Here is a 133,262-nt window from a genome sequence, read left to right on the forward strand (position 1 = left end):
ACAAGGGTATTAGGTCCGCAGGGCTTCTTCATCTTTACACCAAACCACTGCTCACTGATCAATTACTTTTCATGTATATCCTATGGAAAAGGTTCAATTTTTTGGGCACTCTTCGTGACGTGAGATATGCCTCACAAAACTATACTCCACCAAATGTACACTTCAATCGTCAACACTCGGAACAAGAGTATGTTTTTGACTGGCTGTTCGCCAGGCTTATCCCACACGAGTAAGCGAGATAGCTCTAGTCAGGCTTAGATATTATAAATTTCATGAAATTTTGAAATCCCTGAAACATTAAGTTAAATACCTTAAAAATGAGTTCAAATTGTGAATCAATTAAAAGAAAATTATTATTACTTACTATAATTATTTTGACTATCATCATATTTCACCCACGAAACGTACAGCAATATTTCCCGATCAATTATCAATTCATGAGAAAGGTGAATCATTTGATGTTCAGGTCGAAATTATTTTTAGATTATTTATCTATTCTACATTAACTTTGTAGGCTTTGACTAGAGGTTCCATACGAAATTCTGTTTTTTTTTTAACTTTTAAGAAGCGCCTTATTACAAAAGTTATTTTTATTATTTAATTGGCTTTTTTAGGGTAAGTATGCCAAATTTCGGCATAGTTGCATGCAAGCGCCAAAGTCTCAAATTTGAAATGTAATATTTTTAATACAAATTGATTTTTTTATTCCTTTTTCTTAAGCAGTGTTGCTTGGAAACTTGTTAACAATTTATCGTCTTTATTTTCTCTAAAATCATTCTCAGTACATTTTAAAATGAATAACAATGTAGACAGAGCATTGGTGGCTTATTTCGGCCACCTTCATTCTCATAGTTCCTTGCCCTTCGGGATTTCTTCCAATGTCTGTTTCACGTCATCTCGTTTGTCGAAATTACATTTTGTGTTTTTCTTTTGCATTGTATAATCTCTAGAGTATATAAAAACTAAAACTTCATGGAAATTCGAGGAATAAAAAAGGTGGCCGGAATTGCAAGCTGGCAGGAATTTGGCACACTTACCCTAAATACTTTTTTCAATATTTTTTTTAAAGGCAAAAAAATCAAATACAGGGGAAATTGTTTTTCGAAATGACTTATAAAAGAATAAGACCTGCCTCTAAAGAAGTTTCACATATCGTCGGTTCAAAAGAAGACTATTGTAAGTCTAAAATGTAAACTTTACAGGAGAGAGCTTTAAAGTTTGACAGCTAAAATTTATTTCTATTAATTTCACTGTAATTAATATACTTTTATCTTTTGAAACTATTGTATCATACTTACGCATTGAATATCTTCTGGTTAACGCTACTTTTAAACTATTAACAGTAAAATTGTGGGCTAAAAACTCGAGAATCGGGCATGGTGATTTTCAGTTTTTTTCTTGTAACTTTTCCAGGAATATCTTAATCAATATAAAATTTTTGTGGGGATGTAGATCTAAGGTTTCTGCATCCAATGATACCATCATTTTATACTACTGTAAGTAGATATACAATAGTCTTCTTCGGACCCTATGATATGTACTATTTCAAAAATACACATTTTTGGGACAATAAATAATTGTCTTGGAACCGTGCTGGGTGATTCCAAAGAGCAAATATCCAAGAGAAACTATTGTATATCTATGGTTGATTTAAATATATTTGTTAAGTAAATGAGTCTTGAAAAGAGTTCAGCTGCGCAAAACTGCCTCAGTCTCCCCCATTGGATTTTTTGAACTCCAATGAATGCTTTTGCCATTAAACCAGAAAAATATGGTTACAGTCTTTTGGGATTAAAAACGATTTTATATTTATATACATTTAATTTTTGTAAATAGTTAATATTGAATTATTGGGGGTTCCGTAAATCGTCAGGAGGTAAATCACTCTGGGAAAAGTCATCAACTTTTCTCAAAAATTTCAGCTCGGTCTCCAAGCCTTCATCACTGGTCAAATCTTTGGCACAAGCAAAGCTCGAACAAAGACAATGTCTCAGAAACCTCGAAGAAGCCCAAAGAAAAAAAAGGAATTGGAGAAAATTTGTGTACCAAATTTGTGAGAAATTGTTCAAAATTATAAGACAGAGAACGAATCTCACAGAGAACATTTGAAAGACTTGACCACTGCTGAAAACTTTGAAACCGCGCCGAAAGCTCTGAGAAAAGTTAATGAATATTCCCTGAATGATTTACCCCCGATGATTTCCGGAATCTCAAACAATTAAATACACTACGTCGGTTTCTCCAATGAGTTAAAATTGAAATGCATAAATATAAATAGATCACCAGTAGATTGATTGGCAGATATAAAAGTATCAAATAGTGAAGCTGTTTTACACTTTCTGAACTAATGCAGTTATCTAACGAATTAATACAGTTCTAATAATTTACTAGTAGGGCCCATGCTTTGCAAGGGCCCAACCTTCATAATGACTAAATTTTTCCTATGTTTTTCAATAAATGTGACTCATCGCATCCATATTTAAAAAAAAGGGGAAAGTGTCCTGCTTTTAAAATATATTGCAGAGTCATATTTATTCAGAAACATAGCAAAAATGTAGTCATTATGAAGTTTGGGACCGTGTAAAGAATGGGCACGTTCCCCTAGTTGCGTAATTATAATAAGATATTTATCATTGGGGAAATTCTGAAGTACTAAAGGGCCAGTTTTACGTAGGCTCATGGGTAAGTCTCTTGTAATCAATAATTTATTATTTTAATTGAAAACAACTTCAAATGTTCAATGAAAAGGTTTTGTTAACTGTTTTAGTCGATTAAGTTCTGAATTTCAAAAATAGATTTCCTAAAAGTAAATTAAAAACAAAATTTACAAAAGAAACTAAGATTAGTCTTTTATTGTTTTGTGATTGATTTTAAATTGTCAATTTCATTGTATATTCACTTTTTTTCATAATATTTTCTGCAAAATTTTCTGTACTTTTGGTAATATTCTGAGGATTCATGATTATAAAATATTGACGGTTGCGGGGACGTGGGGCTACTTTGAGCTGTGGGGCTACATTGATATACGATTTTTTGACATATTTCTAAAGGACACTGTGCTTTAACGAAATGTAATTTAGATAGACAAAACAATTGTGGATCTAAACTAAATTAGGATAAGGCCCAGCTTCCTTTAGAATTATGCGAAAAATCGTATATCAATGTAACCCCACAGCTTAAAGTAGCCCCACATCCCCCTATACTAAAAAGAAGAAGAAGTTCTAAAGTGCCTAAGCCCTTGTATTTACAGATCAATTTATCAAAATTGAACAATTAATAACAAATTATGAACATATCTTAAAATGTTGGTTATTAAAACTCTGTAATGAAATCCTTACTCGATAATTATACATTCTAGTATCTCAAATTATTAATTAATTGTAAATTTTTAATTCCTATAAACTGATCCATTTTTACGTGAAATTTCCACGCATTCTGCCAAAAAGGTGAAATCACAGTTTCCACAGAAGACCAATGAAATTAAAGTATAATTGTTCCTATTTTATTAACTCTAATCTAAATATTTTGTTTTATTCCAGTTAACTCCTTTTATAAAAAATCAAATTCATGCAATTTGAAATTTAGGGTTGAAACTACCCCACCCTCCCCTATTTTAAATATTTTCATATACAGTAGACTGTCTCTCAATCGGGAATATGGGGCAAAATGTCATCCGGTTTAGCGATAGAATTGGGCGTCAAAGCCTTTGTAAATTCCACAAAAAGCGCTGAATTATAAAGAATCACGATAAAATAGGAAGAACTATAGCAAATTTGAGCAAATTAGCTTCATAATTTAACGTGAAAATTCTCAACAAAATTTGTCGCTCGATTGAGAAAGAGCCGATTGAGTGAGAGTCTACTGTACAGTAGACTCTCTTAAATTCGGGCATTTGGGACCGAAATGTCAACCGAATTAGAAAGAAATTCGGGCGTCAAATTGTTTAAAATACAACGATTTTTTATTCATCTGCATGCTCATGTTGAGTTTATATGCTCATATATCTTGGAAATTTCATAATAACCCTTAATAATGCAAAATCATACCAAAACTAAGACAAAACATGGCAAATTTGAGCATTATTTGCTTTATTTGATAATCATTATCAAACTTGAAAAATGTCAACAAACTTTTTTCAAATTTAACCGCTGCCCAAATTAAAAAGTAGCGCGATAATTAAAGAGCCGAATTAGCGAGAGTCTACTGTACTAGTCATAGAGTTGAAATGAATAAGGGATGCAATTTACTGAAAATGAAAATTTCAAGACATAATGTTCCTTTAATTTCCAAATTCAACTCTAAAAGTTCTTTGAAACCTTCATGAAGAAAAAAATTTACGAGTTTATAAATTATGAAGCACGTCGATTAAAATTCTTCAATTTTAACACTTAATATTTCAGTTAAGTACTTTAGCTTATTTTTTTTTTTTTTAAATTCACGAATAATACGAAATGATTAAAGTTTATTGCAGAAGTAGAATTCAAAAGACTTACCTAATCAGAAGAATATAAATTATATTTAACTCGTTTCACAGATTGATCAAAAAATACACTAAACGCACTAAACACTAACACATTGCTTTTAAAATGATATTTCACGCGCATAATTGAAAAAAAAAATATGAAAGCGTTTTGCTGTTCCTTTGAGAGCACTATTGACAAAAAAATCTATACAGCTTGTTTAAAAATTTCATGAAATTTACCATCCCTTAATGATGAAATCATACCAAAAGGGGAAAAAATTACAGAGGGTTTCTTTTTCATTGAAAAAGGGGGCGCTTGTCATTGAAAAACCTGCCAAGATCACTTTGTTCTTCACCAAATTTCGAATTCTCTCCAACTTTTGTTGAAAATATATCAATATTTAATTATCTTTTACTTACATTTTTTATTGATGTTTCGACATTACTTGGAAAATGTGTCACGCACGAATATTCCCTCCAAATGACCTCTCTAATTTCTTGATCCACTCATATAAAAAAATCATTGTTGGGGGGTATTATGTACAAAAAAAGCAGCTAAAAAGTCCTTTTGATGAAATCAAAATTATTAATCCGAAATCAATGAGGTCTTGACGAAGAATTTCTCTTAATCCGATACACTTGTCCACGAATCATCATCCTGCTCCGGAATAAATAAATCCTCCGCTTCAGCCTGATTTTCCTGCTCTTGCTCATCCTGTTGCTCATCATTGTTGGAGTCAGACATGAGAGACAATTCACTCCCAGAATCATCACTGCTGGATGTACTGCGTGGCGAAAGACCAAGTACCCTCATAAAATTCCTCCTTGCTCCCTGACGCCGTCGTCTTCTTCGATTGCCCTGACGTCGATCACCACCACCCTCATTATTACCTCCCTCAGCGTTATCATTTTCACCGCCCATATCTCTATCATTGTCCCGCAGGAGAGCTTCAAGAGAAAAAAATTCATAAATCTCGAGTTATTTTTGATTGCTGCATAAAAAGGGTTTGTTCAAATAATTTAGGCTACTGAGTCATTTCACAATTTCTAGCAGAAACTAACCTTCAACAGATTCAGTATCAGATATTGTGCCATCCTCAGAGCCTTCAGATTCATCATCTTCATCCTCAACTTCGTCCTCTACATTCTTCTTGCGACCCACATTGTACAGTCGAATCACGGATTGCTCCACAGAGTCGTAATCCCCATTGTTCTCCACAACAGCAATCGTGCTGCCGTACTTGTTCACCACAAGATCATGAATATTCCGTTTCACATCCACTGTGGCTGCAAATGCAAAACAATCAAGAAAGTCGAATTAGATTGAATAGATGGACGTAACAAGAGGTAAGTTATGTTCACTAATTAATAATTTTATAAATAACTGATAGATATTTGATTTTAAATATTAATTTGAATATTTCTAATAAACAATGATTATACAGCCTTTTTTTGTAATTCAAAACCAGAATTCTCCTATTCTAATAGTTTTTATTGTAGAAATATTTTGTTTATTGATTAATATAAAAATGTAAGAGAAGAGCACCAGCGAACGGCAGTGTTCCTCGGATCGTCAGGTTATTATATCGTATTGTTGCACCAATTCAAATGATTTTTTAAACATTTTTGGCTACTTTTCACCATATAGGGTAAAGTGGGATAAGTTGGACAGTGGTACAAGTTGGACAATGGTACAATTTGGACAGGGCTTTTTGTCTTGATAAATTTATTACTTCATTTTTATTTGTATATTTTTAATGTTTTAGTTTCATAATTTGGTTCCTTGTGTTTTAAAACAAATTTTGTACTGTATTTATCAAGAAAAAAGCCATGTCCAACTTGTACGGGCGAATTGTCCAACTTGTAAAACTAATTCCAAATTATACACTTTACCCTACAGTAACGTTCAAAACATTAAATACACCCTTCGTAAGTTTAAAGGGACAGATAATCCTAACCGGCTTATGTAGGTGAGATTCTTAATGTGAGCTAACTCGAAATGTATGCAAATTCGATTTAGAGCTGAAGTTGGGGGACGCCATTCAGTTATCTTGAATCAAATTCGTGAAATTATACAAATTTTGTATTTAAACCAAAATATCAAGGATTTGGATGGACTGGCAGAAAAGTGATATATGGGTGAAACGTAAACTAGAAAGTTCTCTATAATTTTGCCATAGAACTTGATCTCATCGATTAATCAGAAGCCGAGATAATCGAGGTTGTTTGTTTCTGAACTCGTTTTTTCGGCCAGAGCGCCCCAAGTGTTCATTTGGTGAACTTCAACTATATGAAAGAATTGTTGTATTTTGTGAGACTTTCCATTTAAAAGCCTATTTTAAGTGTCTTGGTCGAGTAGAAACAGTCAAATTGGCATCTGAGTGGTTTCAAAGCGTTATTATGAGAAAAGTCAATTTTTTCACACTTAAACGGCAAAATCGGAGAGATAGCGTAATCTAAGCGGAAAATGATGTATGGACGAAATATAGAGACAAATGTCCTCTACAATTATGTAGAAGTAATCATCAAAATCGGTTCTGCGACAGTCGAGATAATTGAGGTTATCTGATATATAAATTGGTTTTTCGACTGTGGCGCCCCTGGTGTTGCTCCTACGAAGTTCATATATTCTAGAAAGTTGTAGCATTTTGTGAGATCTTTCGTTTGAGTCCTCACGCATCAAAATCGCTCAAGTAGAACCGGAGATATGATTTTTGAATTTCGTGAAATTTGACCCCTCATATCTCCGCTTCTATTATAACCACAGTGCCCTTACGCCCCTTTTTGAAAACGTCCTAGACTAGACTACAACACTCTCAAATTTGATTAACTTGCACAATGCCGTTTTTTGAGAAAAATGACTTTGAATTTTGATGAATTTTGACGCTGTCGCAGCGCCACCTGTGGTGACTTTTTGAAGTATAATCGGCCGGACGGATGGCCATGAAAATCGGTTTTTCCTGGTATGATATTCGGGTATGACACGATCTAATGAGATCACATTTCGCATCGGGCCACAGAAGCCGATATTATGAAAAAGAATCTCAGCTAAAAACATAGTCAAAGAAAAAGAAAAAATTAAATTAAATGAATCCATTTTACTATGATACTTTACCGATACATTAGTGTTTCTAAACCGGTAAATTCGGCTTGAAAATTTCTAAATTTGTTGTTTAATTTAATAAAAATTATTGTTTAACTGCTGAAAGTAAGAAAATGTTTCTAGAAGTTCCTTAGGATAGTACAGTGGGACCTCGATAGAGTCAACTCCCGATAGAGTCAATCTCCATTAGAGTCAACAGCTAGTTTTTTACTCTACGGACTCCGATAGTGTCAACTTGGACCCAAATTGACTCCGATAGAGTCAAAACTTTTCTTGTATTATATTGAACCAATAATATTATATGATTTTATTATGATCTTTTTGAAATAACCAGTCTTATTGTGTATCTACGTAACACTTTGAATACAAGAAAAAATATTTATGTAAGGACATGGTAATTTTTTGATAAAATTCGTAGGTATATTAACCGCGTAATCATTTTCCAACAAAATATTTTTCTTTACGTGATTTTAAGCTCTTTGACGGATTGAAAGTTCTCTTGTCTAAAGATTTTTGATTAGGTCTATGATCACAATGTAAGGAATTTTGAGCCATCATTAATTTGTAAGTGAATAATATTATGGCAAAAACAAAAAAAATGAACACGAATTACACGAAACGTACAGGATGCTAGATTTTCTGAGAATAACGTAGTGAAGGAACTTTTCTAAATTTATTCGAACTTTTGTAAAACCTTACTTCTTTAAAAAATGTACATGATATTCGATCATAAAAATTATGCCTTAGACACACTTACGACTTAAGCCGAGAGACGACTTAGTGGAAAATGATAGAAATGCACTTTAACAATTATTTCTAATATAATTACGCTAAGCCGTCTCTCGGCTAATCCTCATGTCTGTCAAGGCCCTTACGCTTCTAAAGCAAACGTCTAAATTCATTAAAATATCAGTATCTCAAAAGAAAATTTGGATCAAAAACAAAAAAGGCCACAAAAAATTAAATTTTTTTAGCAATTTCCTTGAAAAGAAATCGCCTGCGAGTATGCAAATTTTCTTGATGCATAATGCCATTTCGCGCGTTTTCTCGGTCCCGAAAATGTGGGTAATCCCGAAACTAAGTGTATTTACTAATAATAAAAATATTCTTAAAAATCATTCTTTAATCTCCAACTTTTGCCTAAACACACGATTTTTTTGGACCAGAGGGTATAGAATTTATGGATTAATTTAATAAAATATTCTACTATCGTGTTGAATTTATCAATGATCTAGTACAAACATAAAATAATACACCTTTAAATCAAAATTTCACATTTTAATTGATTTTTACGAACTCCGATAGAGTCAACGAATCCAATGCCGTCAACAGGCCTGGAAATAATTAGTTGACTCTATCGAGGTCCCACTGTATTTAATAAATTTTCGTGGAAAATTTTCCAGGAATGCGAATTAAGAGTATTTTTGTGGAGAGGTTGTTCTTGATGGAATTTAAATCTAATGCGGTTATAGAGGGAGCTTTCCTCGAATTTTCATGAGGTATTCTTGAATATTCTTGAGGTGTTCTTCTGGTACGTTGACTTTCACACTTCATGTTTTTCCCATATTCCTTTAATGAATCTGAGTTAAGTTTTTTTTTTTTCAGGAAATGTATGACTTAAGACTATCTATTAAAATATATTGATAGTGTGAATTTAAAAAAAAAACTCACCAATGCTTGTGTAGTCGTAACTGTCCAATGTCTTAAAGCTCGACTCGAAGCCATAATTATCTTCCAGGTTTGTATCCTGCTCAACACTAATGGCATAGATGACATTCTGCGGTGAAAAAATTGTCTGGCACTGATCAAGTATTGGCACAGTTCGCAACAGATGAAACGTTCTCAGATCCCATACTTCTGTATTCGACACCACTTCCAAGCCATTGGGATGAAAGACTCCGGAGAGGGTTTGATTGAGTTTGTCAAATTTGTGAATTTGAACTTGACTCCTGACATCCCACAGAACCCCATCTGACAGGATGAGTTCATCAGTTGGACAGAAAGTGGCTCGATTCCTCGTGTAATGATTGGAGACTTTGGGCTCAAATGTCTGTGAATTGCCACCTGTATGAAGATCATAAATTGTCGCAACTTCACCCTTCGTGCAGAGTACTTTGTCCTGAGTCACATTGCTAAATTCACAGTAATCCTCATCAAGAGCCGACCAGAGAAATTCAAACTGACGATTTTCCACTCTCCACACTGTAGAATTGAACGGAGGTGATTGCCACTGAGACGACGTCAGTAGGAACTTTCCATCGCGACTGAGTTTGAGACTGCTGACATTGGAATCATGACAGGCATAGGAGAATTCTTCAGTATTGTCATTGATATTGTAAACTTTAACTTCCCCATTGAAACATCCCACGACGACATTTGAGGAACATGGAAAGAAGTCACAGCATGTGAAAAAGAGATCCGGCTCCTGGGACCGTATAGTTCGGGTTGAGCAAAAATTTGAATGTACCAAACGTCGATCTAAGCGCCTTGAATTGAATCCAGCATGACGTCTGAAGAATCGATCGGCAAAATTGAGGCACATTCCGGAAATTTTATTGGGACGGGGATCTGGACATTTGTGCGGTACAAACAGATCAAATTGTGGACATGTTGACATGGGATTCTTGCAAAGAGCATGTTGATTGGTCAGATATTCCGTTATTATTGTTTCCAGTGTTATGCTACTTGATGGCTGATAGCTGGTCATTTCACGTTGATTTGTCGAAACACTGAATGAATCCGACGAACTTATCTGCTTCTGCAGTGATCTCTGGCTGCTATTTTGTGATTCCTTGGTATTGGGTTGATTTGTTGGATTACTAACTGGAGCTGTTTTCTTGATCAATTTTATTGGTGTACTTGCACTGACAAAAGACTCCTCGACATCCATCTTCCCATTAACTGGATTCTGTACTGAACCTTGAAGTGATTCAGCATTGCTGAATGATCCACTGCTCAGCAAAGCAGATGAATTTCCACTGGATTCATTGAATTTATTGGTTCTTAGGCGACTTCTGGATACATGCACAGAAGTCGGCGATCGAAAACTATACGGAGATAGATGTAGCATTGATCGCTGCTGCTGTTGATTGTTAACCGTCAGCAATCCAGCTTCTCTCTGCAGTGTTGAAGCAGCCTCCGAAAGTCCACGTGACAGCAAATGCTGATGAATCAACTGATACAGCTGATTCTCATTAAATTGAATTTTTGTCTGTGCTACAACATTTGCCTTGTGAATATTGGCCAAGGATGCATCAAATTGACTATTACTTGTCTTTGTCTTCCCCGAAACGCGTTCCATCAATTCCAATGCATACTTCTGAAATTGCACATGTTCTGTTCGCTTCTCCTGCAGAATTGGATCTCGCATGAGACTCTGCAGTTGACCATTTGTAAACAATGGCAATTTACTAATTATCTGTTTCACAGTATCCGATCTTGCTAATCCCGCCAGAGCCCTACAAGCCATCCCACGTATACAATCAGCATCTGTGATTGGTGCTTTAATCTGCATCAGCGATAGCAAAACAATTATCCCATTGGTACTTCTAACACATTCCCATATCGCCTGAATAATCTCCTCAGAAATCTTATTTACCGATGACTTTTTCTTTGCTGAACCAAATCTTATGACAATTCCACTTGGCTGTAAAATATCACAATTTCTCAAAAACATTCTAAAAAAAAACCCCAAAACAGTTGAAAGACTTACCCTATGGATCGGAGCACAGACACAATGAACCAAAACTGCAAGAGCGGACTTTTGTACTTCAGCATCAGCTACAATTTCACCTTCAGCTCCTCCCAAGGTCACATTCATTCCCGTTGTTGATGCACCATCCGGCAACTCGAGCCGCTCACAAAATACCTGATGAACCTTAGGCATCACACAACAGATCGATAGTGCATCGAAAGCTGATCGAACAGTTTCGGCCCTGCAAGTTTCAAAACTAGTATTCAATGAGAGGTAGTTCACAATTATTACATATTATTTCTAATTTAATCCTTTCCAAAAACTGAAAAAAAACAAGCATTTTTAGACCGAGGAGACGTATCTGAGGAAGCTTGCGGCTACAATTTAAACAACAACTTGTTGATTTCACTGCTCAAATTCCACAAAGAGAACAGAATGTGAAGTCTCTCTCGATTTTTTTGTCCTTCGAAATTTCTATCTCCCATCCCTTGGGGACCCCTTTTCTCAACATATCTTCACATTTCAGACGATTTGTGAGAAGTTTTATCGCGCTGTTTAACCCTTTGAATAGTCTACCTGGCCGGTTGTTACCAGATCTAAAGGCCAAATAGGTGGAGATAGCGACTTTGGATCTTCAGGGGCCCTCCTATAAATCGACCCATATAGTCATTCGAGGAGAGTTGGAACAGTGGGAGAGATGGACCACTTCGCCTCCTGCGTACACCCTATTCACGATCTCCACCTCATTTGGTCTATTTGTGCCCTTCAACATTCTAATGAAAACCCCCAAGTTACAGGTTTCTAGCTTTAAAATTGTACGAAAAAAATGAAATTGAATTTTTTGGATGTCTGAAAAATGGTCAAAAAATTTTATTTCGCCATAAGAATACGTGTATTTGGGGGTTGAGGAGAGATGGAACTCAATGGTTTTGGCATCACTTCCGGTGTGAATTTTGGTCAATGTTCTTCAAAATCTTTTCAAGTAAGGGCAGAATCACATTGACAGTAAAATGCTCACCGTCACCGTCAAAGCCCTCACCGTATTTTGTTGATTTACGCATTTTCATTGTAATTTTTACGCAAGTTCTCAATTACAGTGTTACATTATGTCATACTCGGTGGCATTAGGTGAAAATAATATAAGAAAATTGAAGAAATAACACGAAAATGCGATAAACGGTGAGCAAAAAAACTGTACGAAAAACTGTAGCAAAAAATCCTACAGTTTTTTGTTTTGCTTACCGTTTATCGCATTTTCGCTTTATTTACACAATTTTCTTATACTATTTTTACCTAGTGCAATCGAGTATGAGACTACGTACTATCGTAATGGAAAATTTGCTTAAGAATTGCAATGAAAATGCGTAAACCAACGAAATACGGTGAGGGTTTTGACGGTGACGGTGAGCATTTTACTGTCAATGTGATTCTGTCCTAAATCTTAGAAATTATTTTCCCTAAATTTCTGGTAAGACTGACTTGATACACTCAACGAAATTGCCATCGAAGTATATGAGCCACATATTCCACAAAATAAATCATTTATACTGCAAAAATAAAATAAACTCCAATAAATTCAATGAAATAGTGTTCATGTCTTAAATCACTTCCCTCCTATTCTAAATTAATAAAATAAACTATAAATATTTTGCTAAAATTAGGGGTGTTCCATCTCACCCTCACTTTTTTTGAGTGCCTCAAAATGCAACTTTTTTACATCCTATTTTTCGAAGTGACTATTTTCATCTAGGCTTTTCTAATATTGATATCTTAAATTTAGAGTCTTCAAATGATAAACCAGTAAGATTCGTCTTTGTCTCGCATTCAAAACGTATACGTAATATTGAATATAAAAAAGGTGTTCCATCTCTCCTCGAATGACTATATACCATTAACCCATTCAGTCAATGTAACCAGAAATACTTGAGATAGAATGTTGATATTTTGGGATTAGTTTCCTACAGATTAGTAGATGAATTTTTTGAAAAGAAAATTTTTTTTATCTATTATGGGGGCGCGGGGACGGGGAGCCTCCGTCAAACACACGTCTTAACGGTCACTGAATTTAAATTCTGTGCATTAATTCATTACAAACTCTATTGCTTTAGATAGAGTGATTATCCAAGAACACCAATTGGGAACTAGAATTCAAATCAGGAAAGAGGAAAGAGGTCAATTTTAACAAATTCGACGAGATGTCGTATTTTCCGTCCGCCATTTTGATCAAAAATTTTGCATGACCTTCCGCGAAGCAAGAAAATAATAACAAAATGTATTTTCATCTCTGTCGGACTATTTTTCTCAAGTAATTGAATAACTAACGTTACTAAAAATTCAGATTAAAATTTCCCAGAAATAAATCATCAAAAATCACTCAATTTGCGTATGATGTATAATGCAATGGTAAAGAATGGGTTAACATGACTGTTCGCACCAAAAAAGTGGTTGCGTATCTAACGCTAATTTAATCTTGATCAGAGAAAGGCGCTGGTGCTTAACCTTCCCTCTTTTTCTATATGTCTTGTCATTACGTCACTTCTTGTAAATAAATGGTGAAGAAAAGTCGTGTTGTGTATCTCATCGTCAAAAATTTGATCCATCCTTCACCAGATAACCAGGAATATATATTTATTTAGGTGAGTTACCATCAATGACCATAATTTTTCCACTAGGGGTAGGCTTTGAACTTTCGCACACAAAAAAATTATGTTTAAGTTTAGTAATTTTTTCTGACTACCATGCAAACCGTATCGATTCTCCAACTATACCAAAAAAAAATCTCATACTTATAAGGTTCATAATCCCACCTCAGATAATCCCAGGAAATCCTCAGATTTTCCTCTAAAGGAAAATGAAAATTTAATGACGATTTGTGCGAAAGTTCAATCAAGTTTCCATCTTCGCACACGATTCACGTCATCATTGAACACCCTATTTTTACCTTAAATTTTGCACCGGACACTAAAAGTTGCACATCATTGTTTGAAGGGAACTCTAATCTACTTGATTAAACCGTTTTTATAAGGAAGAAAACGCTTTAATATCACTTTTTTGGAACTTTTCTAAGAGATGTTTTCATGACACTAAAAACAACTTTTTTGCTTTATTCCATGAGAATTTCACTCTGGAAACGGTAAATCTGGTGAATGCTTTCTGGAAAAGTCCAAATATCACCAAATTTACACGAATCAATAAGTTTTTAAAGCTAAAAATTGACAACTCTGCAAGCGAGAAGGCCGCACAAGATTCCACCATTTCACTACGAGCTGGATATGCTCAAAAACGTTTGAATGCGCATCATTGAAGATTTCTCTGTCCCTACAGCTACAGGAATCGGGATTTAGCACAGAGATTGAGCTTCAGAGGGTGAACAGGCCAAACTTCTCACAAAACAGTCTCTCATGGACAATTTTTTTCTTTAACGTGAAAAACAACACAAAAGTGAGGTTATGTCAAAGATTCTCAAAAACCAGTTGTAAACTGTGTGAGCTTATTGTAGATGTGATTCTTTCATTGTACAGTCGAGTTCCTCAAATTTGAACTCCTCAAATTTGAACGACGGTTGAGTTCAAAATGTAAAATTTGAGGTTATGTGAAGAAAGTTTTGCGTGTAGTGCCATTTTTCTCTGGTATTTCCTCAATATTATCGTATTATATTGACTTCCGCAACAAATTCCATTTATTTCACAATAAATTACATTAATATATTCTCTAAAGTTGTTTATCTTAATTTACGGAAAGTGCATTTCACATGAATTCCGTTACGTTTTGGAAAATATCGTTCAAATTTGAGGAGTGAAAAATGTCATCTATACCCCCCAAATGTTCAAATTTGAGGAACTCTACTGTACATTCTGTTTGTGTAAGCTTGAAAAATATTTTTACATTAAAGAAATGCAAAATTGCTTAAAAATTACTCAACTGCGGTCTATTTGAGTCCAATTACTTCTTGTTTATCAACTTTAAGATTTTTAAGTTTTACTTTTGAGTGGTGTATCAAATCGGTAGATTACAAAAGATGTGAATATGAGGAATCGCATCTAAAATTAAGTTTCCTGGAAAATGTGCGAAGAAGCAATGTCTTCTATGTGCGATCGATCAAAGTGAGTCAAGTTTGTGAAATTTCTGCCACACACAAAAGCGGCCTTCTTCAGCAAAAAAGGTTTTTACATAAATATAAACCCTAATAACCCCTCTCCCTCCTGTGATAGTCGTTTTTCAGAAAAGTGATATTAATTGTGCAAAATCGTATGAAGTATTAGACATCAAAATTACAATTTTGGACCTGGGGTGATATGATATCTCATTTTCGATACTATCGACTATCGATTCTGAAAAATTTGAACGATAGCAGAACTTCCTGTAACTAATATAGATATTTATCAACAGCCAGATTCTTTTAAGAATGTTTCAATGAATGGTTCAATAAATATGTAAAAAGTCGACATTCACTTAATATAACAAATATAGATTTATCGATACTGTCGATTCGATAGTGTCGAAAAGTTATCATTCCAGCCCTGTTTTTAATTTTTGCTTCCTGAAACTAGGAAAAAAGGATTATACTCCCAATTTTTTTTTTGGAAAGGTGGGATTTAAGACTATCTATTGAAATATATAGCCATAGGTAAGATTCATAAACGAATACGGAAGAAATACGAAGTGTTTGGATGTAGCGTATGTGCGAACGATCAAAGCTTTCCCCTATATTTGCCCTAGCTTATTGAATTATATAATTACCAGCGATTTGAAAGAGTTTTCTCGAGTGGTCAAAACCGAGTCGATGAGAAATAGCGATTTTTAGTTTTACCGAAACTCCCTTAGGGTAACACAGGGTAATTCGGAATTATGGCTATTTTGGAATTTTGAGATGTTCTCACTGTTTCAGACGGTCAAAGAGAAAAAGGAAACCACGATGAAGTACGTAACTTCTTTGTTGATTTTCCTTACGCTGTAGGTCAACCCTGAGATCCTTAATGATTTTCATTTGTACAACATCCTTCTAAGCCTTAAGCAAACGTTATAAACCCATTTTTTGTTTACTCGAAAATGAATTTCACTTTGAACAACGATTTTAGAAATCAAAAAGGGGGACAATTCGTTCACCTACTACGCCAATGGGATTCCAAATCAATTGGGGTAAAAATTAAAATGTTTGTAGCAGAAAATAGGGAAAAAGATGTCTAACTCACCGGCCGCTGTAGTTCCAGTCGTATGTAAGAGCAATAATCCTTATTAAAATGGTGATACCTCCATAATCCAGAAGTTTATCTACTGGTGCCCAGTGCGCTCTCACTGGCAACATCTCCTGCAGCATTCTCACTTGATCACTGATGACCTCAGGATTGCACTTCGGAGCCCTGAACTGTGGTTGCATGCCATAGGTGTTGGATGGCGACTGCTGCCGCGTCACTTGGGCATACTTGAAGTACAGGTGACTCTCCATGTACTTCTTGAGAGACACACACACATGTCGCACTAGCTGACGAGCTGCACACTCCTCATCGTCATTGAGATTGACGTCGTCATTACTGGACAATATGGGGAGCACTGAGATGACATTGTAGAGCTTCCTCAAGCCATCTTGACTGTCAAATTCATCCAGAATCACCTTGAACTGGAAGGACAAACCGAAGAACATTGTTGCATGACACCGTCCAGAATCATGAGAACATCCCAAAAGCCACAGAGCGTATGTCACTAGCTCAGAAATCAATTTTGGTGGCATCAGACAAATTCTCTCCATGGCATCTTCACAGTAAGCCAAATAGTAGAGGGCTATTGAGACTCCTGTGGCAGCAATACTAGGCCGGGGTACCTGTAGAAGTCTCTGGAGACCACCATTGGCCACAAATTCAATGGAAAACTTCTTGTGACAGAGCAGAGAAGCCAGATATTTGAGTGCCTCGAATGCCATGCAGGTCTCTTTGGGATCTAACTTCTCAATGTACTTGAAAATCAATGCCATGGCATTATTCTCAAATACTTGCCCCAGAAACTCCTGGTACTCCCCCATTGAGGCTAAATAGCGCAGGATTAGCATTTGACTGGTTGCCGTTGTAGGTGGATGAATTGGAATTGTGTTGCGAACATGAAATTTATTTTCTGTATTGCTAGTGCTCAATTCATTCTGCAGAAGAGTGTTGAGATTGATGGAATTGCGAAATTTGGAGATACTTCCATTTGGTATTTTGGGACTTGTGGTGGATTTTCCAGCTTCTGGACTCGTTGGGGCAGAACCACCACCGAGATGTTCATCTGATGGTCCATCGGTGTCCATTGCTGTATCATCATGAATTTCCAGATTAGTTGCCGATGATGTGTTCTCAGTGGCTGTGACTTTGGGATATTGATAAACCACCTTGGCCGCTTGGAGTGTGTGCAGACGCTTCAGCATTATGGGCAGCAATTGTGTATTCTGATCACGAAATCCCGTGGCAGTCTCCTGAACCTCCATCGAAGCTGCCAGAAGGCCCGTGGCATAGCTCTGCAGGGGTTCAATACTGTTCTCAGCCCAAGAGTACAGGCGATGAATAAGATAATCATGCTCACGTTGAAACACCACTGATGTCTCCAAACCCGGCATTATCACCAGAATCAACCGACATGCCGCAACATTGAGCTCCATTGAACTCTTAGAAATGCTCTGACGTGTGAAGAAGTTGTCTCGGAAGTAATCATTCATCAGCTGAAAATCATCCCAATTACCCTTATAACAAATCTCTAGTCAAGGTCCACATGTGAAGCTTTCAGCTGTGATTCTTTCCTTTAAGTATTTTCTTAAGCAGAAAAGGATTTAAAGAAGTCTTAACAGTGACTTGGTGAAATGTTAAGCATCTATATATAACGTACAGAGTACGGTTTTGGAACAAAGCATAGATCTGTGGATTGAGAGCAGGAATCGAATAAAATACCCTTCTAGTGATGAGGTTTTTCTTTAAATCATTTGGAAATATTAAGATGATTGAGATTAATTCATCAATGTGATAATTTGAAAATTCCTAAATTTTGAGCTCAAATATTTACTCATAGTCGGAGATTTGAAAAAATATTCTAGATTACTAAACTAAAACCTTCTACTTTACGGTTACATAGGGTAATGCCCTAGACACATTTACGACTTAAGCCGAGAGACGACTTAGTGGAAAATGATGAAAATGCAGTTTGACCATTATTTCTAATATAATTACGCTAAGCCGTCTCTCGGCTAATCCTCATGTCTGTCAAAGACCTAAGATGTGATAATTCGGAAGATTTTATTACTGCTTTAGATGGTCAAAGAGAAAAAGAAATCCACGAAGAAGTACAAAAATTTACATTCGAAAGTACTTTCGAAATTCGAAATGTGTTAGAAAATCTCAAAGTTCCGAAATTGACATGATTCCAAATTACCTCATATTACCCTACAAACTTTAGAATAAAAATTAATTTTAGATATTCAGAATAAAAATGTCTATGGGACACCGGTGTTCCAATCGTCCTTAAAAGGTTAAGATCAAGAACGTAGCGAAGTAAGGTAAGGGAGGTGCCATTAAACCCCCATTCCTATACGATATACAATATTTTTTTAATATAAAATTAAAAATAATGCAAGAACACTAAGATTTAAGATCAAATGGGGTAATTTGGAATCATTTCTAATCTGGAATTTTAGGATTTCTTCATTGTTTCAGGTGGACAAAGAGTAAAAGAAGACCATAAAATAGAAGAAAAAATAAGATGAAGAAAAGGAACAGCACTTCTTCATGTTTTTCTACTCATTCTAAAACATTACAGAAATCCCAAAATTCTAAATCATAAATTATTTCAAATTATATGCCATTTTACTATAGTAATAATAATAATAGGGGAGACTGGGGAGGTTTGGGACAGGGGTAGTGTGGGACAAGGCGATTCTTTCATTATTTTTTTTTAAATAAATGGGATGTAACAACTTACTCAATCGTAGACAATATTAAGATGTATCTTGTCTTGACTAAAAGAATGAATATCCTCAGTTTTATTGTTTTAATTCTATGAACACTTTTTTAAAAATTGATAAAAATTGTATATTTTGACGTCTCAGTTTTCCTCTTTGTATTTTATATCAGCGATATAATCAAAACTTTTTTATCTCATTAGGTAGCAGTGTAATCTGGGAACATATTTTTATAAAAGTTTCAGAGATTATACGCTCTTGTTTTTTACATAAAGGTTTTAAATACCAAAACTACCCGCGGGGATGTTTGGGACACCTGAATGGGGATAAATGGGACATTGATTTTCGACAATATTGTAGGTGGCATGCAATTGTTTATTGTCAAAAAGAACAGTAATGCCCAGTTTCTACTGGAAATCTCTCTCTTGTGCAAAGTTTATCAGTGGAGCAGATTTCTCCAACTACAGGGACAATTAAACCATCAATGTCTTGGGAATCAATAATTCCTTCTCAGAGAATATTCGAACTTTGCCCAATCTCGTTAAAATCTATTTTCTCGAGAATTTCTTGAACAATATCCTCTACAATTTTTACAAGTTCTCCAGAAAAGGCAAGGCGAGAGCTAATTCAAAGAAATAAGGAAAAAACAGGTACTATGCAGTTGTCGTAAAATCAAACAGGAATCCGTCAATGAGTTCAAAACTAAAAGTCTTAAGATAATCAACTCGCCTGAAGAATTTGATGATCATGATTGCAATATTTATAATAAAAAAAGCAAAGAAAGGTAGATGGAAAATAAGAAGAAAATACTTTAAATAATTGATTGACAATAAATGAGTCTACTGTACAAATAAAATTGATATTAATTTCTAAGTATGAAATAAAAGATGAAACATTTTTATTTCTATCAGAAATATTTTTAATCTAGTATTTAAAATTAATTACCGTGATCCAATAATGCAAATTATGCGAGAAAAAATTCGTCCCATGGGACGAATTTTTTCTCGCATAGGGTGGAATCACCAGTTCTCGCCAGTGCCCCACTTCTCGCCACTTACATTGAAATCGCTATTTTTCGCAATTTATGAAATAAATGAGTCGCAATTTTTTTTGTATTGTTTCTGCTTCTACGCATAGAATCGAAAAATAATAATTATTCGTTTTGGATTCACGATTTTGATCACTTTTTAGAGCAATATTTTAAGCAAGTGCATCGAATCCAACATCTCTTACCAAATGTACTAAGTGTCGTCAAATTTTCATCAGGCCAAAAATACCTATTTGGGTAAATAATTTGTCTATTGAATATTTAATTGCACTTGTGGAATACATAAAATTTGTATTTAGTCACTTAATATTTCATTTTATATTATTTTTGTATAAAAATGAGGCATGGCGAGAAGTGGTAATATTCTAGAATTGATTTTACCACCTGTCGCCATATCTTTTCAATAGGCGACGCTAACTTCACTTCGTACATTCTCAGTTGTCAAATCTGCATTGTTTACTTTCTGCAAAAGCCCCATAATTTGATTTCTCAAATAAAAGTGAAGAAAAATCATTTAAGGAGAGTAATAATAAAGTGATCACAAGGAAAGAGAAATGGTGAATGTATTCTTTTCATAGCATTGCCTAAAATAACCGAGTGTGGGTCTTTTCAAGTGGGTGGCGAGAAGTGGTTACAAATTTTACAAAACTGGCGAAAAGTGGTAAAAAGTGGCGACGAAATGGTTATTTTTGCATTATTAATAAAAATCAGTTTTTTAAGTAGTCCAGCGTTATGTTCTAGGATTTATTGTTTTCACGTATCTAGAGCCAATACATCTAAGTAACTTTGTGTCAAATTTGACTTATCTTGTAACAAGGATTCAAAAGTTATGATTAAATGAATTTAATTTTTTCCTAAACATGGCAATAGCCGGTTATTCCACCCTATGCATACTGCCACATATCGGGGAGGTTTGGTACAAAGCGTCAAGTTAAATGTTTTATCTTCTCCAAGAAAACTAATTTGTGTCATACCTAATTGTGTCATAATGTGTCATACCTGGCAGCTTCCCCCCTTCCCACACATCCTGGTGAGTACTGCTTGTCAGTCTGCAGAGAAAAGATCGTTTAACACGACAAAAGACTACACAGCCTGAGAAAAAGCATTTCCGCCGTTTGGCTTTGGAGGCTGGTCGTCAACGCTAAGACGGCGGCGGACGCTTGGTATGGGGGGCTAATATATAGGCACATGTTGGTAATAAAAATACATACATACATACATTTTATTTTCCAAGTTCTATCGAGTACTTTTTATAAAGTCAATACCCATAAGTATCCTATAGACTGCATAAAATTATGATACGCTATCGTGATTTTTTTGGAATAGTGTCTCAAAGTCAAAATGTGAAAAAGTGTCCCAAACCTCCCCGGTCTCCCCTAATAATAATTGTCAGTCCTATGCTCCGTGAAATCAAGTGCAGTGAAGCTCACTGGATGCAATCTTTTTTTGTCTTTCCAAATTATTTGGCATAAAAATCAATGTGAAAATGGATTTTTGTCAATTTTAAACTGAAAACTTGTAAGAAATTCCCATAAGAAATTTTAAAGGAAAATATAAGCTATATTTTTCAATCTAGTGTTTATAAACAATATCTTAATATTTAATCTTCGAAAAATCATAAAATTTTTAAAATCAGAGTAAAATGGGATTACATCGGTTTTTCAAATCTAAAAGCTCTTTAAATAAAAAAAATCTTTCGTGATATTATTGTAAAATTCAAACTCAATTTTTTTCAAGAAATTCTTCTCAGATCCATGAGATCATTTTTTTCTTACCTCGATATTGATCGAAGAAAGAATCACAGCTTCAGAAAGTCAAACGAACATGTACATACCCTTGTCATAAAATTGTCTTTGCGAAAGAGCAATTTTAGCATTCGCCCAAGTTCACAATCTGGATCTGTCCGTGACGGATGACGTTCATCGAAAGGATCAGGATCTTTCTGCATGTAAATCTCTGTTTCCTCTTCAATCAACTCAGCTAGTCTGCAAGAGAAAAAAGAAAACAAATCTCAGCTGTTTTCTCTAATGATAAACAAAACACATAACCTCAATCTTTGACACAACTTCCCCCCACTTCTGTGGAAAATTCCCCACAAATTCTCCCCAATTCCTCATCCGCAACATGTCCGTTCGTGTCAGTACAAGTACCTCACCTGATTCAATGAATTTCCCAATTGCTAGAGCAGTGGAAATTTCTAGAGATTGTCTGATAATTGCGTCATATTTAACTCACCTTGTGAGAATGGGAGATGGATCGAAGCCCGGAGTGGCGTGCCTCTCCTCCCACAGACGAAAAATCAATGATAAATCTCTTCCCTGGAGTACAGTATCCTGATTCAGTGGTGATGCCATGTTGCCCTGAGATGTGCGCCACAGAGAGAGCCGATACTGGGGGTCTTTTTGCGAATTGCCTTCACCCTAACCTCAATCTCGTTCCAAAGGGTTTTTTTTCCACCCGCTATACCACTCACAATTTCTATGTACAAAGGGATTTTCTCACTTTTTTACATGTGCCTTGACAGACACTTGCATTTGGACCAGAGCCCGGCGCGCGCCGACTTTTAGCCGTTTTTAGCGCGCCGCCCAGGTTTTTTCTTAGCCGCCGCCGCCGAGAAATTTTGAGGCGCGCCGCCGAGCGCGCCGCTGAAAAGTTTTTAGCGCGGCGCCGTTAGGCGCCGAAAAAAACTTTTTGCATTCCAATACAACTTTTTTTATATGTCAATTTCTGCGATTGTTAAATAGGAAATGGGGCACTTTGAATTGGGGCAACTTTGAAACTGTCCTAAGGATGTATGGGTCCCATCCGTCTCTACCGCAACCCACTGTACCCCGACCCTTACTATATCCAAATGGACCGGACTCTATCTTTAAAGTTTATTAACCTATTTCAATGATTTTTTGTTCGCCTTTTCCACTCGGACTATTTAAATTCACAATAGAAAATGACCAGTGATATAAGCCCAGATAAGCTTATGGTAGCTGAGATTCTTTACAGACGACCTCAAAATGCGTGTATGAGTTGAATTTTGGGGGTAAAGAATCGCGTCGAGCCAATTTTATTCATTTCGACCGATGAAAACCGTTTACTTGACGCGATTCTTTACCCCCGAAATTCAACTCACAATCGAATTTTCACGCATACCAAGTTGCAAACACTCCGAGTTGCACGCATTTCGAGGTCACCTGTAAAGAATCTTAGCTACCACAAGCTTATCTGGGTTTATCACTGTTTTTTTGTTGACCCTGTTTTCATATATACTCAAATTCCATTATCGTTTTCTTTTGAAACCTATGCTCCACAATTTGTTTTTGTCACCAAAAAACTAACTCTTTTCCATAAATTTCTCACGATGCTTTTTTTAGTTTTTTTTATAATTCTTTTAATTTTATATATATTTTTTTATTTTTTAAGCGCTCTCTAAAATCGTGTGTAAAATACGCACAGCGCTAGCAAAAAACATACCTAGAATCGTTTGCAAAATACGCACAGAGCAAGCATAAAACGCTATCCAAAATCGTGTTTAAAACACGCACAATACGATCATAAATTGGTTAAGAATACGTTTAAAAATACGCACAGCTCAATCATAAAAAGGCTAAGAACGAGCTTAAAATCACGCACAGATTAATCATAAAACGACTAAGGGTGCTCTTAAAATCGCGCACAGCTCAATCGTAAATCGGTTAAGAATGCGCTTAAAATCACGCCCAGCTCAATCGTAAAACGGCTAAGATTGCGCTTAAAATCACGCACAGATTAATCATGGAACGGTTTTAAGCGTAATCTTAACCTTTGTTATTGAGATGTGCGTGATTTTAAGCGAATTTTTAACCATTTTACGATTCAGCTGTGCGTGATTTTAACCGATTTACGATTGAGCTGTGCGTTATTTTAAGCACATTCGTAACCGTTTTATGATTGATCTGTACGTGATTTTAAGCGTTTTTTTCGTTTTACGATTCAGCTGTGAGTGATTTTAAGCGAATTTTTATCCGTTTTATGATTGAGTAGCGCGTGCTTTTAAGCGGAATATCAACCGTTTTGTGCTTAAGCTGTGCGTATGTTTAAGCGCAATATTAACCGTTTTATGTCTGAGCTATGCATATTTTTAGGCACAATAACCGTTTTATGCTCAAGCTGTGCGTGTTAAGCAGAATGTCACCCGTTTTGTACTTCATTTGTGCGTGTTTTTAAGCGGAATATCAACCGTTTTGTGATTAAGCTGTTTGTGTTTTTAAGCGCTAACCGTTTTATGCTTAACCCTTTGGGGACGATTGGAACACCGGTGTCCCATAAAGAAAATAATTTTTCCTGACTACCTAAAGTTATTTTTTTCTTATGTCTGTACATAATTGTAAAGTAGAAGATTTAAGGAATCCACAATATTTTTTGAAAGTCTCTAGCTATTTGATATGTAGTAAATATTTAAGCTCAAAAATGGCGAATTTTTAAATTCTCAAATTCATAATTGATTTTATTTATTTTTTATACTTCCAATTTTTTTGAAGCAAAACCCTTTCGCTACTAAAAACTACAATACTCATATGTAATATTTTTCATTAAAGCGAAAAATATAATTCATTGGTATTGTCAGAAAAATTACTTAAATTTTTGGGCTATTTTTGTCCCTATCGTCCATAGAAGCACAAAATACACCGAATCAGACTCAGTTGGACTTTCCAAGGTTAGATGTAAGACTAATCATTGATTATATTTCCCAGTTTAATTTTTATTGTTGATTTTCAGTCCGTAGAAAGTATCTCGTTGTTAAAGGGTTAAGCTGTTTGGGTTTTTAAGCGGAACAATAAACGTTTTATGCTTAAACTATGCGTGATTTTTAAGCGCATCATTATTCGTTTTGTGCTTAAGCTGTGCGTGTTTTTACGCGAAGTATCTGCCCGCTCATGCTTGATGTAAGCATGTTCTCAGCACAATTTTGCCCGTTTGATGCTTGAGCTGTGCGTGTTTTCAGCACCATTTTATTTAACAAATACAGATGAAACCTTAAAAATAGATAAATTTCATAACTAAAAATAGCAACGGACCTTCTAAAAAGTGAAAAATTTTTATGCATATTATATCGTACTCCATACAATATTTATATGGTTTGGAATTGAATTGAAAATAAATGTTATTATCATAATAATCATACTTGTTCACTTAAAAAGTACAGTTTCATTTCATTTACAAAACATAATCTGTGCAATGCATTTCGCAAGATATATATCAACCAGTCATTACCATTCAATTTAATACAGTAAATTTTTATATGTTTCACGAAAATTTAATAAATTTCATGAAAATTTCATAAATTTAATGGAAAAACATAAAAAACGTATCTGACAATGACAACAATCGTGAGAGTAGTTTTCGAGATATCCCTAAAAAACATATTTTTTAGGTCACCCTCTAACAGGTTACACAATAAATTGCACTATCGTATTTGTCGTTCTAAAATTAAGTAATATGCAAAGTTTCATAAAGAAATTTCTTCCGATGGCCCGAGTACTTTCCTTGTCACGGTAATTTTGTCTTCCGAAAAAATCTTTTTTCAAAAAGGTCTCCGAAAACAAGGTCCCAACTCCGAACGGCTAAATCTTTAAAATTTTTAAAAGAAAATTTCAAGGGATATAGTACAACAGTTGCATTTTTATATGCTTAAGAGGCTTAAGAGTTTAATTCATACTTTTCAAAAAAAAAATTATACTTTTGACAAAAATGTAATCAAAATGTGTTGTTTTTGCCATTCTGACCCATACAATCCCTTAATTATTATAAAAGAAGTATCAAAGCGTCACGCTCTGTCTGTGGAGTTCGATCGGTAAAATGAATAACTGGACGAATTCAAAGACGGTTGGAGTATTGTTATTTCTCTGAAACTACGTAAAGGCTTCACTTCAGCTCATAGAATTATTTCCTTTGTCAAATAATTGTCAAACAATTTAAAAAAAAACCCAAAGCGATAATTTATAGAGCTTTCACGAACGGTTTTTCTTGAGAAAAATACAGAATATTTGAGAACAGCAGATTTTGTTTAAATTTCTGCATGCAATTCGAAGAAAAAACAACCGGCGCGCCTGGCGCCGTCGCCGCCAAGAGCTTTGGCTGGCGCGCCGGCGCGCCAGCCGCCGCTGACTGTAAAACGAAATTTAGCCGCCGCCGCCGAAAGGCGTCTCGCGCCGGGCTCTGATTTGGACAGATAACAATGAGAATTTTCTCGGTTTTTTGCGGTTTTTCACAACAAAAAGAGATAATTTTGCAAAGCGAAACACCACACACACTTCTTCTGACGCTTAATTTTCCGCGAGATGGCGCAATAGTCGCTAATTTTCGATATACGAATTAGACGCATGTTCCGCGAAAACTTCCTCGATCAAAAAAAAAAGTAAAAACAAAAACAAATTGTGATTTTACCACTGAATTATTATTGTATCACCATCCTGGATGGAATAGTAATCCAGGTTTTTGGACATATTATCCAAAACGACACATACATCTTGCCTTTCGGCATCCACATAACTGAGTATTGGAAATTTTCCTGGTTCAGATTTAAACAGCTTAATAACAAGTCCCTGAAGTGCTTGAATCATCATCTTTTTGGGAAGTTTCTTGGTCACCAGTCGATTTGCTTCGGGATCCAGTAAGTTCACAGTGATCACTGATGATTGTTTAGTCGCTGGACGTACAAGAGCTTCATCGGGGCAGCCGTATTCTGCAAAATTAAAAATAAAACAACTCAAAACCTGAAAATTAAAGACTGCAGGGTTTTTTTCTCATACTCTCAACAATTTTTCCGTAGGCACGAATTTTCCGCATAAACTTATTTCTGTCAGTAGGGCTGCCACTTGTCAGCAAATATTCCCAGCCATATTTCTTCCAGATATCATACTCAGCTTCCCGTCTGCTTATTGGATTCACATTAATCTTGTTGAGGCTCTTGAGATTGCTAATTAATGCCACGGCATGAGAAAACATATTCTCAAAGCCACTTTTTGGATCCGGTGTCTGATTGACCACAGACAGATGCTGCAATTTGTCCAGTTCATTGAATGTCTCAACTTCATTCTCAATGGGATTATTCTTCAAGTTGATCTCCAGCAGATTGGGAAAAATGTCCAAGTGTTGAGTGGGCTCACAATCCGGTAAGTGGATCCTTCTCAATCCATTATGCATGAGAAGGAGCACTTCCAAACTCTGGATATTACCAAGTTTGAGGATTTCGTCAAAGTTCGACAGCTTATTCATGTGCAGATCCAGGTTAAGAAGATTTTTGAAGACAAAATTGCAATCTGGGACGGCAAGAGTTGAAATATTGTTATTCTGCAGCGAGAGGTATTCAATCCAGGGAAAGAGACGAGCAGTTTGGAGAATATCCTTGAAGGAACTCAATCCACAGTCGCTCAAATTGATGTCCTTCACGTGACGGAATGATGGTTCGAGGTCAGAAATATCCAAATCCGAGGGCAATACAAGTCGATTTTGCCTAATAGAATTGAAAGGTAATAGATAAATGAGAAAATCTAGCAAGGAATAAATTAAATTCTTACGATAGATTCAAGTAGGATAGACGTGGCAATTGACTGGCAATGTCTGCAACAATTCTCCAATTCCAAATGAGTGTAGCCGAAAGATTGACCGTAACCAAATTGCAGAAGGGCATTAAATCCCCTGCAGTTTGGGTATTTGAGCATGCCACAGAAATATCCTCAAGTAGCTCCACATGGCTCTGTTTCTTCATGATCTTCTCAGCTCCAACAAATTCAAAAATTGATGCTTTCACATTCTCCTTGACTTGCTGCATGAGATTCTCATCCAGGGGATTGCCAATATTCAGTACATAGCGCTTCTCAATGGCTCCAGCCAGAGAATCAAATGGAACAATCTTCCCCGGACGAATCATAGAGCCTGCATTAGGACATGTCGTTTCAAAGTACTGAATCTCATTGACACATCCATTGTGCTTCCCGCGACGAGAATCATCCCACTCAACACCCACCCACAATCCGGAATAACCTTTGATCTGGGAAATGGAGAATATATATTCCACAAAAATGCATCATATATTTTTGGTTCCCACTCGCGCAAAGTGCTTCCATATTTTTTTTCTGACTTACCTCACCAAAAAATTTCACTGTCCCATAGTCACTATTCACCTTAATTCGTGAATTAATTGGGAAAGTTGACATCTGCTCCACCAGCCCCACCATTTTTCCCAAATTTCACCTGAATCGCACTTTCCCGTAGGAATATAACACCAGCACCAGCGACAATCGATGCAAATCTCATCAACTTCACCACTTTTATGACCAGAATACGCAAAAAACAACAATTTATTGGCAAAAATAGATTAAGCCAGGAATTTTCACTCAGGAACAAAACAGACTGACACTGGAGACTTTGTGATGACACATACTCTCCAAAAAGCATGGAGTGATGGTTTGACGATCTGACAGTGGTGGGGGAAAAAATAGGGGAAAGTCTCCAATCAGTGAGAAAACGCGGTCTACTGAGAATTCTGTCCCCACACGCGATAGTAAAAAATAATCAAAACCTCGAGGCTAAAACAAGTAAATGTTATTGAAAGTAAATCAAATAGTGTGGCAATTTTATCGGAATTTGCATAAAATGAGCTTGGAGGAGGCTAAGAAAATTGCAGCCTATAGGGCAGTGGATGAATTTGTGAAAAATGACCAAATTGTGGGCATCGGCAGTGGATCAACCGTTATCTACGCTGTGGAGCGTCTAGCTGAAAAGGTGCACAAGGAGAAAATAAATGTGATCTGCATCCCAACCAGTTTCCAAGCTCGTCAGCTCATCATTGGCAATGGTCTCAAATTGAGTGAATTGGAAATGCATCCAGAAATTGATGTTGTTATCGATGGAGCAGATGAATGTGATGAGAATCTCACCCTTATAAAGGGCGGTGGTGGATGTCTACTTCAGGAAAAAATTGTGGCATCATGCTCGAAGAAAATGGTTGTCGTGGCTGACTACACCAAGGACTCCAAGACACTGGGACAGCAATATAAGAAAGGCATCCCTATTGAAGTTGTTCCAATGGCTTATATCCCTATTCGCAATAAAATCCAGAATCTCTATGGGGGAAAACTTCAGCTGAGGATGGCAGTAGCTAAGGCAGGACCCTGTATCACTGACAATGGCAATTTCATTCTGGATTGGCATTTTCCCACCGGAGATCATGACTGGGCAAAGATTGGCACGGAAATAGGGATGATTCCTGGGGTTGTGGAGACTGGATTGTTTGTTAAAATGGCAGAGAAGGCTTTCTTTGGTCAATCAGATGGGACTGTAAAAGAGAAATCATCCTGAATGTACTTAATTATTTCTGTAATTTTTTTTTCTGGGAACAAGTAAAATCAGCATGACATAACCTCACTTTTGCTTTCCTGGCGGGGCTTCATCAGTTGATGTGTCAGTTTTGCTTTCTTATTGGAGTTGGTTTATTTTTTCCTGAATTTACCCCCTTTAAATGGCAACAAAAATAAATCAGAAGGAGTACCTTAAGAAATACTTATCCGGCGATGTGGGCGAGAAGAAGAAAAAGAAAAAAAAGCGACCGATTGTTGGACAAACGTGAGTAAAAAAAAATCAGTAAACAAAAAATCCTTTTCGTCAATGTCGTCAATGAAAAACGTTTTCCGGCTCTTCCAGGGTGAAGATCATCGATGATGACATTGATGTGTCGAAAATGCAACATTTCCAGGACAATGATGACTTAGAAATGCTGACTACCGGTGAAGATGCTCCACAAGTGGTTGGGGTCATTGACGAGCGTCCGCCGGAATTGAGAGCTCAAGATTTCAAAAACAGCACAAAGTGGAAGGTTATCAGTGATGATAATGGGTATGAATCTTCACTGACTATTCAGCAATTGGATAGGCAATCGGGTCGAGTTGAAAAGTCCCAAACGAGCAAGTCTTCAGAGAGGAGAGAAACGTCCAAAAAGAAATACGAGAGTAGTCCGGATCTCTCACCACGGCGGAAAAGGAATACAAGCGTAGATTTGTCTCCTCCTCGTCGCAGAAGCAGCCCTGATTTGAGTCCTAAGCGACGTGGAAGACATTCTCCAGATCTATCACCCCCTAGAAGGAGATCCCGATCACCCAAAAGGAACCAATCCTCGTCTAGTAGAAATCGCAATTCTCCTCGAAGACGACTCTCTGATGACCTTTCACCTCCCCGTAGAGACCGGGGCAGGAAAGATTCTGAATATAGACGAGATAGCAGGAATTTGTCACCTCCACGAAGGAAGGAACATTCCAGAGGTCGTAGAACTCCTCCAGATTTATCGCCTCCGAGGAAAAGGTTCAGTCCAAGACCTTCCACATCCAGAAGGAGACAATCAACAGACTTTTCGCCCAAGAGAAGGAGGAACAGAGATCCCTCTCCTTCACCACGTAGAAAGCCTTCTATAAGTCCAGACCTTTCGCCCAGGAGACGCAAACGTTCCTCTTCGCATGACTCTCCAGACAGAAACAAGATGAAGAAGACTTTGGAGGGCAAAACAGCCGGTCTGCAGGATGCAAAATCTCTTCGGACAGAGAGCGAGAAAATCAGGAAGCGAGATGCTGAAGCATTCAGCAAGATGAGTGATGATATGTCTGGTAGAAATGCCAGGGCTGTTGTCCGGGATAGAAGAACGGGAAGAATACGGGATCTGGAGGCAGAGGCTGAGAAGGATCGTGCTAAGGAGCGCAAGGAGCAAGAGAAGAAAGCGGTTTATGATCGCTGGGGGAAGGGATTGAAGCAAGTGGAGGATTATAGGCAGAGAATTGATGAAGAAAGCTATGAAATGAGCAAACCTCTGGCAAGGTATTCCGATGATGCTGACCTGGACAATTATCTGAAGCAGCAGGAACGCGAGGGAGATCCCATGTTGGAGTACATTAGGCAGAAGGAACGTGAGAAGCAGACGGACAGCAAAAAACCCACTGTACCAGTTTATAGGGGTCCATATCCAGAAAACAGATTCAGTATTCGACCTGGCTATCGATGGGATGGAGTGGATAGATCCAATGGATATGAGAAAAAATGGTTTGATGTGCAGAACAAGAAGAAAGCCATCCAGGAGGAGGCCTATCGGTACAGCACGGAAGATTTATAAGACTATTTGATTTTTACAAATAGGCAGACAAATTTTATGATGCAAAATAAAGAAGAATGTGTGATTCTCCCTGACACGCTAATAAATTAATAAGAATTGAGATTGGATAGTTGAGTTTACGATTTACCGGGTGTGGCGTGCTCTGGGGATTCACTAGCGGCGACCTCCACGATAATTGGAAGAACGTCCCTGGTTGTAGCCACCTTGATTGTAGCCTCCCTGGTTGTTACTCCCCTGATTCTGTCCCCACTGCTGATTGTAGTTCCCTTGATTATGGCCTCTCTGGTAGTTCTGATCCTGGTAGTCTTGTTGATTTCTATTGCCGTAGTTGTCACGACGGTAGTTGTCTGAGCCTGGAATTATTCCCAATCAATTTATTATCAGTTCAATTTGAAAAACAAACGAGATAAACCTTTCTGTGACCAGCCGCCTTGAACGCGACTACCACCACCCTGATGGCCCCCGCCACGATGCTGGCCACCATCGGAACGGTTATCGTAGAATTGGTTGTTGCCCTGCGACTGATAGTTCGAGTACTGCTGCTGTTGCTGATAGTTCGAGTAGCCCTGATTTTGCTGGAATCCTCCTCGGCCTCCGCCCCCACCACCGCCGCCGCCCTATTAATTTTCCCTTTTTATTACATTTCGTTTTTTCGAGAATCTTTTTTTTTTCGAACAAAATTTTACAATTTTATCTAGCCTACTAAGTTTTAAAAAAAATCTCATGCAGGAGTTTCCTCGTGGAAAACATGCAGGTTCAGTAGTGTTTCCTTCGACTTACCCTTCCTCCTCCACGTCCACCTCCTCCGCCGCCCGTTGAACGATTCTTCTGCCACGAAGGCATCTCTGGAGGCGGAACTGCATATTCCCAAGCCCTACCACCCCGATCTGGAACCTGCCCAATGATGTGCCTCTGAATTTTGCTGCGAGTGTTTCTCCTAACAGCAGCACTGCTGGTCTTCTCAATTATCACGAGATGATTCCGAGCTGCCAGCAGAGCAGAGATATCAGTGTCCTTGCCGCCGGTCTGCAGAGTATCCAGATGCTGTCTCTTCAGATTGTACCTCTGATAGATCTCATCTCCTTTACTCTTGAGCCTATCTGACCACTGGAAAGACTGCACAGTTACATCGAGTCGCGTGAGAAGCATCTTTCGTCGCAGATCATACTCCAGATCAAGCTCTTGCTGAAGTTTCACGAGTTTCTGCCACTGCTCTCCCGAAAGGGTATTCATGGGATTAAACAGAGGTTTACCCACTCGCTTCGGTCCAGCTTTCTGCATCACCTCAGCCAGACGCGAGTCAATCTTGTCAAACAGGGCTTTGCATGGGAAATTCTCCGGAGGCTTTCCCATTCCTAAACCCATTGCCAGCTCTTTCAGGGCAGCCGCCGTGGGAGATTCTTCCAAAGTTATCACGTTGCTGGTGTCTTTGGGCTTATTTGCCCTCACCATTTTCAGTGCCATGAGTTCATTGACCAGGAAAGAAAAGAGTAGTGTAAGAGACTCAAGAGTATTGAAGCGATTCTTGTCCATGCCGTCTGTCAGACTGCTAAAAGGACACTTCATCTCTTTGAGGAAACTCGACAGAGTCATCCGGAAGGAGTCAACATCACCATCATCGGACAATTGCTCATCAATATTGCCCAGAACACGAATCTCATTCGTCAGCCAAACCAGCAGCTTTCGTGCATCCTCATTGAGGGTCTTTTCCTGGAACACTGCACTGCAGTTGCCAGTGTACCTGCAGTTTTATACGTTAATAATGCTATTCTGCGGTCCTTTCTTATACCAATCGATGTAGGACAATCTTACCCAACACATTGTAGTGCTTCGATGAAATCAGGATCCATAATTTAAAGGAAAAACGGGAAAAACTCTGGAGGCTGCACGAGGAGAAAACTTTCCAAACGTCACAACCCGGCACTCTCTTCTCTCACTCTCTCCGAATCCGAGTCTCTCCAATTTTCTCTCTCTCTCTCTCTGTCTTTCAGAGATGATTTTAAATTTCATGAAATTTTAGAAATTTATAACCCAGAGGCCGTATCTTTCAGATGTGAGACTTTGATTTTGTGAGAAAAGCCAACTCTCCGTGTGGAAGTCGCCTATTTGGTATCCACGAAATTTTCAATTGGAAATTTTCTCATCAAAAATCGGGGAGAATTCTCGAGTGGTGTATTCCCGGTGAGAGTTTTATAAATTTACATAGAAAATAAGCAAATAAATTAAAATATCGCGTTTTTTTTAAATTTTAACCCTTTAAGGACGATTGGAACACCGGTGTCCTATAAAGAAAATAATTTTTCCTGACTAACTAAAGTTATTTCTTCTTTATGTTAGTACGTAATCGTAAAGTAGAAGGTTGAAGGCATCTAGGATATTTTTTGCAAGTCTTCAGCTATTTGCTACATAGCAAATTTTTAAGCTAAAAAATGGTGAGTTTTTTAAATTCTCATATTGAAATTTTATTTTAAATATTAGGTGAGATTCTTAACAATCTCACCTACTATAATCCTAACAAAATTTCATGTCGTCCGATCGCGCTCAAACTTGGCCAAAACGTGTTTCAGCACTTCCTGATCACGAATATATATGTGGCTAATTTATGTTCCCGGCCGGCCGCTCTTTGGAGCTTAATAGCTCCTAAACTAAAAAAGATATCGACTTGCGGTTTTCGGCAAAGGTTATATATCGGGTGAAAATTGCAACTTGGTGCATTGACCCCCCACCCCCCACCCCTCCTTCCGCCATTTTGAAGACCCCCCTTTTTTTGTTTTCTCAATAGATCCGCCCCTATGGCATCGAGCGGGCTCAAATTTTAGTATGTTATAGCTGGGCCTTAGAACTTTCCATCAATACCAAACTTAAGGTCCCCCGACCCCCCTGACCCGAGCTATAAGGGTCCAAAAAAAATTTCTTAAAATGGCCATAACTCCAGTTCTAATTGTCAGAATTTAAAAAGTGAGGGCTTTTTGGAAAGCTCTCGTGAAATGCCACTTCCCCTTCTAACATCGCAAGTTCATAAAACCACCGCTAGGGGCGCTATTATTAAAAAGAAAATTTTTAAATCTTAAAAGTTAAATAACTCAAAAATTCCATTGTGCATCGGGCTAAAATTTTAGTATGTTGTAGCCGTTGATTATACCTATCAAACAAAAAAAACCTTAAGTCGATCCATAACCCCTGACCCGAGCTATAAGGGGTCAAAGTTCGAACATTGACCGGCCTCTATCTCCGGTTCTAATTAACATAGCGACATATATTTTACCTTTTTGGTTTCGTCTCAATGAGCACTTTCAGATGGAAGTTCAAAAAGTCACCACAGGTGGCGCTGTGATAGCGTCAAAATTCATCGAAATTCAAAGTCACTTTTCTCAAAAATTCCTTTGTGCAAGTTAATGAAATTTTAGTATGTTGTAGTCCAGTCTAGGACGTTTCCAAAATGGTGCGTATGCGCGCTGTGGTTTCAATAGAACCGGAGATATGAGGGGTCAAAGTTCACAAAATTCAAAAAATCATATCACCGGTTCTATGTGACCGATTTTGATGAATGAGGGCTTAAACGAAAGATCTCACCAAATGCTACAACTTTCTAGAATATTTGAACTTCGTGGGACCAACACCAGGGGCGCCACAGTCGAAAAACCAATTTCAATATCACATAACCTCAATTATCTCGACTGTCGCTGAACCGATTTTGATGATTACTTCAACATAATTGTAGAGCACATTTGTCTCTACATTTCGTCCATACATCATTTTCCACTCAGACTACGCTATCACTCCGATTTTGCCGTTTAAGTGTGAAAAAATTGATTTTTCCAATAATAACGCTTTGAAATCACTCAGATGCCAATTTGACTGCCTCTACTCCACCAAGACACTTAAAATATGGTTTTAAATGGAAAGTCCCGCAAAATACAACAATTCTTTGATATAGTTGAAGTTCAACAAATGACTAGTTGGGGCACTCTGGATGAAAAAACAAGTTAAGAAACAAAAAACCTCGATTATCTTGGCTTCTGAGTAATCGATGAGATCATGTTCTATGGGAAAATTATAGAGAACATTCTGGTCTACATTACACCCATATAACACTTTTCTGTCAGTTCATCCAAATCCTTGATATTTTGGTTTAAATACAAAATTTGTATAATTTCACGAATTTGATTCAAGATAACTGAATGGCGTCCCCCAACTTCAGCTCTAAATCGAACTTGCATGCATTCCGAGTTAGCTCACGTTAAGAATCTCACCTACATAAGCCGGTTAGGATTATCTGTCCCTTTTTTATACTTCTAATTTTTTTTAAGTTAAACCGTTTTGGAAAAAGAAATTACAATACTCAAACATAATATATTTGATTAGAGTTAAAATTAACAGTCACTGGTATCGCCATAAAAATTACTTAAATTTATACAAAACCACAAGAAAATGAGAAAGTCTTTATACGTATAAATATGTATTTATAATTGAATTAGTACAAATGTAAAGGTTTTTTAGGTTCTTTTTACTGTAGTAAAATCGTCGGTTAAATCAGCATTTATCGTAACTCCATTTTTGCGATTTTGAGATATATACATATTTGGAATCAGAATAATTTTGTTTGTTAAACGCACTTGTGAAAAAGAAACTTTTATAAGCCCAATAAAAATTATTTTAAACAAAAATTATCATAAGTGCCCTTAATTAAGAAAAAATTATCAGAATTTGTCGTAACTTCCATTTTTGGGGAAGTTACGACAAATTCCCATACAAAATTTTCACTAATCGGCATTTGCCGTAACTTCTTTTGCTCGTTTGCGTGACTTGTAATTTGCAGCAAAATTGCAATATTCTCAATAGAACGTTTATAAACTCTTCCAAATATCGAAAGACAATGCGAATAGTGTAACATGAATTTATTTTAATTCAATATTTGCGAGAAAAAAGTGAGAAAAAATCCCTACCCATCTGTCATTAATTCAAAACAAAACAAGTTACGTGGCGCAAAAAAATTATTCAATAAATTTTATAAAATAAAAGATTTTAGGAACAGGGATAACAGTATTATTGACTAATTTAGTCAAAAAAGGCGATTAATATCACTAGAGTAATTAAAATTGATATAATGCATTTTAGAAAATTGTCGTAACTTCCAGAATCTCCATACATTGGAAGTTACGGCTTTAAAAACGATGGAAGTTACGTTACAATTTCTTCTAACATATTTCTCAATATTGCAGCTTTTAAATAATTTTATAAAGATTTTCTCGAGTTAAATTACAGTTTATTAGTGCACACCGTGCACACAGAAAAATTTTGACTCTAAATTTAAGAATATATAAGATCCTGGGAACATAAATTGGACGTGAATCCCCGAGGCGTTTAAAGGTGTCTACACATTGGGAGCAATTTTCGTCAAAAATTGCGTTTTTGACAGAAATTTGACGTTTCCCCCCTACAACGCTACAGGGAATTTCCTTCAAAAAGCAATTTTTGACAAAAATTTCTCCCAATGTGTAGAGGCCATAAGTTTACAAGCTCTGAGCGAAAGAAATGAGCTAGAATCCCTAGCTCTTTCAAATTAAAAGATCGGGAACTTAAGTTCAGCATTAGCTGGAAAATGAAAAATGTCTACAGATTTGCAACTAAAACTAAATGATCAAGGATTTAGAATTAGGACATTGGCATTCATTCGATGGGATTTGAAATTAAATTCCTGGGTGTTTCTGTTTAAGAATTTTTCATTTTTCTGTGTGTGCCACTTTTATTATTTTGACTCAAAAGTATCGCATTCGGGGCTCATTTTTAAGAAAAATAATATTGAACTGAAAATTTGGTCTCCTGAAAAGTTGTGAAAAGGAAGTTACGACAAATGCTGATTTAACTGACGAAATATTAAAAAGAGAAATTTGGCATGAAATGCCGTTACAGTCATTTACGTGTTAAGAGGAGTCGCGATGAATAAATAAAAGCTTGTAACAATGTTATTTAATTGTTTATTCATTCATCGAATTTATAATTACTTCAGTATTCAGTTTTTTTGCGACCAAAAAGCACGCGGAATGTCAAAACACGATTTCCACAAGGAGTTCCACACGAAAATCTCGCTTGATTCTCTCCGATATTCGTGGATACGGAGAGCGGGCAGGTGGGAAAAATAGGAGAAAACGTCACGGAGAGAAACTCGCGTAAAATCTTCTCTCACAAAGTGGAGGATACGGGCCCGGAAAATTTTTAATTTAATCATTTAAAAATTTTATTTGACCAATATAATAAGTAATACATAGAAGATAATATTAATAACTCATTCAAAAATGCTGCTAGGAATTTATCGGAATTGCAGGTGACAAATCCTCAGACCTATCACGGTTTTTCCAACTTCAGCCACTCCACAGACAACACACTGGACCCCCTTGAAGTCTGGATTGTATGTGGCTCCACAGAGTGGACACTTCTCCTCAGGTTGTCCCCTGTAGATTGGCTTGTAGGTGACAGCACAGAGATTGAATGGATTGTGTTCATCGTACTGCAAATTGTGCTCATCCGTGAGATTCATCTCACACGCCTGCAGCATCTTCCTCGCCTGTTGCGCCACTTCCATCCTGGGTCCCAGCTCCAGGAGGCGTCTGGCAAAGCTAGCTGCTGTCTTGTAATTCTTCAGCTTGAAGAACATATTGAGGGCAGTCCTAAGGGTAAGAATCTGATGAACTGGCTGGAGATTGCAGTGTGTAAAGTATGCAGCCATCTCACAGAGTCTCTGTTGCTCCTCAAGTGTCCCCTTGGGCAATCCCTTTCGCTTCGTCTCCATCTGCAGCCCCACAATATATTCCTTGCAGATTGTCAGTAATTGCTGAGCCTCTGAAATATCCTGACGACTCTCAACCACAAGCAGTGGAATGGACATGGCAATCAATTGGAATTTCTCAACGGCTTCTGTAAATTTCCCACCTGTTGTCAGCTGATAGCACTTCTGCAAATTCTGCACGAGATCATTGAGCTTCAGAGCCAATACTGGACGACTATTTTTGGGATTAGAATCCTTCCAGTTGCGACTGGGATGAGCAAACATCGAAGGAAGTCCCGGAAGAGCTCTGTACGATGTTCGTGATCCAGCAAACAGATTCATTGCCAATTTCTTGTACGGTGCAAAATTCACAACTCCCACTTGATCATTCAACAGCCTGAAGGCACTGTCAAAAGCACCAGCTCGAAGATGATCAGCCACTAACTGAGAATTACTACTCCAAATCTGTGCTTGAGACAATCCTTTAGTCGGTGCCACAAATCCACCCGAACCATCTCCTGTCCCCTTCAAATTAATCATCAACTCCTCCGGCAGTTCCACCTCATCGACATCCCATCCAGATCCCGCCTCTGCTTCACCCTCTTCAGCCCCCTTTTCTGCATCCTTAAACTCATCACCATCCTCCTCATCCAAATCCAATTCAGCATCAGCTCCCCATCCTTCAGCCACGCCACCATCTGTCGGAGCATCAAATGCCAATGCCTGATGAACACCCTTGGAAGCCTTTGTGGTCATCGCAGCATCAAAGAAACTCCTGGAAACTGTCAACAGAGGCCAATTGGCTTCAGCTTGCTGAATGGGCACTGGGGGCTTCAGGAACACAGCATTAGGGTTGATTGGTGGAATTTCTTTCCCTTGACTGATTTCCTCCTTCAACTTATCAGCCTCCTCTGTGAATCCATGCGTAGCTGCAGTCAAATAGGCCAAGGATGAATGACCACAATTCTTCAAGATATTTATCCTCTCGGTCACATCTCCCAGCAACAGAGCCCCCTGGTACTGAGCTGAAGTATCTTTGCGAATCTCTGCAATCTTTGTCATCTTCTTCAGCTTCTCCAGATTCCCCGTGATGAGATAGAGGAAGGAGAGTTTATCAAAGTTCTTTGTTCTTTGATAACACATCTCAACCACTTGATGATTTCCCTGCATCAGAGCTACCTGACCGAGTCGTTCCCAGCAAGCCTTATCATCCAGCGCCTTTGCTGCCTCCAGAGCCACTTCAATATTTCCACATTCCAGCGAGAGATTGAACCTTGTCTTCTCATCCTTGACAAAGTGCAACGCCACTTCCGGATATCCCTTTTGCTGCAAATAGGCAATGATACTCTGCCCCACAAGACGAGCATTTCTCACCATATGCAACACTTCTTCGTATTTCCGATTGATCAGAGCCAACTTAAATTTATACTCTGTTGGATCAATATTCATCACACGAGCCCGACACTCCCGATCCAGACAGAACACCTGAGTACCCTTGACTTTTGTGATATAGATGGGCAAATCCAATGTCCTGATAATCCCATGATCTCCATTTGTGATCGCATACTTGATATGATTACTAGTCGTGTAGATGAAGACACCACTGTCATCCCAAGCACCAGACTTCACCCTGGTATTCTCCAGGATATTGCACAGAGACTCCAGACGACGATTGCAAATGTTCACCGTATGCTTCCCCAAAAGAGCCACATGGGACATATCCGGTGACCATACAACATATCGACATTTGGATATCTTCACCTGAGCAATAACCACCAATTGCTGCACATCGTACAGAGTGACAAAGTCAGGATCTCTCAGCAGAAGCATTCCCGTGCCAGCATAGAAAATCTCATCGCATGGAGGAGCTTGAATTTTTTTCGTCACTTCATTCTTGAAATTCTTCACCACCAACTGATTGTTGCGATCAAAGACAGCAAAACGATTCCTAGCCACCCAGAGAGCTGTTATCCCTGACGATCTCTTGCATTCCACCTCAGAATTGCTGGAGCTATCAGAGCTATCCTTGGGCAGGCTGTACAGCTCATAAGTGCTGTTCTCCATATTGGTGGTCCTCGAGCACAGCAGCATAGCATTGAGAGCTGGATTGTAGGAGATACTGTAGACAGGAATTTTGCTACTTCCTCTCAACTGAGTCACAGTAGTCTCCTTTGTCGTTGTCAAATCCAATTTCTTGAGAATGCGCTCCTTCACGTAGTACAAGATATTTCCATGAACGGTGTATGCTGGTCTCTCGCGTTCCAGCTTGAAGACAATCATACCTGAAAAGCAATATATTTCATCTCTGAAAATACTAATGATAAACCCTTCTGTTTTATGGTATGGAAAAACCTAATTATGGACCAATACAAAACACTTCAAAATTCAAATTATAGTTATTAGTTTTTTGCCCCTAAAAACATATATCCGGGGCAATCATCTTCCAAATGAACTCCTAATAAAAAAATTGTATAGAGGAAATGTGCCAAATTACGGCCAGTTTCTAATTTCGGCCACTTTGAGTGTAATTTCGGCCATGCAAATAAGTTAATTAAAATTATGTATGTAATCTTCGAATAGTCAATGAATTCATTTTCGTTTTAAATATTTATTCATTTTAGGATGTATTAAAACAATGACCGTTAAATTTTAGGTATAATTTGAATTTAAGTTGCGTTTAAACTCACGATTTCAAAGCTGCCCCAATTCCTCTTATATACAATGAAAATTTCTCCCCCTTCAGCGAAATTTTCTTCCGTAACTCACTTCACAATGAAATACGTACAAACACCCTGGCTAGAAAAATTGTAAATGGTGACCCCTATTACTTAGGTTAGCTTTTAATGCAGAAAATTAAAAAAAAAATCTTGCGGATCAGTTTTCTTTGTTACAGGTATTTTTTTTATTTAAACTTCATTAAATGAAGGAATATAATATTAAAAAGAATCCATTCTCATATTTGGTCAAAAGCTTCAATAGGTTAATTCAAATGTTAGGTTATATCAAACCTAACCTAAAGAAATCAAGGACACATTTCGTGTGTCAATTTCAGCATGAAGAGTATTCTTGTGACAAAAGTGAACAGCAAAAAGTTAAAATTAAGTCAGAATAATATAATTGTGGTTAGGAAACAACTTATATGTAAAAGTCGGTTTAATTTGTATAACTAACATTTAAGATGCTTGCAAAAAATTAAAGACCGCCTTTTTTCTTTGTCAAAACTTGCATAAAATTTTTACTGATCTTAAAGTTCTGGATTTGAACAAATTTTCTTTTCTTTTATGATCAAATTTATTTTTTACTGAAGTGTGCAATCCTTATTTTATTTTAAGTCAATAATTTACCTAATGAAAAATCTTGATTATTCAAATTTTCTTGAAAATATTACTGAGCTAATTGTATATATACAATTTGGAAATGCCTTTTATGACATTCTTTTTGAGGTTAGGTTATACATAACCCTAAATTCTAGTGCAGAGAAAAAATAACTTGATTTTTTAGGTTAAGTTTACGATAACCTACAAATAATTTAGTGCCCGCAAAATTCCGAATGGATCAAAATTCCAAAACCCAAAATTCTGAATAACCAAAAACCTGAGGGCTAATTTTTGAAACTCTCACTCGCACCCGCGAGCTCTTTAGTGACCGACTCGCACACCCCGCAGATTCAAATCCTTCTGTAACGACTTCTTTTAAAGTATAAACTACTCGTTGCACGTACTCAAGAATCTGCGGGGTGTGCGAGTCAACTTCTCTCGACCACTAAAGAGCTCGCGGGTGCGAGTGAGAATTTCAAAAATTGGCCCTCTGAATGGTAAAAATCCTAAAAAGAACAAAATTATACGAGAGGGTAATGTGTAGAGTAATTTAGGGGAAACTGGGGCACCACCAAACACGGGGTACCACCAAACACTGCGATTTTTTAATCGGATATTCGACTTCAGAGGATAAGACCTATAGGAATTTATAGGCACTATAGGGATGCTTGTCCACTGAAGGAATGGTCGAGATAGTCCAAGTAGTTTAGAAATAAAAATTAGTGTTTGGTGGTACCCCGTGTTTGGTGGTGCCCCAGTTTCCCCTACCTCCCTGAAGCTTATTTCAAAATTCGGGATTTTTGCTTGCTGGCTTTTCGGGATTTTGACTATGACCCTATTAATTCATAATGAAAATTGTTTTTCCAACCTAGCTAAAAAATTCGAAATATAATAAAAATTTGTAGCGTTTTACAAGACTTTTCTTTTTAATTCAAAATGAAAATTAGTTAACAAGGACTTCACACCATTAAAAAAAATAATAAAACGCTTCAGAACACTCATACGGGCTTCAGACCTAAGACTTAGCCATATGGTTTAATTTAAATGTTCTAATTTCTTAAAAATCAATAGTTTTTGAAAAAAAAAACCTTGGATTATTAAAGATAAGTAACATTATAGGGTTCTCAAAAAGCAATAAAATTTCTCGCTGTTTAGGATTTTGAGACAATCGGGAAATGGGCTAAAGCTCTAGTCTGAAGACAGCTTTACTAAGGGAAAACTTGATTACGATATTAATCGTTCTTTTTAATCCGAAAAATCTCAATTTGCTAATCGTAATTTAAAAATCAACATTTTTTTTCTTACTCACCAGCATCGTGTCCTGCAGCAAAGAGATTGAGTGTTGGATGAGCAGCCAACACCCAGAATCTCTCATTTTCCCGGCGAAAAGTATGGAGACACTGTCTCTTGGTCATATCCCAAACACGAATACTCTTATCCTCGCTGTTGGAAATGATAAGTTCCTGGCGTGGATGGAAGAGGACACAGGAGACATTGTAGTAGTGTCCACGGCATGTATCCACCTCCCAGGCCTTGTACTCATTCATGCGCCAGAGCTTGATCTGCCGATCATCAGCTCCGGAAACAATCAGAGGTAAGTGCGGATGAAAACTCGCCCAGTTGACACCACGATCATGCCCTTCCAATACGTGTTTCACCACAGCATCAGCCTGACCAAAGAGATCCGTTGTCCCAGGATTTTTTAGATGTTCCTCCAAGCCACTGGGACCAGGAGCCACATTCTTCTTCCGCAAACCTGACACAGAGTCACGGAAAAAAATGGTTTTAAAAGGATCTTACTGCAAAATTCGGGAGTTATATTTGATTTTTGGAGACAAAATTCTTAAGCAATCGAAGGCAAGTCCAAGACACCTTACCAACAAGTGAATGAAAATGTGACCATTACCATATAGAAGGAGATTTGTGTCCACCAAATCCAAAACAATCTCAACCATCATGCAATGCTCTTTGGGGAAACCAAACACTACACATTTTGTCTCCTATCGATACTATCCTACCTTTCATTCCATCTCGATTGGCAGTACCTGAGATATCCCACACTCGGACCGTCTGATCGAGAGATGCAGAAACTATCTGGTCTTCGGTGGGATGGAAGGAGGCACACATCACATAGTGATTGTGACCGGTGAGAACACTGATACATGTGCGCGATTGCCAATTCCATATGCGAATTGTCTGGTCATCTGAAGCACTCAGAATCCAGGGATATTCTTCGTGAAAGACAGTTGTTCGCACATAATCAAGATGACCCAGAAGGGTGAATGTACACCGACGTTGTTTGTAGTTCCATACCTATCCAAAAATTAAGAATATTCTCAAGAAATCCGCTGAAATTAGGAAGAAAAATGTCCATGAAATTGTCACCTTAATCTTGAAATCATCGCCTCCGGACACGAAAAGTGGCTGCTGACTATGGAAGCAGATCCCTCTAACTGGACCATCATGTTCATCGAATTTCTCAAGAAGAGTATGCATCCGATAGTCCCACAACTGAATAACTCCATTGTGTAAACTGAAAACACGGAAAATTGTAAGAAAACCATCCCGGCTAATGAGCCCCATCGACCTCCGGATATTTTTCCTCACCTCGCTAAAACCCATGGTCGCTTTGGATGGAAGGATAATCCCTTTACTCGAGCGGACTTTGTCTCAAAGTTTGTCAGCATTTTTACTCAGATTCTCACAATAATTACCCAGATTTTTCACTTTTTTTCAGGGATTTACCGAGACGAAATGACAACACGGCTATGACACGTCGCTTTCGAAATTGTTTGCAATTGGAATCCGCAACGTGGCACTGCATGCTATAAAATTAAATCTGATGAAATTTTCCCGCCATTAAAATTCTCATTTTATGCAAAAAATGCTTTATTAGCGATTTTCAGGAAAAAATACATTCATAGTGTTATTATAAAAGATATCAGCGAGTTTATCTTCATCTTCACCCTTCACACCTGCAATTACTTCAAGAACTTGCCTGAAAAAAAAGAAACATTATTAAGAGCTAGCTTTGAATGGGATTTAAATTCCTTACAAAATTTGTGAAGGTTCACATCTTCCATCAATCAATTGGTCAGCAGTCCACTTTTCTTTCCTCTTCACTGTAGGAAATTTTGTCTTGACAAATTTGGCACCAGCATGACTTGGACGGATCCCACACCATGGCGCATCGGTTTCAATCATTATTTTGTCACTGGGCAAGAGACTGACCACTTGTAAATTGTCCTCAGTCTTCAGGGAGCATCCATTGAGGCCAATGAAGAAGCCAAGGTCAATCAATCGCTCTGCTTCATCGATATTCCCATCGAAAGAATGCACAACTCCGCCCCATTTAATCTTCTCACTATTCTTCTCAATTATTTCAATAAAATCCTCGTGAGAATTTCGACAATGCAGAAAAAGAGGTAATTCAAATATCTCAGCAAAATCCAGTTGCTTCTCGAAGAACTTTTTCTGGCAATCTTTTTCGCAGAAATGCAAACGATCGTAATCTAATCCTATTTCTCCAACAGCTACGACTTTTGCCTTGTATTTTTCAATGGCTGAACGCAAGTCTGCGAAGTACTTGTCGGGATCAGAAAGAAACTCTGAACATCTTGTTGGATGGCATCCCACAGTCATTGCCAACCGATCTGGAAAATTAAAGTTTTTACCGATTTTGTCGAGGAAAAAAATCTGCTTTTTACCATCTTTCTCTATGACTCTCACGGCCTCCTCTACATCACTCAGGTTCCCGACAGTAACAATAATCTTCTGCATTCCCATATCCCAGCTTCTCTTAAGAACAATATCCAGGTCAGCTTGGTGCTTCTGAGATCCTCCATAAACTCCCTGGAACATGCTATCCGTGAGATTTGCACCAATATCTGCAAACATTTATGTTGGCAATGGCAGAAATAGTGACATACTTATTTATCTGATATATTTACCTATGAATTTCATGGTAACTTTTAAAAAATCCTTTGATATTCTCATAAAAACACTCCCAGCTCCGCGGCAAGGGCAACATAAACAAAATTTGAGGTTAAGTCTATTATCGAAATTGAAGTTCATATGGCAATACCACGACTTCCGGCAGCCATTGTACTTTCTTTCCAATCGTTCTGTGTGTGAGAAAACGTGCTCACTATGTCTAAGAGAGGTAAATTTTCCATTTTCTGAGTGAAATACTGCTTTAAAATCATAAAATTTAGTGTTAGAATTTAGTTTGCGAGCCCCTTTAATAATTTACAATCGATTTCCAATGAAATTCTGGGGATTTTGCCTTGAATTTTACTGTAAAGTTCTATGCGACAACATGACAAATACTCCCATGTTTAACCTTCCCGGATCACGAATTTTCGTGGCAAAATAATTCTTCCAATAGGGAAATGTGATGTTAATCGTGATTTTTTGTAATTGTAGGACGAGGAGGTTCCGCAGGAGGAAAATTCCGGATATCCCTTGGTTTGCCAGTCGGTGCCGTGATCAATTGCGCCGACAATACAGGTGCTAAGAATCTGTACGTGATTGCAGTGCATGGCATCAAAGGACGTTTGAATCGCCTTCCAGCGGCCGGTGTTGGTGACATGTTTGTAGCCACGGTGAAGAAAGGCAAGCCTGAGCTGAGGAAGAAGGTGAGTTTTTTCCAAGATACTCCTGAACATCGTGTGATAATTTTTAAATCTTTTAGGTGATGCCTGCCGTTGTCATCCGGCAGCGTAAACCCTTCAGAAGGAAGGATGGTGTCTTCATTTATTTTGAGGACAATGCTGGTGTTATTGTAAACAACAAAGGCGAAATGAAAGGATCCGCTATTACGGGGCCAGTGGCCAAAGAATGTGCCGATCTGTGGCCACGTATTGCCTCAAACGCCAGCTCTGTTGCTTAAGCATTGAATATGAGAATAAAATCCGCTCATAAAATAAATATTTCCTTTTGTTTTTAGGTGTAGTCCGGGAGTTGGTGGTGGGAATTTTTGTTTTTTGAGGTTATGCTTAAATCCGTTGGGCGACAACAGCGCCACGGCTTCTACATGTAACTCATTCGAAAGCATGACAACGAAGTGTCGCGAAGAAAAAAACGCTACCTGCAGGATATATAAATTTTATTTTTGAAAATTCTTCCTATTTTCTGCTATTTAAACTATTTAATTTATGTGTTAATTTATTGCTGATATGCCATAGAAGTGATAAAGTGCATGATCTTTAAATAAAGTATGAATTTTGACGCAATATTGACAATCAAGGTGAAACGCAGAGCGTCGCGAGAACAAATGAGCATTATTTTTCTCACCATTAACTGAAAATCGTACTAAATGCTGTGCAAATTGCACAATATTGTGCTAAGAGTATCTGTACAGTGATTAGAGTGGAGATACAGTGGATATTCTGGGTGTAAAGTGACTTAGCATAAAAAATATTTTGACATTTGAAAGCTTGGCATCGCAGTTTCCCTCCAAATCATTCAGAAGCCATCGCGGCAGCTTGTGGTATTTTTTTTGGTGTGAAAAGCAAAAGAAAAGAGAAATAGTTAAGATGCCTCTAATGAAAAGGAAGGAATTTAAGCCATTGCCTCCGCCAGATGATCTGAAAGACAATGAGGAAGTTTTCTACTGTCCTATCACGAAGGAGGTCTTCCGGAAGCATGAGTAAGTTTGTTGGGAGGGGCGGAGAAACTGTAAATTTTGTCTTAGCTGATTTTCATGTAATTTGATGTCCGGAGATAATTGGTAGAGAGAGAATGTGAAAATTTGCAGGAGTGTGGGTGTACTGTGAAGGAAAATGCCTCACCCTTCTTCTCTTCCAGGGACTACTTCGAACGGGTGATGCTGATAAATTCCATGTTGTGGACATGCGCTCTTACAGGAAAGACCAGTCTTACCTACACCGAAGCACTGGAGAGTGAGCAAAATGCACGTGAGACACTGTGCAATTTCTCCAAACCTATTAAAACAGCTGTGGTCATCATTTGCTCCTACACTCGCCGAAGTGGCATGATGGATCTCATTGAAGAACTCTATTCTTACATGAAAGATCGATATTTCAAGGGTGAGGAAGTGATTTACTGTGCAAAAGGTGAGACCGAGATGTATGGAAAGATATTGGGCTTCGTCAAAGACAGTACAAATTGTGCAGAAATTGAGTACAAAGTACAACTGTTCAGGAAGAAGGAAACCAAATCTATCCAGGGTAAAGATCTACGGAGACACAAGACAAGGCTCACACGGGAAAAATTGAAGTTTTTCTTGAAGGACAACACAGAAATGTTGAAAGGGGCTCTGGTCATCAAAGGGCCCATCCTGAAGAAGTACACCAATAATTCCACGATAAAATTTGAAAATATTCACATTGGCAAACCACCAGTTTTTGAGACATCCAGCAGAGTGTTGCTGGCGGAGAAGCAGCCCAAGAAGCAGGCACAAATTTCCAAGTATTTCGCCAAAGATGGTGGTCGAAAGAATGCAGCCAAACTCGAAGCATCCAATAAGGAGATTGAAGAGATTAATCGACAGGCAGCCGAGAAGTTGGCAGAAATGCAGGCAGAGGAGCAAAAGAGGCTGGCCGAAGAACGGGAGAAGCAGAGGCAGGAACTCAATGCTATGGTGCAGAGCACTGCAAGGGCTATGAATGCAATCAATGAGGATTTGTTGCTGCAGGATCAGAAAGTTCTGCCATCACCAAAATCCATGGAACTTCTCGTGCCCAAGCGCTTCTATGGCGATTTTCTCATGGTGCTGGAATTTATACACTCATTCTCCGAAGTGCTTCAGATTAGAGACAAATTTCCAAAAGGCGTCACTATTCCCATCCTGCAGAGGGCTTTTCTCACACGTGACGTTGCTGGGCCACTCAGTGACATTGTTCAGGTTCTCCTGGCCACGATATTCTCCCTCCAGATGGAAGAGCAGAGCGAAGTAGTGGTGAGTAAGCATAAGAGATTTATTAAGTAAAAACACTGAGAGAAATCCGAAGAAGTTAAAATGACATTCCGGAAATGTTAATTTTACCCTGCAGTATTGATCCGAAATCGGTGTAAATATTACCCTTTTCAGGTGTATTAGTGTTTAAAATTACCCTTTTTCATGTTAATTTTACCCTTAAAAAGTGTAAAATTAACATTAAAAAATTTTGATATATTTGTACACTTAAAAAGTGTTAAAGTTATGAGGAAAAAAGTTAATTGCACCCTCTTCTTTTTCTCAGTGAAGAAATTTTGCATTACTTTTGATTTCACTGAGAAAAAAAGAGGCTGCGATTAACTGTTTTTCGTCATAAATTTAACACTTTGGGTGTAAAAATATATCAACATTTTTTAATGTTAATTTTACACCTTTTAAGGGTAAAATCAACGTGAAAGAAGTGTAACTTTTACCCATAATACATCTGAAAAGGGTAATATTTACACCGTTTTTGGATCAATACTGCAGGGTAAAATTAACATTTCCGGAATGTTATTTTAACTTTTTCGGATTTCTCTCAGTGTTTCTTTATTATATTTACTTAAAAAAGCTGAATGCTCAATAAAGTATGCGACGTTGTAAATTACGTGAAAATCGTATGTTTACCAAGAGCTTAAGTTATTTTATGAATCAGTAGGGGGAAAAAGACAGTTTTAAATGGACTTTTTACAAACACATGAAGCAAAATTATATTATGATAAGTCTTACTTATACTTTTATTTTTTTTTTGTTTTGAAAAAAGTCCATTTTCAAAGGTACCCCAATTCATAGGTGCCCCACTTAACCATACAGAATTCTTTGACCCTCCGCTAATTTATGAAATAATTGTTTCAAAATGTGTAACCTAAAAAATTATTGTTCACAAACTAATCTAGAATTTCTCTTGGACACTTTAGTTAAAAAAAATTTAGGGTAGAGTAACTCATTTCTGAATCCTTTTCAAATAGAATTTTTTCAAAACTTCAAATGGGAAATAGGGTAGAGTCAGTACTTTTCGCCACCATTAAGCTTTAGGGGCCTCGTAAGGTGTGATATTTTTGTCAGACTAAAATGAATTTTTGTATAAAGATACTTTGAAGCAATATCTATCTATATATCTAGGATACGTCTCGAGAATTTTAGAGAATCTCATTGAAAAATATGCATTTTCCCCAATTGTACTTGTTCAGTACTTTTCGCCACCTGTTTTAAAACGAATTTCAATTAATTAAAAGACGTAATAACGTATTGGGATATTAGAACAGAACATATTATGAGTTTTGAAATGCTACTTATTCTTAAATGCCTTAAATTAGTTGTTTTATATTAGGTGGCGAAAAAGTGCTTACATGGCGAAAAGGGCTGACTCTACCCTACTAAGTTTTTACTTAATAAACACAGTTAATACTAGCCGTACTCACTATGGCGTTGTTATCTCGTAATCTCCGTAATCTGTTATCTTGTTATAATTTTTCATTTATAAAATACATTACGAGAACATAACGAAATAACGAGATAACGATATTACAAGATAACAGCACCATAGTGAGTACGGTTACTGTTTTTTTTTTTAAATTATTACCCATGTCACAATCTATTATTTTATTATTTCCGCTAAGATAAATGAAAAATTCAATTATATCAATAATTTAAAAAAATATCCAGATTCAATTTTATAAAACGATTATTTCGAAATTTGAGGTAATGGTGCGTTAACCACCCATTAAAAATATTGTTCGCGAGGATCGAAGAATCTAGTCTAGAACGTCTGTTTCTTGAACTCTTGTATTTGTGTTGAAAAAGCTTGCTGTAATTTTTTTTGTATTTGACCTCCAGATTTTTAGTATGTTTGCATTTTTAATGGAGGTTGTATTTAATTTTTGTTGTTGCTATGCATCTATTCCATAACACCGATCAAAATCCCGAAAGCCAAAATTTATAACGCGAAGTCCGAAAAACAAAAATATCGAAAAATCAAAATAACCCAAAGCGTAAAATGTGTTAAAGCTACTCCCACGAATGCATCCGAATTTTCAGAACTCGGGATTTTTTTGTCTTTTGGGAAATTTTCTACATAATTTCATCCCCTTCAGAATTTTAACCATTCGGGATTTTGGCTTTCTGGATTTTAGCCGGCACCGCCCTTTTTTATTCAAACAGAAATTAATTTGGTTTGCCAACATATAAAAAGACTTTGGACTGTCTTGTGTGATTATATAGCAATAATTCTAACTTCGTTAAGATTCAGAAATTACACTAGATCCCGGCATTATGCACATTTTCGGGACCGAAAAAAACGCGCGAAATGGCATTATGCATCGATAAAATTTGCATACCTACAGGGGCTTTCTTTTGAATAAATTGACCGTTGAACGAATTTCGCGCAGAGTAAAAGTCAGTAAAAGTAGTTCAAACAAAAAAGATTCAAATGTTTCAACTAATTCAACAATATAAATGCATTAACAAACAGTACATGGCCAGAGTTCTTCAATAAATGGTTAGAATAATAAAAAAAAATACCTTAAAAAAAAAAGAAATTAAAATTTTGTCTGAAAAAGTAGCAAAATGTTTTCAAATTTCCCGCGTCGCACAATAGTATGCATTCAGGCGTATTTCAAAAATGATTTCATAAATTGACCCCCGATGGTAGGCAAATTTGCATAATTGTGTGTGCATAATTCCGTCAGGTGCATAATCCCGAAGGACTTAATGCCGGGACTGAGTGTACGTGGGTTGTAGAGAATTTCCAGACCTCTCTAAAGACTATAAATTTTCTTAATTGTTCAACCCGTATCGAATAATTAAAAAAAAAATTTAATTCATTTTTTTTTAAATTCATGTGCAAAGTAGAAGAAAGTGAAATTGTGTTGTAACCTTCAGAAAAAATAAAGAATAGTTTTATTAGATTAACATATGAATTCTAAAAGAAGAAAAATTGTGAATCTTAGAGGGGTTAAGTTGAACATAACCTCACATTTAAAATGAAGAGGTTAAATGTAGAAAAGAAATTGGTGTGCAATATATTAGATCTATTAGATAATTAGTTTATAGACTCCGGCTGACACTTCAAAATATTTAGCATATAAAATTTAACGTTGAAGAATAAACCCAATTTCGGATGCACTGAGACTTGTCATTAGATTCATTTTATTTCTGTAAAAATGTATGGAAAAATGAAAGTGGTTACCACCCTGAATTTTCTACTGATTCAATTTCACATTTTACTGATTTAAAAAAAAATTACTACTGACCAAATTTGACTTTTCTCCGACCGAATTTGATTTTTTAATGACCAAATTTTATTTTATACTGACCAAATTTTATTTATTACTGACCAAATTAATTTTTTCCGATTTTTTAAAAAGTTTTTTACTGACCTTACTGACCAAATTTGATTTTTTACTGACCAAAATATTGCTGATAAAATTTGATTTTTTACTGACCAGATTCTTTATTTTTTACTGACCACATTTAATTTTTTACTGACCATTTTTATTTTTAACTGACCACATTTGATTTTTTACTGATCAAATTTTATTTTTTACTGCCCAAAATATTTGCTGATAAAATTAGATTTTTTACTGACCAGATTCTTTGTTTTTTACTGACCATATTATATTTTTCACTGACCGTATTTTATTTTTTACTGATCAAATTTGACTTTACTGACCACATTTTGATTTTTACTGACCAATTTTTTTTTATTGACCAAAAAGTCGCAGCCGTTTAGAATCTGAGATTAGAGGTTTTCCTAATTTCCAAATTTAACGCTAAATTATACAAACTAAACCAGGATCAGCCGTAAGTCTAGCCGAGTCTTATACGGGCTTCAAACCGGCTTAGCCAAATGGCTTAACTTCTCTAAGTGGTTGTTGGTCAAGGTTTTTTGGGAAAAATTTGATATTGGATTAAATATTGAAAGTAAATAATCAATTAGATTTTCAAAAACCAGAAAAAGTTATTGCTATTTAGGATTTTGAAATCTTCGGGAACTGGGCTAAACCTTTAGTCTGAAGACCACTTTAAAGTTGAGTTTTTTTTTAAGGTTTATTAATGATTTTTTGCAGATTCGCTACAGGAATGTGTCCAAGTCCATGCTATCTAGAGCCACGGACCCAATTGAATTTGCCGAACTTCATGCCTGTCGAGCCATGAAATATTCTAAGAAGTACTTCAGCAATGAAATGGCAGATTTACCCATGGATGCAACAACGGTGAGTGAAATCTTGAGGCTACATATTCTAAGCTCGGGAGCTCAGTTGAGGGACGATCAGGCGGTAAAGTGGAGATTTCAAACTCGGGGTGGCTATCGCAATACGGATGATCCGGGTTTGCTCCTTCGACTTCGATATGCTCACATAATCCGTGCATTATCTGATCGGACAATATATGAGCTACCGCTTGGGGATATATTCAAGATTCTCGATTGTCTCATCAGTCAAATAATGACGTATTCATCTGTGCGGGACATCATTGATGATCGTATAGAAAAAGCTACAAAATCCAGAATGACCATGAAGGCAATAACATATGCTGAGAGACGGAGATTAGCCCGATGTGAGACGGAGAAGAAAGATTTGCGTGAAGAGGCGATGAAGCAAAAAGAGGCAATTGTGGTGCCAGAGGGTGAGACGGAGCTGAAGGCGATCAAAGAGAAAGAAATTGATGATGTTCTACAGAAGAAACTGGATAAAGTTGAGGCAGATTCTGCCAGAGCTAAGAAGCAATTTATGGTGGAACTTGAGAAGAACAAATCTCAGTGCTTTGACTATCAGCTCTATTTAGGATCGGATCGAGCTCATAGGAAATATTGGCTATTTAATTCCCTTCCGGGACTCTTTGTGGAGCACAGTGAGGAGGATCTGGGATCGTGTTTTGATGAAGTAACCAAAAACATTCCCGAATTGGTCAATTGTCCCTCAGATCAACGATACAGGGTGATCAAGCAATTGGTAACGGCTCAGATGAAGATGAACGAAAAGGAAAATAACAGGGTTAATGGAAGCAAAGTTCAGCCTCCAATCACCAGTTTCAACAATCTCAATAAGGATTCGGGTGTCTCACAGAGAGATTTGTGGATGTGTACAGCTAAGGCTGAAACGTGTCCTGTACACAATCAGCGTTTTCCGGATAAGGTCCAATGGAGTTATTTCCATACATCTGAAGAGATTGATGCTCTGACAACAGCACTCAATCCTCGTGGTTTCCGGGAGAAGCCCCTAAGGGAGCAATTTGAGTTGGAACGTGAGTTGATTGTGGCACATGTAATTACGTGTCCGCATGATTTGCTTCAGGTGAATTATGCTGATAAAGATAAAATCCTAGCGTCGTATGTGTCAGATCAGAAGCGCTATGAATCGGCAAATTTCCAGAAAGAAGGCGATATTAACAACATCATGAGCTCAGTTCTCTGTGACTACATCCTGGATCTGGAGTGGAAAATTTCAGAAGGATATCTTGGGGTTCAAAAGGGACCCAATAGGCAATTGTGGAGAGATGCAGTGGCCAGTTTTGACTACAAATTACTCAAGAATGGCATTCAGATTGCACCGCAGCCAAAAAGTAAGTTTTTTTTAATCTTGTTTAGTAGAGAAAACAATGATAGATATTGACTTACGGCTTTCAGCAAAGTGATACGTGTTAATATCGTGCAGTTGCCTCAGTATTTAAAATCTTTTGATTCAAATCGGGAAAGTCTTAATTCTTACCCTCCCCCCTCATATTTTAAGATACATTTTAAATAGCCGATAGCCAGCCATTTACAAAAATAATATATATTTTTTCTCTTTAGTAAATGTTATATTATGGAATAAATCAGATAGAGTTATAAGGTTAGAATCTGATATCATTCGAAACCTTTAAAACAAAAAAAAAAAGACATTTAACTCTTTCCGGACCACAACATATCCAACGAACGAATTTCAGTAAAACTCACTTTATTGTAAGTCTTAGTGATCAAATATGATATTTTTGTAGAGAAAGAATTTTCTCCGCCTCTGGGAAATTGGAAAACTCATGGGTACTCTCGTCCCCAAAAGAACGAAAAGGAGACAAACTTCAATTTTCTAAAAGCCAATAATATCAATTTTGTGAATTATTTTTGCGTTTCAAATGACTCCTTTACACGGTTGATAACTAAAACAAGAAGAATTATTGACCAGTATCTTGTGGGATGTTCAGGAAGTGGTCAAGAAGATCCCACATTCCTGCTTGCCAACAGATTCCTCAAAATATTTCACACAATAACACTTTAAAACACATTTCTCTCAACACGATGTTATTGCAGACACATTAAGCTTTCTCAAAAGCATAAAAGACACTTCCTGGACAATCAGAATTTACCAAAATCAGGAAGAATAGGAAAAACTTCCCTGAAAGCAATCTCCCTCGCTGCCAAATGTTAAAATTATTGGCCATATTGGCAAAAATGTCGCTCCCGCTTGGAATTTTCTTACAAAGTTTGTGTCAAAAAGCAAATGGCGAGCATTGGTGGGATAACCTTACATTTGACCCCTAAATTTTTGTGGACGAGAGAGTACCCATCAAGTTTGAACAAGTTTTTTTTTGAAAATTTAAGAGTAAAAATTATTTTTCGAATTTATGCAATCTGTAATTGTTAGTTATCATACTTATTGGCCCCGAGAGGTTTTTCCTTATTCTGGTCTAGAAATATCAAAAAAGTCACAATATCTGCAAGGAAGCAGAAAATCGAAAATTCACGATTTTTGACCAAGAATATCTTAGCTCAGGAGTTAGTTGGGATCCTGCAAAAAATATCCTAGATTTGGACATCCTTATAGTTTGTAATCATCCACAAGAATCGGACTTTTATCGATTCTAAATAGTCCAAAAAAAATCTTTTTTCCATGGGTACCCAGTGACCCAGAGTCCCAAAGGAGACAAAAGAGTTAATGCTTTTTGATAACCTATAGGTCACTTATCTGTAATCGTGCCTTCTACAAAGGACTTTGTGCCTTGTAAAGAGGGATAAATATTCTATATTTGCATCTAAAAATTTTTTCGGAACTCGAGTTATAAGCTCAGTTTGGAAGCAATTTATGAATTGGCTTCAAACAGCTGCATATAAAAAAAAACCTTTCGCCACGTCTGTAATAATCCATTCCTAAGTTAATTTTTCCCGAAGAATTGTGATTGATAAGAAATTAGAGCATAGTTAAGCCATAATGGCTAAGTCTTAGGTCTGTGAGACCTGTGTAATGCGCTTTCCCCTATTACGAAGCTTGGGTCATACGAAGAATGAACACTTTCCCTTATAATTAAATATTTATTTGAAATTTGGTGTTATAGAATCGAAATCAAAGGATGATAAGAAGGACAAGGAAAAAGAAAAGGATAAAGATAAGGATAAAGAGGACAATGATGAAGAGGAGGATCTCAGTGATTATGAGGATCCAGGCACAGATATGCCAGATTCCCTGGCGGTAGAATCTGAAGACAGTTCCGATGAAGCTTTTCCTCTTTATGATTCACACGAGGAGAAGAAGAAAGTACACTTCCTGGCCACAGCTCTAATTCAGGTGAAGCGTACAATTGACACTAAGTACTTGAAATGGCCATATGGTGTGGCCAAGGAGAAGCCTAAATTTGTTGCTGCGAAGCTGCCTCAGACCGTGAAAAATCTGCATAATTGGGAAACTGCACTTGCTCAGGCCACCAATTACTCACAGGTCTTTTTGCACTACAATATCCTCTATGATTCAATTTTGTGGTCCGTATCAGCATCGCATGCAGCATGTCAGATCTGTCGTCGAAAGAGTGATCCTGAGAAGATGCTCCTGTGCGATGAATGCAACAGTGGATGTCACATGTTCTGCCTCAAACCACCACTAACGAAAGTTCCAGAAGGCGATTGGTTTTGCACGAAGTGCAAGAAACCCGAAACACCGGTGAAAAAGAAGAATAGGAAAATCTTCAAGGAAGAATCCAGCGAAGAGGAGGACAATACTCAAGATGATAGTGAGGAAGATAATGAGGAAGATGAAGATGATGATGGCGATGATGAAGAGTCAGAGGGAAAAAAAGCAAGCAGTAAAAAGAAATCTAAGTGAGTATTAGAGGAAAAAAAATATGCAGGACTGTTTGATATTGAAGTTTGTAAAATATAGATCACGTTTTTGGAATTTTAGCGAATCCAGCGAAGATGAATGTGATGCATGCCAGTATAAATCAGGGAAAAAGATCAAGTGCTTGAATTGTCCCACCTCTCGTCATGCGAAGTGCGTTGATAAGAATGATTGGGTGAAGATTGGGAAAACGTGGGAGTGTTGTGACTGCAAAAATGGTAAGTTTTTCTTCTTTATTCAGGTTTTGCAAATGTAAAAATCTATAAAGTTACGAGTCAAATAATTTATTTTTTCTTACAGATGCAAATTATAGCCAAGAGATCAAAATTAAAGCGTCGAAGTCAAAGAGGCATGAGGCCACAAAGAACGTAAAGGCAAATGATACATCCGGAAACTCTAAGAAAAATACCTCAACTGGTTCCAGGAGGAAGACTGCGATAAAATTGAGAAATATTCAGCCAGATTCTGAGTCACAAGATGAAGATGAAGGGGCAGCAGCATCTAAGCAAAAGTCTCATGTTGGTTCCAGAAGGAAGGCATCAATCAAACTCAAGAATGTTCAAAGTGATTCAGAGTCACAAGATGAAGGAGAGGAAGAAGATGTGGCACCACCTCCGGCAAAGAAACGCAAACAGGATGCAACACCAAGGCGTTCCCTGAGATCCCAAGATGATTCAAAGCAAGATACACCGTCCGAGAGGAATGCGAAAAAACTAAGAAGGTCAGAAAATTTACCTCTAGATAGTGTTGCTCTCTATGCTTTGCTCGATGCAATAGCCAAACATCCGGATTCGTGGCCATTCAATCGCCCAGTAGCCAAAGTTGAAGTGCCTGACTACTATGATATCATCAAGAATCCCATGGACTTTGCTAAGATCAAGTCCAAGCTCAACTGTGGAGATTATGCCACCAATGAGATGCTAATTAGAGATATTGAGCAGGTATTTCAGAACTGCGATGCCTACAACAATAGCGATTCGAAGATTTACCAGTAAGTTGAGATACTCTCTCCCTTCTTCCGGAATATTTACTCAATCCTTAATCTCTTTGCAGATCCGGAATTAAGTTGGAACGTTTCGTGATGGAGAAGTGTGCAGAACTCAAATTTAACTTTAAGCACAGTGACATGATATCCGATGATGAGAATGAGGTGACTGTTATTGAGAGAAACAGATCCAGTCGCAGTAGGAAGAAGTAGTGGACTTTAGCGAATTTCTTTTTTCCGGAAAGCCCGAAACAAAAAACTTTGTGTATTAATCCTAGACAAATTAAATTTCAATATTTCATAGTATCTGGCTCTCAGTTAACACTGCACGGCAATTTTATTCAACATCCCATGAGACTACAGAATTTCTTAAGGATTGTATACCAGACAGAACATGTGGGAGTCCTTCAGTGGTGTTCAGCTAATTCCTTCCTCTTCATTTCAGCCCACTTGGCTTTGTTTTCAGGGGAGTTGGCTGCAAAATACACCAATGATTCAGTATGGTATTCCAGGATGAGGTTTTCAGGTGTAAACTTACCTAATTTGCTAATTTTGTAGAAGATTGGAAGGCAGCATACCACAGAGATGGCATAATACTTCCAGATCCACTGCTTCGTGAAGTAGAATTTGTAGGGGAATTGAGCGATTTTCGCTGAGAAGGTGTAGGGGAATTTCATGGGCCTGCCTACTGGCTTATCGGACATGATTGTGGGATGATGGGATTTCACCAGAATTCAGAGAAAAATCAAGAAAACTCACAGTGAAAATCCTCCACTGAGAAAAATTATGTAAGTTCGAATGTCACTCCGTCAATTTCGAATTAGTGGTACCATGTTGAAGTATGAATTTTAAAAAATTTCCGGTACTCTGGCAACCCTTGACCCCCAAATTTTAACAAAAAAATCGTAGGTCACAGCTATTGTTACAAAACAAGAAAATTATAGAGTGAATTTGTTTATTGTGAGAAAAATTACCATAAAGCAGATAAAGCATTATAAAAATTAAGGATATTGAAGCTTGTTTTTTTCAGGTGAGTTTAGTTTTTGAATAATTATCTAATTGGAAAAATATTTTTTGAAAAAAGCATTCTCCAATTTATTTAAAAAATTAAATGTGCATTCAACAGATTTTTATAGCCACAGAAATTAGTTTTTGAGAATTTTGACTTGCAGATAGGCCGATAAAATTTATAAAAATAATTAGTTTAAGCTAACATCAAGAAAAATATAATATTATTTGGGAGAACGGCGATTTATCTCTTATTATTTCGACAAATTAAATTTGAAAAAACATTCCGTGGCAAACAAGAGAATCTCGGTCAATGTGCGTTTGAAAGAGTTCATTACGAATTTGCGGTATCCAAGCTCATAGACGCGGCAATGGAAGCCCAAGCCAGTGTTTGACGAGGTTTCACACTACGCAGGCGCAAGTTCTGCAACCGCGACGGTGTGTAATTGTGAATGTGTTTATCGCTTTCTCAGAGAAGCTAGACGACCGTTTTTCCCACGGAATCTCTCTTTTTTATTGGACTAATAAATTCAACTTCCCCAACAATCGTGCCCACGAATAGAAGAATCGTTGAACCGAAGAGAAATAGAATTGCCAGCGCAAGATGCCCGAGATGCCAGATAAAGTTGAAAGGAATAGTAGCAAGTTGAACCTGGAGGCACAAAGATTGTCCGCTTCCGAAGCTATCATTCCTAAGGAGTCCTACAAAACCATTCCGGAGGACATAGATCACCAGCATAAGGTTGACGTTGAGGGACTAGAAAACGGTCTGTGTGATCTTTTGTCACATTGTGTCTTTTGCATGGGTATTATCATCTTTTCTATCTTTAATTTTCTAACTATATTTTATTTCTAATTTCCTATCTGCTCTGCCTCTTTTTGCTATATTTTCCACCACGTCAATGCGCACAGTGTGTCTATCTTCCTAGTCGTGTGACGTGGGTCTCTCTGTGAGATGATCTCGTGATTGAGAATAACCTACAGTGGTCACTCAATGGATTTCTTCATACAACAATGTCCGGAAAATTTATGGAAGATGTCATATTTTGCATGGATTGCATCAGAAAATTGACGCAAATAGCAGGAAGGACTTTTGCCCTAAATCCCCATTTACTGTCTGGTCCAAATCCATTAGCACCACTGAAGGTTATTCTCACGATATTTTATCTCACTTATCACTTTTTTCAGACATCTCTTCTTCTTTTTTTCTTCCTCACCACCAGTTCTCGTAGATACCGTAGATTGTTTGTCTTCCTCATGTACAGCTTCTCCCGAACTTTGCATCTCCTTCTTCCCCTATGCCCCCTCAACCTCTCCCAAAAAAGTATATTCTATCAGCTTTTGTACAAAGCCAAGTGATAATTGTTTCCAACAACTCTATCAGCTTCTCTGTCCTCTCAGCTTAATTTTCGTCACACCAGTTATTTGCTTGAGTAGTTCGGCGATTCACAAGATTGCTGTGAATCGTGCTCTTCCAGTAGAGCATCCTTATTAGAGCCAATTGGGATTTGAAGTTTCCCTTCTTCAATTTATTGTATAATATTTTATTCACAGAGATCCAGGAGGGTTGGTCATTGAGAAACTCTGAACCATAGAGATTTTGTAACTTGATCTTGATGCAACCCAAAAAAGGGCATGCTATATGAGCTTCTGTTATATCAAAATTAATTTTTAGAAGTGTATTGGTTTTATCCTCTCTTGTAAATTTTTGCAAATGGTCAGTTAGATTTTTCGGAAAACCGTAAGCCCCTATTATCTCTTATTAGGCTTATTAGCACAAAATGATTCATGGACTAAACGGAATATAATCTGCTAAATAAGATATCACGACAATCACCATAAAGTATTAAATTTCGATAATTTAAATTAAATCCATATAAGTTACTTCAGTTTGAATATGATTTGCTTATTTGCTTTTATACATAGAATTACCACGAATAAGCTGAGATATTATAAAATAAATTGCTGAAAACAGCTGAAGATGGTTTTTTTTTGTTAGCCAAGTCGAAGCAAGAAAGCAAATTTCTTTACAGAAAGTCTGCGACGTAAGAGCATATTTGGTACTTTTTTTTAGGCAAGTTATGAAAAAAAAATATAGAAAAACTGTAAAGAAATGAAGCTTCAGAGAAACTGAAAATTTCAATTGATCGAGATCTTTAGAAAATATTGATCTAGTAAGGGAAAGTACTCTCCCTTCGAACGTTCATGCCTTCGAATAATGTGAATTACTTTTACTTTTCCTAAGAGATTTGCACATGATCGTCGCATAATTATCAATAATTCATAATAAGCTAACAAATATTTAATAGAAATGTGTAAGTTTCTTAGGAAAACTTAAAGAAAATTCACATTAATCGAAGGTATGAACGTTCGAAGGGAAAGTTCTTTCCCCTAGTAGTCCAAATATTTCAAGGGATTGAACTCCTTCCGGACCGGAAACGTCAGGGGTGTGTTGTAATTCTTTTATGACAGGACAACACAGAATTCGTATAGAAAATCGTGTTTAAATGTTTAAAATCAGTTATTTAAATATTTAGAAAGTCCTATATGCAGGTTCTAGGGTGGAGGTTTACCTGTGCTCTCGCAGGTCTCGTTTGTCTACTAAACTGATAAGGGTTTATAATGATTTTTCAGCATCTTATTGATTAACTGTCCTTAATATCTAAACCAAAATCAAAATTTTTCCAAAAATATCTTCTGTGAGGAAATGAAGAAAATTAAGCCATAGATCTGAAGAGCGTTTTAGAAATCCATATAACATGTTAGCTATGTTAGCTTTATTTTTTTTATGTCGATGAGGATTATCTTTTATTTTATTTTATTTATTTATTTATTTCATATACTGCTTTTGAGCTAGCGAACTTGAAAGCAAAAATTTGACGGATGTATTCAATGAATTTAATGTTTGTGTAATAGTGGCCACCGGCGTCTTATGCCCTAGACCTAGACACACTTACGACTTAAGCCGAGAGACGACTTAGTGGAAAATGATGGAAATGCATTTTAACCATTATTTGTAATATAATTACGCTAAGCCGTCTCTCAGCTAATCCTCAGGCTGTCAAGGCCCTTAGCGTTGATAACCAATCTCCAGAGTATAATGATGGGAGACTCTTTAATTTTTTTTTGTGCTTTAGATAAAGGAGAAAATGAAAATAAAAGAGCTTTAGCATAAAAAATATAAAAGGGTCTATTATAAGGTTGTTCAGCAATTCAGTTTTGAAATTCAGGTCCATTCTGGATTTATGCGTTCACGATTTTAGTTTCCGGGATTATAACCAGGGCACGATTTTTCTATTTACTGGGCCGTATAATTTAAAAATGATTCATTATTTTTATAATCAGACATATTAAAATGAGTTAGCACGTGATTTTTTTTTCGTGGGTAAGAGCAAGAAATCTTACCACATAAAACATCTATTAGATCCTTAATTTTTTTTATTTAAAGCTTTATGATGCATATTAATTTTTTTTTCTATGATAGATGTTGAAGTGATAAAGAATATACTAATTACATCTTAATAATTGTCAATCTAAAAAAAACTGTGCAAGATGTTAAAAATTCATTGTAATAAATTTCCGTAATTTCCCATCCTTTTACAAGTGAAGATAGGAAAATTAACACTAAATCTATCGATGCCAACCGTTTTGTGTGTTTTTTCCTAGCTCGCTCGGTTAAATGACAGGTCACGGTAGGTTAGGATACTCAATAAATTTTTCTTGAAGAAGAGGAAAAAATAATTTTAAAAAGTTTTTAAACCAGTCAATTTGACCGGTCTGGGTAGGTTTAGTGTTAAAAAGAACGTCCTAGTACTTAAATATTTTTTCGCTAATCTGTTGTAATTTTTTACCGTTCCGTTAATATGGATTTAAGATCATTTATTTGGTCTTTCATAGAGGATTTTAAACGGGAGAAAATGTAGTCTGAGAAATTAAATAATGCAGTTCTACTACATAAAAAAGTAGATCTCTATTAAATACTTAAGCAGACCTTTAATTCCCCGTTCAAGATAAATTTTAACTTTTAATAATTTTAAAACTTACAAAGATCAAATAATCACGAGATACATTTTCTGAGCAATGACCATCCCTCTGCGGAGATGCATAAATCTCACTGCGCAAATATTTATTGTGACTGTGTATTTTTCTCTCCCTGACGAAAACAGTGATAAGCGATTCAGTGAAAAATTCCAATATGGTGCGTGAGAAGGTGGATATGTCTGAGGAGGGGGCTGACGAGAAGATGTTAGGGACTGGAGATGAGGAGCAGCAGAATCTGGCCAAGAAGGAAGAGGTGAAATTTATCAGTGGTGACCAGCAAAATGGCGATGCAAAGATTGATATTGGGACAGTGGACAAGACATTCACGGGAATGACCAAGGAAGAGCTCATGAAGTATGCCAATGATCCGTTCTGGGTCCGTTTGCGCTGGTTCCTGTTCATCTGCTTCTGGGGTCTGTGGGCAGGGATGTTGATTGGGGCTGTCTTGATCATTATCTATGCGCCAAAATGTGCAGCTCCTGAGCCACTGTCGTGGTGGAAACAGGGACCATTGGTGAAGATTGATACTCCAACGCCTGATGATTCTGTTGTAGAGGCTATTAGGACTCTGGGTGTTAAGGGTGTTATTTATGAAGTTCCCGCCGATGAAACCTACAATATAGCCAGTGAACCAGCTATTTCGGATGCTCTGAAGAAACTCGCTGGTGCTTTCACTGCTTTTGGCATCAATTTGATTGTCGATCTTACACCGAATTTTGTTACGCGTCAAGATCCATTGTTCCAGAAGGCCATGAACAATCCCGAGGCGAGAAGTGCATTTGTATGGCGCGAAGGCAATCAGGTGCCGAATAATTGGAGGTCATTAGTAAATGGAAGTGCTTGGACGAATGAAGGTGGTCAAATAATCCTCCAACAATTTGGACCTGATCGCTTTGATCTGCAACTCAAAGATCCCTTGGCTCTGGCCAAGCTCAAGGGAGTTCTGAAGGAGGTGGTTGGCCTAGGAGTAAAGGGTATCCGCCTAGCCAATACGAAGCATTTTATCATTGATGAAAGTCTGACCGACGATGGACCATCAAATAATCCCTATTACGATCACACACACTATGGTTTCTGGACACATGCACATACAACGTATCAAGAAGGATTGGGAGAATTGCTGTACGATCTCAAGGCTTACGTTCACAATCTCACTGAATCTCAGGGATTCCTCGCTGCTTCCGATGACATTGATCGTCCGGAAGTTTATATGTCCAAGAATGGACTTCAGTCCCTGGACATGATTCAACTGGGACGTGTTCCAAATCTCCTAGCTAACAGCACAACAGCTGATCATCTCTATCGGGAGCTGAGGAATGTATGGGAGAGTACAGTTGAGGCAGGGAAGCATTTCTGGCTTCAGTGGAATTATGTGAAACAGGAGTTCTTGAAGCATATCACAATATCAGAGTACAATATATTCCTTCAGCTGATCCCTGGAGTTCCTGTGTTCAATGTAGATGCTCCCAGGGCGAAGCCACAGGATTTCTCTACGGAGACTTTCCATAAGATTCGTACTTCACCTTCCTACATGCACGGGAGCTTTGATCTCTACAAAGATGTCAACAATACTGTCATCGGATATTCCAGGTAACTCCTCTTGCTCAAGCATCTGACTTACAATTTGCTAATATAACTAACGAGAACTAACTTATTTCTTCCTGATCTCTCTAACAAATCGCTAAAATTCTGGCTAACAGACTTTGGTAATTGGATCTATTATCACTTAATTATCACCAGGCAAATGCTCACACTTTTCTTCCCTCTTTTTTTTTTAACAGGACAAAATCTGGCAATCCGGGCTTCTTTGTGGTGCTCAATCCAACTGAGCATCACGTTGATGCCAATTTCTCAAATGTTGTTGGGATAGCGGAAGAACTAACGATCCATACAACAAGTTCCAACTACAATGTCACCGATGTGGCTGTGAAGTGAGTTTGCCCTTGATCTATTTGGATCTTTGAGATTTCTTAAAAAAAAAACTTTTTCTCAATTTTAGAGCTAAAGTGCTCAGTTCAGCTATTCCTGTGTCAGGATATTCAGCTATGATCCTCACTTACGTCCCTAAAGCCTAAAGGCTGCGAAGATGTATCAAGAAGGTCATGATCATTCTCCAGTGGTTCATGTGTAATCCGATGAACTTTTACCCTTTTAGTGTTTACATCGGATTTTTAAGCTCTAGCTTCGAGAATTTTTGTTGCTTCGCTTAGAATTTTTAGTTTCTCAGAAAAAAATACAATGGAACAAGCATACAAATTTTTGTTTCATTTGGATTTATCCAAGCTGCCCAATAAGAAAATTTCTTATGGCTTGATTTTCACAAGATAAAACCATTTAATCTTTTTTAACTTTTTTTTTTAGGTTGAAAAACTGTCATGTTTAGCGACACTGGTGGGTCGGTGAATATCCGACACGTCCGAGAAAAGAGCGCGACGATAAGTCCATCTATATTGAATTCAGAGCATAGAGAAAATGATAAAATATTGATAAAAATTAGTGCTATATTATATAAATTGAGTGTCCAAATTAAAGTTAAAAGTAGAATAATCAAATTTGAAAAGAAATTTTACAAGGAAATTAGATTCAGAGAAAATCAGTAAGAGAAATAAAATTTGACGTTAAATACGACGGAGCCCTAAAGTGAACTTAAGCAAGCAGAAAGAGCCCTACCGGTGAGAACTGTTGCAAATTTTCAATTATTATGAATTACGAGATCGCATGAATACATACAAGACATCGCAAGGGACAGAAAGAGTGAAAGAATGCCAGACAATCTAATAATCAAAGAAGAATTAGTTAATAAGTTGAGCGAGTTGAGCAATAAAAAGGACACTAGCAGAGAAGAATTGAGAGCTTACACATATGAAATTATAAACCAATATAAGGAACAAGAGCGAATATTCACGGATGAATCCATCATTGACGAAGACACAGGAATTGGAATATTTTTTGAAAAAAACGGAAGAAGTGTTAAAGTGCAAAATAAAACAAAAAATATCAATCAAAGAAACAGAACTCATCGCAATATTTATTGCAATTAAACTCAGTGTCGAAAAAAAGGCGGAAGAGATAATTATATTAACGGACTCCAAGAGCGCATGTTTATCATTTTTAAAAGAGAGCAACAAAATATATGAAAATAAAATTAAAGAAATAGTGGTCGCAAATAAAAATATAAAAGTTACCATACAATGGATCACTGGGCATATAAATATTAAAGGAAATGAGAGAGCTGATAAAGCAGCTAAGGAAGCAACGAAGGATGGGATATGTATTGAATGTAGCTTAAATAGAAAAGAGGTGGACAGAACAAGAAAAGAATTCATGTAGAAAAAATGGACAAATTTTTGAGAAAAAAAATAGTGAAACTAAAGGAAAATTCAACCATGAAATCAGACAGGGAATATTAGAAAAAAAATTATGGTTCAAAAATATAAATTTAAGAAGTGATCAAATAAAAATAATACAAAAAGGATTAGAAGTGGACATTGCTGTGACAAGAAGTTTCTAAAACTAATAAAAAAGAGGACACAGAATTATGCGATAAGTGCGAAACAGTGGAAGATATAAATCACATAGTGATCCAATGCAGAAAATTTAATGAGATAAGAGAAAACTATAAGTGCATTAATAATGAAAAGTGAGCATAAAAAATATTCTTAAAATAGCAAACGGAGAAACATATAAGGAGATCTACAAATATATCAAAGAAATAAAAGTGAGCATATAATAACTCAAAAACTGTGATCGTATAACAATAATAAGTGATATTAAAAAAAGTGATAAATAAATAAGTGATAAATAAATTAAAAATATAAATAAAATAAAATAGTGAAATCGAGTGAAGTCAGTGAAGTACATGTAATAACGGAAAGTTTTAATTTGAACTAAGTGAACAAACAAAAGTGGCTATTGTATATGAACCCGAGTGAGTCCGACAGCCTTACATAAAATAGAAGAAGAAGAAAGAGAACTAAAAACACGCTTTGCATATTGCACTATGTCAGATAACAAGGATTTACTAGAATTACATACTGAATTTATCATAAAAGAAGAAATTGAATCGAAAGAGCATGAATTGTGTCGTTTGTGCGTTAAAAATTCTGTAGAGTATTCATCAATATTCTTTAATGATATTCACATATCTCTCAAGACAAGCTTTGGATTAGAGGTAGAAAGACTATTTATTTTATGTATTTTCCATTATTTTAAGATTAGATTTTTACAGATAGAAGAAACAGACAACTGGCCCAAATTCATTTGCCGACAATGCTTGGATACTACCTATATATGCCTGGAATTTATCTCGACTATACGGGAAAGCGAATCCAAATTGCAGAATATTTATGGAGATTTAAGAGATATCGACAGAAAACCTGATTTTGAAATAGTAGACATAAAGACATTGCCTGACTTAAAAGATGAATTGGGAAGTAATGAGCCAAAAGAGGAGACTAATTTAAGGAGAAAGTCTTTGAGAACTGTACAGAAAGACTCCTGCATTAAAACATCATTAAGAAAGCAAGGACAACCTTCAGAAGAAAATGTAGACAGTGACGGAGACTTATCATCCATGCTTCACTCTCCTGAACATCCGGCATTTCCTTCTGTTCAGAACAATACGAGTGAAGATGAAGAAAGTGAAGAGGAGCGAACGAAAGTCAATCCCAAGGAATTGAAAAAATCAGAAAATATAAAGAAAATTGAAGAATTCTTCAAGATGGATTGCAATATGTGTGACCAATCGCATGCGACATTAGGAGATTTACGAAGTCACTACCGTACAGTTCACAAGCGTACAGGATATGTGGTATGTTGCAATGTAAAGTTAAAAAGCCAATCTAGGATTTTGCAACATCTTGAATTTCATATGAACCCAGATGCGTTCAAATGTACTCAATGCGCTAAGTCTTTTAAGAACAAAGTTGGTTTGGAATTGCACACAGTAAATAGTCACACTCCCAAAGACCAACACAAGTACAAATGTCCTAAATGTCCAAAAACTTTCATGAGTTCTTTTCGCATGAATGCCCATACCGCTGTACATGCTACTGGAGAGGATTATATTTGTCCTCACTGTAGTAAAGCATTTCCTGCAAAGCTCAATCTTTCCAATCACATTAGAAATATGCATGAAGAAAAGACCTATGATGTATGTGAGATTTGTGCAAAGAAATTCAAGTATAAATCTATGTTCTTGCGCCATCAGAAACTCCATACTGGCGAGAAGGTTGAGAGGAATCACTCATGTCCAGTATGTGGCAATTCATTTAGGTACAAATGCCATTTGGAAACTCACATGGAACGTCACAATGATTCTGGCCAGGTGTTTCAGTGTCATATATGCAGTAAGATATCTGCTAACAAATCTGCATTGCAGCAACATATAAAGTATAATCACATTCGCGAAAAGAAGCATAAATGCAATCTCTGTGAAAGTGCATTTAAAACACCTTTGGGATTGAGAGAGCACATGGCAACTCATACATCTAATCAAATTCTCTACACTTGTCTGTTCTGTCCCAGGCAATTTAACAGTAAGGCTAATAAGTACGCCCATCAGAAACGAAAGCATCCTGCTAAGTATGAGGAAATGAAACAAAAGGAAAAATCTCAAAATTTTCGCAATAAAATGGAATAATTTCAGCATAAATATTTATGAACTTTTGTGATTAAAAAAATATTCTTACTCGTTTAGAATTACTTAGGGGAAAAGCGCCGCTACCTTCGGACGACTCAAGCTTCGGACAATTCATTTTTTCCTCTACACTCAGTCCCGGCATTAAGTCGTTCGGGATTATGCACCTGACGGAATTATGCACACACAATTATGCAAGTTTGCCTACCCTTAGGAGTCAATTTATGAACTTATTTTTGAAATACGCCTGAATGTATACTATGTTGCGACGCGGGACATTTGAAAACATTTTGCTACTTTTTCAGAATAAAACTTTAATTTCTTTTATTAAGGTAAATTTTTTAAATATTCTAACCATTTATTGAAGAACTCTGCCCAAAAAGTACTGTTTGTTGATGAATTTCTTTTAAACAGTTGAATCTTTTTGTTTGAACTACTTTTACTCCGCACGAAATTCGTTCTAACGGACGATTTATTCAAAAGAAAGCCCCTGCGGTTATGCAAATTTTCTCGATGCATAATGCCATTTCGCGCGATTTTTTCGGTCCCGAAAATGTGCATAATCCCGGGACTGAGTGTATTATGTTCCCTATGGATTGCACTCCATAGCTGTTTTCTGAAAATTTGAGGAGTTAGACTAGCTATTAAAATATAATATTGTAATGGACCAAATTCATTTATAACACATTGAAAAATTAGAAACAGAATTTGATTCCAAATCGCTTAATTGAACTTTAGTTCCAAATCGAATTTGCATGCAATCCCGAGTTTGCTCACTTTAAGAATCCTTTTTTTTTGGCAACGTGGTGCGCAAAGTGACCAGTTGATTTGTCAAAAGCTCAATTAAAATTGTGCAATTTATACATATCAAAGTTATTATTCTTATTATTATAAAGACTCAGGTGATAGAGGAGAGATAGTTTTGTGGCTTGGAAGTGAAAATTGTAAGAAAGAAGGAGTAGTTTCACGAGAAAAGTGAAAAACAAGCCACTGGTTAAGTGAGGTTAGAGGTGAACACGTGTGGGGCGATGCCGCCCTGGTTGCACGGGGGGACCCAGCGGGATTTCTTCTCGCTTGGGTCGCGGGACTTTCCGTCCCTGGATCGAGCAGTAAAGAAGAGAAGGGGGGAAGAGATCTTCAGCACCCGGTTTGAAGAAATTGAGCGTATAGACAATGCAGGAAGATTTCTAGTCATGAAAAACGCATCCCAGGACACGGATTCAACTACTCCCATCTCGCCATTCGCCGTTGCACGGTCACTGCGAGCGCTGGGAGACGTCAAAGACATCACAAGGCAGAAAGACGGTACACTAATAATAGAGTCAAAATCGAAAGACCAGACTGCCCGTCTCCTAAATGTCACGAGAGTTGGGAAGCACGACGTGACAGTCACAGAGCATCCCAAGCTCAATAAAGCTAAAGGAATTGTCAAATGCTGGGACTTCGTATACATGGAGGAGAAAGAGTTGTTGGAAGAGCTAAAATCTCAGAAAGTTGTGGAAGTGCGCCACCTAAGAAGGAAGGCAACGGATGTGGAGAAGAGAGCTTCTCAGAACCAAAAAGACGTACCAGTGTGGAAAAATACCGGCACCTTTGTGATCACGTTTGATCTTCCGGACATTCCAAGTGTGCTGAAAGCGGGGTACCTCAAACTAGACGTCCGCCCCTTTGTACCAGACCCGATCCGATGCTTCAATTGCCAAAGATTCGGCCACATGAAGACGTCCTGCAGGGGAGTAGCGATGTGTGGACGATGCGCTGAAAAGGACCATTACCCGGATCCATGTGTCAAGGATGTTAAATGCATTAATTGTGGAGGCAGCCACGTTAGCTGGCACAAGAAATGCCCTGAGTACCTGGCAGAATACGCAGTACAAAAAATTAAAGTTTATGAGAAAGTCTCTTTCGCAGAGGCGAAGAATATCTTCATTGAAAGGATGGGTCAATCAAGGAAGACATTTGCAGACACTTTGAGACAGCAGGAAACCCCTACCCAGAGTGGATGCACCAATTGTCACTGCGACTCCTGCAAGTCATTGAGGAACGAAAGGGCACACCAAAACGAGCACGAGAAAATCATGGACAATGAGAGAGTGACCAGAGAAAATCTATCCCAAATTGAAGAGCACCAAGTTCCACTAGTAGTTGAAGTAGAGGTCCATCAGGAAAAGGCCCAAGATGCAGAGTCTCCTTTGGAAACTCCCGATATCTCGACCATCTCAGAAACGGAAGAGGCTGATTCAGAAGAGGGGGAGCCTTTTGAAGAAGCAGAAGCAGAATTTGAGGCAGAGGATGCAGCGATGGAGCTTGACCCCAAAAGCTCCGAGGAGGTGATCACTGCCCAGTCCCAAACTGTTGCGACTGGCCCAGTGTCACAAAAGTTAAAGTCCCACCCAGAAGGCTTGCGGTGCCCCAAACGGACAAAAGAGAGGTCTCTTTCCTCAGAAGGCTCTGAGGGAAAGAAGACAGGACCACCTTCCTCAGGGAAGAACAAGAAGAAGAAAAAGAAGACAGCACCCTACCCATCGCAGTTTGGAAGCCAACTTCAGGCCAGAAATCCCAGAGAACACAATGCAGCAGTTACTCAAAAAGACAGCAACCTGAGTCCCAGTCCCAGAACGATTAAAAACATCGTAGGTGTAGACTAGGTATTTATCTTTACATTCCTAGGCGTGGGAGGGGCAGGGCGGGGGGCGGGCAGGGTAACGATTGTCACATGGCTATCGTTCCTTGAAGGCAAAGCCCTGCCTTGTCTCTCTCACGCCAGGAATCCTTAAAATCTCTTTAAGTTTTTTCTTATGATGATTCTAGTCCAATGGAACATTAACGGTTTCTTTAATAATTACAACGATTTAAAGCTTCTGGTGAGCAAATACAATCCAGATATTATACTCTTACAAGAGACACATCTTAAATTCACTGATAATCCCTCCCTAAGAGGCTATCAAGTAGTATCGAACAAGAGCCTCTTTGACTCTGCTCACGGAGGCTCTGCGATATTGTTGCGAAACGATGTGGTCTTCTCTGAGATTTCGTTAAGTCCTGATATAGATGCTGTGGCGGTCTCAAGCTCATTCAATGGCAGAAAAATTTCATTTTGCTCAGTTTATCTTAAACCTCAACTTCGTTCCATTCAAACGGAAATTACTTCTATTTACAGTGCTCTGGCAGCTCCCATGATCATCGGGGGGGATTTCAATTCACACAGCGTAACTTGGGGTTGTATTAGAACTAACACTAAAGGTAACCAACTAGAAGATTTTATATTAAACAATCAAGTCTCCCTGCTGAACGATGGTAGCCCAACTTACCTGCATCCGGGTCACGGAAGTCTGTCAGCAATTGATATTACACTTTCATCTCCCGCTCTGTCTATTTCTTTAGAATGGGAAGTAGTAACGGAAGCTTACAATAGTGACCACCAACCGATTCTAGTCAAGGATTTTTCCGCGAATCAAAGCAATACTCATAGAGTTAGATGGAACGAAGACAGGGCTGACTGGGGTATCTTCTTCAATAGCTGTGTGGGGGCCTTTGACTTTCCTGAAGATCTTGAGTTGACCGAACAAGTCAGATTATTTAATGAAGCAATTTTAAACGCGGCAGCGTTAAGCATGCCCCAAACCAGAGAGATTCCCGGAAAGAAAAGAGTACCATGGTGGACGGATTCGGTTAAAGAAAATGTTAAGGAGAGAAATAGACTATTTAGGAAGTTCCGTAAGCACCCCTCAGTAGCGAATTTAGATTTATTAAACCAGAAAAAGAAGGAGGTTAAAGAAGTAATTAAACAAGCCAAAGCAGAAAGTTGGTCGAGCTATGTTAGTTCCATTAAGGCAGACACCCCACCTAAAGTAGTTTGGGATAAAATTCGGAAGTTCTCGGGGAAACATAGATCAGTTGCAATCAGAGAATTAATAGAAAATGGACAAGTTGTCAACACAGAAGAAGATATGAGTGAAGTACTAGCCAGAACTTTTGCCAAGAACTCAGACAACTCAGGCTTATCAGATGAGGCGCTCTGCCAAAGGGAATCCCTTTTAGGGTATCAAACAGTTCCACTGGGGAATACTTGTATAGAGCTTAATCTACCATTCTCTTTCGAAGAGATGTCTCAGGTTCTTAGGGTCGCGAAGGGGAGATCGGCAGGGCCAGACGGAATCACCTATCAGATGTTGAAGAATCTTCCACCCCAAGGAATGAGCAGGTTGCTTTTGATTCTAAACAAAGTGTTTTCAGAAGGCACTATACCAGATATTTGGAAAAGTGCGAATATTATTCCAATTTTGAAACCAGATAAAGACCCAACAGACCCTAAAAGCTATAGGCCTATTTCGCTCCTGAGTTGTGTAGGTAAACTCCTTGAGAAAATGGTATCCTCAAGATTAAATTGGTGGCTCGAGAGAAACCATCTGCTCTCCGACTATCAATCGGGTTTCAGGAGAAATAGAAGTACTACAGATAATTTAGCTTATTTACAACATTTCATGGCAAATAAAATTAACGAAAAGGAACATATTTCTTGCATTAGTTTAGATATTGAAAAAGCCTATGAAAAGGTATGGCGTGTTGTAATCATTAATAAATTAAAAGATTGGGGCTTAGAAGGACAGATTTTTAGGTATATTGAAAATTTTTTAAGAGATAGGCAGTTTAATGTTTACGTTGGTAATAAAATGTCATCTAGACTTACACAAGAGAACGGGACCCCAACAGGTAGCGTACTCTCTGTCCCGCTCTTCTTGATAGCCATGAACAGTTCCTCGGACTATCTAAACATTCCAGGAGTCAAGCATGTGCTTTATGCAGACGATCTATTAGTATTTGCCTCGGCAAAGTCCTCAGAAGACCTCCAAATAAAATTACAGACGGCGGTGGACGAGCTAGAGGTATGGGCCCAACAATACGGCTTTAACTTTTCATTTTCGAAGTCCAAAACATTGCACGTTTGTAGAAGACGCAATTGTAGACATCCAAACTTTACCCTTAAAAATAATACGATTAGTGAAGTTAATACTCTAAAAGTCCTGGGAATCACATTTGATAGTAGACTGTCTTTCCATCAACACATTAAAGAAATTAAAGATAACTGTCAAAAAAGAGTTAACATAATTAAGGTTCTTTCTAATCTTGAATGGGGGGCGGATAGGCGGCAACTTCTATCGATCCACCAGGCCCTGGTCGGGGGGAAACTGGATTACGGGGTGGTGTCTTTTTACACAGCAGCTAAGTCCATCTTAAAAAAACTGGATTCGATACATAATGCTGGAATCAGAGCAGCGACGGGTGCGTTTAGAAGTTCCCCTACGGACAGCCTTATCGCAGAATCAGGTCTTATGAATTTGGATGATAGAAGAACGCTGCTCACAGTCAAATACTGGAATAAGATCTCGGCTAATCAACATATTACAATGTATAAGGAGATGTGTGCGGGTTTCAGAGAGGGGGGCAGAATAATTTCCTGGGTTGAAAAGGTATCCTCGGTCCTGGCAGGATGGAACCTACCTAGACATAACACATTCCAGTACTTGGGAAAACAACCATATTGGACGATGGATCGTAGTCGCTTAGATATCTCCCTAGACAGTCAAAGATATAGAATAGACCCAAATAGATCAAGAGAAGTTATTTATAACAAGCTCGAGGGAAACAATTTAAACACCAAAATTTTCGTAGCTGGCAACAAGTTCTCGGGCAAAGCGGGTTACGGTATCTGGGTAGAAAATTCTAGGTGGATAGTGGAAGGTAAGGTCAATGATATGGCATCTAAAACCACGCTAGAAGAAAAAGCTCTAATTGCCGCGTGTAAATTAGCCTTTAACTCCCCGAACCCACTTATTATTACCAATTGTCTACAGGCCCTAAAAAATGTCTGTAACTTCCGATTGTTGTCGGGTTACACCGCACAGCTTAGAGACTTGATTGTCCTAGGACAATGTAATTTTTTGTATGACCCGGGTTTCAGTGAGGGTATTGTCAACGCGAATGCGTCAGCATTTAATGCATCTAACCACCCGATTTCTGATTTCCAGATCTCAGTTAAAGATCGTAATTCCTGGGCCAAATCAACCATTCGTGAACTAAGAAAAATAAAATGGAAGGACATGCCTCTGTCCAACAAACTCAGATGCATTAAAGATACCCCCATTTTCAAAAATCACTTTTGCAACAGAAGGGATCAAGTAACTCTCACTAGGCTTAGAATAGGGCACTGTAACTTTTCTCACTCTTTTTTAATGACGGGAGATCAACAGCCAAGATGCCAGAGCTGTAACACATATCTTACTGTCGTTCACGTCCTGGTGGAATGTCCTAGCTATGCTCAAGAGCGCAGAAGATTTAATATTGAGAACCTTGAAATCCAACAGCTCTTGGGATCAAGGATTGAGATCTTGGAAAGGATGGTGTCATTCGTAGCCTCTACGGGACTGAGAGTTTAATCCAAATGTTTAATAAAAAAAAAAAAAAAAAAAAAAAAAAAAAAAAAAAAAAAAGAATTGAAAATTGAATGAATAATGCTCCATTGGCTTAGTTGAAAACAAAGAAAATTCATATTTATCTATCTTATATCTTTTTCTTTTTTCTCCTTTTTTCTTTTATTATTTATTTTTTCTTTTTTCTAATTAATATGAATTAGTTCTCTCTTCATTTAAAGTAAAGATTAATTTACATTTCTCATCTTTTCTATTTAAATTTAAAACATTACCGGAATCATTATGTTTGAATTACTCTTTGTAAGAAGTTTGTGTAAACTTCATAGGGAAGAAAATTGTCAAGTAGCTTAGGTTATGGTTGTTTTATTGAAATGGACTCAGGCACCCTATTTCTTACATTATTCATGTACTAAATGGCCAGAAGGCCCACGTACAATAAAGAATTAATTAATTAATTAATCACTTTAAGAATCTCACCTACAGTAAGCTGATCTAGGCTTACGGCTTATCACTAGCATTTCATTAAATTAACCTTTTCATTAGAAATAATTAATACTTAGTTTATAAAACTGTGTTTCTGCATTTTTTCTAATTCTGTTCCGTGTATGGTAGAATACTTTTTTGAAAATTAACCGTTGCAGTCGTACAGATGCGAAATACCTTTTTCGATTGTAATTTCGAAAATATTATCCCTGGATAAAGGGAAACCAAAAATGCGCGCGACTTTCATGACAGCGTGTAAGATAACCTCACAAAGCAAGCGACGCTGTTTTGTTTGTAAAATTTTAGTCAAGAATTTGGAGAAAGAACAAAGTATCATGGTTCAAGTGACTGTAAAGGAAAGACAGCAGTTGATAGAAAAAGCTTCTAATGCAAAGGATCCTCTGGAGAGCCTCCAGGAGATGTTTGTGTACACAAAAGATGATTTTCGTGTACGGCTAAAGTCTTGGAGGAAAGCTGATATCCCACAGAAAACACTTAAGTGGGCCATAAAGCTGGCTGAAAGGAATGTGGGACCATTCTACAGCACCTGCTCTCTCGGATGGCAGCCAAAAATCAAGCAGGCTGATATGAACAAACACTGGGCGAGGTATTTGGTTGCGTACACAGAAGATACAAATATTCCGGTAGCTTACTGCATGTTCCGGTTCGATGTGGACTATGAGAGGAGTGTTTTGTATTGGTAAGTATCTTTACAAACTTTGGTCTATGAGGAAATTCCCAAACATCTGTAATTTCTTGAAGTTATGAGGCTCAATTAGAGGAGAATGCTCGACGTAAAGGATTGGGCTCACACATGATGAAGATTCTAGAAACTGCAGCTGCTCACTGGCACATGGAAAAACTCGTGCTCACAGTGCTCAAGAACAATCCCAGCGCAATGGATTTTTTCAGAAAAATTGGGTAAATTAAAACAATAATAACAGCTCTTTTGGATGATGTTGCAATTGCCTCCGCTTCCATTTCAGATACACCACTGACGAAACCTCTCCGGGGAGGGAGGAGAATGCACCTTATGAAATCCTCAGTAAAGACATTGCAGCATAAATTGCAAAAAAGCCAATTTTGGAGTGTGAGAATTCTTTTATTGTCACTTTTAGTGCCATTTTGGACCCAAAATTCATTGATGCTGAAGAGCCGGATTTACTGGTAGGTCTTAAAAATTTCCTCCATAAAATTTGCTACTCGTACATCCTTACTACTTAATCCGGAGACATCGTGGGTAGACATTGTGACTTGGACTTTATTGTAGACATTGAACCATTCAGGATGGTGATCCATTTTCTCAGCCAAAAGTGCCACTCTGGTCATGAAACTGAATGCCTCGTTGAAGTTCTTGAATAAGTATTCCTTATAGATGGCATCTCGGCCCTGAACCATGGTCCAACCAGCCTTGAAAAGTGGTTCAAGCTGCTTTTGACGTTCTTCACCCTCAAGCTTTGGCTAGAAAATCGAAGCATTTCCGTTAGAATATTATTCGGGAATTGTGCCTCGCTGATAAAATACTTACCATTTTAATGCGTTTTGATAACCTTTGCGGTGATTTGTGAAAGTGTCGAGAAACTGTAACAAGTGGTTGTGTTCTCTTTGACGGCCAAATTGCTTCTGGAGCTGGACCTTCGGTGAGTAAGAGAAGAGGAGGGGAGCACACAGAGAGCGAGATTTTTGAGAGTGAGTGAGTTGAGAGTTTTTGTACAAACAAAAAATAATTATTGATTTTCTACTTACGAGATGAATGGCAAAGATTGCGCCCAAATGGCACTGAATACTGTTGAACTGATGAATAGTTCCATAAAGCTTTCCTAGGCAGGAAGCCCATAGATTTCCGGATAGCACTCATTTTATTTTAACCAATATTCCAATGTAAGATGTGAAGTACTAACTCAGAAACTCCCCACATTGCATAAACATGTGATGGTGATTGTCTCGACTAAAAAGTGGTGAAATAACTACACCGTAAAGAAGTAGTTTTTTTTTAGTTAGATTTTTTTATTAATAAGTTTTTAAGGTTTTTATTTATACGATTTTTTAGGTTACAGTTCAAGATTTAAAGAAAAAACGCTTTAGCTAATCGCCGTTCTGATCGCGAGTGCTGCTTAGAATTTAGCAGAAATAAGCAAAAGATTTAGTTATAAAATGGTCATATTTTGGAATTAGCCCGTTACAGAATGGCCTCTACACACTAGGAGCAATTTCTTTAAAAAATGCCTTTTTTAAAGAAAATTTCCCCTACCTTTATTTGCAGAAACGTCAGATTTAAAAAAAAAAAATGCAATTTTTGACGAAAATTGCTTCTAATATACAGACACCATAATAGATGATTAACTATTTCACGTCACACTTTTATTCAGCAGATGAATTCATGTAAAATTGAGTTTTTCCTAATGCTTTATGATCAAATATAATAGTTCAGAGAGGAAAAAAAATTTTTCATTGCGTGAAAACTCGGAAAAACTCCGGGTTATATATGACCCTATTGTCCTCAAGGGAAGTGTGCATACCATTTCCAAAATCTATATCACGGGCATTTTAAGAGTTTTTTTTGCTTGAAGTTACTAATTTGGCCAAAACCATGGCAAACTGAATTGTCTTGATGAACACTGTACTCCTGGTGTTCAAGGAATCTTCCTGGTAATCCCTTGAACAGTCACTGTCACAATATTTTGAGTGATATTTGGTAAAAATAAACTTATCTACATATTTATTCACACACAATACAATTGCACAATATGAGACGCTTGCAGAATACTCTAAAATATTGCAAAATATGTTATAATTCATCAGATATAAGATGAAATGTCCAGGAGCAAGATGTCCCACCTGCATTTCACAAAGAAAAACAATGTCCCAACTACATTTCGCTATAGATTTGGGATGAAAACACTGTTACCCTTGCCGACAATAGGGTCATATATGACCCGGAAAATTCTACACGCTTTTCTGGAAAATTGAGAGTAGTTTATTATATCAAAATATGCAATATACAATCTTTGGATATTCTATTTTGTGTTTTTAAAGAACTTTTTGCTGAAAAAAAATACATTTAATATAAAAAATGTTGAAAAAGAAAAGTCATTTCACAAAGTTCGAAATTAGTGATTTTTGATCTCAAATATTTTCTTTTCCTGAATATCTGGAGTCTTGAGAAAATTAGCCAAGAATCTTACATCCTTCTACAGTAGAGTCTCCTAAATTCGAACGCTCGGGGGGTATTTCTGACATTTCTCACCTCCCAAATTCGAATGATATTTTCAAAACTAACGAATTTTGTGTGAGATTAAATTGTACTTTGAATCAAATTCCCGTACTTTCTCATAAGTCTTAGTGATAACATACTTCCTTTTCATTTTACACGACCATAATGTATATAAACATTCAGGAAGAAGCACATAAATATGATTTTCATTCACTAATAAATATGAGCTTTCTAACATAACCTCACAATTGACATTTTGAATCCAAACGGCGTTCGAATTTGAGAGATTCAGATTTGAGAGACTCTACTGTATTATGATGTCGTGCACAAATCGATAGATTTCAATTAATGTAAATAGTCAAAAAAATTGTTTTTTCCCCGGGTCATATATGACCCTAATGACGCGAAAGAGTTAAAGTGAAAAGAAACAAATTATCTATTAAATAGCACTGATGAGGGGGTGACATTAGCTCTGAAAAATGCGACCGGTTTTAGTGTAATTTTTTCCCTGTTTTCGTACACATTTCACGAGATATCTCCAAAACTACGTAGGTTGCCAATTTAGGGGTTTCGGTTGCCTCCTCGTTATTAAATTGGCTTTTATTTTGTATTAGTATATTTTGCTAATTCATTCTACAATGACAGAAATCAGCTAATAAACTCAAAAGTTTTTTCGGCTCGCTAGAAACATATGGGAAACAGGAAATGTCATGCCCCTGGCACTGATAGACACTATAAAACAGATATTTTAACAGTAACTGAATTTAAATTCTTTTTCTCGACTGATACAGTAATTTATTTAATTCTAACATAATTAATTGATATAGTGTAATTATCTAAGAAAAGAATTTGTGACTTAGAATTCAAATCAGGGAGGGGAATAAAGGAAAATATTATCAAAATCGATGCTATGTCAAATTTTCCATAAGTAAATTTCGTATAACTTACCGTGAAATGAGAAAAGTGCGACAAAAATTATTTCTACTTTAGTTTAGCTCTTTTTCCCATGCCTTTAAATAACTAAACTAATTGAAAATCCTTTCCCGACATCGTTGATCCTTCTACGAAGACATTTTTTAAAGATTATTCCAATAAGTTCTCTTCTCCTGCCCTTCCATCCTCCTCAAGCGTTCCTCTTAAATTGTCATAAGCAATTTTTTTTTCAATTTATTTCAAAATTGTTTCAAGCCCTTTCAATTATTTTCTTACATGTTATATGTTTTGTAAGAAAACATTTCGTCCATAGACATGTGACAGGTTAGATCGCCATCTTGAATTATTCAGGGTCAAAGGTTACCCAATTTTAAGTTTACCAGTTAATCACTCTTTTATTTTTAAATAAATTTGAGTTTATTTGAAATTCCAAGCACGACTGCATCGATCCCAATCGGAAAAATATCGGTAGGATTCTCTAAAATTCTTTCACAACAAATACGTATAAGGTTGCCTCAAGGTTAAAGATCAATATGATATTGAAAAGGGACAGATAATCCTAACCGGCTTATGTAGGTGAGATTCTTAACGTGAGCTAACTCGGAGTGCATGCAAATTCGATTTGGAGCTGAAGTTGGGAGACGCCATTCAGATATCTTGAATCAAATTCGTGAAATTATGCAAATTTTGTATTTAAACCAAAATATCAAGGATTTGGATGAACTGGCACAAAAGTGATATATGGGTGAAATGTAGACCAGAATGTTCTCTATAATTTTCCCATAGAACATGATCTCATCGATTACTCAGAAGCCAAGATAAGCGAGGTTTTTTGTTTCTTAACTTGTTTTTTTTCATCCAGAGTGCCCCAAGTAGTCATTTGTTGAACTTCAACTATATCAAAGAATTGTTGTATTTTGTGAGACTCTTCATTTAAAACCCTATTTTAAGTGTCTTGGTGGAGTAGAGGCAGTCAAATTGGCATCTGAGTGATTTCAAAGCGTTATTATGGGAAAAATCAATTTTTTCACACTTAAACGGCAAAATCGGAGTGATAGCGTAGTCTGAGCGGAAAATGATGTATGGACGAAATGTAGAGACAAATGTCTTCTACAATTATGTTGAAGTAATCATCAAAATCGGTTCAGCGACAGTCGAGATAATTGAGGTTATGTGATATTGAAATTGGTTTTTCGACTGTGGCGCCCCTGGTGTTGGTCCAACGAAGTTCAAATATTTTAGAAAGTTGTAGTATTTGGTGAGATCTTTCGTTTAAGCCCTCATTCATCAAAATCGGTCACATAGAACCGGAGATATGATTTTTTGAATTTCGTGAACTTTGACCCCTCATATCTCCGGTTCTGTTTTAACCACAGCGCGCATACGCACCATTTTGGAAACGTCCTAGACTGGACTACAACATACTAAAATTTCATTAACTTGCACAATGCCGTTTTTGAGAAAAGTGACTTTGAATTTCGATGAATTTTGACGCTATCACAGCGCCACCTGTGGTGACTTTTTGAACTTCCATCTGAAAGTGCTCATCGAGACGAAACCAAAAAGGTAAAATTTAGGTCGCTATGTTAGTTAGAACCGGAGATAGAGGCCGGTCAATGTTCGAACTTTGACCCCTTATAGCTCGGGTCAGGGGTTATGGATCGACTTAAGGTTTTTTTGTTTGATAGGTATAATCAACGGCTACAACATACTAAAATTTCAGCCCGATGCACAATGGAATTTTTGAGTTATTTAACTTATAAGATTTAAAAATTTTCTTTTTAATAATAGCGCCCCTAGCGGTGGTTTTATGAACTTGCGATGTTAGAAGGGGAAGTGTCATTTCACGAGAGCTTTCCAAAAAGCCCTCACTTTTTAAATTCTGACAATTAGAACCGGAGTTATGGCCATTTTAAGAAATTTTTTTTGGACCCTTATAGCTCGGGTCAGGGAGGTCGGGGGACCTTAAGTTTGGTATTGATGGAAAGCCCTAAGGCCCAGCTATAACATACTAAAATTTGAGCCCGCTCGATGCCATAGGGGCTGAGCTATTGAGAAAACAAAAAAAGGGGGGTCTTCAAAATGGCGGAAGGAGGGGTGGGGGGTGGGGGGTCAATGCACCAAGTTGCAATTTTCACCCGATATATAACCTTTGCCGAAAACCGCAAGTCGATATCTTTTTTAGTTTAGGAGCTATTAAGCTCCAAAGAGCGGCCGGCCGGCCGGCCGGGAACGTAAATTAGCCACATATATATTCGTGATCAGGAAGTGCTGAAACACATTTTGGCCAAGTTTGAGGTCGATCGGACGACATGAAATTTTGTTAGGATTATAGTAGGTGAGATTGTTAAGAATCTCACCTAATATACACTCTTTTTGATAAATTTTCAATTTCGAATTGACTTTCTGATGATTACTCATTTAAATAGGTATTAAACTGGTAACTTAAAAACTCTAATTTGCAAAAATTATATTTATAACAGAATTATCATGAGTTCGAGTATTTAGCAAAGCATGGAACATTTTGCTATCTGTTGCTTTTTAATTCTCCAACTCCGCGGAGAGAGCAGTATTATAATCCCTAGATTTTTTCACACCCCCTCCCCCAAACTAAAATTCCCACCTTCCACCCCCTGGAGACCACTTTTCACAACAAATCTGCGCGTTTTAGACGATTTTTGAGAAATGTCACGCTGTTTGTCGGTCTGTGCGTCCGGCTGGTACCAGCTCTAAAGGTCAAACGGTGAGAGATAGCGACTTGGGACCTTAGGGTGACCCCACCCCTCCAAAAAGTCGACCCAAGGATCGTTAACATATCCCTCATTTTCCCCCACCTATCCCCTTCCCCTAAAACCATGCTTTTTTGGGATTGCTCGAAAACGCGTCGTGCGATTTTTTTTCATTTTTGGATATGTTTTAAAGGTTTTAGAGAGAGCGCATTTATCAGGAGAATGGGGTCATGTTTGGGCTCATTGGAAAGGTCTTGGAATTTCCGGCAAAACATCCGGTTCCAATTGGTTGTGAACCGGTAATGAATCGGTCATGAACCGCTAAATAATTTTTGCCTGAAAATCAATTTTATTAACTCTTAAAATTATTTTGTAGGATCTTTTGAGTGATTTACAAATCAGCTTAAATCGGTTGAGAACCAGTAAACTGCAAATTATGCGAAAATACTTTTAAGGGATAGCATCTAAGTCACGATTTCGAGCATTTCGCAAAGCCTTGGACGCTTTGCCACCCCTTTAGCATTAGAGCATTACATTATTGATTTTATATCAGCAATTGTTCTATCAGTTGCGTTATTGTAAAGTGTATAGAAAATAAATAGAACAATTGTAATTAAAGTATAAAGTTTTTTATCTCATCATTACAGTGCTAGTCTAGATCATTGAGAAATACGGAAAGAAAGTTAATTTTTATAGTTTTGTTTTTTTTTTGCATGATAATAATAAATGGTAATAAAATACTAAAATATTTTTTTTTTTTAATTTATGGGTTATAGGGAATTTCAAAACATATCCAACCATGTCAATCTTGTTGCGATCAGTTATGCGCCATTTAGCAGAAAATCAAAAATCTATATATTTTAAAATTGAATTTAAATATTACTATATATTATTAAAAGTGTTTAATGAAATAAAACAAAATGTGGAATGTCTAATTCCTTAAACCTAACTGAAAAAATAAAAAATTAACCTTTAACTTACAGATTAATCTACTCTTTAAATGCAATTGAATTAACATTTTTTGATATACTTTTATTTCTATTCTAAGATTTTTTTGACAGTCGCATTCTTAATTTTTATTATCCGTAGAATAATTTTTTTCTGAAAATTTTACAAATCGGAAACATAGTTGATGTAAGATAGATTTACTACAAAGTAACGATTCACATTTCTAGAAGTCGATCTAATTTGATAAGAGATTTGACCTCTCCACCCAATCCCCAAGACGACTGTTGTGCCCAAAAATCATCGCAAATTAATCAGTTTAATTCCATCACTCCCGGGAACTAATTGCTAACAATGTCCACAAAGGCTGTCGTCTATTTTTCCTGCTCACTTCTTGTCTGTAAGTTTAACGAGAATTTCCATTCACTCCGGAATATAATTGGTGATCTTGCGATTTGTGGCCGCATAGAAGAAATATGCATATAATATAAAAAACGTGATTTGAGGAAATAACAGTGCAATAAATATTTAGTGTGCCAATAATAAGTAATATTATAATCCTCAACTCATGATTAATCATTATAAATTCAAGTGCAAATTTCTTTGTCGTTTTCCTCGAGTGATTTCTGCATGTGAGACTTTATGTTAGTGCCGATATTTATCATAAACTATTAATTGTAGGTTTGTTAAGTGCACATGTTGAATGTGCCAACAGTACCACCACGAGAGTCCCTTTTAGACATAGGAGCCGATTGAGCAGATTATCTACAGTAAAAATTCAAACAACTACTTCCACTTCGACGACAACAACAGAAAGTACTACCACAACAACCGAGCCTACGACAACGACTACAACTGAAGCCCCAAAGCCTTGGGAAAAAGTTTGTGGGGAGAAGAATGGAGAAATTTATCCATGGATTGCCATTCTAGAGCATTCTCATCCAACAAATAAACACAAGAAGAGAACTCTAAGTAAAGGAGTGTTGATTACTGATCAATTTGTTCTTACAACTGTGTCCAGCATTCACAATTCTCATCCTTACTGGATTGTGTAAGTACTGGCAGAAATTTATTTTATTTATCATGAATGTGCTTTTTCTTAGATTTCACTTAAATATTTTAATAATTGGACAAAAATTACCGGCTGTTTTTGTCGCTTTCACAATCTCTTTATTTTATAGCCTTGTATTTTCAACAGAGAAGCATTTTTTTTCGAACCCTGTATAATTATGGGCGATCTGAAAGTTATTCTCTAAAAAAATTATTTTGCATGAACTGTGTAGTCATTTATCAAATAATTTATTGCGATAAGTTTAACTAGTTATTTTTATTAGTAGAATAAAAAACTTCTGAGTAAATGACATTTGTACTTACTGAAGGAAATTGTGTGACCTTGTGAATATTTTAGCTCAAAGAGAAATATTTTAGATGAATAATTTTAATGTATGGTAAATGTCCTAATTCAAAACCATTTCCAGACGCTTTAACTTTGACAGAAGATTCAACACATTAAGTTCATATTTTTTCTGAAAAGAATTGCATAAGTTTGCTCCTTGACTCTTCTAGAATGTTACTGTTTAGTGAAAATTCTTTAGATATAATTTGAAAACTTCTTAAATACAAGAAAAATACGCGAGCGTAAAATGCTTCTATTGGAAACATATTAATCCAAATGGAGACAAGGGAAATTTTCTAATTACGGACAAACAGTGTAAGTGAAACCGCGACGTCAGACTTCTAAAACCTTGTTGAGTTGCTCTTGAGTGCAGAATTTGTTCTTATTCCTGGTTTTTTTTCTCATTTCCCATCTAAAACAATAAGAAAATCTCTCCAAAAAATCATATTTCCGGGGTTTCCTATTGAAGCATTTGCAGACACTTCAGAAAAACCCTTTTTATTCACGAAATAGGTAATTATTTCATTTGAAAACTTCACGTACCGTTAACAATAAAGACTAGCACTTAATTTAACTAAAATTGTCTAGAAATACGACATAAATGTTAAACAAAACGAATAAACAACAATCACCTCATTATGTTTTTAATTGGAAAACATGGTCGATTGATGAAAAATTCGATAGTGAAAAGGTACACTTTTTATTTTTCTGAGAAATTAACAAATTAAAATTTGTGATTATGAATGGATTTTCGCTTTATTTGGAGCAAAATTAACTAAATAATGAAACTGAGGTATAGAAAATAATATAAATATAATAATTTAGTACTGTATTTATCATGAAAACAATGACGTTTCCATTTGGAGTAGCGAAAAATTTCCATTTGGAGGTTTTGAATTAGCTTAATTTACCCTATTTAAATCTATGTTTTAATTTAAATAACGTAAAAATTTACATATGTATTTAGAACTTCGAATATTTTATGTGCAAGAAATAATGTAAAAATTGTCAAAACATTTCGTTCTGTATTTTCTAAAGGTTTCTTTAGCCCTTTATGGACGAGAGGGTCAAAAATTGGGGGTCAGAAAAATTTTTTTTTCGACTTTAGACGGCGAAGCATAGCTTTAGAAACCGGTGACCCAATTGCCCTTAACCCTTTAACGACGAGACAGTTTTTGCGGACCGAAAATCGACAATAAAAATGAAACCGATAAACAAAACTGGTGAAACGTCTTACATCTAACCTTAGAAAATCCATCAGAATCTGATTCGGTGTATTTCTGACCTCTATGAGCGATAGGGACAAAAATAGCCAAAAAATTTAAGTAAATTTTCTGACAATACCAATGACAGATAATTTTCACTCTAACGAAGAATATTATGTTTGAGTATCGTAGTTTCTTTTTCCCAAACGGTTTTGCTTAAAAAAAAATGAAAGTATAAAAAAAATTTAAAATTAATTTTCATTATGAGAATATAAAAATTCGTTATTTTTACCTTAAAAATTTGCTATAATTGCAAATAGCTGGAGACTTGCAAAAAATATTCTAGATTCTTTCAACCTTGTACTTTGCAATTACGTACTAACATAATAAAAAAATAACTTTAGGTAGTCAGGAAAAATTATTTTCTTTATGGGACACCGGTGTTCCAATCGTCCTTAAAGGGTTAAATATGGCTAAAATATTTGGACTTTGGACTCGTTTCAATCATTTCTTCAGTGGATCGCTATATAGATTTGTATAGGTTTCGTCCTCTGAAGTCTAATTACTTAAAAACTCGCAGTGTTTACAACTACTCCATGTTGTCTACTGCCCTAGGATGATTAACTAACGGATGGAGCATTTTAATTCACAAATGGTATATTTTTCTTAAATTCTTTATAATTTTTAAGCATTAGATCCAACAAAAATAAATAAAATACGAAATGGTAGCCACATTTACAGAGAATATATTTTTATTGAATTTAAAATTTTACTGGTGTTAGATAGAAAATTTGTCAAAAAAATTTAAAAAATTGCGAATTTCACGTCTTTTTCATAAAGGTTTTAGGAACTATTATCCTCGTGCAATCATTATAAATTTTGTGCTAATAACATAACATTAGATACTCTTTCATTTGATAAAAGTTTTAAAATGATTGCATTTGGTTTTATACCAAAACTAAAAAACCACTTAGGAAAAAATATACCACATTTTTGTACGAAAAATGTATGAGAATGCTCTGCCCTGCTACTGCCCCAGTTTACCTTACACTGGCTAATCTTCGAAAGTCTTTCCTTCTGATTCGTTTTTGCGATAAAATTTCTCTTCCATCTGTTATAATCTTCTCAAGTGAACCTTAGCTAAACTAGATAATCTAGAAAACCTTATATTTTTTTCGAAATGTTCTGAATTTGTGGGAAAGATAATTCATCAAGAGAAATCTAACCAGAAAATCCTAATTATTTTATTGATAACAGATAATTTTTCTACCATATTCATTTTACAAACAAAGCTGATTCTGAAAAGCATGAATTTCGAACATTTTTTTATTTTTATATATATTTATTATAGTTATTTAAAGTAGTTTTTAAGCGTTGAAATCTAGACAAAAATGGGTTTGAGTAAAGCTCAGTTAAAGGATTGCGATCATTGCGACATTATTTATGGCTTCTTCGCAGAAATACTATTTTTTGTCACAAATTGACATAGTATATTAAATATTCTTAATTTTGTGGTTTTTCGAAACCTTTTTTTGACAAAAGAATTTTTCTACGAGGAGACCATTCCGAAATTCTTATTTTTTATTTCGAAAAGGACATATAAAAAAGATATTATACAGCTATATATGTGATTTCGAATAAAAATACCCTAGTTTTAATAGGGACAAACGGACAAGCTGCCATACAAATGATCTTACCAAGTTTCTAAAAGAAAACACCGTTGGGAGATATACCAATAGTCTGAAATTTTACAGAGTTTATAAGTAATTTTTCATACTGTAAAACTAATTGAATTATTTAAATATTATATTTGCAATACAGTTATAGTGATTTGCTTGATTTACTTAGGTAAAATTTCTTTCCTTCATAAAGCTATAAACTACAAAAATTGATTGATTTTTTTTATATTAAAGATAAAGCCTTTCAGAAAAGATATTAATCTGATAATAAAATAATTTTCGCATGCAATATTTTCTCAAAAAATGAAAAGTTGATCATGTAATAATTTCATTTAGATTTTCAAGCGCAAAACTGAGGCTAAAGTATTCATCATTTTTATAGATAATCGTTTTTTACTATCATTGTTTTTCATGGTCATAATTTCCATTTTTCTTATATACACTTCTAAATATTTTTAATGTCTTTTCTCCGTAGCTCCAAAGTTCGATTGGGGGAATTTGTAGATTCTCATGGGAAGAAAAATGTCTCTAAGCGGGTATCAGTTGAAGTTGATGATATTTTTCTGCACAATCGTCGTGATATAGCAGTGATCAAGTTGCAGAAACCAGTCAATTTAACTAGCTTTGTACGTCCTGTTTGTCTGCCAAACTCTGAGAACTACAATTTTCGAGAAATGTACTTCCATGTGTGCAGGAAGAGCAATCAAGTAGGACGATTGACCTACTCCTACCAGACAGTTCCAGTGAGTCCTCTAACACCTCAAGACTGTTCTACATTGTTCCATCGGAAAACTGCAGAGTTTTCCGTGAAGGAGGAATTCTGTGCATGGGATGAACGTAGTGATTCTTGCTATGGTGACTTGGGAGGACCTCTGATTGGACTCTACGACGGACGGTACCAGGTCATTGGACTCAGTTCCTACGCACGTTCGCGGAAACCCATTAAGGACGATGGATTGCCGGGGATTTATACAAGAGTTGGGGCTCATCGTGATTGGATTGATAAAATAATCTCCAAGACGTGAATGAGGAAATGATGAAATATATAAAACATTTCTCAGGAAATTCTTTTTATACGAAATATGTATGAATGAAATAATTTTTTTTTACACAATATTGAGCTGCAGTTTTATTTGGTATGCATGGGAAATTGGAGAGAAAATTGAAAGCGTTATCTTAGCTGGAAGATTAAACACTGATCTTTCTCAATGCAAAAACCAGTGAGATTCATTGAGTTTGTGATTCTTTCATTTTAATATTTGATTTGTGTTTTTTGGAGTACTATACGTGCTTAAACGTAAACATGGCATAAAAGACATGTCTTTTAAGAGTCTTCCTATTACAATTGGGATAAGCAAAATATAATTTTTAACCCCTATATCTGCTTAATTCCTATCTGTCGGTGGCAAAACTATCATGGAAAACCGGCTCCATAATGGGTGTTTGTAAGAGTTCAGTCAGAATGGTGCCCGATCCTGCAAAGGATTGGACTTTTTCTCGAAGGTTCTGGTCATAGTATTACTCTTTTAATAAAAACAATTAAAAAAAAATGCTATATCTGTATAATCATTAAAAAAATGAATCTTGAAGTGAAGTGTGCAAATTGCAGACAGCTTGCAATATCGGACATTTCTTTGGTTTTTCAAAAATCTATAATTTTTTGTAATGTTTCAATTTTAGGGGTTAAACAGTGTTTAAAAAAAGAGTTTGTCCTCTACGAACGGGATGCTGTAGAAAAATCCTTAGAAGAGGTCCTGTGGGATTTTGGTGTCCGATATAGCATACAAAGCAATACTTCTTTTTATTTAATTTTAAAATTTATTAACAATAATTTTAGAGGAAAAATATGATAGACTCCTTTTTAAATTTTCAAACAAAAAATTTTAATTTGTATTAAAAACAGATGGACGACGGGAATGGTTTTTAGCCATCCATATATTCGTGATCAGATCAGGAACTGGCCAAGGCAAACACATTCTGGCAAAGTTTGGGGCCGATCGGAGGACATGAGATTTTGTTAGGATTATAGTAGGTGAGATTGTTAAGAATCTCACCTAATACTACAGTTCAAAAATAGGATCTTGGGGCTTTTATGATAATGTCCAAAATTAGTTCCTTCAGTCCTAAAAATACATCAGAGCATTTTAAAATTTTACAATTAGATAAACTCTCGCGTATAAAAGGCCTATAACACCTTAACTGAAGAAATTAAAAAAGAATTTTTCAAAATAGTGCTGAAATGTGATAATAAATAGTTTGAAAATTTTTTTATGCTCATGTAAAATTCGTATATATCACTAAAGTTTAAATTAGCTGAAAATTTACAGGAGATTAAGGGCCCAAATAGACTTAGGCTGATCCTCAAGAATATTATTAGCCTGTAAAATTTTGTAGTAAAGATTTATCCCAAACTGTCATACACTGAGGTCATTAGGATCATCGATTAGAAATCCTTTGTATAAATTTCCTTTACCTAATCCATTACTACCAAATTTTATAGGCTAAATATTCTCGAGGATAATCATTGAAAATATTTAGCTTGTAAAATTTAACAGATAAGTGTTAGGAAAAGGAAATTAATGCGGAAGACTTCTGATTAATGATTCTAAGTTATCAGTGTATAACAATTTAGGATAAGTTTTTACTGCAAAATTTTACAGTCTAAATATTCACGATGATCAGCCTGAGTCTATTTTGGCTCTAAGAAAAACTTAATATAAATCATTTTTTGACAATAAATATAAATTTAAGCCAAAGCCAAACTGTTCCACGTTCTACTTGTTACTACAGGATTAATTTTGACGAAAGATCATTTACGAAAACAAAAATGTTCAAAATACCTACCTTGTAAATATAAGCTTGATCAGAGGGAAAGTTGATTGAACTGTATCGTTATAGATGTTGTGATTATAAAAGAATCAGAGCAAAGAAATTAAAGACAAACGTTTTTGATACAGGGTTTTAGTGGCAAGATCCTGTATCTTTTTTTTATATAAAAAGATTATCAATTTAATCAACTATAACGAGTAAAAAAAGATCATGTAGGTAGAGTAAAGTAATTCACAATACAGCTATATTTCATTCATTTTATTTGCATGTTCATTCATAAAGTCATTTTTTATCTATAATCCAAGTATTTCTTTAAATCGTGACTCAGAATAATAGATGGTCTGAAATGTGACCGGATTTCAATTGTATCTCTCAATCTTATAATTGGTTTTATTGAATGAAGAGCGATAGATGATATTGAAAACCTGCAAGTGCTAAAATATTTCATCAGTTATTAATTCTTCCTTGAAATCAATGAACTCAAATGCTTGATTGCAACAGTGTTGTATAATATTGAATCTTGACTAATTTATAGAGATACTAAAAATTGTATAAAATTAATTGTATGAAGCAATGTGACATGGTTTTCCGGTTATTTTGTAGTGCCTCCTTATCGCGCCTGAGGTCAAGTTAGGATCAAGTTTTCTGTTCCACTTAGAAATTCAGAATGAGAAAAATCCCTCCATTAGTTGGTCCATTGGTATGTGGTGAGTGAGTGTTTTTGCATGATGAAATTGTGCCTTGTGCAAGGAGTTCTTCCGATTCTGGCCGTATTGGCCACAGTGGTTGTAGGTGCACCAAAAATGGGCAGAAAAAATCACTTTCTCAGTGGTCTCTGCAGTCCAGACGACGTGATGATCTACACAGATGATACGAGAATAGAAAATTCTGGGCCAAGTATTCTCAATGCCACGCTTGAGGTGAGCGCGCCCAAGTTCAAGAGGTGTAAGCAAAAAATGATGTTTATTCATAAATCTCTCTATCTCCAAAACAGATCTATATTGATCCACCAGTACCAATAAAGTGTATAATAGCCGAAGATCAAATGGATGACGGAACTGGTGGCGTTATGACGCTCAATTCGGGTGGTATGAATCACAATTGGGTCTTTCTCGATGTTCAGGGTCAATACGGTCAGGGATTTCACTTCAAGATACACATTTATGGTTTCCCGCCATCTGAAAATGGTCCAACACTCACCATCCGTGCAACTTGAACAATGATCTTTCTTACATTTCTTTATTTTAGCTTTTCTTGTACACAAATAAAATGGGGAAAATTGTAGCACCTACAAAAAAAACTGATTTTCAGTTGGGGAGTACAGGGAATACATAATTAATAAGTTAAGAAGATTGCTGGGCTTGGGGGACATTTAGCGGGTAAGGATTGGTGTTAATAATCATTGAGAGGGATTCTCGGGATTGGCGGCTTTTAAGGCGGAACGAATGTTGCTGCCTCGGAAGCCAGTTCGCCGGGAACTACCACGATATCCGCTACTTGATGATGAAGAGCCACTGGAACTTGTTGAGCCACCTGATGTACTTGAACTTCCGGAGTTGCCATCTGATCCACCAGAAATGCCACTAGCAGTCGATGAACTTGCGGATCCTGCACCTCCGTCTGTTGTCTGTTTCTCACTCGCAATAATTCCTCCATCGCTGTCGCCAGATGAACTGGCTGATCCACCTGAAGAACCTCCATCACCACCAGCTCCCACTTCGATATCTCCTCCTAAAAATAGTAGGAAAGTGAAAAATATTCTTTTGGAAATAATAATCTTTGCTATTTGCCCTATTTGTCTCACCTTGGTTGGCATCGATGTCTCCATCTGCTGCTCCAGCAGCACCATCATCACCATCAGCTACTCCTGCATTTCCATCATTTCCATCTACGGCACCAACTCCAGATCCAGACAACGGTCCAGGTCCTGCAGGACCAACTGCTCCCGGTCCAGCTGCACCAGCAGCTCCTGGTCCGCCAAATACAGATGGATAGTAACTGAATGGTGGTAGGTATGGGTTTACATTGTATCCACCGCCGAAGGAGTCATAGATCAGAGGGTAGGAGTTGTAGGGATAAGGTTGGAGATTGATAGGATTGGTAGCTTGTCGGTTAAAGTCCTGGGGTGTAGACAATGGGATCAAATTGGGTGGAAGACCATATTCATTGAGTGGGATTGGTGAATTTTCCTTCAGTAAGTTGGTATTTGCAACAGAACCAGCATCGAGTTGAGCATCATTTCCACTAATGATGGATTGATCGCTGGTTACTCCACTACTAGAAGATCCAGCTGATTCTTCAGCAGCAGCAGCGGATGCAACGGCTGCTCCTCCTGCAGCAGATTTCTGAAAAATGTTCAAATTAGCTTTTGAAGTGAAATTTAAATTTAAAAAAATAACTACCTCCTGCTGATGGCTAAAGAAGGAAAATTGATTTCTGGCTTGGAATCCAGGCACAGGACCGGGAATAAAACCTCCATGGTGATGGTATGGACCGGCATAGGGGTCGTAGAGACCAAAGGCATTTTGATGGTGAGCTAGACCAAACGTGGAATAGCCAAAGCCAGCATCGTGAATTGTGGGTTGTACGACAGGATAAGCTCTGCTGGGAATAAGATTCTGGTCTGTGGTGATGAGTGCATTGTAGACTTTGGGTGACTTGAGTGTGGTTGAGTGGACAAGTGTGACCAGCAGAGCGCTGAAGAGCACAAGAGTCTGCAATTACAAATGACAAATTCATCCATAAATCTCTATCATGCATGACTGGTTCTGCGTGTGATCATCTTGATGAATGGATGTGAGTCTCCGCGGGCCAAAACACGCATTCATGGGTGATGATGATGAAGTAACTCAAGACATGGCAATAAAGTTGCATCAAAGAGTGCAATAAAACTACTGGTGGATACTTGTCTTTTTCCTCCTAAAAGTGAAATCGTGCACAAGAGTATAATTTTTTGTCATATACTTGGCTAAATATTTTGCTCCAAGCATTCTCATAATATGCTTCTGATGGCAATCAAAAGATAGGCGGTTTTAAAGGCCATGCGGATTTTTCCGCCAAAATCACACACCACCGCTGAAATGTTAATGTTCTATCGTGGTCATGGTATTTTGATGAAAAAAAAAATTAACCACACTTAATCCAAGTTCTTACGATAGATCATAAGCTATTTTCTCAATCACGATCTCGTAGACACTCTCTTTGTGTCCACACAAATTTGCTTGGAGAATTGGACACTGAGAACAATTATTAGTTCTTTTGAAAATTAGTTTCGTAGTTGTTCTATTTTAATTTATGTTGTATTTCTCATATTTCAGAATTTTTGTGGAAAAACACAGCAAAGAAAGGTGTTTTCTTGCTTTCTACTTTTTTAAGGGTAAAAGTATTCTTTAAAAATGTAACTGTGCTATCGAAGAACTAGAATTTTTCAAACTAAAATTCAAATAAAATTTTCACAATAATTATTCCTATGCGCTGTCCTGTGTTAAAAATCAGTTGAATTGATAGATTTTCTTTAATTCAATGACAAAAATAATCTTTATTCCACAAAAAAAACACGTTTAACTCTTTCCGGACCGCAGCATATGCTGCTAGCCGATATCAGCATTTTTTAATCAAAAATATCTAAGCTCAGGAATTAATTGAGGTCCTACAAAAAATATCTCACATTTGGACATCCTTATAGCATATAATGATCCACAAGAATCGGATTTTTATCAGTTCTGAATAATTAAAAAACATTGTTTTTCATAGAATATGCATATGCTTCTTTGGGTAAGAGTCCCAAAAGAGACGGAAGAGTTAAATATGCTAAAATAGCATAAAATGTGTTTGCTCATTTATTGAAAAAATTATTTTGAATTTAGCAAATTAACATGTTAAAATTGCTCATTAATTTTAATTTTTTTTGCAGCCAAACAAGTAGTCTTTTATATCAAATTGTTTTTGTTAAATTTATTTATTCGTTAATTTTATTTGTGACGAAAAAGTATAATAATTACAATGGATTAATACCGATCCAGTATCGGGAATAATTCCAACCGTGATAATCGTTTTATAAGCCAAACATAACAGATAAGTAATTTTTGAAAAGCGTTTTAAGTAAAAATCTAACAATTTACAGTAGACTCGCTCAATCGTCTCTTTTTCAATCGGGCGAAAAATTTTGTTGTCAATGTTCACGTTTAATTATGAAGCAAATTTGCTCAAATTCGCTGTAAGTTCCTTTTATTTTATCATAATTTTTTATAATTGAGCGCTTTTTTGTGGAATTTACAATGACTTTGGCGCCCAAATCATTCGATAATTTGGATGACATATTGCCCCGCCTGATTAAGAGAGAGTCTACTGTACTTGAACAAATTTCTTGAAAAATATATTCCTATTTAAATTTATAAATAAATTTAAAGATAGATCAAATAATATAAATTTTAAGGAGTTCTAGACCTCTTAATGAGAAATTATTGTCATAAAAAATTATTGTGAAATTCGTACTGTGATATTACGGTAGGAAACTTAAAGTTTTGATATTTTTTAGCTTTAAGTCTTGTTTTATGAGTAAAGTGAATATTTACAATATAAATAAAATAAGAGAATGATTTTTAGTAATACGTTAAATTAGGAATTTTATTTGTTTTTTTTTTCAATTTAAATTTTAATTTCAATTTAATATATATAACTGCCTTTGACCTAGTGCTCTTGAAAGCATATTTCAGAGATACAGAACTTAAAGAATTTCATATTTGAGTAATAGCGGCCACCGCCGTCGTATGCCCTAGGTACACTTACAACTTGAGTCGATAGAAATAGATAATGATCAGATTACATTTCCATTGGTTTCGGACTAATCCGTCTGTCGACTTAAGCCGAGAAACGACTTAATTAGTGAAAAACTGATGGAAATAGTCGAATCGTTTAATTCGATTATAATTACGTTAACCCTTTAAGGACGACAGGGTCACCGGTACCGTGTCCCAAAAATAAAAACTAAATTTTCGGACTATTTAGAAGGCAAAAAAATGTTTTTGTTTTTGGGACAACGATGTCCCACTCGTCCTTAAAGCATTAAGTCATCTCTCTGCTTAAGTTGTAAGTTTATCTGGGGCTTTACCGTTGTTGACCAACCTTCAGAGTCAAAACGATGAAAAATTCTTTCTCAAGTTGTATAAGTCATCTACATCATCCAAAGGGTTTACAAAATAAATAAATAAAATAAGCAAGAGCAAAAAAGATTAAAAAAAAGCAACTTAAGGGTCAAAATAGACTCAGGCTGATCCTAGAGAATATTTAGCCTGTAAAATTTGGAAGCAAATGATTAGATGAAGTAAGTTTATGTGAAGGACCTCTAATTGATGATCGTAAGCCCTTCAGTGTATGACAGTTTGGATTAAATCGTTCATGTAAAATTTTTTCGAATACCCTTGAGGATCAGCCTGAGTTTATTTGGGCCATAAGTCTCCAAGAAGCTTAGGATAAGCCGTCGTTTCTTCTCTCTTCTCTAGGATGTTTGTTCCAGAAAGTTACCTTCTCAATGAAGGATATTTATTCATTTACATTTTTTTATTTAGGAATTTTATAAAGTAAACTGGGACAATTTTATAGTTTTTGTGTAAATTTTGATGGCAGCAGAAAATCAATTCGAATAGTTCAAAAAATATATATATACAAATAAATTGATGCATTTAAATTTCGTCAGTAGAAATTGTTTTGCTAAAACTTTAAAGAAATTAGAACGCTCACATAATATTTGTTTTGGAATTGTCTATGTTAAAATGTTAAATGATATTCTGCTTTTTTGAGTTTTATTAAGAAAAGAATAATAAAACACATTGAAAATATAGATAAAAACAAGTATAATAATTTTTTATATCAAAATTCAAAATAATAATTTCCTTATAAATATAATTTTATTTATTTCTCAAATTTATCATTGCACGCTGTGGTCGTAACATCTCAATAAATTTAATTGCACGTTTATAGAATTATAAGACTAATATAAATCAGTATTATGAGTAACACTTTACCAGATTCAAAGAATAAAATTTCTATTGAAGAAATTAAATAGTGAATAAATTTTGTTCTAGGAAAATTTTTCTTAGTGTAATTTAAATCGCAAAATAGAACCATATAATAAGTGGAACTGAATAATATGATGAATTTAATACTATAGAATATTCAATTAAAAGCCCTCAATTATATACAAATTTCACAGATATTGTGAACGATTTTTTGTGAGTGCAGAGATCGCGAAATATTGGTGGAAATGATTTGCGTAGGTCTTTGAGGAGAATTTATAACCGTGGCCGAAAAAATTGATGGTGGTTCCTCAACAGGACGGTGTTCCATGGTACGTGGATACTTTTCTGGCAAGTTACTTATTGCAGACTTATTTGTAAATTAGCCAACAATGAAACGCACTTTGCCTTCAGAGATTTCTGTCTCGCCAAAGTGAGTGGAGGAAATGGTATACGAAAAGTTTGTAAAGACATGGAGGTGGATTTTTACTCAATAATTAATTAAAATTCTACCTGTGTATACTGTATAGTTAGATTAGATGCATTTTACACCTCTCATTCATTCTTTTTGATTCTTTTTTTTTGAAAGTTTTTCCCTGACAATTATAATTTCCTCTTTCTCACTCTCACACGTTTTTCTTTGCACTTCTATTTCTTAGTCATATGTGAGAACATAATTCATTGTATATTGAGACAAATATTCTCTTTCTATCTCGAGTGCGTTTTTTTTAACATTGCAAAATTACCATTTGTTTGGATTTTATGCGATCAAACAATACATGGGATGAAATAACTGTTTTCATGTCTCTAATCTCTCAATATAATACTTGGAAGTTTAAGAAGAAAAATAATGCTATAGAGCAAGTTGGAGGTTTAATGTAGAGTCTGTACAGATACCTCGTTAGGCAATGGATTAAATTCTCGCAGTATTTGGGTTAAAATGTATTCAAAAGAATTCTTTCTCCATCCCGCAATTGAGAGATTTCAATCGCACGAAAGGAGTGAAAGAAGAAATTGCAGAGGAGAAAGAAACCAATTGGAAATTGAGGATAGATTGGAAATAAGAACACTTTATTGTTCTACATTTTAGAGCAACTCTTTCATCTTAAAAATTCCACCCACACACCATTTCCTCCTGCAGATACTTCCGTGTTTTATGCAAAACTATTACCAATTGCACAATGAGATAAATATTAGGTTTATTGTTTCTTCTTGATTCACTTTTTTTTCCTTCATATAGCCACGCTTTTTTCCATTTGAGTGATACCAATAATGAAATTATCTCCCACTCTTTGGCGGTACATTTTATTATATGCTTGAAAGGCCTGAGACAAATCACAAGAGTCATTGAGTGCACTTTAAATTAAAACACCCTCGAGCCATTTTAAGTGCCAGGAGAGACAGCTCTATACCAGTCTCAGCAATTGCTGGGACAAAGAATGGATACAGAAAAAAATGTTGATCATTATTAAACAATTAACCAACACTGAAATTATCGCAAAATTAATTGTGCAAGAAAATTATGTGAAAACTCACTTTAATTGTTTGATTCATGATTTTTTTTTTATTAATCCTCAGCCAGTGGCACTTTTTCTTGCAAGCACACGCAAACGGAAACTGAAGAAAATCACCGAAAAAAAAAGAAACTGACCACTGTGCAAGGAGAGTGTCGCGAAAGATTTTGTGAAAATAGTTCAAAAAAAAAAAAATAATATAGCACGATGTTTGCACTTGAACGTAACACAATTTTTTGGGCACTATTTTTCTCACTTTGCGTTTCTATTTGGTGTCTATTTTCACAAAGAGTGAATTGAACAGTAAATAACACTGAAGAGATTTTAAACTTTTCTACCCGACGTGAATTCTCTTAAAGTCATTTACATCTTCACCATTCAAACGAATGAATTAATATAACGAGTTGCTTACCTTTATATATTCCTCAACTTGCGCCTTACTCAGTGTCGCTGTTGTGGAGATATGCTGAACTTCGCAAACTTACACTTTATAGTGTATTAGAGTTGTGTAGTTACACTGAGAGAAAAAAAATATACATTATATTGCAAAACTATCAATATACATTTTAAAATGACACCAACAGATTGGGCCGTATTTTCGTAAAAGTAGTCAGTAAATGTTAAATTCATTCAATAAAACAGAATTATGTATAAATTGTAAATGCTCAAAAATAGTGAAATATTCCTTTTAAAAAGAAAATAAAGAACTTATCAGTCATCTTGGAATTTCTAGTTTGATATAAAAGGATTTATGAACAGTATTTTTCTTAACCGAAATTGAATTTTCATTGGTCAAAATTTTTATTTTTTACTGGGCAATTTTTAATTATTTACTAATCAATTTGATTTCTTATTTACTGGTCTGTTAATTTTTTAAAAAATAATATTTTCCCCTATTTAAAATATTTTAGTTGATTTGAGACTCTACTTAGATTGAGGATTTTTATTAAATATTTCGTTTTGTTTTCATCTTTTTCATCTTTCAATAACTTTAAAAATTTTATAGACGTTGCGAAAAAAGATAATCCTTGTTGTCCTGAGTCCACTTATGTCTTCTGAAAACTCCAGACTAGAAACCCTAAGATCTTATATCTCATAATAATTAAGTTCTTTTAACCTCGCTCATTAATTCCTTTACGAAAAAAAGAGGCGACAAAGTATACCATACTTTGCGAAATGTTCGAACTCGTGCCTTAGGTGTTATCCCTCATTCCAAATTCTTTTCGCTTTATTTGCCATTTACTGGTTCTAATCGATTTGAACCGATTCATAAATTACTTAAAAGATATCCTAAAATAGCATAGGAGTAATACAATTGATTTTCGGACAAAATTTACTTATCGATCTCATTACCGGTTTACAATTCACAACTGATTGGAAATGGTTCAGACTTACCCGAAATTTCAAGACCTTTCCAACGAGGTCAAATATGATCCTTAAAGGACAGAAAAGACGAACTACAAAAGACTAGCGACTAATTGTTACGTTTAGAGCAGATTTTTACAAGGCTTTTTTGCCTCAAGGATCATTTGTGATAAAATAATATTTTAGGGAAAACTCTTCAGGAATTGAAATCACTAGTAACACTATTATGTACATTAGCATTCACTAAATATTTTTCATTTGAATATTATTAAATTGTTATTTATTTAAATTATTTTTTAACGATATTTTTTTATATTTTCTCGCAGTGCAAAATTCTCCTTTGTAGTGTAGGCTCTTATGAAGTTGTATTTGTTGTTGCACATTTGAGAGTGAAGCCCCGCGAGGCACTTGATCTTAAAGTGTGGGTATCCATTATATTTCTGTGATTCAGGTATAGTTGATTGTTTATTAAATGTAACTCTTCTTAGCCATATGTTTATAAACATTACACATACCACGTTTCTCTGAGACTTCAGAACGGCCTGTGATCCCTCCGCTATGCAAAGTAATTATTTCCACCGGTGCGGAGTAGAGGGCGAGATTTGCGGAGACAGCGAGAATTATGGTGTGCATGTAATGCATTTAATGAATTATAGATCCAAACTCCAATCAACTCATACTCACTATTCTGTAAGATAATTTTAATATTTATGAAAAGTGGATGAATGGTATTTTGTTGAACAAGACACGATTTTCGAGAGATTCTCTACTGCGATCTTAATTGAATGTTTTGTTAATTACTCATTTAATATAAAAAAGAAGGGAAAATTGCATCTTCGCAATATTGAATCATTTTTGTTAGGGTGTGAAAAATTCACATGAATTATATTAAGTGAATAAATTAATTGGGACTTTGTTGATTTCTACAATTTATTATCTTCCATATATTGCAAAGTGCTAACTTTATAATTGGAAAAGAGCATATCACTTCTCGGAAATTGAGGGAAAAAATACTTGAATAAATCGGTTTTGTGGGAAAATTCTGGAAAACCAATATACAGCTAGGAAAAAGCTCGAGAAATTTTCTCATATAATATTTCCCTCAGTGACCCAAGTGTAGCTTTGACCCACTTTTTCTGACGTATTTAACCCCTAAAACACTGGTATAATTGATGATCACTATTTTGCACAGCAGCGTCACGAAATTCACAGTTGCCCTGACCATGAAATTGTGATTAAATTCACTCAAGTTTACGTTAATAGTTTTAAATCTATTTTCTCTCAATGGGAATTTCTCGCAAAGTGTTCAACGAATTGAATCTGTAGTACAATAACTCTCTAGTAGATGGTTAACATTGCAACTTCATTCTTGGGTTGGAATCCCAACTTAAAGTAAGTTTATCTCAATACAGAGTCATACTAGGGGTATGGTTTATTTTTTAGTACTTTACCTTGGATAAATACAATTGTTCATCCATTAATTGAATTTTTAACATTTTCAGCAGGTTACTATATTCTTTATAAGTGTCATTTATTAGTTTCCTATTGAGAAATATTATGAAATTTTGCAGAAGAAAAATATTCGTATCTAAAAAAAAATATTAAGGTAAAGTACCCTAGTCGGCCGGTTTCTCAACTCGGCCAGTGCGACTATTTATTCAATTTACTTAGATTTGTTATAATATGGTCTTACCGATTTAACATTATAAGGTGTATTATATTATATATAACGTAAATCAGTGAAAATTTCATAGAAATTGACTATAAAACGTTAAAAAAATTGGTTAAATAATTCAACTGGCCGAGTTGAGAAACCGGCCGACTAGAGGGTACTTTACCTTACATAATTCTTTTAGTTTCGTGCCTTCAGCAAAAGAAATTTACTTTATATTATTTTCGCACATTTCTTACTAATGAATTTCTTTTCTTCTAAAATGTCTCTTTAGCCTAAAGATATTCTTTGTTAATCTTACACATTATACTATTTCAATTTTGAGTAAATTAATGCTACAATAACTGAACTATCTTAAAAGAACAAAGATATCATTTTAAATTTTATATAATATAAAATATAGTGTATTTTACAATTTACATACATCAAACAGTTTCAGATATTAAAATCTTCCAAATAGAAAAAAAATGGAGAGAGTTTCAAAGCTATAATTGCATTCAGAAAAATCTGTACGGAAATCCGTTAGTATTACTACTGCATGTAAATTCAAAACAGATTGATTCATTTTGTATTACCCTCACATGAACTAATATTGTAGAGCAGAAAACACACATAAAAGGATAAAAATTGTTTTTTTTCTGCAAGCAAAATCTTTTAGAATTAAGATTATTTTAAAGTAAATGTTTAATTTCTGGCTAATATTCTGTTTTGAACATACATCTGTAATGTATTCACCAATAACAAAGGAATTTCTTTAATCCTTTAAATTTACGTACGACTTATTTTCAGAACGTAGAGAGTTTAAAAATTATACGCCAACGCAACGGCGAAAAATATGATTCAAGTTTGTTTTTTCTCTGTATAAAATATTATTTAATTGAAGTTTTCGTTTTTTGAAAATCACTTTTAATTAAAGTAAAAATTAAAAATACAATTAAAATAGTAAAAATCGTGAAACCTATATAAAATTTATTTTGAAAATGAAAATATACGATTCTAGAATTTTACAATGCGAATTCTTATAGAATGATTTTTTTCTGTATTTTTAAGAATTAAGTGTATAAATGCGTTAATTTAATATGGCAAAAAATGCATAGTCAACATTGATGTGATAAAATATATAGTTCATTTCCCAACAATATTTTCCGCGTAACTTTCAATTACACTATGAAATACGATTTTTGGCATACTGATCTCACATGGTACGTGATCGATTCGAGTCTCCTGATTAAAAATCTGTTCACACAATAGACTCCTCTGAGGACTATGTGCATTTCATCCATAGAAGATATCTCGTTCCGATCCTTCAAATGCCTTATAGGCCTTATATTTGATTTTAAGTAGAATAGAATAGAAAACAGCAAAAACAAAAAAGGACGGGGCAATCATCTTCCAGATGGACCCCTAATTAAAAAAGGAAAATTGTGATGTGTAGGAGTAAAGAAAAACAGATTCTTTATCAAGAAACTCGACTTTATCAAACGTACCATATGAGATCCGTAGGTCAAAAAAGACTGTCAATTTGTAGCATAGTGTTATAGTTGTATTAACAATGTGAAAATTTATTATGTTTGTAAATTTTAACTTAATATGCATACTTTATATATATGATCATGTCGACCAAAAGTTTCTTGACAAATCTATGTTCGAGAAACCAGGTGAATAAAATTATGGAAAAAAAATCTTTATTTTTGAAAATTAGTTGTCTATCATTAATTTTATTTATTTATTTCAAAAAAGTAATAATTTTATTTCATACAAGAATCCAAAAGTTGATCATTTTTCATCGGTTAAAAGATTCTTTACATATTATCGCTTGCATCGACCTTTGTCGTATCTGCATTCGTTTTGTATCTGCATTTGATGCAAGCTCCGATACAGACGTCGTCTCTTGCGAGAAATGATGGCACAATGCAGTTACGGCAATGATAGATGCAACCGACGATATCTGAAAAAGTAATTCGAAATAGTCAAAAATGTGCAATGAACTTTTTGTAATCCGATCATACTTTTAGGTTACATCATTAGAGAGGCACATGATGGGTTTGTACTTTATATTGTACATTTTACAAAATTTTAAATAGTAAATATTAAACTCGGCATTATAAACCATGGAAGATACGGTGTAATATCATACTGTAACTATTCTGCGTTTCACATATGTATATCTCTACGTCTTAGCCTTTTAAATAATTTTCTAGATACATTTTCGAGACAAATTATAGTTTATTATTAATTTTTATTCAAAAGTATCGCTATCAGGGCTTACTTTTAGGAAATTTAAAGCTGAAATGATAATCATGTCTCATGAAAAGTTGTCAGTAGGAAGTTATGGCAAATGCTGATTAAACTGACGAATATCTTCTGATGGATACTGACGTAGAAAAAATCGAAAGACATGGCTTCTAAAAACCATTATTGAAATTGTTTTAAGTGTGTCTTTATTTTTGGTTTCACTATAGGAGAAACGGAGGCACCACCGAACATGGGGTAGCATCGAACACTCTGATTTTTTGATTAAATATTAGACTTCAGAGGACGAGACCGATATGAATTCATAGATACTACAGGGATGTTTGTTCACTGAAGAAATGGTCGCCATAGCTTAAGTACTTTAGAAAGGGACAGATAATCCTAACCGGCTTATGTAGGTGAGATTCTTAACGTGAGCTAACTCGGAGTGCATGCAAATTCGATTTGATGCTGAAGTAGGGAGACGCCATTAAGTTATCTTGAATCAAATTCGTGAAATTATACAAATTTTGTATTTAAACCAAAATATCAAGGATTTGAATGAACTGACAGAAAAGTGATATATGGGTGAAATGTAGACCAGAATGTTCTCTATAATTTTGCCGTAGAACTTGAACTCATCAATTACTCAGAAGCCAAGATAAGCGAGGTTTTTTGTTTCTTAACTCGTTTTTTCATCCAGAGTGCCCCAAGTAGTCATTTGTTGAACTTCAACTATATCAAAGAATTGTTGTATTTTGCGGGACTTTCCATTTAAACCCCTATTTTAAGTGTCTTGGTGGAGTAGAGGCAGTCAAATTGGCATCTGAGTGATTTCAAAGCGTTATTATGGGAAAAATCAATTTTTTCACACTTAAACGGCAAAATCGGAGTGATAGCGTAGTCTGAGCGGAAAATGATGTATGGACGAAATGTAGAGACAAATGTGCTCTACAATTATGTTGAAGTAATCATCAAAATCGGTTCAGCGACAGTCGAGATAATTGAGGTTATGTGATATTGAAATTGGTTTTTCGACTGTGGCGCCCCTGGTGTTGGTCCCACGAAGTTCAAATATTCTAGAAAGTTGTAGCATTTGGTGAGATCTTTCGTTTAAGCCCTCATTCATCAAAATCGGTCACATAGAACCGGAGATATGATTTTTTGAATTTCGTGAACTTTGACCCCTCATATCTCCGGTTCTATTGAAACCACAGCGCACATACGCACCATTTTGGAAACGTCCTAGACTGGACTACAACATACTAAAATTTCATTAACTTGCACAATGCCGTTTTTGAGAAAAGTGACTTTGAATTTCGATGAATTTTGACGCTATCACAGCGCCACCTGTGGTGACTTTTTGAACTTCCATCTGAAAGTGCTCATCGAGACGAAACCAAAAAGGTAAAATTTAGGTCGCTATGTTAATTAGAACCGGAGATAGAGGCCGGTCAATGTTCGAACTTTGACCCCTTATAGCTCGGGTCAGGGGTTTTAGATCGGCTTAAGGTTTTTTTTTGTTTGATAGGTATAATCAACGGCTACAACATACTAAATTTTCAGCCCGATGCACAATGGAATTTTTGAGTTATTTAACTTTTAAGATTTAAAAATTTTCTTTTTAAAAAAAGCGCCCCTAGCGGTGGTTTTATGAACTTGCGATGTTAGAAGGGGAAGTGGCATTTCACGAGAGCTTTCCAAAAAGCCCTCACTTTTTAAATTCTGACAATTAGAACCGGAGTTATGGCCATTTTAAGAAATTTTTTTTGGACCCTTATAGCTCGGGTCAGGGGGGTCGGGGGACCTTAAGTTTGGTATTGATGGAAAGCTCTAAGGCCCAGCTATAACATACTAAAATTTGAGTCCGCTGAATGCCATAGGGGCGGAGCTATTGAGAAAACAAAAAAAGGGGGGTCTTCAAAATGGCGGAAGGAGGGGTGGGGGGTGGGGGGTCTATGCACCAAGTTGCAATTTTCACCCGATATATAACCTTTGCCGAAAACCGCAAGTCGATATCTTTTTTAGTTTAGGAGCTATTAAGCTCCAAAGAGCGGCCGGCCGGCCGGCCGGGAACGTAAATTAGCCACATATATATTCGTGATCAGGAAGTGCTGAAACACATTTTGGCCAAGTTTGAGGTCGATCGGACGACATGAAATTTTGTTAGGATTATAGTAGGTGAGATTGTTAAGAATCTCACCTAATAAAACAGTGTTCGGGTGCTTCCCCATGTTCGGTAGTGCCCCAGTTTTTCCTACATGTATGAAACTTCCTCATGTAATAATATACATTGAAAAAAAAATAGTGAAAAATGATTGGATGTTTTACAATGATTTTCGTTATTAATTTAGACAAATGTAACTTTTGTGTACTGCTATACATTTTATGTAATTTCCATAATATTTTATTTAAAATCTGATAAATTTTAGAGGAAATATTATAGATACAAGTGTGTAATGAGTTGTTAAATTTTTCCGTCTGTTTACACGTTTTACTAAAAATTTCTATTACATATTCTTGAATTACACTTTTTCATGAGGTTCATATTTGTGAAACCTTGCAACAAATGGCATGAAAGCATATCAAAAGATTATCATTGTAATCTTATTTTAGACTCTGTAGGAGTAGTTATTGTATCTTTTCATTCAATTTTTAATAAGTTTAACCAGTGTAACAAACAACAACTAACTTCAATACACTTCATATTCTTTTGTTCATTAGTTTTCAAAAATGTATTACTATATAAATCTGCCCTATTCTCCTTGTCTATTGTTATTACTTGAACCATAATTCTATACATATTTGCAGAGATCAAGTTAAACATGCATTTTCATTGAGAGGAACTATTAAAAAGTCTGCAGATAGCATATTATGTACGAATGTTTGAGTAGCGATTTTAGACAACAAACTTCCTTTACTATTGTTCTTTCCCTCTGTGAATTAAAAGGAATTTTCTTCGCCCGAGAAGTTTCCGAGATTAAGATTTGCGATGGAAAGATTTCTCATAATATATATACATTTTCTGTCCTCTTCTCTGTGTTCTTTGATTAAAATAAGACCACAAAAGCATCTTTACAATGCAATTGTGCCAAACTTTTTTTTTCTTTCATGGGATCTCAAATGAAAATATCTTATGTAACGTTTATGTAAAATTGTATACAATTCTCGAGTGATGTTGGCAAGAGCTCCGCCTTCTTGTGGGAACGGCTTCAGCGAAAGGGACGGAGAGATGCTGAAAATATAACACAATTCTCACAGTTACACTTTTCATTTGTATGACGCTCACGATTGGTCAGAAATGTATGTAAATTTACTGTGTTCATTTTCATCATCTTCAGAGCTATCACTTCCAGTGGAATAATTTCAATTTCTGGTACAGCTTTAGGATATCTTTTATGGAGCATTTTTGTCTTCACTTGACTGTTTTCTTCACAGAAGAGCTTCCTCTTTTTAGGATGATATAATTTGAGACTTTGCTATTTTTGGTGTTTTTCCGCCAAAATTCACACTTTCATTTGAAATCTAAATACTTGTGCTAAAGGTTATGGCTAAATTTACATTAAGTCAAAAAGTTGACAATGAGATTTTCTTTGGACTGAATGTTGAGAAAAGTAAAGAAGTCTTCTAAACTTTTCGATCGTTAGATGAATAATTTGGTATGGAGTATTGTGTGGGAAAGTCTCACAATTGAGAGATACTTCACACTCCCCCCTGAAAGTCACAAAGTTCTTTAACCACCCCCATCAAATTAAATTTATATGATATGTGTAGGTTTGAAGCTACATAGCGTGCAAAAAGTTAGCCGCAGGAGTTTTATATTTACCAACTTTTGGGTTCTCGTAGCGGTGAAGTGGGGTTGGTTGAAGGATAAAAGTGAGTGGGAAATGGGATGTGAAAGAGATCGAAATTCCAAAATGTGAATATTTTTCTACCAAAAAAAGTAGAGAGAAAGAGAGAGTAGAAGGGCACGCGAAATGGAGTTGAAAGCATTTTTGAAACGGCGCACAGTAACAATTTGGCGTATAAAATGACTTTTGTGGGAAGGAAAGGAGGGTAGATTGCGCGAATAGATTCGCGTTAGTATTTAGAAGTGGGTGTTTTAAAGCTACCCCCGAATTCAACCCTGGGTCATTGCACGATACGCGACATTGTAGGTTGTTTTCTCTTTCTAACACTTGTACTTTGCTACTATTGCGTACTCGACTAGGGGGTGAAATTTACACATAGTGTTCAATTGTGTGTTGTTTCACCGAGGCCGCCTCTGCACTTTTCCAATATCATGCTATCTCGTTCCAACTACCACCCTGTCAATGGGTGAAAATTTTGTGGCAAGTCTGCGGAATGGACAGTGTTTACAATGGGAAATCTCACCTATTCGTGATACAGTAGTGTTACCAGTGATGGGTGTATTTTACGCATACACAGTCATTTTAGCCCATTCAATATTATATACAATTACTCTGTGTAGCGTCACACGGTTACACACAGCATCCAGTGTAATATTTCCCACTTGAGGATTTCGGATGGATTTGGTTGGCTCTTGGGTGGAATATGGTTATGGCATCACTCAATATACTTTTTTGATTCAGTTACATTCTGTACTCTGTGGATGGTGGCGGTGCCGCTTCAGTATTTTTGACCACCCTTACAGTATCCTTTTACACATCTCTTCATCGTTTGTGTGACTTAGAATCAAATGTTTGGACTATTTTTTTCTGAGTGTTTTATCATTTTTTTTAATCAAATGTGATGTTTTAAAACTAAATTTTGTCATTAATTTCCTTTAAAATAAATTTGTGAACATTAGTAAATTTTTGCTGCATTTTGTGCGATTTTTTTGTGAACTTGCATTGATTATTTTTATAACGTTTTAATTGTGTTAATTAAAGTGTGAAAATGAGTTTACCCAATGGGGTCGATATGACCAATTTAATGTCGCAACATCCTGTTTTGGGGGCTCTGCCACCGTCGTTTTTTCTTCGAGCAGCCTCAGAACGCTATCAAAGGACACCAAAATGTGCTAGATGTCGAAATCACGGAGTGGTAAATAATTTTTCTAAATTACAAAATGCAACTGTAAGTGTAAAGTCGTTTAGCATTTATGTCGCTGGAGTTTTTCACAACCGTATTTGTTATGCTACTAGTGTACCTGTTAATCCTGTAAGGACGATTGGAACACCGGTGTCCCAAAAAAAAATTCCCTACGGTCTGTTAAAATTATATTTTCCCCTAAGAAAAAGTGATTTTTTTCTAACCCCCGATTTTTGACACTCGTCCTTAAAGGGTTAAAAATAATTTCAGGGTTTTATTTAATATGAGTATAGGTAAAAAGTTTGATTTTTTTCGTACAATGACTAACATGAAAATTTTAAAAATGCCCAAATAAGAGGGCCTATTTCACTTATATGGTGAAATAGGCTTAGATAAGGAATAACATAGTTTTTACTCTTCCGAATGACTTGGGACTCTGGCTACCTAAAACAAAATATGTATGAAATGAAATGGTCAGGAAAGAGTTAAATGATAAAATTTCTTCCATATTTCCTTATTTTATTTTTTACTAGTAATTTTTTTTTAAATCCGTTTTTTGGGAATTTACACGATTGAAGTTGAATTGCATATTCGAAAAATTGTAATGCCGTCGCTACTTCTTTGATTTGTTCTTATTATTGAATCGCTCGAATATGCGTAACTCGAAAATAAAAAAATGTGATTTATAAATACATTTTTTAATACTTAAATAAATAGTTAATATTTTGTATATTTTTCCAAATTAATATTATTATTGAACACCAAATAATCGTATATTATTTAATCGGTATACTATTTAATTTGAAAGTGTTAAAACAAATTGTAAAATAAGGAGGCAAAGAAAGGAAAGTGGACTTTTTTATTTGCAATTATTAAAGCAATTTTTTTTAGATAAATTATCCCGTAAATTTAACCCTTTAAGGACGATTGGAACACCGGTGTCCCATAAAGAAAATAATTTTTCCTGACTACCTAAAGTTATTTTTTTTTTATGTTTGTACGTAATTGTAAAGTAGAAGGTTAAAGGAATCTACGATATTTTTGCAAGTCTACAGCTATTTGCTATATAGCAAATTTTTAAGTTAAAAAATGACGAATTTTTAAATTCTCATATTGAAAATTGATTTTAATTATTTTTTATACTTCCAATTTTTTTAAGCAAAACCGTTTTGGAACAAGAAACTACAATACTCAAACATAATATTTTTCATTAGAGTAAAAATTATCCGTCATTGGTATCGTCAGGAAAATTACTTAAATTTTTTTTAGCTATTTTTGTCCCTATCGTTCCTTGAGGCAAAAAAGACTCTGTTGGCTTTTCTAAGGTTAGATGTAAGACCTTTTACTGATTTTGTTTATCGGTTTCATTTTTATTGCTGATTTTCGGTCAGCGAAAACTGTCTCGTCGTTAAAGGGTTAAATTAAATGCAACATAAAAATTACGGAATGATTTTTAAATTTGAAAAAAATATAGTACAAGATACTCCTTCTCGATGGTGATTATCAAGAAAAAGTTATATTTTCAAAAATAGTAAGAATAATTGGGTAACTCCATAGATTTCATAGGTAAGGCAGTACAATCTGGCTAAAAGATTGCAGATTAACTTTTTTTTTAACGTGCTTTTAAGTAAAACTGCAACCTTTTATTCAGATTGGACTTGCTTATCCATAAAATCCTATGAGCTAAAATCACCCAATCATATTTACCACTTCTCAATTTGCGATAGATTTTTGTAATATTTGGGGCATTTTTACTTCTTGTAACTTTACATTTTGACCTAAATTATAAAGTAATAAAAAATACAGTATATTACTATTATTTATCATCACTTCCTTATCATGCTTATGTATAAACTGACCATTATAAACTTTAGAAATTTGCAAATTCACCATTTGTCTCTTAAATGACATAACTTCAAAATATAATTGGATGAAGCGAAGTTATTTGTACGTATTTGACCATTTTGAGTAAGTTTTGCGAATGTGTTAAGAAACTTTTGGCCGATGAAAAATTATCAATTTTGGGAAAACAATTATTTTTGATATGAAACAAAATCAATTAAAATTTAAAAAAGAAAAATTTGAAAAGTTATTTTTTTTCTGTCAATTTTTCCACCTGGGTTCTCGAACATAGATTTGTCTAGAAACCTTTGGCCAGACACTGTAAATGGAATTAATCTGAATAGGCTCACACAATTGAAGTCTTACTGTGTATCACAATATATTTTTTAATTGTTTTTATATTTAATTATTCGCCCGGTACAAATGATTGAAGGGTCTGAATGGACATTTTTCACGAAACATTGTAATCTGAATAATAAATTTGTAAACTAAACAATGTACAAAATGGCAATAAAAGTCCGGTACATCGAAATAAATATATCGAAATATTATTGAAATTCTCACCTAGTATCTTCATAAGTGTTTAAGGTAATATATTTCTTATCTGTCTTAAAAGTAAAAATATTTTTTTTTCTGAGTGTAGTTCCTGCATTTAATTACTCTTTTCATCAAAAAATTTGCAAAAAAAAATGTGAAAAAACACAATTAGAGAAACACCCACGAACGGTAATTATTTACAATTACTAAGAGTTGAAAAAAAAAAAACGTTAAAAATCCTCGCGGGTGGTTTTCTTTTCAAAATGAGCTCTATTATAAGCTGTGTTTTACACCTTGATTGTGAGTAATTATGAAATTATGCAAGATGAAATAACAAGCAATTTGCAACCCTTTGCGCCTTTCATTCATCTTTGGGCATTTTTTAGGGTTAAAAAAATGTGTGTCTCAATTAGTCTCTCTTGTAATTTCCCACAGTTTGTATTAAAAGACTTGAGTTGTTTTCATTTGAATGTTTTTATTTCTAATGCAGGTGAGTGCTTTGAAAGGTCACAAGAGATATTGCCGATGGCGAGACTGTGTCTGTGCGAAATGTACATTGATTGCTGAGCGACAGCGAGTTATGGCAGCACAGGTAAATCCCAATATTTGTACTGAAAAATCCTTGAAGATCCTTGGGAAATTGATAGGACAAATCGTTGAACAAGGTCGCTTTGAGAAGACAGCAAGCTCAAGAAGAGAATGAGGCTCGTGAATTAGGATTACTCTACACTGTGCCAAATCCGAATTCGGGCAATTCGGATAAAATCCCACTATCACAGGATACCATCAGGAGCGCCTCATCATCACCACGGAAAGACAGTTCGCGGAATCAGAGGAATTCTTCGTACAACAACAACGAATCTCGTAAGTGCTACTTCTCTTTCAATCGTCAATTCTGTGCAAGATACACAATCAAGAAAGACAAATAATATTTTTTTCTCGATATTTGTTATCAAAAATTAATTTTCGTAAAATCTGCATTCAAAACCATTCCTCTCTTTCCGCACATGACCTTATCATACTTAAAATACGTCAAGTAAATTTGTGTATATTTCTCTCCCAGCTTTTTGCCACCTTGGCATGTAATAGAGTGTGAAATTTTACAAAATTCTCTATTTACGGAAATTATTAGACGATGAAAAATGTTTCTGTTAATACTTGCTGATGCAAACAATAATTTACATAAGTCCACAAAATTTTATTCATCATCATGGGTCAAGTAAATAGTGCAAGTAAATTTTAGTCTTGATGACTTAGGGCATGTTCATTGTTTGTTTCGCAAAATTTGCTTTTTTAAATAATCTTTCCCAATTGAAACTCAAAATCAAAAAAGTATACACAATGAAAAGTAAAAAACATCTTGCATATAGTAATATAAATTATGTGGGGCTTTATTTATAAAAATTTCCACTACATTTAAAACATTTAAAATAGTTTAGTCCAAACTTTACATTACAGAATGTTAGAACTTAACTTGGAACTTAATTAGGGGTTTATCTCAAGGCTGATCGCCTCGATTTAGATTCTGTATTCCGAAAGTAGTTGCACATTTATTGCTTAGAAAGATTTGTTAAATTGGTAAACTATCCAAATCATGAGAAAAGTATCATATTCTTTCGGACATTTTTAAAAAGTTTTTTTTTCAATTTTTTTACGTTTATGGGTTCAAAACCGATATAAGCCGATTTAAAAAACAAACACTTAAAAAGTCTCCAAAAGCATATGATTTATATAATTTAATTTTAGGCAAAAATTAATATGGTTCATATTTGGTTCCCGTTTAGAAAGGCTTCAAACTTATCATGAATTCCAAGACTTTTATAATGAACCCAACCCTAATATGTAGAGAAATAATTTTTATAGAATGGATCAACCTTTGATCTTTAAAACGAGGTTTTTTGAATGATTTAAGGTTATTTTTTTTATGAACGAAATATGTATAGGGAAACTAGGGCACCACCGAACATGGGGTAGCACCGAACAATGATGGTTATTTCTAAACTGCTTAGACTATGACGAACATTTATTCAATGAACTTCTATGAACAGATCTCGCCCTTTGAAGTCGAACATCTAATTAAAAAATCGCAGTGCTCGGTGCTACCCCGTGTTCGGTGGTGCCCCAGTTTCTCTTATGTGCGTTTAAATCTAAACCATTTTCAAAACATCGCGAAAATTAATAGATTGCACAACGCGTGTTTGGCATATCCCTATAAAAGATATTCAGCGATTGTAAAGAGGGAAGTATATGGTAAAGTATGGTCATGTTTATGAAACATTCGTGGGCTTATTGGAAGCTGCTACGAAGACCCTAAATCGCTCTAACTCTGCGAACGGCCGAATGAATAACAAATAACTTCTGACGTCATTCCGACATTCCGACATTTTTAGAATTTTCCATGTTTTTATTTTATTTATTTTTTTGTTATAATATTCATTTTATAATCCATTTTGTAACTTTTTCATAATTATTGAATCGTGTACATTTTCTATATGATATAAAGCTAACTGTTTAAAGATTAATGGCTCAATTTTGGTCTAATTTTATCAATATAGATTTTTTTAATTGCAATATAAGATAATTAATAGAAAGATCTAGAATTTTTTATATTTAAAATTTTCTGAATAAAAATGGCAAAGCTGAATGACTGAGTTAAAAGATACTGGTGTAGTGCAAAGAAGAGTTAATTATCAGGGTTCATTGCAGTACGGTTCATATTTTAATAATATCGAAACAAGTGACCCTTATAGATTTCAGTTATCATAGTATGGTGGAGATAATAATCCGAATGACGAAGTATGTATGACACAAAGTGTATCGTATGAAAAAGTTTGTTAGAAGCAGCTACTGGATATTTCCTTTTCATATTTTACTGCTCGAACTCCAAGAGACAGTATACATAATCCGCTTTTTCAACCTATTACCGTGCTAGAGATAAAAATACAAAAGATACTTCTGGATTTCTGGGATCCTGCTAAAAAACCGTTACCTTCCTCAGCCTCATCTGCATCAAAACTATGCTTTTTGGTTTTCAGAATCTGCTCGATTTTTTTTATTTTTTAGATATGTTTTGGAAATTGTAGCCCATACATGCTTATAAATCTAAAAAAATCACCATTATTAATTTTTAAAGGTCAAGGTTCAACCACTCTGGAGAGCTTATTTTTTAACTGATTTAGTGAAATTCGGATTTTTTGGAAAGGTTTTGAAATTTTTAACTCGGTTCACTCGGCTCTTCCGGTTTCAATCAGTTATGAACTTTACAAATTTATTTATCTTTCTTGAATATTTCCTTTTTATTTATCTGTAAGCTTGATACTAATATCAAAAAGCACTCAAAAATGTGTATTTTCTTAACCAATTTTCGACTTTGAATTGATTTTCTGATTTATGAATCAACTTTATCAGTCAGTGGTAAATTAGTAGGGGAAAGTCGTCTGCCTTTAAATGCAGCAGCCTTTAAATGTTGCGATTTTTTCGTTGTTCTCAAAAGCATAAATTATAGTCTATTAACTATTAGGTGGCTATCCATCATCCTCACAAATCATCAAAAAATGGAGAGCCTAGCTCCTATTTCCTAGATGGTAGATAAAAAAAATGAAAATGAGCTCTAAACTGTAATTTTGATGCTCCACAAATCATGTGATTTTTCATAGTAAAAATCATTTTACAAATAAATCTTCCATTGTGACATAGAAGGTTAATCAGGCTTAATATTTCTGTTAATACATTTTGGTTCAGATGACACAATTTTTGTGGGTGGCAAAATTTTGCAAATATCACCCTGCAGCAGCCTTTAAATGCTAATGTCGTGTGCCTTTAAATCCTATGTTTCCATACATCAAAACATTTGATAGTTTCCCGACCGGGCGCAAAATAGGAAGTCACAAGTATTTGTGCGGTATTCGTCAGGTCAAATAGAAGTTTCATTTCACATATTCCCTCTCATTTTAGTTGTCCAGCAAAGTCCTAGACATTCTATAGTGCGTTTTCTCAAATATTTCTCTGCGGAGAATTACAATGAGAGAAATTATTGCACATTCCCACACGAATATATGTGAAATCGAACTCCTACTTTTCTTTGACGAACGTCATACAAATACTTATAACCTGCTATCTTGCTCCGGCCGGGATGTTTCAAGTTGACAATTGTCAACTTCAATGGCTTTTTCTCGAAAATTTTTAAGTGCAAAACAGTGCTTCAGAAAAATGTGAAGAAAAGTTATTGTTTAATGTCTTTTGACTGCAGTGATGATTTTAGTGAGTGCGTTAGGCTTCAATCTAATCATTTATAGCCCATTTAGTTTTATTGATTCAATATTCTCAGTGAAAAAAAAACATTTAAAGGCAGCTGCCTCGCGTTTAAAGGCAGACTATGCCAGCTGCCTTCATACAAATCGACATCACTTTTTTAATTTCCTCAGAAGGAAAAACTGAGGACTTGTAAGTGCTAAATGAAGTAAGCATATACGCTGAATAAACAAGAGAATTTTTTGGTGTAGTAGAAAATAAAATCCATTTTGCGAATTCTTCAGAAAAAAATCTTAAATTTGGAACTCCATTTTTCGTTTGAAGGCAGACGACCTTCCCCTACCTAAGCACCCAAAAAGTTTGCGAGAAGCCTAATCCACGGGGTGTTTTATAATATCGTGTGTTTGAGTATTCTGCAAAGCTGGGATGTTTGGTTATCTCTCTTTTTGGTACCTTATAGAAATTACCTTTCTTGAGGCAAAATGTTGTTTAATCTTTTTTGTCACTTTATAATCCCTAATGTTTCTAAACGTCCTCTATTTGAAACAAATCGGGTTTAAAGGCACGTTCAATATAGTTAATTCTAAACGTCTAAAACCTCTAGTATACAATATTGTTCTTAAATCAATTTATTTGAAATATTGCTTAATTTTTTTTCTCGTTGTGTTATAAGACCTCTTTAAATTTCGTTCTAGAAATCGATCTCGTGAGATCCACGCGACTCTCATCGTCTTATTCGCCAGAAAACACAGAAAATGACGGAAGTCCTGGTAAGTGTGTGAACAATCAAAAGTACTGTTGATCTTTTATTAGTTGAACAGTTTCCATTTTATTTGGCGTGTGTATTACAATGAGTAAATTCAGTTCCAACTTTTCCATTGTTAATAATATACGGGAATACTTAGTGCTCAAATGATGAAAAGGTTCTTGAGAGTGGCAGAGAAAAGCGTGAAAATACACTTTGGCTTCCTCAAGTTGTTTGCTCATGGTATTAAAATACAGGGTGACTTTTTTCCAAAGATCTTCTGCAGATTCCTTTAAGAGAAGTATAATTTCACAATTTTTATGCGGAACATTTTAAGAGGATTTTGTTCTTTTGCCTCTTACGAAATATTTTCTGGAGAGGTTCTCCTTGAAATTGCTCGAAAATTCTGATAAATTTTAGCACTTTGGTAAAAATTTATCATATTGTTCTAATTGAGGCAATTACATTGTGCTCAAAAGCGTACCAAAGGGGATGAGATTTTGTGATGTGGGTATACGATATAATGAATTGAATACACATGATTTACTGGATACTTGAAATCATCCATTGAAATTCATTTTGTCTGCGTCGGGGTGGAAAATGCAAAAGGCATCATTGAGAGTTTGTAGAGACGGTGAACCCATTAGGGGTTGGTTCTCTGGCCAAACAAACATCTCACGCAGCCACAGAGGGATTTTACATTGATCAGAGATTTTGTACAATTATTGTGTGAGTATTGCGGGAGAAAAGCATCAGATATTTATTCTCAAGTATCGTTTAGAAAATGTTCAAGAGTCTATTCACAGAGAATATTATATGGAGAAAAGTCCATCTTTTGCCCCCATTTCTCATGTTTACTCTCTATAAAACTTTCTGGACGATGTAAAAATGATTTAGATGTAGCTTCGCTTGATGTGCTCTTATGGATTGAATGCAATGCAAAATTTTATTGTATGATTTTTCTTGTGATTTGTATTTTATATGATATCCATATCATCACTTTTATATCGTTTATCCATCCCTCTCAATACGATGTGCTTTTTATCCTTTCGTTCTTGAGGGGTTTAATATTGTGGAAAAAAAAGAAATATGACCTGACACAGAATTCCTCTTCTCAAGGAGAATTACTTCCAAAATTTCAGCAATTTGAGCACAATAATTGATGTTATACGTATATATAAATCTTCCCTACGGCAGAGAGAACATGAGAAAAGTTTACAAACTGTGACCGCAACCCTTACCACACCCTCATAATTGCAGTATAAAAATATAAATAATAAAAAAATAAACCCTCTTGCAAGAGTGTTGTGCATTATGTCAAAGACAGAATTTTTCTCCAACAAAAGAGTCACAATTAAAATTAAAATTACGCGCGCGGCAACTCCTCTTCATGCAAAAGTTGAACGTTCTCTTTGACATCACCCTAAAAAGTTTTAGGTATTTGATTTAATTGATATCAACAGACACATAGAGCAATTCTAACAATACCAGACGCCAGAGTTTCTTGTAAAAGAATAGAAATACCATCATTTAAAGTGAATTGTATTGTTGTCTCTGCAAGACCGTCTCATAGTTGGTAGGTCTTTTGCCATTACCTTTTCCATGTATAATCTGTTGCTGAGACCAATATAAAAGATTTTCCCGTGAAAGTGCGTCTTCCTCAAAAGAGGGATAGAAAAAGAGGCTGAAGTTTAAAGTTTTCCCCTCACAAACTAAGCCACAAGTTTCATCCAATAGCTGTTGTGTTATAATCTCAGATGAATATTCTTCATGGAAAGTTTCAATGATGTCACCAGCACTAGGAATGCTAATAAATTTCATAGAATTACATCTGCAGATGTTTTAAATACAATTTCAGTACATAATAGACACGCCGTAACTCTATTATGAACGAGATAAAATGCCGAATGTCTTTCTCATCCTCTTCCTCCGGGTCATTTTTATGGGGTTTTCCTTCTCAAAATAAAACAGGGGAAAATTTTATTATTCACGCAAGTGCTTATGGTTAAAAATTATCTCTTTTGTATTTAGTTAAATCACCAAATAATTGATTTTTGAATTTTAGGGGGGAGTTTATTTGGACCAAAATTTAATGTAGGGTCAATTAACCACTATTCGTCAATGATCATTCTTCCAACACCGAGCCTAAATTGTTGACTTCCGATATAAAACATATACTTAATTGTATATTACTTTCAATTCTATTCTCTGAACTAAAATACACTGAAATATTTGATTTCTTGTCAGAGATATGAAACAAGGAGTGAATAAAGGCGTTTGTATTATTTTATGTAAAAAAAATGGAATTTGGATGAATTATTCGTCTATACACGTCTTAAATCATATTTGAAAATTAAAAAAATTCAAAATTAAATCCAAATTTTACCAAATTGGTTGAGAATTAGGCCCTCCACAGTAGTTGAACTTTGACATTCGAAAATTCTGATATGGGCGAAATGTTCATCTGGACTGTCTTCAAATCATTTCTAAAAACAATATAAGATATAATTGAAGTAATTTTCAAAATAAATAAAAAAAAACATGGTATAGAAGGAGAGAAGAGGTGGGAAAGAGAAAGAAAAACACGTTTTAAGATTTTATCTACTTAAAGGGGAAGAGGGATCGATAAAGACTGGAAGTGATATATCTTACTGTTTGACCTCTAGTCTGGTAAACGAAAAAAAACAAAGCGAACAGTTAAAAATTGTAAATCAAATACGAATGGTTTATTGCCGATTGAGACGAATACAGCCAGGTTGGAAATTCTAAAATTCTTCCAAAAAAATCTAAATATAATCAAATCGATTGATAAATATAGGCCCACTGCAGTTATTGAAGTTTGACTTTTGAAAACGTGATATTGAAATTTTTTTCAGTCATAGATGAAATATTCACATAGGTTACCTCCAAAATAAGTTCGAAAATTAGACAGATAGTTAGATTATAAGAAGCATGGTGCGATATGTGGGCTGTATACACCTAGGCGTTCTTTGAGCTCCTTAAACCAACAAATTTTACTCCAATTCTTACAAAAACTGACTGAACTGCAGAATATCCTGAGCTGCCGCTGTTTTGACATTCTCCAGTGTCAGAACTTCTTTCATAATTTTGATTCTTTAGCTTGAGGATTTGAAGAAATAATATATGTTTTACTACTTCCAAACTCTTATCATAACCTCTGCAAGATGAGGTAACATACACAATTTACAAGATGTGTATATAGCCAGTGCCCTGTGTAAGGAAATTCCTATAATTACACTGAAGTTCCTCCTGTTAAGATTTAACAGGAGTTGAGATCTAAGTTCGAAAATTAAAAAAAATACGTTTAAGTAATTTTCGAAATACAACAAGAAATAAAACTTGGTTTTCGAGTGGTTGGAGGAGCTTTGAGAAAAAAAATCTGAAAGTAATATTTTTCATGAGGGGTCACCGAAGACTGGAAGTTGATATCTTTTATCGTTTAAATTCCAGGTGGGTGACAAGTTGTGAAAAAAGCGGAAATACTGCTCTCTCTTTGAGTTTCACTAAATAAAGACTTTAGTAGTATAACAATTACTTATGTACGGATCATTATCTCTCAATAACCGATTGAAACTGGCTTGCAAAATTAGCTCTTGTTGAATATTACAGGTTTTATTATTCGTCTTTTTGCAAACCCAAAGTTTCAGTTTTTTAAGAATTTGAAAACTCGATGGCCTAATTTCTCCTCTGTGTAACTAAATTGTTGCCAAATCTTTATTTTGTTTATATTTTTATCTTGCAAATTTACTTTATTGATAACAAATATACAATAAAATATATCAATTTAGTTTTCCCAAGAAAAGCTTTTCATGTCCAAATTGCCATGCCAAATTCAATGCTTCATGTTATAATTATTTCATAAATTGACTAGAAAAAAAAAAACTATAAAAACTTAATGTATGTTCTTTCTGCAGTAATCTTTCAGAAAAGATGTTATTGCTCTTGATTCTTTTTGTCAATATTTAATCAAAACTACTTTTTTTTTAAGTTTTTAAAGTAAAGTTGCGAAATAAATGAAAAGAGATGGTGCAAAATTATCAAAAATAGCAATGAAATGGAAAGTCTTATACACAGGCACACTGAAGAAGCAATATTTATTTATTTATTTATTGTAAATTTAATCTTGACTGCTGAAAATGCTTCGCAACACAGAAATTTATAATTAAATAAAAGAAGATAGGTAGCACGGTAGCAGAAAAGAGTTTATCCACCCTATTGACCCTCTGTGCTCAATATATTTATATCTAAATATTTTTGCTGAGAGTTTTAGAACGTATACAGCAAAAATGTGCTCTTCCTAATTCACCACACAAACAATTTACTTCAAATAATTACAAAATTATATCCAAATGCCTTTTGTTGTTCCACTTGAATGAATCTTCGTTTCACCTTCTCAATTGTCTCTTGAACATCCTCTTCTTCGCAATCGCAGGTCCAAAGCGCACGAGGCTCTCAAATGAAACAGACAATGACAACGACACAGGATCCGAGTCGTCTCCAAGTAGTCCCACAACATGCCTGAAGGCAAATCCATTTTCTTTGCCCAGTCAACTGTCACCCATTCAGAGGGGTACAGCAAGTTCACCGGAGTCGGATCTCGATGTGGATTCAGCCCTCGAGAATGCCACTCCTGAGAATCTCAGTCTCAAGAAGGAGGATTCTACATCTCCACCCCCCAGTGGTCCCCCTTGCTCCCTCGATAATCTCCACGCACTGCGCTCCTTCACGGGTTCTCAGGGTTTCATACCCTACCACCATCATCATCATCAGCAGCAGTTTGTGCCGCAGGATACCCTCGATGGAGGTAGCTCTCTGTCTAGCCAGTCGCGGTCGCCTGTAAATGTTCTGCTGAGAGTCTTTCCCAATAGACGGCGCAGCGAAGTGGAGCAACTTTTGCACAGATTCCGTGGAGATGTTGTCCAGGCAATGGAGGCGATGTTGAATGGCGAAAATGCCCTGAATTCCATCTGGTGAGTACACTTAATTTTCCACATCACTTACATGCTTGTCCACACGTGATCTAGGGCACGTGACGATATTTCACAAATTGATTGTCCTTGTGGAAACCGCTTGATTTGGAATCTCTTTCGCATTAATGAGTGTTTAGCAAGAAGATAGGGGTTAAACGTTATATCGTTAATATTTACTCTATATTTAGAAAGTAAATTAAAAAGCAATTTTAAGGGGTATTCGGTAAAATTTTCATGATATTAAATTATTTCTATACATCTTGATATTGCGATTAAGACTGACCCTAAGTAATATAACTTGAAATTTGAAATATTTTAGTCGTTTTTGATAGTTCACACATTTTTTTGGGAAAAGTTTTTGAACAAATCAATAAGGGAAATAAAATTCTATACTATAAAAACAAATAAAATTGCTATTATGAATTTATTAAGGAACTATATAACTAAAATATTAAGAAAAAATTATTTGATTATTCAGGAAACATTAAAACACAAATTAGTCTATACTCCGAGTAATATAAAAAATATAATAAACATTTTTTTTAAATTTTTTTTTTGAAGTCATATAAACTTAATATTTTTTTTTAATTTGTTAGAAAGAAATTAGCTAATGACCGGATAGAAAATTTAGTTAGGTGTGTGCTTAATTTAAGTTGTGCTTTTGCGGGTGACTTTCAGTGTTCCATCCGTTTCTCCACCCTTTTCCGTCAAGTCCGCCTTTTCACCCCTCATACCGCCGACGGCATTTGTTTCTTCCGGCGGTGGAAGGTATCCGTACATGCCACAACAACCAGTGGCTACCAAACGCTTTCTAGCAGCGCCATATTCCGGCACCGGCTACCTTTCTACTGTAATTCAGTCTGAACCGACGGATCAGATTGAATCGAATGGATCGAGTGGTGCAGCTAGTGGAGGAAGTTCCACGGGAAATGGTGGAGGAAGTAACGGCAGGGGTGGGACACCGACTGGTGGCAGTGAGAACCAAGAGTAGTGTCAAGTACATTGAATTTTAATAATTCAACTATTTCATTCAGTATAGTCACATAAGAGTATTTTTATCAAAAGAGAAGTTTCTCTTATTTCCAAAAAAAAAAAAAGAAAAACAAAGCCTAGTGTAGTGATTTGTTCTCGAAATATTAGAATGGAGAAGGTTAATTTTAGCCTCCCAAGTAGATGAAATTCTAGCATGTATAATCTTTGAGAAGAGTGTACAGTAATTGTGTATTTAGAATTAATTCATCTCAATAATAATGCTTTAATCAGATATTGAAATTATTTGAGAAGCAAATAAAGATGTGTAATGGATTGAAAAATTTTTATTTTTGCAAAGTTCTTGGTCGCAAGTATTTCAATTGGATCTTTGATCTCTTTATTTTCTGGAAAACAACTAGAAATTTTTCTTACAGTTCTACAGCGTTATTGTGCCCCTTGTGAAGATATATGAACAATTTCCTTCAATTTCACAGTCATTCGCACTCCCCCAAATCATCTTGAAATAAACGAATTAATAAAGCAGCAATAACTTCAAAGAGAGATGGATATAAAATATCATTGTTAGTTAGAGTTGAAAGAATTTTAGATTGAAGATTTTCTTGAACTCAACAGGGGAATACTGGAAAGAAGGATTTGCTTTAATACCGAAAATGTCCAGTGATTTCTTCGGCTTAAATTGTTTTGGGGAAACTGGGACACCACCGAACATGAGGTAGCACCGAACACTGATTTTTATTTTTGAATTATATACTTAAAATATAACGAATATTTCTTCATTAGACAAACATGCCTATAGTATCTATGGATACACTGAGAGAAATCCTAAAAAAATTAAAATAACATTCCGGAAATGTTAATTTTACCCTGCATTATTTATCCGAAATCGGTGTAAATATTATGCTTTTTAGGTGTATTATGGATTAAAGTTACCCCTTTTCATGTTAATTTTACATTTAAAAAGGTGTAAAATTAACATTAAAAAATGTTGATATATTTTTACACCTTAAAAGTGTTAAAGTTAGGAGGAAAAAAAGTTAATTGCACCCTCTTTTTTCTCAGTGTACAGTTCTCGTCCTCTGAAGTCTATTGTCTAATAAAAAAATCGCAGTGTTCGGTGCTATCCCGTATTCGGTAGTGCCCCAGTTTCTTCTAATTCATAATTGTTCTAATTGATTGAATCAGGACAGTTATCGTCTATAATTTATTTCAAGTTACAAATGCTTTTTTTTTGTAAAAAAAATCAAACCCATATTAATATAAATTAATAAATTAAGATATTAATAATTTTTTTTATGTTTATTTAAAGGACATTTTGAAAATTATTTTTATAAGTTCTACAGATTTTTACGCGGATTTTACACTTTTAAATATTGTTTAACTCACTTACTTTGATGTTCTAAGTGTTAGAATAGCGCATATAAGATTTCGATCGTGGATTTTTGTTAAGTTTATCTTTGATTTTTCTCAAATCTCTCGATATAATTCAGTTTATTATAGTATTAGGATAGAGATGAAGTATGACAGAAAAACAAATCCTCACTAAGAAATTTAATTTGATGATCTAAACTTCTAAACAAACTTTTATTTTAATATTTTTTATTGATCAATCTAACATAAAGGGAGATAATTTCGTGGTCAAGTAAAAATAAAATATCTGGGGTTATCTTGTTTGATTTAATGAAAATATTCTCAATGCGTTAGGAAAAAAATAGTGAAAAAATTACTTATTAAAGATTATCGACATTAGTTTCATATTTAAATCTATAAAATATTTCATTTCAAATACATTCTCTGATTGGCTAAAAGCTTGGAAATACTTAAAGTTTTATCCAATCAAAGAAATTCAAGGGACTAAAAATTCTATGGAACTACTTAAATATTTAGTTGAAATTAGAAATTAAAAATAATGACAATAATAAAAAGTCTATACGTATTATATTCTTAGCTTTTTTAGATAACAATTTTTTGGCTGACAGTTTTTTTCAGCTAGAACATGTTGGGCGATAGTTCATTCAAAAATTAGACAGTGAAAGTACAATTTTTCCAGAAAGTTTCAACACCTTTCCGGAGTAAGATATCTAGCAAGCTAATTTCATTTTAACTTTTTAGTTGTTTTTTTGGGTTTAAATCGCCAATAAGAAATCAATCCAAAACCATTCAAATCCACAAGATTTTTAGTAATTGCAGTCTTAAAAAATTTTGTAGATTTCCAGGGGAATCAAAAAAGGTATATCAAGTCTGGATTAAAATGGTTTAATACACTACTTAATAAAAAATATAGATAGAGGACATAACCCTTGCGATATGTTGATGAATAAAGAGGACAAATTATCCTTCTACTTTATAAAATTATCTAAGAGAACGAAATTTTTAATAATTATGATTATTAAAAAAAGGTTTTTTTTGGTTACAGTATTCTAATTTGGACAAAAGAGTTAAGGGGATATAAGTATAACTTGAAATTTATTTATTGGCTTTTATTTTGCTGAAATGACGTAAAAGAAATCCGAAAAAGTTAAAACAACATTCCGGAAATGTTAATTTTACCCTGCAGTATTGATCCGAAATCGGTGTTAATATTATGCTTTTTAGGTGTAGTATGGGTTAAAGTTACCCTTTTTCATGTTAATTTTACACTTAAAATGGTGTAAAATTAACATTAAAAATGTTGATATATTTTTACACCTAAAAAGTGTTAAAGTTACGTGGGATAAAAGTTAATCGCACCCTCTTTTTTTCTCAGTGTAGAACATATCTATTGTTAAAAAAATTAAATGCAAGAAAATGATGAAATACGGCTGTAAAGCTGCGTAGATAGATTCTCTACAAAAATACATCATATTATTATGATTGATAAATAATGACATTTTTTATGATAAATTTTGATTTTTTAAACCAAAAATTGTTATTGCTAAAATTTCAAAAGTCACTAATTGCATAATAGTTATTAATATACAGAAAAAAATATTTTGTAAAATTTTTCATAAATATTTGTGAATCTCTATTGGAGACTTATGCCCAGCGCACAATAACTTTTGTTTTGTAAACATGTTTTCGAAACTTCCTATGAGAGTGAGCGAGATGACTAGATCTAGAGCCCACTCTCTCTCACAAGAAGCTCTGAAAACATGTTTACAAACAAAAGTTATTGTGCGTTGGTCATTACGAAATGCTCGTAATTTGTATGACCCTGTAAAAAATTCGTAAGAGTTTTTACCGTTTGTACTTTTGACAAACTTTGTAAAATGATCACTTAACGAGCATTTTTTATTTCTTTTACAAATATTTGTTTAAATGTTCGTCAACATGCAATAAATGTTGGTAAAATTTAGTCATTTGTTCATAAAGTTTTGTCAGACGACAATGTACGAACAAATGTTTGTAAGAGAGCAAAACGTGCTCGTCAAGTGTTTATGTTACAAATAATGTTTGTGAAAAATTACAAACTTTCGTAAGTTCCCAGTAGGAATTCACATTTATAAAAAATTTAAAATTTTTTTTTCTGAGTACCTATATATTTCTATAGTCATACTGGTGAGAATTATGAAAAAAAAATCCAATGCTTTAGTTACAATCGTTTGTGACTTCTTCATAATTACACGCAGAGCCTCAAAAAAAATCAACCCTTATACAGGCTTCAGACCTAAGGCTTAGCTATATCGCTTAACTTCTTTATTTTCTTATCAGTCAAGAATGTTTGAAAAAATGGGACTTAAGATTGAATTCTTTGGCCGCGTGTGATTGAAATTTCAATTTCAATTTAAATTTTAATTTTACAGAAAGAGACACCTATATCTGATTTCATTTTGAAAGAGTAAGAGGTAAAATTTCAATTGGTTGAAATTCACTTAATTGAAAAGGTGTGCCGGCGCCATTAAGGACTAATGATCAATTTGAATTCTGAAAAACGAATATATTTAATTGCAATTTAGGATTTTGAAACCCTCGGTAACTGGGCTAAACCTCTAGTCTGAAGACCGCTTTAGTCCGCGCACCGCTGCGCAGCCACTTCATAATCAAAATTAAAATAAAAAAAGATGCTTTATCTCTCTTAAGAACTCCGGAAAAATTTACATTGATCGATTCATGAGCAAAGTCACGAAAAATGCTAAAAACAAAATTAATTTTTGGCATACTTTTGTCATCTTTAATGAGTTCTACACACTAAAGAAATTTATGTCCATATTGAAGCAAATTAACTGCGGTTGTGTAAGGGCCTTGACAGACATGAGGATTAGCCGAAAGAACGCTTAGCGTAATTATATTCAAAACAATGGATATACTACTTTTCCATCATTTTCCACTAATCCGTCTCTCGACTTAAGTCGTAAGTGTGTCAAGGACCTTAGTAAAAATGATAGAAATGCGGTTTAACCATTATTTCGAATATAATTACGCTAAGCCGTCTCTCGGCTAATCCTCAAGTCTGTCAAGGCCTTAAGAAAAACTATCAAATATTATGGACATAAATTCCTATAGTGAATGTGGAGGCCATAAATTTAATTGATCATTTATAGAAGAGCGATTTTCAGTTTTCCTCATATTTATTAGACACTGACGTAGGTAGAGTCCAAACGATGATAGATATCAACTTGCAGTCTTTGGGAATTCCCCAATAACACCGTATGTCTTAGAATGCTTTTTTCCTTTTTCCATCCACCCCTTCTTATTATATTTTTTTTTTATATTTTCATCCCCATTTCAAGTATACTGGAGAAGCTAAATTTCATCTATTTTATATGATTTCATGTACTTTCAACTTTGGGGCGGGAGTATATTATTTTCACATCCCTTTTTCATTTCACTGGAATTTTTGTGTGGTGAAAGGTTGGAGGGTGATTTTTGGTGTGTAACCCTATTTTTTCCCGCCACTCATCCCCAACGCGTCTTGGTGCCTCTTGCCAGCTATTGTGAGGCGAATGCCGAGGAAACGATATGGCCTTTCTGCAAATTAAATATGTGTGTACATCGTCCTATATTGGCAGGGGGTGGGTAGAGGCGAGAGATGGGTTGAAGAGCATGTTTGTCGGTTTGGGAAGCCACCCGAGGAGGAGCGTGCCGAAAATATCTGCGGGTGACATTCTCAACACCATATGATTTTATTGGATGAGTTTTATATCAATGTGCTACATATAGGTAACCTTGCTCTATGAATCCTCCGACACTTATATTAAATGTGTATACAAATTATATTAGCATATATATTAATTCCCTTCTAATTCTACACTCACCCACCCACTCAGTCGGACTATTGTGCCATGATGCCAAGGGGGAGTGAATGAAAATATCAAACAGTGAATTTGTGGTGGAGACAACCTCTTCAAATAAATCGGAATCCATCCAGTGGAATTCCGAATGAATTGATTAAAACCGGATTAGTTAAATAATAGAATCCAATTTAGAATGTTGCGCAAAAGTATCCCGTGGGGTGAGGTGGAAGTTTTGAGGGATGGTTTTAGCTTTTGTCTGGGACATGGTGGAAAAATTTCATTAGTTGAATTCTCATGCGAAATTTTCGGTGTGTCTTCATTATTAATCATTCGATCATTTTCATTATTATTCCCAATTCATTCTACATCCAAAAAAAAAGCTAGCAAGGGAAATATTGAGTAACGAAAGAAATTTAATTATGACTTTGGTGTCTTTGGCCTTCCAATTATAATTCAATAAAATTTTCCGTGATATCTCTTATAAGCTAAAAATTTGAATTATTACTTTTTTTGTGCGACCAGCAAAGACAAATTATGAGATCAGTTTTCAATAAAACTTTACAATTGTTTATCTTTGATTTCACCAAAAATCCAAAACATTGTTTGGAATGTTCTTCAGAAAAGTCTCTTTGAGTTGTTTATACTAACCGTCGTTACAGCTAAAGTTTATTACGTGAAAAAAAAACCAGAAGGAAACGAAGACATGAAAGAATAATAGAAGATAGAAGAAAAAAACATTTGTATTTTACCTGCTGGATATTTGCTTGACACATATTTAATTTTAGTACATAATCGAGTTGATCCGCAATCGTAATAAAAATGTACATTGACTTCAACAATGAGGATGTTGAAGCTATCAGACAAGATTCACGAGAGGGCTAATAAGTGACTAATATATTTGTATTTTTCACGAGAAACTTCCTGTATTTACAAATAGTCAAATGTAGGTATTAAAATTTAAAATAACTCATAAAATTTTTGAATATTTTGTAGTGTTTTAATGAATCAACAAACTTTACCAGCAAGTGATAGGTAGATCTGATTTTTATGTCAAGAAATGGAATAAATTCATGTTCCCTTAAAAGAAAATATGCTAAAAAGTCAAGTTATATGAAAAAATTAAAACATTCTTGAAGTAGCATAAAAAGTGAAGTTGAAATATTTTGTTGACAAAAACAATTTACTGTTTTTGATGAGGTTTTGCAAATTTTCAGATGTTTCGAAATAGTTAAAGAGCCATATAAGATTAAAAATGTTTAGGCACTTAAACATTTGAAGTGCAACTTTAAAACATAATTAACGAAAATGTTGAAAAAAAAGATTGATTTAATTTTAGCTTGAAAATTCTACTTAAATTATTTTCTGGATAAGAATTTTATGAGTTATGGCAACCTATAGATTTTAGTTTTATGATTTTAAAAAGTCATAAAACTAGAATTTTATGATATGATTCAAAATCTTGTATTTTTTTTTAAATGTGGCTTGGGTAAACAGTGAAAATTTCTGCCATCTGTCCATAAGTGTTTAACGTCCGGAAGTTGTGTATAACGTCCCTCATAGTTCTTTTCTTTTTAATTTCTTCTTTCTTAAATTTTTTTTTAAATTTTAATTTAACCGAAAAAGACAATTATATCTAATTACTGTTTGATAGGGTAAAAGATGATATTTCAATTGATTTAATTTCATTAAATTGAGGAGGTGTGAGAGCACAATTAATTGCATCGATACCTACAATACTTTTAGAGTTTGAGGAGTTTAAACGATGTTCACACTAGATGTATAGCCCAATTTCCGAAGGTCTCACAATCTTAAACAGAAATCAATTTTATTGGATTTTCTGAATCTTAGAGATCATTTTCCCTCAATGTCTAATACTATATAGTAAGGTCGGGTAACTGGATCGTTTTCCGAAGAGTGCTACTTAAATGCTTATTTTTGGACTGATGAAATTATTTTTTATTTCTTCTAAATCCATAGAATTATTTAGTGTTTCATTCAGAGACATAATATAAAAAAAATTATCAAGAAAAATATCACTGCTAGAAATTTTTTTGTGAAGAACCCAGCTAGCACAAGATTGAAATAAGTCGATTACACTCACTTATTAAATGGATAAAAATATTATTTTTGCTTTTTCTCAAACTTGAACAGTTATATTATGTTACTGTAGTGACTATATTACAGAAATAAAAATATTATTTTAAGTGGATTAGTCATAAACGATCCAGATAGAGAAGCGCCCATATTAGCACACTTGACTGTATAATGATGAGAAATTAAAAAAGTCAGGCCACACGGCTAAGCCTTAGAAGTGAAGTCTGTTTTAATATTGGAGCAGGGGCCCATCAAGCCTTATAAAAAGTGAAGATATTTTTCATTTTTCCTTGTAAAAATTTTGCAGATATTGCACCGTGACTTAAACAAATTTGCTCGTAGTTCTTGTATTATTTCGGCGAACATTATGAAATATGTATTTTTAGATAGCTTTGAATGCACGATTTTGAAATATATCAGACTGATAAGTCAATTGTCTTTAGAAAAAACTTGCCAATAGTCTTCAGTGCCTCTATACAAAAACGTATGGAAAAAATGAAATGTCGAGAGGCCCCTGATTGGAGGATAGGAAATACATTTACTATTTTTTTATTATATTGAAAGCAATTAAATATATTTAAATACATAAATAAAAGAACAACCTTTAAAGAGTATTTTCTAAAATGTTCTTTTAAAGCTTTAAAAATTCGGTTTTTTAAACTGATTTCTTCTCAGTTGACCCTGTCAACTGGTCAAACCTAGTAACAGGAATTTTCAAAGCCCCTAATCCTTGGAATTGTAATCTAATTGATTTGATTTTTTTTAAAAATATCCCTAACAAAAGTGTTTCTCTTAAAGTTCAAAATCTAAACAAGACTTTTTTGCGATTATTATTTTAAATTAGTTTTATTTATGTTCAGTAAATCAAAAAAATCAAACTGATCTTAAAAAAAATAAAGATTAATATATTTAGTTGTTGTTATTACACAGTCTACACCTGATGTAGACCGTTTGATGTTCAAGTTTTTCGAATCTGCGACATAATTATAAAGCTGAAATTTTGTTTAAAAAGCTAAATTGAAAATTGATATTTAAAATCAAATGGAGAGAAAACATGGGGCATGCTAATGGTTCCAGGGACGACTTATGAGGGGAAGAGGGTCCCTCTCATAAGTCTCATAAGTCTAGGCGAAGTAACGACCAGATGGACAGACGTATAAGTAGCGTGACCACAATAATCTCTAAATTTCAGATTTCCAAAATTCTACTAAAATATGACCCCTTGGGGGACAAGGAGTCGAAATAAGTCTTCGTTTTCCAAGACAGAGTACTTGTTTTATATAACAATTTGGTTAAAGGCATGTTTTTTGACAGTTTCGGAAAGAGATCGTTCGCTTCATTTTTGGTGATCTTGTGGCCATTGCAGTTGCAATGTTGTACTGTCTTCTCCTTTTTCTACACAATGCGTAAGTTGAGATGTGATTACCTAACATGACGCACATTTATATGCGTCTGTTTCAAAGGATATTTCTAGATGATTTTCAAGGCAGCACCTACATCTTAGGTGTTCTTCTTTGCAACATTTGGAGCTATATCCTATTCTTCAACATTTTTTGCACGTAACAATATTAATAATGAATGGTTTGCACGTAAATCTCACCAAATTCATGAACACACACTCTGGATTGTCCGTTTCATGGAAGTAAGCTTTGACTCGTCTAGCTATACGCCCTAAGCCCTATAACCTCCTGGTTTCCATCTTTAACTTGTCTTCGAAATTTTCGATATTTCGGAGTATTTAACTTCGATATCCTAGATTATTGCATAGCTTGTTACATACTATATCGGTATATAAGCTTTATAATCCTTCTGATAAAATTTCTAGTTTTTGAAAATGCAGTGGTGTTAGCGACAGATGTGGAGTTACAGTGTATGATCTCGCTTTTTGCGCCATTTTTTGCGATTATACGGACCAGCTCTTTTAAGAAATCCTCCAGAATTTTCTCCCCAACAATTGCGGGACTTTTAACTTTCTTCCAAACGATGACGTTGTATCCGTTTTATTTGACGTTTTCTTCGGGATCGGAGTTCTTAAACCCCCTTCTGCTATTTCAAGGGTTGTACCACTATAGGGGGAGGTGTGGCTATTGAACTTTGGGGCTGCATTGATATATTCGAGTTTTTCTCATACAGTAGACTCTCGCTAATTCGGCTCTTTTAAGATCGGGCTACTTTTTAATTCGGGCGGCAGATAAATTCGAAAAAAGTTTGTTGACATTTTTTTAAGTTTGACTATGATTATCAAGCAAAAATAATATTTATACAGAAGTATCATGAGTTCGAGTATTTAGCAAAGCATGGAACATTTTGCTATCCGGTATTTTTTGATTCTCCAACTTCACGAAGGGAGCAGTATATAATCCTTCGATTTTTTCACCCCCCCCCCCCAAAAAACTAAAATTCCCACCTTCCACCCCCCGGAGACCACTTTTCTCAACAAATCTTCACGTTTCAGACGATTTCTGAGAAATGTCGTTACGCTGTTTGTCCGTCTGTCTGTCCGACCGTCGCCAACTTTATAGAGGCCAAACGGTAAGAGATAGCGACTTGGGTTGGGACCTTCGGGAGACCCCCCATAAGTCGACCCAAGGATTGTTAACATGCCCCTCATTCCCCCACCCCACCCCTCCCCTTCCCCTCCAAACCATGCTTTTTGGGATTGCTCGAAAACGCGTCGTGCGATTTTTTTCATTTTTGGATATGTTTTTGAGATTACCCAGGCGGACATTTCGTCCTTAGACGACAATACCGTTGAATCATTCCTCATAACAGTTTTTCAAGGTCAAAGGTTGAAAATACACTAGAAAGCGCATTTATCAAGTGAATGGGGTCATGTTTGGGCTCGTTGGAAAAGTCTTGGAATTTTCGACAAAACTTTATCGGTTCCAATCAGTTTTGAACTGGTAATGAACCAGTTATTTACCGATAAGTAATTTTTGTTCGAATAATTTTTATTACTCTTCAAACTATTTTGTGGAATCTATTGAGTGATTTATGAATCGATTCAAATCGATTGAGTACCGGTAAACGGTAAATGATGCGAAAGTATTTTTGAGGTATATCATCTAAGTCACGAGTTCGAGCATTTCGCAAAGCCTGAAACGCTTTGCCACCTCTTTTTTAATATATTAGATTTCTCTTTATCTTAGATTTTTCGTAAAAATATGCAAAACTTTGTAATGGCCTTGACTTCAAAAATATTGATTTGTCAACCTCTTTTATAAAAAGCGGCACGGTTATTAAATGGTTGCATTGAAACTCTTTAGTTTTTCACGTTAGTCGAGAGCAACTTGTGAAAAATTGTATATTTTACATAATTGATTTTTTTTCGTGTGCCTATACGAGAGATGTTTGACTATTTGGTAAAATGTATTTATCTCTCACAGTTGTGACGATGATGACTTCTATGCGCGCATTGTCGTCGAAATTCAAGCAAATAATAGCCTAGAAGCAACATTTAGGAAAACCAAATATGATGCTTTTGTTACCTCCGTCTTCGTCTATTGCCTCTCCTGTGAGACTTTTTGGTCAGGGAATGGACAAAAATGCTGAGGAGAGAGAGAGAGACTTTGGAGAATCTCTGCCTATACAGTGTGTCTATTTGCTTTCATTTTATAACAAAAAAAATGTCACCCAAAGCAAATAACATTTTATTTTAATGTTATTTTAGATAGTATAAATAACTGTTGTTGCGTTGCTCAAGGTAAAGTATTTTCAGTGTTGAAATACATTTTTTATATCATTCTGTGTTTAATTTCAATTAAATATACTCGAATCTTGCATGATTTTATGAAATTCGTTAATTACATAGATTTCTAACAATCGTCCGTCGTTTTTCTAAGTTAACACGCGTTAGGCAACAGTTCTTCAAACAAGGAATTATTGTGCTAAGATTTTTTGGATTGTAAAAGGGAAGAGGAAGGACTCTTTGGGATTTCAATTACACTTAATATTTTTCTCCTTTTCCTAACGCTGGTAAATATTCAAGAATGCTCAATAATACAAAAGGAACAATTGTTTGAAAATTATTTTTTTCTTTCGACATACTCTGAAAGGAATCGTTTTTTCTTCATCGTCCTTTTATGGTCTATTGGGTATATCACAACTTTTAAATATCCTTTCTTGTACTTTCCATATCATGGTTAAGGTATCTTATTCCACAGATTTTTTTTCAGGTTCAATTGAGGATCTTCCACTGAAAAGCATCTATTTCAATATCATTTTTATTGTAGTTTATCTTGCTTCTGGGTTAAATTGACGATGGGAAGGATTGTAATATATCAACAATAGCCCCATAAGAGTACATTTCAACAGAAACGTGTCATTGTGTAAAATTTTAATATAATCTTCAACGGATTTCTATGTGCCTTCAATGATACAATCAAAGACATATAAATTGAAAAAAAATCCATGCACTTAAACCACAATAGTGGTTCAATAATCATGTGAAATTAATATCTAGATCCAGAAAGCAATTGCTGATGTGGACTTTGTAGGAAAGGAAAAGGACGACACTTGAGACAGGTAAATATGAAAGATATAAATTCACAATTTTTCAGCCATATCGAAGCACCTGAATACGACTTTTTTGAGCCTAAAGTAGTGGAAGATAAACAGAAATCTCCAAGAGAGTGAAGATCTAGGAAAAAATGTCACTGTTTCCGAACCGAGAAGCATTTATATTGTATCATTTGTTGAAACAGCGGCATTTAACATGACTAAATAAATATATTTTAGAACCAATATTGACACACATTTTAATGTAAAATAGTTAAATTCTTAGGGAAAAATC

General features: G+C 35.4%; 19 protein-coding genes across 26 annotated transcripts in view; 10 read left to right on the forward strand and 9 right to left on the reverse strand.

Moving 5' to 3' along the window:
* The window catches only part of LOC129809425 (DDB1- and CUL4-associated factor 5), an 8,622-nt gene extending 8,426 nt beyond the window's left edge, over window positions 1-196 (reverse strand). Inside the window, exon 1 of the mRNA XM_055859243.1 lies at window positions 1-196. This exon is cut by the window's left edge and continues 170 nt beyond it. Coding sequence (XP_055715218.1) covers window positions 1-32 — 32 coding nt within the window. The 5' untranslated portion in view covers window positions 33-196.
* Window positions 197-4,840: 4,644 nt separating this feature from the next.
* On the reverse strand, window positions 4,841-22,757 carry LOC129809417 (protein mahjong). Of its 3 annotated transcripts, none has more exons than XM_055859231.1 (7): window positions 22,461-22,757; window positions 22,060-22,210; window positions 16,452-17,947; window positions 11,278-11,500; window positions 9,237-11,211; window positions 5,525-5,749; window positions 4,841-5,410 (listed from the first exon to the last, which is right to left on the reverse strand). In XM_055859231.1, exons 1-7 carry the CDS (start codon window positions 22,577-22,579, stop codon window positions 5,088-5,090), a joined length of 4,512 nt encoding a protein of 1,503 aa, XP_055715206.1. In that variant the 5' UTR covers window positions 22,580-22,757; the 3' UTR covers window positions 4,841-5,087. The 3 variants fall into 3 exon arrangements, with proteins under 3 accessions (XP_055715206.1, XP_055715205.1, XP_055715204.1); XM_055859230.1 differs by having other exon boundaries at window positions 11,278-11,515; XM_055859229.1 differs by having other exon boundaries at window positions 9,237-11,500.
* Window positions 22,758-26,630: 3,873 nt separating this feature from the next.
* Window positions 26,631-28,658, reverse strand: LOC129809433 (tubulin-specific chaperone E). The gene is made up of 4 exons (XM_055859256.1): window positions 28,343-28,658; window positions 27,776-28,248; window positions 27,008-27,711; window positions 26,631-26,940 (listed from the first exon to the last, which is right to left on the reverse strand). Exons 1-4 carry the CDS (start codon window positions 28,433-28,435, stop codon window positions 26,639-26,641), a joined length of 1,572 nt encoding a protein of 523 aa, XP_055715231.1. The 5' UTR covers window positions 28,436-28,658; the 3' UTR covers window positions 26,631-26,638.
* A 31-nt stretch (window positions 28,659-28,689) lies between these two features.
* On the forward strand, window positions 28,690-29,619 carry LOC129809449 (ribose-5-phosphate isomerase). Its single transcript, XM_055859274.1, has one exon. The coding sequence runs from the start codon at window positions 28,800-28,802 to the stop codon at window positions 29,556-29,558; it is 759 nt and encodes a 252-aa protein (XP_055715249.1). The 5' UTR covers window positions 28,690-28,799; the 3' UTR covers window positions 29,559-29,619.
* Window positions 29,620-29,718: 99 nt separating this feature from the next.
* LOC129809436 (BUD13 homolog) lies at window positions 29,719-31,462 on the forward strand. The gene is made up of 2 exons (XM_055859260.1): window positions 29,719-29,822; window positions 29,901-31,462. The coding sequence occupies exons 1-2, from the start codon at window positions 29,719-29,721 to the stop codon at window positions 31,351-31,353; spliced, it is 1,557 nt and encodes a 518-aa protein (XP_055715235.1). The 3' UTR covers window positions 31,354-31,462.
* Window positions 31,364-33,444, reverse strand: LOC129809437 (protein FAM98A). The gene is made up of 4 exons (XM_055859261.1): window positions 33,166-33,444; window positions 32,134-33,094; window positions 31,766-31,970; window positions 31,364-31,706 (listed from the first exon to the last, which is right to left on the reverse strand). Exons 1-4 carry the CDS (start codon window positions 33,201-33,203, stop codon window positions 31,507-31,509), a joined length of 1,404 nt encoding a protein of 467 aa, XP_055715236.1. The 5' UTR covers window positions 33,204-33,444; the 3' UTR covers window positions 31,364-31,506.
* A 4,122-nt stretch (window positions 33,445-37,566) lies between these two features.
* On the reverse strand, window positions 37,567-44,232 carry LOC129809420 (coatomer subunit alpha). Of its 2 annotated transcripts, none has more exons than XM_055859236.1 (5): window positions 44,044-44,232; window positions 43,822-43,969; window positions 43,482-43,749; window positions 42,746-43,192; window positions 37,567-40,401 (listed from the first exon to the last, which is right to left on the reverse strand). In XM_055859236.1, the coding sequence occupies exons 1-5, from the start codon at window positions 44,121-44,123 to the stop codon at window positions 37,664-37,666; spliced, it is 3,681 nt and encodes a 1,226-aa protein (XP_055715211.1). In that variant the 5' UTR covers window positions 44,124-44,232; the 3' UTR covers window positions 37,567-37,663. The 2 variants fall into 2 exon arrangements, with proteins under 2 accessions (XP_055715211.1, XP_055715210.1); XM_055859235.1 differs by having other exon boundaries at window positions 43,455-43,749; window positions 44,044-44,220.
* A 75-nt stretch (window positions 44,233-44,307) lies between these two features.
* Window positions 44,308-45,498, reverse strand: LOC129809439 (deoxyribonuclease TATDN1). The gene is made up of 3 exons (XM_055859263.1): window positions 45,387-45,498; window positions 44,492-45,323; window positions 44,308-44,434 (listed from the first exon to the last, which is right to left on the reverse strand). Exons 1-3 carry the CDS (start codon window positions 45,430-45,432, stop codon window positions 44,329-44,331), a joined length of 984 nt encoding a protein of 327 aa, XP_055715238.1. The 5' UTR covers window positions 45,433-45,498; the 3' UTR covers window positions 44,308-44,328.
* A 15-nt stretch (window positions 45,499-45,513) lies between these two features.
* On the forward strand, window positions 45,514-46,365 carry LOC129809452 (60S ribosomal protein L23). Its single transcript, XM_055859277.1, has 3 exons — window positions 45,514-45,598; window positions 45,862-46,073; window positions 46,130-46,365. Exons 1-3 carry the CDS (start codon window positions 45,586-45,588, stop codon window positions 46,325-46,327), a joined length of 423 nt encoding a protein of 140 aa, XP_055715252.1. The 5' UTR covers window positions 45,514-45,585; the 3' UTR covers window positions 46,328-46,365.
* Window positions 46,366-46,485: 120 nt separating this feature from the next.
* On the forward strand, window positions 46,486-57,751 carry LOC129809418 (bromodomain adjacent to zinc finger domain protein 1A). Of its 2 annotated transcripts, none has more exons than XM_055859232.1 (7): window positions 46,486-47,086; window positions 47,245-48,358; window positions 52,444-53,938; window positions 55,685-56,441; window positions 56,503-56,678; window positions 56,761-57,451; window positions 57,514-57,751. In XM_055859232.1, the coding sequence occupies exons 1-7, from the start codon at window positions 46,974-46,976 to the stop codon at window positions 57,656-57,658; spliced, it is 4,491 nt and encodes a 1,496-aa protein (XP_055715207.1). In that variant the 5' UTR covers window positions 46,486-46,973; the 3' UTR covers window positions 57,659-57,751. The 2 variants fall into 2 exon arrangements, with proteins under 2 accessions (XP_055715207.1, XP_055715208.1); XM_055859233.1 differs by having other exon boundaries at window positions 56,524-56,678.
* LOC129809456 (uncharacterized) lies at window positions 57,742-58,283 on the reverse strand. The gene is made up of 2 exons (XM_055859280.1): window positions 57,984-58,283; window positions 57,742-57,920 (listed from the first exon to the last, which is right to left on the reverse strand). The coding sequence occupies exons 1-2, from the start codon at window positions 58,147-58,149 to the stop codon at window positions 57,853-57,855; spliced, it is 234 nt and encodes a 77-aa protein (XP_055715255.1). The 5' UTR covers window positions 58,150-58,283; the 3' UTR covers window positions 57,742-57,852.
* Window positions 58,284-58,789: 506 nt separating this feature from the next.
* Window positions 58,790-64,747, forward strand: LOC129809430 (maltase A3). Of its 3 annotated transcripts, none has more exons than XM_055859252.1 (4): window positions 58,790-59,220; window positions 62,620-64,084; window positions 64,276-64,425; window positions 64,494-64,747. In XM_055859252.1, the coding sequence occupies exons 1-4, from the start codon at window positions 59,058-59,060 to the stop codon at window positions 64,567-64,569; spliced, it is 1,854 nt and encodes a 617-aa protein (XP_055715227.1). In that variant the 5' UTR covers window positions 58,790-59,057; the 3' UTR covers window positions 64,570-64,747. The 3 variants fall into 3 exon arrangements, with proteins under 3 accessions (XP_055715227.1, XP_055715226.1, XP_055715228.1); XM_055859251.1 differs by having other exon boundaries at window positions 58,792-59,259; XM_055859253.1 differs by having other exon boundaries at window positions 59,089-60,637; window positions 60,849-64,084.
* A 756-nt stretch (window positions 64,748-65,503) lies between these two features.
* LOC129809432 (zinc finger protein 391-like) lies at window positions 65,504-68,144 on the forward strand. The gene is made up of 2 exons (XM_055859255.1): window positions 65,504-66,665; window positions 66,723-68,144. The coding sequence occupies exons 1-2, from the start codon at window positions 66,495-66,497 to the stop codon at window positions 68,133-68,135; spliced, it is 1,584 nt and encodes a 527-aa protein (XP_055715230.1). The 5' UTR covers window positions 65,504-66,494; the 3' UTR covers window positions 68,136-68,144.
* A 7,132-nt stretch (window positions 68,145-75,276) lies between these two features.
* Window positions 75,277-76,140, forward strand: LOC129802263 (N-alpha-acetyltransferase 40). Its single transcript, XM_055848001.1, has 3 exons — window positions 75,277-75,746; window positions 75,809-75,967; window positions 76,033-76,140. The coding sequence occupies exons 1-3, from the start codon at window positions 75,277-75,279 to the stop codon at window positions 76,109-76,111; spliced, it is 708 nt and encodes a 235-aa protein (XP_055703976.1). The 3' UTR covers window positions 76,112-76,140.
* Window positions 76,128-76,958, reverse strand: LOC129809451 (pterin-4-alpha-carbinolamine dehydratase). Its single transcript, XM_055859276.1, has 3 exons — window positions 76,793-76,958; window positions 76,575-76,681; window positions 76,128-76,507 (listed from the first exon to the last, which is right to left on the reverse strand). Exons 1-3 carry the CDS (start codon window positions 76,902-76,904, stop codon window positions 76,208-76,210), a joined length of 519 nt encoding a protein of 172 aa, XP_055715251.1. The 5' UTR covers window positions 76,905-76,958; the 3' UTR covers window positions 76,128-76,207.
* A 6,229-nt stretch (window positions 76,959-83,187) lies between these two features.
* LOC129809441 (CLIP domain-containing serine protease HP8-like) lies at window positions 83,188-88,258 on the forward strand. The gene is made up of 3 exons (XM_055859266.1): window positions 83,188-83,267; window positions 83,549-83,918; window positions 87,623-88,258. The coding sequence occupies exons 1-3, from the start codon at window positions 83,222-83,224 to the stop codon at window positions 88,170-88,172; spliced, it is 966 nt and encodes a 321-aa protein (XP_055715241.1). The 5' UTR covers window positions 83,188-83,221; the 3' UTR covers window positions 88,173-88,258.
* A 2,110-nt stretch (window positions 88,259-90,368) lies between these two features.
* LOC129809458 (uncharacterized) lies at window positions 90,369-91,192 on the forward strand. Its single transcript, XM_055859282.1, has 2 exons — window positions 90,369-90,896; window positions 90,971-91,192. Exons 1-2 carry the CDS (start codon window positions 90,702-90,704, stop codon window positions 91,190-91,192), a joined length of 417 nt encoding a protein of 138 aa, XP_055715257.1. The 5' UTR covers window positions 90,369-90,701.
* A 9-nt stretch (window positions 91,193-91,201) lies between these two features.
* Window positions 91,202-97,905, reverse strand: LOC129809457 (uncharacterized). The gene is made up of 4 exons (XM_055859281.1): window positions 97,527-97,905; window positions 92,379-92,690; window positions 91,781-92,321; window positions 91,202-91,707 (listed from the first exon to the last, which is right to left on the reverse strand). Exons 1-4 carry the CDS (start codon window positions 97,542-97,544, stop codon window positions 91,376-91,378), a joined length of 1,203 nt encoding a protein of 400 aa, XP_055715256.1. The 5' UTR covers window positions 97,545-97,905; the 3' UTR covers window positions 91,202-91,375.
* Window positions 97,906-107,093: 9,188 nt separating this feature from the next.
* LOC129809467 (doublesex- and mab-3-related transcription factor A2) lies at window positions 107,094-121,486 on the forward strand. Of its 2 annotated transcripts, none has more exons than XM_055859300.1 (6): window positions 107,094-107,819; window positions 110,677-110,778; window positions 110,834-111,050; window positions 115,133-115,207; window positions 119,636-120,173; window positions 120,852-121,486. In XM_055859300.1, exons 1-6 carry the CDS (start codon window positions 107,673-107,675, stop codon window positions 121,162-121,164), a joined length of 1,392 nt encoding a protein of 463 aa, XP_055715275.1. In that variant the 5' UTR covers window positions 107,094-107,672; the 3' UTR covers window positions 121,165-121,486. The 2 variants fall into 2 exon arrangements, with proteins under 2 accessions (XP_055715275.1, XP_055715276.1); XM_055859301.1 differs by having other exon boundaries at window positions 110,852-111,050.
* The last annotated feature ends 11,776 nt before the right edge of the window (window positions 121,487-133,262 follow it).

This window comes from Phlebotomus papatasi, chromosome 1 (assembly GCF_024763615.1).
Source record: "Phlebotomus papatasi isolate M1 chromosome 1, Ppap_2.1, whole genome shotgun sequence".
NCBI lineage: Eukaryota > Metazoa > Arthropoda > Insecta > Diptera > Psychodidae > Phlebotomus > Phlebotomus papatasi.

Coding starts and splice junctions, on each gene's coding strand:
- LOC129809417 (XM_055859229.1), bottom strand. CDS start 22,579: ATGGCATCACCACTGAATCAGGATACTGTACTCCAGGGAAGAGATTTA. Junction 11,501..16,451: donor GACTGGAACTACAGCGGCCG/GTGAGTTAGACA, acceptor TGAAACTTGCAG/GGCCGAAACTGTTCGATCAG. Junction 5,750..9,236: donor TTACGACTACACAAGCATTG/GTGAGTTTTTTT, acceptor TTGCATTTGCAG/CCACAGTGGATGTGAAACGG.
- LOC129809433 (XM_055859256.1), bottom strand. CDS start 28,435: ATGGTGGGGCTGGTGGAGCAGATGTCAACTTTCCCAATTAATTCACGA. Junction 28,249..28,342: donor CAGTGAAATTTTTTGGTGAG/GTAAGTCAGAAA, acceptor TCCATTTCCCAG/ATCAAAGGTTATTCCGGATT. Junction 27,712..27,775: donor CTATCCTACTTGAATCTATC/GTAAGAATTTAA, acceptor CAATTCTATTAG/GCAAAATCGACTTGTATTGC.
- LOC129809449 (XM_055859274.1), top strand. CDS start 28,800: ATGTTATTGAAAGTAAATCAAATAGTGTGGCAATTTTATCGGAATTTG.
- LOC129809436 (XM_055859260.1), top strand. CDS start 29,719: ATGGCAACAAAAATAAATCAGAAGGAGTACCTTAAGAAATACTTATCC. Junction 29,823..29,900: donor CGACCGATTGTTGGACAAAC/GTGAGTAAAAAA, acceptor CGGCTCTTCCAG/GGTGAAGATCATCGATGATG.
- LOC129809437 (XM_055859261.1), bottom strand. CDS start 33,203: ATGGATCCTGATTTCATCGAAGCACTACAATGTGTTGG. Junction 33,095..33,165: donor GAAGCACTACAATGTGTTGG/GTAAGATTGTCC, acceptor ATAAAACTGCAG/GTACACTGGCAACTGCAGTG. Junction 31,707..31,765: donor AGGCGGCTGGTCACAGAAAG/GTTTATCTCGTT, acceptor GAATAATTCCAG/GCTCAGACAACTACCGTCGT.
- LOC129809420 (XM_055859235.1), bottom strand. CDS start 44,123: ATGCTGACAAACTTTGAGACAAAGTCCGCTCGAGTAAAGGGATTATCC. Junction 43,970..44,043: donor CGACCATGGGTTTTAGCGAG/GTGAGGAAAAAT, acceptor CCGTGTTTTCAG/TTTACACAATGGAGTTATTC. Junction 43,193..43,454: donor CAATCGAGATGGAATGAAAG/GTAGGATAGTAT, acceptor ACTCTGTGTCAG/GTTTGCGGAAGAAGAATGTG.
- LOC129809439 (XM_055859263.1), bottom strand. CDS start 45,432: ATGAGAATATCAAAGGATTTTTTAAAAGTTACCATGAAATTCATAG. Junction 45,324..45,386: donor AGTTACCATGAAATTCATAG/GTAAATATATCA, acceptor AAATGTTTGCAG/ATATTGGTGCAAATCTCACG. Junction 44,435..44,491: donor TGTGAACCTTCACAAATTTT/GTAAGGAATTTA, acceptor CTTTTTTTTCAG/GCAAGTTCTTGAAGTAATTG.
- LOC129809452 (XM_055859277.1), top strand. Junction 46,074..46,129: donor AGCCTGAGCTGAGGAAGAAG/GTGAGTTTTTTC, acceptor TAAATCTTTTAG/GTGATGCCTGCCGTTGTCAT.
- LOC129809418 (XM_055859232.1), top strand. CDS start 46,974: ATGCCTCTAATGAAAAGGAAGGAATTTAAGCCATTGCCTCCGCCAGAT. Junction 47,087..47,244: donor GAGGTCTTCCGGAAGCATGA/GTAAGTTTGTTG, acceptor CTTCTCTTCCAG/GGACTACTTCGAACGGGTGA. Junction 57,452..57,513: donor AGCGATTCGAAGATTTACCA/GTAAGTTGAGAT, acceptor ATCTCTTTGCAG/ATCCGGAATTAAGTTGGAAC.
- LOC129809456 (XM_055859280.1), bottom strand. CDS start 58,149: ATGTCCGATAAGCCAGTAGGCAGGCCCATGAAATTCCCCTACACCTTC. Junction 57,921..57,983: donor CTACAAAATTAGCAAATTAG/GTAAGTTTACAC, acceptor TGTATTTTGCAG/CCAACTCCCCTGAAAACAAA.
- LOC129809430 (XM_055859251.1), top strand. CDS start 59,058: ATGCCCGAGATGCCAGATAAAGTTGAAAGGAATAGTAGCAAGTTGAAC. Junction 59,260..62,619: donor ACATTGTGTCTTTTGCATGG/GTATTATCATCT, acceptor TGACGAAAACAG/TGATAAGCGATTCAGTGAAA. Junction 64,426..64,493: donor GTCACCGATGTGGCTGTGAA/GTGAGTTTGCCC, acceptor TCTCAATTTTAG/AGCTAAAGTGCTCAGTTCAG.
- LOC129809432 (XM_055859255.1), top strand. CDS start 66,495: ATGTCAGATAACAAGGATTTACTAGAATTACATACTGAATTTATCATA. Junction 66,666..66,722: donor AGACAAGCTTTGGATTAGAG/GTAGAAAGACTA, acceptor AGATTTTTACAG/ATAGAAGAAACAGACAACTG.
- LOC129802263 (XM_055848001.1), top strand. CDS start 75,277: ATGCGCGCGACTTTCATGACAGCGTGTAAGATAACCTCACAAAGCAAG. Junction 75,747..75,808: donor GAGAGGAGTGTTTTGTATTG/GTAAGTATCTTT, acceptor AATTTCTTGAAG/TTATGAGGCTCAATTAGAGG. Junction 75,968..76,032: donor GATTTTTTCAGAAAAATTGG/GTAAATTAAAAC, acceptor CTTCCATTTCAG/ATACACCACTGACGAAACCT.
- LOC129809451 (XM_055859276.1), bottom strand. CDS start 76,904: ATGAGTGCTATCCGGAAATCTATGGGCTTCCTGCCTAGGAAAGCTTTA. Junction 76,682..76,792: donor CAATCTTTGCCATTCATCTC/GTAAGTAGAAAA, acceptor TACTCACCGAAG/GTCCAGCTCCAGAAGCAATT. Junction 76,508..76,574: donor TATCAAAACGCATTAAAATG/GTAAGTATTTTA, acceptor TCGATTTTCTAG/CCAAAGCTTGAGGGTGAAGA.
- LOC129809441 (XM_055859266.1), top strand. CDS start 83,222: ATGTCCACAAAGGCTGTCGTCTATTTTTCCTGCTCACTTCTTGTCT. Junction 83,268..83,548: donor TTCCTGCTCACTTCTTGTCT/GTAAGTTTAACG, acceptor TATTAATTGTAG/GTTTGTTAAGTGCACATGTT. Junction 83,919..87,622: donor TCTCATCCTTACTGGATTGT/GTAAGTACTGGC, acceptor TTTTCTCCGTAG/CTCCAAAGTTCGATTGGGGG.
- LOC129809458 (XM_055859282.1), top strand. CDS start 90,702: ATGATGAAATTGTGCCTTGTGCAAGGAGTTCTTCCGATTCTGGCCGTA. Junction 90,897..90,970: donor TTCTCAATGCCACGCTTGAG/GTGAGCGCGCCC, acceptor TCTCCAAAACAG/ATCTATATTGATCCACCAGT.
- LOC129809457 (XM_055859281.1), bottom strand. Junction 92,322..92,378: donor TCTTTAGCCATCAGCAGGAG/GTAGTTATTTTT, acceptor AACATTTTTCAG/AAATCTGCTGCAGGAGGAGC. Junction 91,708..91,780: donor AGACATCGATGCCAACCAAG/GTGAGACAAATA, acceptor TACTATTTTTAG/GAGGAGATATCGAAGTGGGA.
- LOC129809467 (XM_055859300.1), top strand. CDS start 107,673: ATGAGTTTACCCAATGGGGTCGATATGACCAATTTAATGTCGCAACAT. Junction 110,779..110,833: donor AGCGAGTTATGGCAGCACAG/GTAAATCCCAAT, acceptor GGAAATTGATAG/GACAAATCGTTGAACAAGGT. Junction 111,051..115,132: donor GTACAACAACAACGAATCTC/GTAAGTGCTACT, acceptor ATTTCGTTCTAG/AAATCGATCTCGTGAGATCC.